The following is a 144179-nucleotide window of genomic DNA, read 5'->3' as shown; positions in this document are numbered from 1 at the left end:
GTTGCCTTTGTAGCTCGGCTTCTCTTTGAGTAGATTTTGACGGGTTGTCTTGCTCATCCACCGCCATCGTCACGTAGTTTAGATTACTCCCCTCCTTCTAGCGCCAAACTGTTAGGGGATTTTTGTGTAGGATCTGTTAAAGTACTACGAAAAGATGGAAAAGCTGGGTTTCGTATAGATTTATAGGTATTTCGTATGGGTTTATGAGAGATTAGAGAAAAAGAGACTTGAAGAAATCTTTATTGAGTAGACAAGCAACGATTACAAGTATTTTTGGTATGAACCCTAACCCTAGTCGTCTAAGTATAATCTCTAAGCCTAAAAGTGTCGACCCCCTATTCTAGGGTTTGGGTTCCCTTTATATAGTCGTCTATAGCTCGGTTCTTGTCGGTTGGAGTAGATGGAAGTCTTCCATATTCGGAAATATCGAAGATTCCCCTTATCGGCAATTTGCCTTTTCTTGGAGCTGGAGGCGGTTCCTGGAACCGATACCAGGGTACTCGATACTGGGGACCCAGATCGTTTCTGGAACGGGGATCTGGAGATTAGGGTCCTGCCTGGGGCTCGGAGGAAAATGATACCTGAGTATTTTTCTCCAACAAGCAGGAACTAGTAGGTAATTCCCTTATTGGATCTTGCTACTGATGTTAGCCTGGTGCTATCCTCCCTTGGAGAGGTGTTTCCAGCCGGGTGAACCATGGAACTGGTGAGAAGAAGTTATTTCTTGCCCCCAGGTGGCTGGGGTTGAGAGATTTTGTAGGATTAGGTGTAATTTCTCTTCCGCCTATCACGTTATCACGTAGTTTAAAACCACCCCTCCTTCTAGCGGCAAACTGTTAGGGTATTTTTGTGTACAAGCGATCCGTGCTCAGCGCTACGGAATGATAGGAGGAAGGAGACATGTCGTTGAGCGTATTCTCCTGCTTCGGTAGTTGATAAACCAGGAGATCCTGCTCTTAGGATACTGCCATATGGGTATGGGCCAGTATATGTCATTGATGCCTTAGCAGCAGCAGGGGGATTGGTCGTTAGGCGGGGGCCGCCTATCATAGAGAAGATCGCAGGGTCTTCTTGATCTATAATTGATGGTTCCGGCTACCTTGGTCGGTCCTTGGGGGCCTCATGATCCGTACTTGATGGTCCCGGCTACCAAGGTCGGTCTTTGAGTATCTATACATGGGACCATAGAAGGTGTTTGGGTTTATAAATGCATCCTTCAGTGGGGATTGCCTACGTACCCTTCAGTGGGGGATCAAGCCGTTCGTAGTTCATGTATATGGAGGCACGAAGCCTAGATGGGCGCGGAGCCTGATGGAGGCACGTAGCCTGATGGAGGCGCGTAGCCTAATGGAGGCATGTGGCCTAGTGATACCACTCAAATTACCCTAAGGAGTGAATTACTCTCTCAAATAAGAGGTTCAATTGTAGTACTTAGGGATCGAATCCACAAGGAGATAGGGAACCTATTAAATCTAGTTAAATTATTAATTCTAAGTGTTTGTTGTTTTATGTGTTTAAAAGTGAATAGCAATCTTAATTGAGCAAGTCTATTGCTCGACTAACAAGATGATTGGGGGTGTAACTTATTGGAAATGTATTAGATGCAGGGTTTCTATTCAGGTGTTAGAGATATAATCCTATAGATTCCTAACAGTTGCATGCATGATATATTAGAGCTCAATTCCTTAATCACAGTGATCAGCGATGGCAATTTTTCACTGGTTAACTAACTAGATCTTGGATCTTAACAGTTAGTCTTTTGATCACAAGAAAGTGTCGATCAATGATCCTATAGGGATATCGATCGATACACCTTTCGCAATGTCGATTGATTGTCAGAAGACAATATCGATCGATGCTTATAGCTAAGCCTTAGGCGCAGGTTGATAATCCTCACTAGCATTCTAGATCAGCGGTTAGCCTTTTTCTAGCAATCCTAGTATGATAGACTAGATTCTGGACAGGATGGTCGAGGATGCTTGACTCATGCAGATTGCTAGGTTCATGCTCTAGTTAGCAAGGCTAAAACAACCAGTAAGAACAATCTATCAATGAATACCACAACTTAGCAAATCTATAGTTGGGGCTAATCCCTCTAACCTATTTGAACCCTGAATCTAACAAGTAAACTACTCAGACATAGCTAAGCAATTCATAATACAAAAGATAGATAAAAACTGCATACAATAGAATAGATGAATCAATGGAGTTCCAATAACAAATCTCTCTATGATCTTCTCTCCTAAGAATACAATGGTGGCTGAAAATCTCTGTAAAAACTGTTTCTCATGCCTCCTAACACTTAGGCAAGTAAATAACTATTAGGTTAAAAACTCAAAAGTCCAGGCAGCAAAAACGGGGAAACAAAATAAAAAACCCTAAGATTGACTTACACGCATCAAGAAGGTGAGACTGCGCGGGAAAGCGAGTCTCAAAGTACGATAAGGGAACCTATCCCCTCAGTCCTAGGGACCCGAAGAATTAACGAGACCTTGAGAAACCCATTACCAGTATCATCTCTCCGACTCTCTCCAGCCTGTACACAGCTTAACATATGAGTTCCGGCCCCATCATCTCCAGAAGATAAGAGAAACTATTACTAGACTCCGGACAACATGAAGGAACCAATTCTCACCTGGGTTCAGAATGAGTTCCGGCTTGAGTGGAACCCAGGATAGCAAGATCAGTGGAACGGGGTCCTGTCTAAGGGGAGCCTGCTGAGAATGAGCAACCCCGGTTGACTTGAGTGCACAGGTTATTCCCCGACTTCGATGACGAAATCGAGAAATAAGGGGAAAACTGTTGGGGAAAAATATCCCGGTATCATTTCCTCTAGCCTCCAGGCAGGACCCAGACCCTCGGGTCCCCGATAAGGGAATGTTCCAGGTCCCCGAGTTCGGTCCTTAGAACCGAGCTCTCTTCCAAGAAATGGAAAACTTCCGATAAGGAGAACCTTCCATATTTCTGAATATGGAAGAGTTTAACCTACTGGAACCAACTCCTAGACGACTATATAAGAGCTACTAAAACCCTAAAGCAAGTGATCGACTTCTCCAAGGCTTAGAGACTAGGACTAGACGGCTAGAATTAGGGTTCTTACTCAATACCTTGTAATCTTGCTTGTTCTATCTAATAAAAGTCTCTTCAAGCCTATCTTTTCATTATCCTCTCTAAATCCTCACAAAATACATACGAATACCCTTGGTTTACTAGCTTGTCCATCGTTCCATAGTACTCACAAAGAGCCTACACAAAAATACCCTAACAACTTCAGCATAGACTGGAAGGACCACTTCACCGGCGGTTTGCTTCACCTCTCCGCTGAATCCCACAAGCGGGGTTGTCTTTCTAGTTAAGGCAATTTCATCCAACCCCAGGACCTGATAGGCGGTCTGGAAGATGATGTTGCTGGAGCTTCCGTTATCTACAAGGATCCTCCTTACCAAGCAGTTTGCTACGGTAAGCGATACTACTTGAGCGTCATGATGGGGAGCCAGAACCTTCTCTTGCTTCTTTGCCGTGAAGCTTATCTCGTCTGTTCCCAAAAGTAGTCGTTTTGATTTAGACGTCTCCAGACCAAGTTTGGCATTTCGAGTGCTCTTCTTTGCAGCTGCATGGCTTATGCCGCTTATCTCTGAACCTCCGGATATGACATGGATTACATGGTCTTGGCGAGGTGGTGACGCGGGCTTGGTTTCAGCATATTTCCTGGGTGTCTCCTTGCTTAGGAGGTTCTTCGCCTTTTCTGAGAGGAATTCCCGGAGATATCCCTTTTGGAGGAGCTCGTTGACTTCAATCTTTAATGCGATGCAGTCCTCCATCTTATGACCATGGTCACGGTGGAACTCACACCAGAGGTCGAGGTTCCTGAAGGAATCGGGTGCCCTCATCTTCGGGGGCCATTTAACCTGTTGATCCATCTGCCTTAGGGCGTTGATTAGCTCTGGTTGGGATACAGACAAGTGTGAGATATCTGGCCAGGTAGACACCGACATCCCTTCCGCTCTCTCGAGTGGACGGCTCATGTACGTACCCTGGTTCCTGCCTCCTTGGTCTTTCGTGGGTTTCTGGGAGGACCTCTCGTCTCTATCGTTTCGGTCTTGCCTGGCTGCTTTCTGATCTTGTTTCTGTTGAGCCTTGGCGCGGCTCGCGACATCCTCTTCCCATTTCACTTGGGCCCATGCTTGAGACAATACGTCTTCCATGGTCTTGCACTGGTACTTGGTGAGTTCTTTATCGAGATCCCCGTCTGGGAGCAAGCCTTTTTTGAACGCTGAGATTGCCGTAGTGATGTTTCATTCGGGGATCGATACCTTTTCCTGATTGAAGCGAGCTATATAATCGCGAAGGGGTTTGACCCGATGCTGGAGGATTTCGTAGAGGCTGTCCAAGGTTTTCTCCAGGCTCTGGCTACTTGCGAACTGCTATACGAACTTATCGCTGAGGGCCGCGAATGAAGATATGGATCCGATCAGGGTTGAGCCGAATCCCTTGCACATGGTAGCCTCGTGGAACTCCCTTGGGAGTGCTACAGCTAGCATCCTTTGTTTGTACTGAGTGATGTGGTCGTCTGGGTCGCCGGTGCCGTCATACATCTTTATGTTGGGGAAGGAGAACTTTTTCGCATCTCGATCAGGGTAATGTTGTCTGTGAAAGGAGTATCAGCGTAAGAACCGGGATTACTTTTCCGAATCGGAGGTGCCACCCCGGGGAGCCTTTCTACCATAGATTGTATGGTGTCGAGCTTCTTGGAGAACATCTGCTCCAGGTAGGTGGTCAATGAGGACTGCAATACCGCGGCTCCTTCAGATGTTTCCTTCTCGGAGTCTGGATCGGAGTCGCTGGATATTGTTTCATGGACTCGCGTATCTCCAGCTTTTTCTCTTGATGCCCCGGTTTCATCTGAAGGCTGTCGAGTGGTACCTCCTGCGGTGTTGGGTGTGTCCAGGCTCGGCATGGATCGGACCTGTGTGCGGAAGCGGCGCTTCTTGTTGCTCGCCGTGTTGAGGGCTTGATTCTTGTCTCGGTGAACAAGGTTTTCAGATTCGAGCTGATTAAGCTTCTCAACACTTTGCTCCAGCTGCTACAAGTGTTCGTCTAGCTTTTCCTTTAGGCTTTGGACTTCGGAGGAAAGCTCAGGGTTCTCGGTAGCTTCCTGAGCCTTGTGCAAGTCGGTTACCTGGCTTTGTAATCCATCGAGTTTCCTTTGTAGCTCGGCTTCTCTTGGAGTAGATTTTGACGGGTTGTCTTGCTCATCCACCACCATCGTCACGTAGTTTAGATTACTCCCCTCCTTCTAGCGCCAAACTGTTAGGGGATTTTTGTGTAGGATCTGTTAAAGTACTACGAAACGATGGAAAAGCTGGGTTTTGTATAGATTTATAGGTATTTCGTATGGGTTTATGAGAGATTAGAGAAAAAGAGACTTGAAGAAATCTTTATTGAGTAGACAAGCAAGGATTACAAGTGTTTTTGGTATGAACCCCAACCCTAGTCGTCTAAGTATAATCTCTAAGCCTAAAAGTGTCGACCCCCTATTCTAGGGTTTGAGTTCCCTTTATATAGTCTTCTATAGCTCGGTTCTTGTCGGTTGGAGTAGATGGAAGTCTTCCATATTCGGAAATATCAAAGATTCCCCTTATTGGCAATTTGCCTTTTCTTGGAGCTGGAGGCGGTTCCTGGAACCGATACCGGGGTACTCGATACTGGGGACCCAGATCGTTTCTGGAACGGGGATCTAGAGATCAGGGTCCTGCCTGGGGCTCGGAGGAAAATGATACCTGAGTATTTTTCCCCAACAAGCAGGAACTAGTATGTAATTCCCTTATTGGATCTTGCTACTGATGTTAGCCTGGTGCTATCCTCCCTTGGAGAGGTGTTTCCAGCCGGGTGAACCATGGATCTGGTGAGAAGAAGTTATTTCTTGCCCCCAGGTGGCTGGGGTTGAGAGATTTTGCAGGATTAGGTGTAATTTCTCTTCCGCCTATCACGTTATCACGTAGTTTAAAACCACCCCTCCTTCTAGCGGCAAACTGTTAGGGTATTTTTGTGTACAAGCGATCCGTGCTCAGCTCTACGGAATGATAGGAGGAAGAAGACATGTCGTTGAGTGTATTCTCCTGTTTCGGTAGTTGATAAACCAGGAGATCCTGCTCTTAGGATACTGCCATATGGGTATGGGCTAGTATATGTCATCGATGCCTTAGCAGCAGCAGGGGGATTGGTCGTTAGGCGGGGGCCGCCTACCATAGAGAGGATCGCAGGGTCTTCTTGATCTATAATTGATGGTTCCGGCTACCATGGTCGGTCCTTGGGGACCTCATGATCCGTACTTGATGGTCCCGGCTACCAAGGTCGGTCTTTGAGTATCTATGCACGGGACCATAAAAGGTGTTTGGGTTTATAAATGCATCCTTCAGTGGGGATTGCCTACATACCCTTTAGTGGGGGATCAAGCCGTTCGTAGTTCATGTATATGGAGGCACGAAGCCTAGATGGGCGCGGAGCCTGATGGAGGCACGTAGCCTGATGGAGGCGCATAGACTAATGGAGGCATGTGCCCTAGTGATACCACTCAAATTACCTTAAGGAGTGAATTTCTCTCTCAAATAAGAGGTTCAATTGTAGTACTTAGGGATCGAATCCACAAGGAGATTGAGAACCTATTAAATCTAGTTAAATTATTAATTCTAAGTGTTTGTTGTTTTATGTGTTTAAAAGTAAATAGCAATCCTAATTGAGCAAGTCTATTGCTCGACTAACAAGATGATTGGGGGTGTAACTTATTGGAAATGTATTAGATGCAGGGTTTCTATTCAGGTGTTAGAGATTATAATCCTATAGATGCCTAACGGTTGCATGCATGATATATTAGAGCTCAATTCCTTAATCACTGTGATCAGCGATGGCAATTTTTCACTGGTTAACTAACTAGATCTTGGATCTCAACAGTTAGTCTTTTGATCACAAGAAAGTGTCGATCGATGATCCTATAGGGATATCGATCGATACACCTTTCGCAATGTCGAATGATTGTCAGAAGACAATATCAATCGATGCTTATAGCTAAGCCTTAGGCGCAGGTTGATAATGCTCACTAGCATTCTAGATCAGCGGTTAGCCTTTTTCTAGCAGTCCTAGTATGATATACTAGATTCTGGATAGGATGGTCAAGGATGCTTGACTCATGCAGATTGCTAGGTTCATGCTCTAGTTAGCAAGGCTAAAACAACCAGTAAGAACAATCTATCAATGAATACCACAACTTAGCAAATCTATAGTTGGGGCTAATCCCTCTAACCTATTTGAACCCTGAATCTAACAAGTAAACTACTCAGACATAGCTAAGCAATTCATAATACAAAATATAGATAAAAACTGCATAGAATAGAATAGATGAATCAATGGAGTTCCAATCACAAATCTCCCTATGATCTTCTCTCCTAAGAATACAATGGTGGCTGAAAATCTCTGTAAAAACTGTTTCTCATGCCTCCTAACACTTAGGCAAGTAAATAACTATTAGGTTAAAAACTCAAAAGTCCAGGCAGCAAAAACGGGGAAACAAAATAAAAAACCCTAAGATTGACTTACACGCATCAAGAAGGTGAGACTGCGCGGGAAAGTGAGTCTCAAAGCACGATAAGGGAACCTATCCCCTCAGTCCTAGGGACCCGAAGAATTAACGAGACCTTGAGAAACCCATTACCAGTATCATCTCTCCGACTCTCTCCAGCCTGTACACAACTTAACATATGAGTTTCGGCCCCATCATCTCCAGAAGATAAGAGAAACTATTACTAGACTCCGGACAACATGAAGGAACCAATTCTCACCTGGGTTCAGAATGAGTTCCGGCTTGAGTGGAACCCAGGATAGCAAGATCAATGGAACGGGGTCCTGTCTAAGGGGAGCCTGCTGAGAATGAGCAACCCCGGTTGACTTGAGTGTACAGGTTATTCCCCGACTTCGATGACGAAATCGAGAAATAAGGGGAAAACTGTTGGGGAAAAATATCCCGGTATCATTTCCTCTAGCCTCCAGGCATGACCCAGACCCTCGGGTCCCCGATAAGGGAACGTTCCAGGTCCCCGAGTTCGGTCCCTGGAACCGAGCTCCCTTCCAAGAAATGGAAAACTTCCGATAAGGAGAACCTTTCATATTTCCGAATATGGAAGAGTTTAACCTAATGGAACCAACTCCTAGACGACTATATAAGAGCTACTAAAACCCTAAAGCAAGTGATCGACTTCTCCAAGCCTTAGAGACTAGGACTAGACGGCTAGAATTAGGGTTCTTACTCAATACCTTGTAATCTTGCTTGTTCTATCTAATAAAAGTCTCTTCAAGCCTATCTTTTCATTATCCTCTCTAAATCCTCACGAAATACATACGAATACCCTTGGTTTACTAGCTTGTCCATCGTTCCGTAGTACTCACAAAGAGCCTACACAAAAATCCCCTAACACCTTCAGCATAGACTGGAAGGACCACTTCACCGGCGGTTTGCTTCACCTCTCCACTGAATCCCACGAGCGGGGTTGTCTTTCTAGTTAAGGCAATTTCATCCAACCCTAGGACCTGATAGGCGGTCTGGAAGATGATGTTGCTGGAGCTTCCGTTATCTACAAGGATCCTCCTTACCAAGCAGTTTCCTACGGTAAGCGATACTACTAGAGCGTCATGATGGGGAGCCAGGACCTTCTCTTTCTCCTTTGCCGTGAAGCTTATCTCGTCTATTCCCAAAAGTAGTCGTTTTGATTTAGACGTCTCCAGACCAAGTTTGGCGTTTCGAGTGCTCTTCTTTGCAGCTGCATGGCTTATGTCGCTTATCTCTCAACCTCCGGATATGACATGGATTACTCGGTCTTGTCGAGGTGGTGACGCGGGCTTGGTTTCACCATATTTCCTGGGTGTCTCCTTGCTTAGGAGGTTCTTCGCCTTTTCTGAGAGGAATTCCCGGAGATATCCCTTTTGGAGGAGCTCGTTGACTTCAATCTTTAATGCGATGCAGTCCTCCATCTTGTGACCATGGTCACGGTGGAACTCACACCAGAGGTCGAGGTTCCGGAAGGAATCGGGTGCCCTCATCTTCGGGGGCCACTTAACCTGTTGACCCATCTGCCTTAGGGCGTTGATTAGCTCTGGTTGGGTTACAGACAAGTGTGAGATATCTGGCCAGGTAGACACCGACATCCCTTTCGCTCTCTCGAGTGGATGGCTCATGTACGTACCCCGGTTCCTGCCTCCTTGGTCTTTCGTGGGTTTCTGGGAGGACCTCTCGTCTCTATCGTTTCGGTCTTGCCTGGCTGCTTTCTGATCTTGTTTCTGTTGAGCCTTGGCGCGGCTCGCGACATCCTCTTCCCATTTCACTTGGGCCCATGCGTGAGACAATACATCTTCCATGGTCTTGCACTGGTACTTGGTGAGTTCTTTATAGAGATCCCCGTCTGGGAGCAAGCCTTTTTTGAACGCTGAGATTGCCGTAGTGATGTTGCATTCGGGAATCGATACCTTTTCCTGATTGAAGCGAGCTATATAATTGCGAAGGGGTTTGACCCGATGCTGGAGGATTTCGTAGAGGCTGTCTGAGGTTTTCTCCAGGCTCCGGCTACTTGCGAACTGCTCTACGAACTTATCGCTGAGGGCCGCGAATGAAGATATGGATTCGATCAGGGTTGAGCCGAATCCCTTGCACATGGTAGCCTCGTGGAACTCCCTTGGGAGTGCTACAGCTAGCATCCTTTGTTTGTACTGAGCGATGTGGTCGTCTGGGTCGCCGGTGCCGTCATACATCTTTATGTTGGGGAAGTAGAACTTTCTCGGCATCTCGATCAGGGCAATGTTGTCCGTGAAAGGAGTATCAGCGTAAGAACCGGGATTACTTTTCCGAATCGGAGGTGCCACCCCGGGGAGCCTTTCTACCATAGATTGTATGGTGTCGAGCTTCTTGGAGAACATCTGCTACAGGTAGGTGGTCAATGAGGACTGCAATGCCGCGACTCCTTCAGATGTTTCCTTCTCGGAGTCTGGATCGGAGTCGCTGGATATTGTTTCATGGACTGGCGTATCTCCATCTTTTTCTCCTGATGCCCTGGTTTCATCTGAAGGCTGTCGAGCGGTACCTCCTGCGGTGTTGGGTGTGTCCAGGCTCGGCATGGATTGGACCTGTGTGCGGAAGCGGCGCTTCTTGTTGCTCGCCGTCTTGAGGGCTTGATTCTTGTCTCGGTGAACAAGGTTTTCAGATTCGATCTGAGTAAGCTTCTCAGCACTTTGCTCCAGCTGCTTCAAGTGTTTGTCTAGCTTTTCCTTCAGGCATTGGACTTCGGAGGAAAGCTCAGGTTTCTCGGTAGCTTCCTGAGCCTTGTGCAAGTCGGTTACCTGGCTTTGTAATCCATCGAGTTGCCTTTATAGCTCGGCTTCTCTTGGAGTAGATTTTGACGGGTTGTCTTGCTCATCCACCGCCATCGTCACGTAGTTTAGATTAGTGCTGGGCATTCGGGTTTTCGGTTCGGGTCGGTTCGGTTTATTCGGTTTTCGGGTTACTCGGATTGGGATGTTTAGGAACTGTTTAGGAACCAGACATTTTTCGGATTGGTTCGGTTCGGATAGTGTCGGGTTTGGGTCGGGTTTCTATTTTTTAATAAAACCCGAAATGGAACAGAATTACAAATAATTCGGGTTTGCTTCGGATTTAAAGCCCAAAAAACCGAAAAACCCCCGAAAACCCAATCTAAACCCGGAAAAAACCGAAAACATATCCAGGTTATTCGGGTAGTTTGGATTTTTGTAGATATTTTTTATTTATAAATTATATTTTATATATATTAAAATTAAAAATAATAATTTTTTTAATATATTCAAAATATTCGGGTACCCGTTCGGTTCTCGGTTCAGTCCCGGTTCGGTTTCGGTTTTTCGGATTCAGAAATATAGGAACCGTTCGGGTTTTTGAAATTTTCGGTCCGGTTTCGGTCCCGGTTTTTTCGGTTCGGTTCCAGTTCGGTTTTCGGGTTTCGGATAATATGCCCATGACTAGTTTAGCTTACTCCCCTCCTTCTAGCGCCAAACTGTTAGGGGATTTTTGTGTAGGATCTGTTAAAGTACTACGAAACGATGGAAAAGCTGGGTTTCGTATAGATATATAGGTATTCCGTATGGGTTTATGAGAGATTAGAGAAAAAGAGACTTGAAGAGATCTTTATTGAGTAGACAAGCAAGGATTACAAGTAATTTTTGTATGAACCCTAACCCTAGTCGTCTAAGTATAATCTCTAAGCCTAAAAGTGTCGACCCCCTATTCTAGGGTTTGGGTTCCCTTTATATAGTCGTCTATAGCTCGGTTCTTGTCGGTTGGAGTAGATGGAAGTCTTCCATATTCGGAAATATCGAAGATTCCCCTTATCGGCAATTTGCCTTTTCTTGGAGCTGGAGGCGGTTCCTGGAACCGATACCGGGGTACTCGATACATGGGACCCAGATCGTTTCTGGAACGGGGATCTAGAGATCAGGGTCCTGCCTGGGGCTCGGAGGAAAATGATACCTGAGTATTTTTCCCCAACAAGCAGGAACTAGTAGGTAATTCCTTAATTGGATCTTGCTACTGATGTTAGCCTGGTGCTATCCTCCCTTGGAGAGGTGTTTCCAGCCGGGTGAACCATGGATCTGGTGAGAAGAAGTTATTTCTTGCCCCCAGGTGGCTGGGGTTGAGAGATTTTGCAGGATTAGGTGTAATTTCTCTTCCGCCTATCACGTTATCACGTAGTTTAAAACCACCCCTCCTTCTAGCGGCAAACTGTTAGGGTATTTTTGTGTACAAGCGATCCGTGCTCAGCTCTACGGAATGATAGGAGGAAGGAGACATGTCATTGAGTGTATTCTCCTGCTTCGGTAGTTGATAAACCAGGAGATCCTGCTCTTAGGATACTGCCATATGGGTATGGGCCAGTATATGTCATCGATGCCTTAGCAGCAGCAGGGGGATTGGTCGTTAGGCGGGGGCCGCCTATCATAGAGAAGATCGCAGGGTCTTCTTGATCTATATTTGATGGTTCCGGCTACCATGGTCGGTCCTTGGGGGCCTCATGATCCGTACTTGATGGTCCCGGCTACCAAGGTCGGTCTTTGAGTATCTATGCACGGGACCATAGAAGGTGTTTGGGTTTATAAATGCATCCTTCAGTGGGGATTGCCTACGTACCCTTCAGTGGGGGATCAAGTCGTTCGTAGTTCATGTATATGGAGGCACGAAGCCTAGATGGGCGCGGAGCCTGATGGAGGCACATAGCCTGATGGAGGCGCGTAGCCTAATGGAGGCATGTGGCCTAGTGATACTACTCAAATTACCCTAAGGAGTGAATTACTCTCTCAAATAAGAGGTTCAATTGTAGTACTTAGAGATCGAATCCACAAGGAGATAGGGAACCTATTAAATCTAGTTAAATTATTAATTCTAAGTGTTTGTTGTTTTATGTGTTTAAAAGTAAATAGCAATCTTAATTGAGCAAGTCTATTGCTCGGCTAACAAGATGATTGGGGGTGTAACTTATTGGAAATGTATTAGATGCAGGGTTTCTATTCAGGTGTTAGAGATTATAATCCTATAGATGCCTAACAGTTGCATGCATGATATATTAGATCTCAACTCCTTAATCACAGTGATCAGCGATGGCAATTTCTCACTGGTTAACTAACTAGATCTTGGATCTCAACAGTTAGTATTTTGATCTCAAGAAAGTGTCGATCGATGATCCTATAGGGATATCGATCGATACACCTTTCGCAATGTCGATCGATTGTCAGAAGACAATATCGATCGATGCTTATAGCTAAGCCTTAGGCGGAGGTTGATAATGCTCACTAGCATTCTAGATCAGCGGTTAGCCTTTTTCTAGCAGTCCTAGTATGATAGACTAGATTCTGGACAGGATGGTTAAGGATGCTTGACTCATGCATATTCCTAGGTTCATGCTCTAGTTAGCAAGGCTAAAACAAGCAGTAAGAACAATCTATCAATGAATACCACAACTTAGCAAATCTATAGTTGGGGCTAATTCCTCTAACCTATTTGAACCCTGAATCTAACAAGTAAACTACTCAGACATAGCTAAGCAATTCATAATATAAAATGTAGATAAAAACTGCATAGAATAGAATAGATGAATCAATGGAGTTCCAATCACAAATCTCTCTATGATCTTCTCTCCTAAGAATACAATGGTGGCTGAAAATCTCTGTAAAAACTGTTTCTCTTGCCTCCTAACACTTAGGCAAGTAAATAACTATTAGGTTAAAAACTCGCCAGGGGTAATCTTATAATTTGGTGAAGTCTTGGGTTTAAAGTCGGCTGGAACCAAGTCGCGCGCTCCGCGTCTCGACATCGATCGATGGTACAGGATGTACATCGATTGATTTAGTCTTCTTCATATCGACCTCTTATGGTCAGCTCAGATGAAATCTCTTTTAAGCTCCTAAATGCTTCATAATCATCACTTTACTCCAAGATACTTCTGAACCTGAAAAAAATATCTAATAGGATAGAATATATAGTATATAGATAGTAAAATACATATATACCATGGGTGAAAATGGGTCAAATCTATGGTATATCAACTCTCCCAGACTTACCCTTTTGCTTGTCCTCAAGCAAAACAAACAGGCAGTCTCTCTGAAAGAGGTTTGAAAACAGCAGGGACTTACAGATTTAAAACATAGAAATCATCACCTCTACAATTTCGCAAACCACATCTAAAAAGTCCTAATCACAAAAGCACATTATGCAATATCCTAGCTTAGCAACCAAATTCAACTAGTTTACAACTTAGCAAATCATGTCTGACATTCCCCTCTACTAACCTCATTTCTTAGCATAAATATAAAAGTGCATGCTTTACCTTGGCAGTATCGATCACAGGATGCAAGGATTTCAGACAAGTATCTGGAACTGCAGGTAAAAGTTGGTTCATAATTTCTCTCTCTAAATTCTCTCTTGAGTCAAAGTCTGCTTCTATTGCAGGATCAGTGACCAAGATTGGACAGGCTTCCATGAATCAAGACTTAATGGTGGTTGCCACCAAGTCATGTTCACTTCTTTTTGACCTATATCCAAGAATTCTTTGTGAAGCGAGCCTTGAAGATTGCCGCCTCCAAGTACCGTTCAAATTCTTTTACTGGAATCTTTATGAAGCAAGCCTTAATGGTTTTAGCCACCAAGTCATGTTCAGATTCCTCCTAACTAGATCCAAAGTCCTAATAAAGCAATAGATTTCGAATTTTTTTTTTTAACTAACTTACTACTCTAGGGTCGAAATAGAGAGAGAAAATTGTGATAAATAAATCTACATAAGGCGTTACCTTCCAGACTTGTCTGAAGAATCTGATCCCATGTATACCAAGCCCCAAGACAAGCGATTATGTCAGGTTTAGTGTTGGAGGTCAGCTTTGGTTCCTTCAAACAATCAAGGCAAGTGTGTATAGTTGACAGGTTGATCCACTTTAGCATCTTAGTACTATCTGCAATCAGTAAATCTAGAATAGTGCTAAAGAGTGGTTAGACATTCAAGTATAAATAAGGTCATAGTCCCTTTAACATAGCTAAGCATAATTATATTAAAATCCTTTTATAAGAATCAGAATAAATTATATCAGTAAACCTCCCCCAAGACTTAAATTACACTGTCCCAGTGTAACATAATCGGAGTTACGGTGGAATTAAATCATAGGTACAAATGTAACAAGTTAGGAAGATAAACCTGACCGGAATGGGAATCGATCGATGTGCATCGGTATGCATCAATCGTCGTGTATGAGTGTGTGTCGATCGATGTCGACGTTTCATCCACGGTCGATATGTTGGTAATCATCCTACTTGGGTCATGCAAAAAATCTGAAAGAATGAAAACGAAAGTAAATACTAATAACTAAGAAAACCAATTAAAGTTACCTAATAGTGGGTTGCCTCCCACTCAGCGCTTTGTTATTGTCATTTAGCTTGACTGTGGAGGTATGTGGCTAGTTGGTGGAAAGACAGCTACTTGTTGGGAAACAAGCATCCACCTCATCTCTGCACATTACGGACCAAGCTGAAATGAAACTTCTTGTGGCCTCATCGTTTCTGGTCCATCTCTCATCCATCTTCTGTATTGCATTTGAGATGTTCTGTAGCCTTTCTAGGACGTCTTCAATGCTGAACTGATACCATCCTATATTGTCGTAGGTGTATGCTGATAGCTCGTTCAGTTGCTCCTGCATTGACTCCATGTTGTTCGGTATCAGCTGCTCGTCGTCTGGTGTAGACGTGGTATCGATCGATGCGACCAAGTGTCTATCGATCGCTTCTGGTGCCTTACTGTCGATCGATTTGGAGCATGCTCTGTCGATCGATGCTGATATCTGGTGTTGAGATGCGAGTTGCCTTTGTATGGCTTTGACTTCTTTCTGTAACCATTCTGCTTGGCTATCTAGTCCACTGAGTTTGACATCGAATGGAAAATAGATGTCATCACATCACTTCTCAAATCGTTCCTCCATGTTGTCTATAGCTGCGTAAAGCTTTGATGTGATTTGATCAACTTCTGCTGCTGTGTAGGGAAGATGTTCTGTAGGTTTCTTGGTGTCGGGCGATGTCCTGCGGAACCTATCGATCGATGTTGAACCTGCTTCCTGAAAATCATGTTGATCATTAAGCTTACCAATGTCCCTCTGGACATTCATCATCTGTGTAGACATGGTGTCCAAGTATCGCATAATAGGTGAGGTGAAACGGTTGTGCATATCCTCATAAGATTTTAACCTATCCTCCATGGCTGTGAACCTTGTGTCGATCGATGTGATGTTGCAGATATCGATTGATGTGGCTGGTTGTGGATCTTTCATGTGAATGCTGTCCAGCTCTTGCTGTAGCAGATCAATTCTCGTGCTCAACCAGTCCACGTTGTTGTTGAGAGGGTTGTATACGTCGTTAATCTTCGTGTTGATGTATGCGATCTCCCATTCATCCTTCTTCTCTGCCAAACTTTCCGGTTTTGCAGGAATCTGGGATGTCTGTGGCTTGACTTCGATCGATGTTGCTTTGTTGGCGTCGATCAATGGTGATGTCGTAGCTTCCTTCTCATGGTTGTGCTGCATACTCTCAATCTCTGTCCTCATCTCTGCCATACTTCTGAAAAGCTCATTGTAACCTCTTTCCAAAGGTTGATAGGTGTCATCTACCAATATCTTGAGTTCATCTCCTAGCTTTTCCTGAGCTCCACAAATACCTGTCACTATCTCATTGATCTCATCTTTGGTGTAGATCTCTGGTGCCAGTCTTGTAGGTGTGAAGGAAGTGGCATGTTCTGGAAGACATATGTGACTCTCTTCAAATAGGGATGCTCTCTCCAGAATTTTTCTGATGTTGTCCTTGGTAACAGGGATCATCTCACCAGCTACGCTCCTCGCATATCCAGACTCATCTCTGTAGACACCATATTCGTCCTTCTGTTCCCATCTGAACTTTCTGGCTCCATAGCTGTCGTAAGCGCGATGTCCAAATTCGTAACGTTTGTCGATCGATGGTGAAGGTGCCGTATCGAGCGACGTTGGTGTTACCCTGTCGAGCGATGTAGGAGCAACCATATCGATAGATGCTTGGCCAACTGGTATGCACGATTGGTGTGAACCAATTTTTGTTGTGTTGGCCCTTGGATTTTTGTCTGGAACAGCTAATCTGTTGTCTGGAATTCTTCGTTGCTGCATAAACAGGTTGTATGGTCCATTGGCCACTTGGAGAATATCTGCTATGTCTTCTCTGGATACTTGTAGAATCCTTCCATCCATAGCTCTAGCATGGCCATCTGAGTCCCTGAAAATACCAAATTCATCAGGAGTTATAAAATCATAATCAATGCTCATATTCTTTTTAGTAAATAGAGAATTAGGGTTTCTAGATTGAATGCTCTTTCTGGATGTTCCTTCTGATTGATTTGTGGGAGCATTCATCTTGTCTGCTTCTGTGTTGTGAGAAGTAATCTGGGGTGCAAAACTCCTTATATAGGTATTGGTAAACCTATTCGGAATTGGAATATTCTCTTTTTCCTTTTCGAAGGCGGCGGCCTTAATATCGATCAATGTACCAGGTGTGGTATCGATTGATGCACAAGATAGTTTTACTGGATGAGGGTGGGTATCGAACGATGCTGAGTAGACTCTGTCGATCTATGGTGGAGACGTGTTATTGAAGGAATGGCGTGAATATCTGTCATCCTGCATAGAAATCTCAATAGCTCTTTTCTTCCAGTAATCCTCATCATACTCCTCAGTAGGATCCTCATTGGGTGAAGTAATTACAGTCTCTACTGCAAAACATTCACGGAATCCACTGTCTACCCATGGAATAGTTGTCTTGTCCTCTGTTGTTGGGTTGTTGAAAGGCAAAGTCTGGATAACACTGATCTGGTAATGTGAAGTGGTCTACCGGTTGCTTCCCGTAGCGATGTGGGATAGCTTTCATCGGTCGTCGTTGACTCATTGGAATCGATCGATGAGACAGTGTGAGTGTCGATCGATTCTGAGTACTCGGTTTCGCACTCTGCTCCACAATGGCATGTTGCAATGTAGCCAAGATCATTTCCAAGCTCCACGAGCTTAACCTGTTGTCTTACAACTCAAACTAGGTCATATTGGACGTCTGGATCTATCAGTGTCAGACACAATCTGTTGGTGTTCATGTCATATACAGCTCCTACTGTAGCTAGGAAAGCTCTTCCAAGCAGAAGTGAAGATTTCCCGTTAAGCTTGATGTCCAGGACATGAAAATCTACTAGGACAAGGGCATTACCAATATGTACCTCAAGGTCTCTTAGGATGTCTCCTGAGCTTCTTTCTGAAAGGTCCACGAAGGTGAAAGATTCTGATTAAGGCTCTATTTTCAGACCCAGCTGGTCTGCCATAACCTTAGGTAGTATGCTGACTAATGCTTGTTGGGGTCAAAATCGGTCACGACGGAATCGATGTCCGAAAGTCCTCAGAAAAACCGAATCTCGTTCAAAACTTCAAAAGCCGAGAAAACGAACAGCCAAAACGGATCACCCGGCGAGCTCAGCCGCGACACGAGCTCAGCCGTGACACAGGCCAGCTCGCCCGACGAGCACGGTCGTGTTGCTGGTCGACTCGCCGGCGAGCTCGTCCGTGACACAGGCCAGCTCGCCCGGCAAGCACGACCGTGTTGCCGGTCGGATCGCCGGCGAGCTCGATCGTGCCACGGATCAGCTCGCCGGCGAGCTCGATCGTGCCACGGATTGGCTCGCCCGGCGAGCGCGGCCAATTCTCCATGGACCATTCTGAACCCGGTCCCATCCCATAACCATGTATCTTTGTCCGAAGTTTCCGTAACTCAGTCTTCGGGTCCGTGGATACGACACCAATGTTCCGTCTAAAAAACATCGTCGAAAGTATTGGGGAAGTTGGGAAAGTTATGTCTCTCGAACAGTTTCCTATTCTTCGTAGTAGAGCAGGTTACGGTTAACTTAACACCAACTGCCTCGCCTATGCGAAGAAGCAGGGTTCCGTTGGAAGAACCATGCCTATACCAACGGCTATTTCGCGAGTAAAATCGTAAAAACGCTTAAGTTTCGATACGGCCCAAAGAGGGTCCGAATTGCGGACAACGGCCCATCTTTGGTCCCAAAAGACCTTAACCTAAAAACTGGTATGACGGTTTATCGCATCTGCGGGAAGAGATAAATGTCAAATTTCCGAAGATAATCACAAAGAAGAAGGAAATATGGAAAAGCCCGCTTCGCGACAAATCCGGCCCGAGAAGAGGTAAACCGACCTAAGGAGAAGTATATAAGGAGGACCTAGGACGAAGAGAAGAGGAGAGCATTCTATGAGCAAACTTAATACTTAGAGCAATTTAGGCATTTTTACGTTTTTACTATCGAGCTGCGACTCGACTAGGTTAGAACTTAGGTGGCTAGACTAGCGGACATACCGACAGCTCTCGTGGCCTAGGATCTTACCTGTTGTTCACGCTCAAACGCGAATTCGGAAATAAGACATCTTTGTTCTCTTTTCGCTCTTTTACGATTTATTGTTTTCGAATCTTTCATATTGATTGTGTTGTGCATGGCCCAGCAGATAACCGGGACTTTCAGGGAAGTCTAGGCTAACTTGGCTTTCCTCCGATTAACAAAACTCGACGGTGTGAATTTTGGTTCTCACAGTTTGGCGCTAGAAGGAGGGGGGGCTACGGATCTATCTCTCTCGCAACCACACACACTCAGTCCGATATGACGACCAACGCTGACAAAGACCCGCAAATGCACGACGGGACTCCCGTCGATGCCAACGCTGATAAAACTCCAGCTGGAAACGTATCAACGGTCACTGCCGACACCGCGATACTAGACCAGATGAAGGAAATGTTCGCCTCCGCTCAGAAAAAGACGCACGAACAAGGAAAACTCGTGGCCTCTCTCGCAAAACAGGTGGAAACCTTAACGGCGAAGGCCAGGAGCAAAGCCCCGCGTGGAACCACAAGAGCCTGCAGCAGTAGAAGACTTGATTTCGAAACTCCGGGCAATCAAGCTGCACACGCGGACAAGGCTTCCTCAGGCCAAAATCCTGATGAAACGCTCCAGCCAGGTGCACAGCCAACTGCGGAGAACCTTCCACCTCCTACCGGGAGCAACGAAGGAGAAGAAATCGAGCGCATCGACCTGGATATAAGCGACCAGTCCGATCACTCGGACGACGGTGCTGACATCCACCCAAGAAGAACGCGAAGCCAGTCCGCTCGGTAGGACGTGTCCTTCGAAAAACCCATGACCGAGGAAGAAGAAAACCTCTATTGGGTAGAACATGAGGAGCTGGCCGAGAAGCAGGCCAGGATCCACCGCGGCCAACACAGACAAGCTCGCAAGGCTGCCAGAAATCCTGATGAGATCCACGATCTCCGCAAGTACATCGCGAAAACCGCAGCGGAGGTGAAAGCGGTGAAATCACAAATCCACCACGCGATAAGTGCTGCGCCCGAGATCGACAGACTTCTCAAGGAAGCACGCAAAACCCCGTTCACTGCCCGGATTACTGAGACCAACGTCTCGGACCCGGGGAAGATCAAAATTCCCATCTACGATGGCACCACCGACCCGAAAGCGCACCTGCAGTCTTTCCAGATCGCGATGGGGAGGTGCAAACTCAAGGAACGCGAACGAGACGCTGGCTACTGCCTCCTCTTCGTCGAAAACCTCAAAGGAGCCGCGCTCGAATGGTTTTCTCGCCTAAAACGAAATTCCATCGGAAGTTTCCGCCAACTTGCTTCAGAGTTTCTCAAGCAGTATTCCATGTTCATGGACAGAGAAACCTCGGACGTCGATCTCTGGAGCCTGTCTCAAAGAGAAGACGAGCCACTTCGCGAGTTCATGAACAGATTCAAGCTAGTAATGGCAAGAGTCACCGGGATCAGCGACAAAGTGGCGATCGATGCTCTGAAGAAAACTCTTTGGTACCGGTCGAAATTCCGGCAATGGGTATCCCTCGAAAAACCGAGAACGATTCAGGATGCTCTTCATAAGGCAACGGACTTCATCGTAATGGAAGAGGAGATGAAAATTCTCTCCCAGAAGTACAACCCACAGAAGACGCCCACGAAAAAAGAAAAGCTCTCGAAACGACAAGTATGTCCACCACGAGGGAAAAGACATCCAGGGCGAGCACAACTACACTATCAATTCTGAACAAGGGAAAACCTCCGGAAACACCTGGTCCAGGAACCAGTATAAGGATAACTCCTACTGCGAGTTCCACCAGACCAAAGGTCATTCCACTACGAACTGCAAAGTTCTCGGCGCAAGGCTAGCCGCAAAAATTCTCGCTGGCGACCTCTCAAAGGTCACTAGCATAAAAGACCTCATCCTGGATTCTGACCGCCCTCCCAGGACTGATAAAGAGTCTCCCGAGAGGGACGCACGCGCAAATCAGTCTGGCGAAAAACGCGGAAGAAGGCAGGATGACCTTGGAGACAATAGTACCCGCCGGAGGATAAACATAATCATTGGAGAATCGCAATTCTACCGCGACTCTGTTTCATCCATCAAGGCCTATAGAAGAAAGGCGGAAACAAGTTCTAACTGGACGACTCGGTCCCTGACCGACAACGCTCCAAACGATACGATTGTTTTCGAGGAGGAGGAAACCGTCGGACTCGATAAACCTCACAGCGACCCGCTGGTCATCGACTTGGTGATTCGAGACCTCGAAGTGGGAAGAATCCTCATCGACACAGGCAGCACGGTCAACGTCATTTTCCTCGACACTCTCTGGAGAATGAACATCGAACTCGGGGAAATCATCCCGGAACCAAAACCACTGACCGGTTTTTTCGGGCATAACATCAACGACCCTCGGATCGATCAAACTTCCGGTCATGGCAAGGGAAGTCACGAAAATCGTTGACTTCGCCGTAATCGATAACCCAGCCATCTATAATGTTATCATGGGAACCCCATGGATCAACGCAATGAAGGCGGTACCGTCGACTTACCACCTTAGCATCAAGTTCCCAACACCAAACGGAACAGCAGTAATCTGGGGATGCCAGAAACAATCTAGGCTCTGCTTTTTGGCCGAGCATAAGCTACGACAAACTCGGAACACCCCTGCGGTTAGCCCGAAGCGAGTCAAGAAAAGTCAGATACTCCTGAAGCTTCCACAAAGAGCGATTCGGAATCACTCGCCCAGGCAATGGCTCCGGACAGCGACGCGATCCCGGAGTCCATCGCCCTACCAGCGGAAAACCTGACTCAGGAAACGGCCGCCGATTTAACTAAAGCCTCAACGGCCGAAGTAACAGAAATGGCCCTATCCAACGAGTAAGAACGCCCGCAACAACAAAGCAAAACTATGAGATGGCTTGATCCTCGAAAGAGGTACGTAGGCAGCTTGTCCTATTGACAAGTTCAACTATCCCCCTCTCCAAAAAGGGGGGGGGGGTACGTATACTCGTATACTCCCACAAAGTTCGGAATATCCACACATGTACTCGATATTTTTGAAACTTTTCCAATAAAACTCATTTTATTACGGTCTCCCGATTCACTTGCAATAAGCCACAACAATCGGAGATTAACCTGAGAAACACCCAACAAAAGGGTCTCCAAACACGCATACCTTTCAAGCAGTCCTTGGATGGGAACTAACTTAAACAACAATCACTGCGTATCAATGGTCAAGCAAGACCAAATACATCTTCTCTAAAAACGAAGATCATAACTTTCTCACTACAAAGGATATACCTTTCGGAAAAAGTGAGACGTCGTAAACATTTTCGAGAGATATTATCCAAAAACACGGTCCGTCTGCGACTCTAAAAATTGCCCGTCGATTGGCCCCGATGGCCAAACCCAAAACGTTCTCAAAAAAGAACTCGTAGTCTAACCTTACGTAAAAGTTAAGGTTCTCTTACATCCGACGAGGATACCATAGCGCGCTATACAAGAAATCCAAAATTTTGGTCAGCACTCCAAACGGTCTCTGGAGAGTGCTCGGTTCGTTCCATACAAGTCATATAAGCCGGCGCCAAGTCGCGGACTTTAAATCGGAAAGAACCAGGTGAAAATCGCCCACAGGCAAAACGAGAGCCGATCAGTCGTCGCACAGCCTTAGAGCCGAAAGTAAACCTAGGTCTTGCCCTAAACCCAGTCCTACTGGTCCACTAACATCTCAAGACATGATACGAGATCTTAAAAACATGTCCCATCGTCTATATCTAATACGCTCACGAAACTTCGCGAAACTCCTAAACGTTTCGGAACGCCCTCGTTCAGTAAGAGCAAACTAACAAAACGATAAACTAAGAGTTAAGATACGAAGTGACTACTCGTATCTTTCCCTCACACTTGGCAGAAGTATAAACTAAAACGCACAGAATGTCAATCATTCATCATATATATAGAAGCCGCAAAAAACGGCTAGGACCCAAAGCCACCAAACGGCCGGTCTCAAACACATAGTTCACATAGCCTCGCAAGGCCATAACACACATAAATCAAATACGGCCTCACTCGGCCTAGATACATCAAACCTCGAAATAAAACTAAGGGAAATAATCCCAACAATCCTCAAAGCTCGAAGTCGAGGAACCCGGACATGGAGATCCCGAACGAGCTCACGGGCTGATCCACCTCTCCGTCCGTGACTCCGGCACCTTCATCACCGACACCGGTTCCCGCTTCCGCCGTGTCCTCCGAGACCTCGATGGAGTCCCAAAGCTGTCGGACCCTTCCTTCGATAGGAGGAACCAAGGATTCGGCATGGGCACACCCGTTCATAAGACCCAACATCTCGGCGACCTCGGCAGGAAAAGAGAAGTCCTCGTTCTGCGACTCGTAGAGGGTAGCAACCGAGCCACGGCACTCGCGAAAATCGGCCACAAATTTTTGAGCATCCTTAAAGCTCTCGAATTCGGTGGCAAACAAAGCAGCCCTCCGCTTCATTTCGGCGACAATCGCTCTCTTTCCTCTCCTCTCCGTACGGACAAGGGCCCGATAATGGAGCTCAGCCTGTCCCTGGCTCTGTTCTTCGACCTCCTTTCGAAACCAAAAGAGTTCTCTTTCAGCCTCCTCGGCTTTGAAGTGAGAGATACGCGACTACCGGAAACTTCCATCGAGCGCCGGATTGAACACCCTCATCCCCTGCACGAACTTAAGATCGGAAAGGGAAACAAAAAAAAATATAATTTAGATCAAAGTTCAAAGGATAAACCTCGTTGATTAAGCTGGAGCCTTCGGCGACTACTTTCCTCCTCGACTCTTCATCCAGCGACTTATGAGTAGTAAAACCGGGAGGGAGGTCAGCAAAAAAGTCGCTGGGAAGGGGAACCTCGCTGGTTCCACTTTTTTCCCCTGGGGAGAAACCAGGGTTCCATTCTGGCAGCGGAAGGTTTCCCAAGACGTTCTCGGAGGCAACTCCCTTGCCTTTCCGAGACCTGATTCTCTGCCTCTGAGCAGGCAGGACGTCAATGACCGGTTCTACGCCATACGGAACGTCCAGAGGCTGAGAGACGGCTCGAGATCGATGGAGCTCCACCGCGCTTCGAATCCGCTCGACGGTGAAGGAATTCCAGAAGAACGGCCTGCTGCGGAGAAGATCTCGCTTGGCAAAAAGATCGGCAGGAGTCGGCGGAAGGATCCTGTTCACTGCAAGATAATAAAAAAATCATCTTCGCATGTTTTCAAGGTATCAAAACGAAAAATATAGCTATTCGTATTACCACAGGTGAAGTTCCACTCCCGACGGAATAGGTGGAGGTAGCTCTCCTCGACAGACTCCCCATCTATTCGGACAAAGAAAAAAGCGCTTGAACCATGCCTTAGGATGTGAAGTGTGCCCCTGAATTATAGCCATACCCTTCTTTGGCGCCATGCGGTATGAGCCATCGATCCCCGTTCCTCTCGTAAACCAAAATCCCTCGAAGTCGCCAGGGTTAAGGTTCATTCCTAGCTCGTAACTCAAGACCAACACGCCGAGCCAATGCTACAAGGCCGGAACGCTTAGCTGGCTGATCGAAAGCCCAAAGTGGCGAAGCGCGCTGACGATGGTACCAGGGATTGGAAACCACATACGGCAATACACCAGGAAGGCCTCGTAGCAAGTAAAGAAACCTTCTGGAGGGTTCTTCGCACTCTCATTGCCACTCGGGATCCGAAATATGACTCCACTTGGGATCTGGTAAAAGTCCCTGAGAGTCGTGAGGTAGTCGGGAGAGACCATGCTCGGTGTAAGGGGTGCGTTTGGCGACCTTACGGGCCTCTTAGGAATCGGAATGTCTTGCGAAGGCGGAGGCAAGCCGCAAAGAGCTTTGTAGTACACATCCTTTGCTTCTTCCTCAACTTCGAACACTTCTTTCAGGGCGATCACCTCATTGGCAGAAGAGTCACCCGAAGATGAGTGTGAGGAAGAATTCCTCTTTGAAGATCCTTTTCTTGAAGACATTTTCTTTGAGCAAAGAGACATTGGAGAAAAAATTTCCATCTTGGAGAAATCTTTTCAAGGGAAGAAGTGAGTAAAAAATTTGAAAAACTTACTTCCCTTACTTATACAATTTTTTTTTCTTTTTTACTATTCACCTTCGATCTTTCGACAAACGATTACATCTAAATTCCACCTAGAACAGACCATACCGCAAGCTAGGACCTAACACCCAGGTCCATGGATCCTAGCTAGCAGGGGGGCTAACTGTTGGGGTCAAAATCAGTCACGACGGAATCGATGTCCGAAAGTCCTTAGAAAAACCGAATCTCGGTCAAAACTTCAAAAGCCGAGAAAACGAACAGCTGAAACGGATCGCTCGGCGAGCTCGGCCGTGAAACGAGCCAGCTCGCCCGGCGAGCACGGTCGTGTTGCCAGTCGAGTCGCCGGCAAGCTCAGTCGTGACACGGGCCGGCTCGCCCGGAGAGCACGGCCGAGTTGCCAATCGACTCGCCGATGAGCTCGGCCGCAACACGAGCCAGCTCGCCCGGCGAGCACGGCTGTGTTGCCGGTCGACTCGCCGGCGAGCTCGGCCGTGACACGGGCCAGCTCGCCCGGCGAGCACAACCGTGTTGCCGGTCGGCTTGCCGGCGAGCTCGATCGTGCCACGGATCGGCTCGCCCGGCGAGCGCGGCCAATTCTCCATGGACCATTCCGAACCCGGTCCCATCCCATAACCATGCATCTTCGTCCGAAGTTTCCATTACTCAGTCTTCGGGTCCGTGGATACGACACCAATGTTCCATCTAAAAAACATCGTCGAAAGTATTCGGGAAGTTGGGAAGGTTATGTCTCTCGAACAGTTTCCTATTCTTCGTAGTAGAGCAGTTTACGGTTAACTTAACACCAACTGCCTCAGCTATGCGAAGAAGCAGGGTTCCGTTGGAAGAACCATGCATATACCAACGGCTACTTCGCGAGTAAAATCGTAAAAACGCATAAGTTTCGATACGGCCCAAAGAGGGTCCGAATTGCGGACAACAGCCCATCTTTGGTCCCAAAAGACTTGAACCCAAAAACTGGTATGACGGTTTATCGCATCCGAGGGAATAGATAAATGTCAAATTTCCGAAGATATCACAAAGAAGAAGGAAATATGGAAACGCCCGCTTCGCGACAAATCCAGCCCGAGAAGAGGTAAACCGACCTAAGGAGGAGTATATAAGGAGGACCTAGGACGAAGAGAAGAGGAGGGCATTCTAAGAGCAAACTTAATACTTAGAGCAATTTAGGCATTTTTTCCGTTTTTACTATCGAGCTGCGACTCGACTAGGTTAGAACTTAGGTGGCTAGACTAGCGAACATACCGACAGCTCTCGTGGCCTAGGATCTTACCTGTTGTTCACGCTCAAACGCGAATTCGGAAATAAGACCTCTTTGTTCTCTTTTCACTCTTTTACGATTTATTGCTTTTGAATCTTTCATATTGATTGTGTTGTGCGTGGCCCAGCAGATAACCGGGACCTTCAGGTTAACTTGGCTTTCCTCCGATTAACAAAACTCGACAGTGTGAATTTCAGTTCTCACAATGCTCCTGTGTCACAAAGTGCATGGGGAAATTCAATACCCTTCACCACAGATGGTATTGCAAACTTCCCAGGATCACTCTTCTTCTTCAATGTGATCCATAGTTTCATCCTTTCCATGATATGCTGAAACATTGTCTTCCTCAGTTTCCTTAGTCTCCCTGAAGAACATCCACAGCCGGTGTGTGTAATAAACTTCATCAAAAGGTTTCTCCACTGGGATTCTGAGGACTCTCTTAGTGAAACCATCCATCTCCTTCTCATTAGCTTCCCTCTTAAGGTTCTTAGGAATCTTCTCCTTCCTTTTCCTTAACCTTCTTCCTTCAGTTACTTCATCAACTAGCATAGGCTCTGGTGTAGTGTCTGAAGGGTTGGTTGTAGGTTCTGGTGGGTATGCTAAAGGTTTAGGTGGTGGTCTGAGTGCGTTGATTCGGTTACTGTCAATAGATGGTAATCGCACTCGGTAGTTGAGAGGTGCCCGTCGATCGATGGGAGGTGAGGGCGGTCGATCGATATTGGTCTCTCTCTGTCGATCGATGGCTGGCTCATGCGGTCGATCGATTTTGACGTAGAAAGGTGAGGGTGGGTGAGGATGTTTTTCTGCGAATTCCTCATGAGTCATGATTCGAACTGCACTACACTCCGCAGTCGATTCAGCAGATGACGTCGATCGATTTTTATAGTATTCTATCGATCGATCTTCGTCATGGTCTGTCGATCGATGTGCATTCATTGACATCGATCGACACCATTGAGATCCGCCGAAACTCATGGAGCTTTCAACTTCGAAGTCTCCTTCTCCAAGCTTCTCATGCTTCACCACTTGCCAGAAATCATCATCTATGATGGCATTCACGTGGTGTTTTGCTTTCTCAACTCTTGCCTCTCTAGCCAAGGCTTCTTGCCTCTTTACAGTGTCTCCAGTCTGAGCCATTTGCATTTCAAGCTTCCTCACTTGAGTCCCTAAGGTCTCAATTCTTGTGTTCAGACTGTTGTTGGCGGAATTTATCTTCCCATTGAAATCCACAGTGAGTTGTTGTTGTCCTTCCAGAACTCTGTCAAGCATTGCGTCAATCTTGCTTTCCTGAGACTGTGGTGGTGGATTCTTGTAGTATGAGTTTCCATAGCCTCTGCTGTTGTTGCTGAAAGGTTTTTGGAACTGTGAACTCTGGTTACTCCTCTGACCATTGCCATAGAAGTTTCTGTTTCCACCCTGGTTTCCAGACCTCTGAAATCTAGTACCTCCAATGTAGTTCAAATCTTCTTCTCTTTCAATGTCCACAGCCTCTTCTTCTTCAGCTAAGCAGACCTGCTTCCTAAGAAGCTCATGAACCACATCTAACTTTGCTCTAACTTCGTCCATCTGCCCCTTCCTTAGGGATGCAACAGACTTTTTCCTTTCAAAGTCAGTGTTCTTGGTGCTGCTGCTGTTTGCTAGATTTTCTATCAGTCTCATAGCTTTCACCGGATTCCTGGTGTTGAAGTTTCCCTCACAAGCTGTATCAAGAGCCATCTGATACCTCAAGGCGATACCTCTGAAGAAAGTGCTCAGCAGTTGCACTTCATTGAATCCGTGGTGTAGACAGTCTCGCTGGAAGAAGTTGAATCTGATCCACGCATCTTTGAAAGACTATCCAGTCTCCTGTGCGAATGTGGCGATTTTGCTCCTCAAGTCTTCAGCACGTGCCTCATCAAAGAAGTTTCGCAAGAAAGCATTCTTGATGTCGGCCCAAGATGTTAAAGATCCTGTGGGTAGCTGCTTAAGCCAGTGCATCGCTTCTCCAGTCAGAGTATACTTGAAGAGCTTGCACAATAGGTAGTCCTCAGGGACTCCATCCATACGAATAGCAACGATAAGATCCTCGAACCTCTCCAGATGGTCCATAGGATGCTCGTGCGGTAACCCAGAGTAGGGTAGCTGCGACACGAGTGTGTAGTACTGAGGCTTCAGCTCGAAGTTCTGCTTCTGAATCTCTGGCAGTCGAATAGCTGATCTGTTGGCGTATTACTCGTCTGGACGATTGTAGTCAGCCAGTGCCTTTGGTTGAGCCGCCTCTTCTACGGGTTGAGCAGCTCTTGTAGCATCAGTATCAGGGATTACATTCCCTTGAGCGTCTAGTTTCTAACCTGTTGCATTACGCAGATGACCGTCCTGGTCATACAGGTTTCTATTCTCATCATGTCTGAGAATAACAATCGCAACCATGTTTCGCGACTGAGGATCGATCGATGTAAGCGGTGTAGTATCGATCGATTTCGAACGATGTGGATCGGTCGACGATGAAGGTTAGGTGTCGGTCGACGATTGGGTGCGAGAATCAGTCGACGTGAAAGCTGCTGCGTCGAGCGATGTGGAACGTTGGTCTTTGCGGATCGTGCGTTCCAAGTGAGCAGGATCTTCTGAGTATAGTGTGGGAACTGAAATTTGCACTGTCAATTTCCGTTTAAATAAGGAAACTAGGAAAACCCTAATTTCCAAGAGGTCCCAGATATCTGCTAATACCACACGCCAAGCAATCAGAACACGAAACGAGAACAGTAATGAAATAAGAAATTGAAAAAGAGAGCAAGATATTTCTTATTCTGAATCTGCGTTTGAGCGTTTACAACAAGGTAAGTGCCTGGGCTACGAGAGCTGTCGGCGAGATTCCTAGTTCTAAAACCCTAAGATGGCAAAAACCTAATTGAGTCGCCGCTCAAATAACAAAAACGAAAAATTGCCTAAAATTGCTCTAAGTGCTAAGTTTGCTGTGAAAAGTCCTCCTCTCATGCCTCTCGCCTAGGACTCCTTATATACTGGCTCTAAGGTCGGTTTACGCTTTTCCCCTTCTGCCCTTAAGCCGCCATAGCATAAAAATGGAGATATTCCATTTTTTCCGATCTTCGTAATTATCTTCAAAATTTAGTATTTATCCGCGGAAACTTGACATTTATCTTTCTTTGCGAACCAGGCGTAAAGGTGTAAACCGTCATGCGGCTTACAGGATGTTGGTTAAGAATTCGTAATTTGGGCTTCGAGTCATGTCTTGGGTCCCTTTGGGCCGTCTTCCGACCCGAAGCGTTTGTTACGGTTTCTTTCGATAAAGAACGAACTTTCTGCGGTTTTTACGGTAAATTTTGATCGATAACTTAGAATGGCGGGGAATCGTGAAATGGTTTCGCTACGGTCTTCGGGAGATAGCATCGAATGGTAGATAAGAACGCATGGACTAATGTCGTATCGATGTTTTGGAAGAGCTCGATCACTATGTAGCGACCAAACGCTCGATCGCTACGTAGCGACCGAACTTTGGTTCGAGCTCGGCCGCTACGTAGTGACCGAGCTCCGGCTCAAGCTCGGTCGCTACGTAGCGACCGAGCTTTTTGGTTCAAGCTCGGTCGCTACGTAGCGAAACGAGCGAGCGCTTGGTCGCTACGTAGCGACCGAGCGAGCGCTTGGTCGCTACGTAGCGACCGAGCGGAATGGACGTTCAGTCTCTATGTAGCGACAGAGCCTTGGCTCGAACTCGGATGCTACGTAGCGACCGAGTGGAGCACGTGTTCGGTCGCTGCGTAACGATCCTTTTCGGGCTTTTGTCCGATGACTCGCGTTTCCTCCGTAAAGCTTTTCGTAGAGAAGAATCTATTTCGAAAAAGTATTTGTCGAAGAATTTTTCTACATTTTTTTCTTCGGGGATTTGGACGTTAACTTCATCGTAACCGTTTTTGACCCCAACAGTTAGCCCCCCAGCTCGTTGGGAGCGTGGATTTCTAGCGAGGTCCCAATGCGCGGTATGGCGAGTTTAGACGAGATTTGTGTATTTGGGCGATGTTTGTGTCCAAAAATCCGCAAGTAAATAGTAATATCTCATTCCTATAAGAAGGGAGGTAACTTCTTCACAATCTTCACACTTACTTATTCTCATAGAGAGGTTTTTCTTGAAAAGTTCTTTCTCTTTCTCTCTATCATTTCCTTCTTGATTTAAAAGAAAAACACGAGATGTCGAGTAAGAAGAGGGGTTCGAAGAAAGGGTCCTTGCCCGCGAACGTTTCTGAAGAGCTTTGAGTGCCGAAGATGGAATTCGTTCCTCATTCGGTAGACCCAGCTAGTCCTGCTTTGGGCGGAGAAACAAGGAGTGATTCCGAACCTGAAGACCAAGGTCCCAACGCCGCTCCCACGATTGCGACGGGGCTGAACTCTTCGAAGGGGAAAGATATTGACCTCGGTGACCTGGAGTTTTCGGTGGACGATTGCATGCTTCCAGGATGGGATCCGGACCTTGCTTTCGGCGATGGAAGTGGTACGAGCGAGGTCCCTATTCCGGACTTCGATGATTTCTTCGCTGGTCTTCCGTCGGGCTTTGACGCTCCTCAGGCCACGAGCGAGTCAGGGTGGCCGAAAGTTATTGAGGAAGGATCTCGTATCATTAACGGGGTATAAACTTTAAGAATTCTGACGATCGTTATTATTATTTTTTGCTTATAACGTGTCAATCGGTTTTATAGGGTTTGAACTTGCTTGGATCGGCCATTGAGGCGAGCCATAGAGAGGCCATGATCTATCGCTTTAAAGCGGAGAGGGCGGAAAAGGATCTTGCTAGCATGCGAGACGAGATGCTGGCGCGAGACGCTCAACTCGCTCGTAATCATGCCAGGGTTGTTCGTAGGGCGGAACGAAAGGGAAAGAGGGAAATCATCGAGGTGATAAAGACTCGCGCTTCTCAATTCCAGGTTGAGTACGGGAATCTTAAGGGCGCTTTCTACTCGCTGGGCGACTTCCGTGAGTGTCGCGGCTCCGTCGGGAGCCTTTGGAAGACGCACGAAGATGACTACGTTTTCGAGAGGGATATGGAGTTAATGAAGGGTGGCATGAAGGATCATGCTCCCGCTGGGGCGACCATTCCTCCGATCGATGGGAAGATCCAGGGATTCTGGGATCCCATCCCGGTTTCCCCTGATACCGTAGAAACTACGACTGATTTTGCCGGTGACGATGAGGAAGTGAACTTTCCCGTGGATGCATTCGGAGCTTCCTTGTCCGGGAGTTTTAACTTTGATCTGTGAGCGTTTTGACAGGAAGGAGTTTTTCTCTTTATCTAGTATTTAGCGGCCGAGTGTGGCATTTGTTCATATATGTCTGGCCGAGTGTGGCCTTCGAACTTTGTATGGGCCTTTTTTGACCGTTTTTGTCGGGACTGGCCGTTGGTGGCTTTGAACCCCTACCGCTATGCGGTTTATATAATGGATGTTTGTTTGAGTTACTTTGTTTTAGAGTGGGTTTTGAAGTAAACATGAGTTGTCGTCTCATATTTATCTTCGTTGAAGCGTTCAATCTGTTAGTTTGTTCGGGCCGTGAGTTTTCGTAAAAATTATATACGATCTTTTCGGGAACGTTGAGATATGAACGAAGAGACATATTTTAGGATCTCGTATCGTTTAGATATCATGTCTTTGAGATGTCTGAGACCAATGCGATGGGTTTAGGGCAAGACCTAGGTTTACTCTCGGTTTTAAGGTTTGTGCGGTGACTAGCCGGCTATCGGTTTTCCTGTTGCGATTTCTACCTGATTCGTACCGATTTAAAGTCCGCGATAGGTTCTCGGCTTATATGACTTGTATGGTATGAATCGAGCATCTTTCCAGAGACAATTTTTAAGCCAACTGGAAGGGCTAGACCAAAATTTCGGATTTTTTTTTGTAGCGCGCTTTCGTCCTTGTGTTGGACGTTTGAAGATCAAAAGAGTGATCAAGTTGCGTTTTTTTAAGACGGCTGATGTGTTCGTCAGGGCCAATCAACGAACGGAATGTAAAATTTGTAGTGGTCGCGTTCGGACAATTTGGCGACGTCTCGCAGTTATTTCGAAGACTATACGTATATTTTTGGTGCTGAAGTGAGATTGTTTTGCGATTTTGCCTTAAAAAGAGCGACGCATATTTCGTAAAAAATTTCGAAATCTCTATAGAATTCGATTACAATAACGCATATTTTCCTATGTGGGAGTATACGAGTATACGCACCCACTCCCCCCCCCCCCTCCTTTTTAGAGAGGGGGATAGCTGAACTCGTCCTTCGACGAGCTGCCTACGTACCCCTTTCAAGGATCAAGCCATCTCGTAGTTCTGTTTTATGCCGCGACTGTTTACACTCGGCGGTTGTTGCCGTGCTGACCGCCATGATTGTGATGATCATGGCTGGGTCAGTGTTCTCTTCTGGATGTTCCGGTTGAGTTGTAGTGTCGGCTTCGGATTCATGTTGAGTTTCGACACCCGAAGCGACTGCGTCGGCAGACGATGTTAAATCGTTTTTTCTTGGAACGTTGTTAGTCGAAGATTTATCAATCTTCGTGCTTTTGTGATCTGCCGTTGCAGAGGTCGTCATCTGTCTTAACTTGTGTTCCGCGAGGAAGCACAGTCGCGACTGTCTCTGACATCCCCAGATAGCTGCGACTCCGTTTGGGGTCGGGAATTTGACGCCCAGGTGGTACGTCGACGGAACGGCTTGCATAGCGTTGAGCCATGGGGTTACCATGATCACGTTGTAGATGGCAGGATGATCGACTACCGCGAACTCGACGATTTTTGTGATCTCCTTGGCCATGACTTGTAGCTGAATCGATCTGAGGGTCATCGATACTTCTCCCGAAAAGCCTGTGAGTGGTTTCGGAGTTGGAGTTACTTCTCCGAGTTTGATGCTCATCCGATTGAGAGTGTCGCGGAAGATTACAGTGACCGTGCTTCCCGTGTCAATGAATACTCTTCCGACTTCCAGATCTCGTATGACGAGGTCTATGACGAGTGGATCGCAGTGAGGCTGATCAATCCCGCCGGCTTCCTCCTTTGTGAAGGTGATTTGAGCAGTTCAGATCATCTTGGGTAGGAGACCATGTAGGCCAGTTCGCGCTTAACTCCGCCTTCCGCTGGTAAGCCTTGATGGCCGAAACCGTATCGTTGCAGAATTGCGATCCTCCGATGATCATGTTGACTCTACGACGATTGTTATCGTTCCCTTTGTCGTCTGGCCTCCTGCCGCGTTTATCCCCAGATTGGTTTCTTTGGAGAGATCTTTCCGCGGGAAGATTTCTGTCCGGCTTTGGGGGGCGATCGGTCTCGAGGGTGAGATCTTTCACGCTGGTCACTTCCGAGAGTTCTCCGGCTAGTAGCTTCGCGGCCAGCCTTGCTCCCAAGACCTTGCAGTTAGTCGTGGAGTGTCCCCGGGACTGGTGGAACTCGCAGAAGGTGTTTTCATCATATCCTTGATTGCGAGTCCACGTATTACCCATGGTTCGGCCCTGGTCTGAGCTGATCGCGTAATTGTGCGCTCCTTGGAGTTCTTCTCCCTCGTGATGGACATACTTGTCGTTACGAGGGTTCTTCTTCCTCGTTTTTGGGTCTACATCTTTTGAGGACGATCTCGCCGACTTATATTTTTGCGATAAGATTTTCGTTTCTTCCTCGATCATGATGTAGTCCGTCGCCTTGTGGAGGGCGTCTTGGATCGTCCGCGGTTTTTCGAGGGATATCCATTTTCTGAATTTCGACTTGTACCAGAGCGCCTTTCTGAGCGCATCGATGGCAACTTTGTCGCTTATCCCGCTCACCCTGGACATTACCAACTTGAATCAGCTGATGAACTCGCGGAAGGGTTCCTCTTCCCTCTGGGACAGACTCCAGAGATCGACATCGGAAGTTTCTCTATCTATGAACATAGAGTATTGCTTGAGAAATTCTGATGCGAGCTGTCGGAAACTCCCGATAGAGTTTCGCTTAAGGCGCGCGAACCATTCGAGGGCTGCTCCTTCTAGATTCTCGACAAACAGGCGGCAGTAGCCGGCGTCTCTCTCGCCGTCCTTCAGCCTCGCTCTTCCCATCGTGATGTGGAAAGCCTGAAGGTGCGCTCTCGGATCGGTCATACCATCATACTTCGGTACTTTGACTTTTCCTGGATCAGATACCCTCGTATCTGAGATGCGAGCGGTGAAAGGGGTCTTCCGAGCCCCTTCCACCAGCCTATCGATCTCGGGGGCCGCGCTAGTAGCGTGATGGATTTGGGATTTTACGGCTCTTATTTCTGTCGCAGTCTTGGTGATATAGTCGCGAAGATCGCGTATATCTGACGTCTCGTCAGCAGATTTCCGCGCTTGTCGGCGTTTACTGCGAGTGAGCTCGGTTTGTTTTTCAGCCAGCTCTTCTTGTTCGTTCCAATAGAGGATTTCCTCCTCTTTTGTCATTGGTTTATCGAACGGAGAGCTTTCCTGAGTGAATCCGCTTCTGGTCCTCCTTGGATGTCTGTCGACGTCCACATCAGTATTGTTGGAGACATCGCTAGGATCCAGGTCAATTTGCTCGACTCCGTTGTCCTCCTAAACCTTCGCGGGAGGCGGAGGGCTTTCGGAGTTTCCCTTTTCGACGGGAGATATCTCGCTAGTGTTTCGACCCGATGGTCGTTCCTGTGTGGCTCCACGCCTGTTGAGTGGGGTTGCAAAGTTGAGTCTTTTCCCGCGGACTTTAGTGGTTCCGCGGGGGCGGATTGCTCGAGTCCTTGCCGTTAAAGTTTCAACTTGTTTGGTCAAGGTGCTCACGAGCTTATCCTGTTCTTCCGACCTTTTTCGTAGGTGGCAAACATCTTTTTAAACTCCTCGAGCGCCGTGGCGTTGGCTAGTGCGTTAGCCGCGGATCCATTCGCTGCGGGAGTGTGGAGATCAGTGCCGCTGCCTCCGTTAAGAGAGGTCTGCACGTTATCCGTGTCGTCAGTTGACATGTCTGGTTGAGCATGATGTGGTTGAGAGTTAGATTGATCTGTACCCCCCCCCCCTCCTTCTAGCGCCTGTGGGAACCGAAATTCGCACTGTCGATTTCCGTTTAAATAAGGAAACTAGAAAAATCCTAATTTCCCAGAGGTCCCGGATATCTGCTAATACCACACGCCAAGCAATCAGAACACGAAACGAGAACAGTAATGAAATAAGAAATCGAAAAAGAGAGCAAGATAGTTCTTATTCCGAATCTGCGTTTTAGCGTTTACAACAAGGTAAGTGCCTGGGCTACGAGAGCTGTCGGCGAGATTCCTAGTTCTAAAACCCTAAGACGGCAAAAACCTAATTGAGTCGCAGCTCGAATAACAAAAACAGAAAATTGCCTAAAATTGCTCTAAGTGCTAAGTTTGCTGTGAAAAGACCTCCTCTCATGCCTCTCGCCTAGGACTCCTTATATACTGGCTCCAAGGTCGGTTTACGCTTTTCCCCTTCTGCCCTTAAGCCGCCATAGCATAAAAATGGAGATATTCCATTTTTTCCGATCTTCGTAATTATCTTCAAAATTTCGTATTTATCCGCGGAAACTTGACATTTATCTTTCTTTGCGAACTAGGCGTAAACCGTCATGCGGCTTACGGGATGTTGGTTAAGAAATTGTAAGTTGGGCTTCGAGTCATGTCTTAGGTCCCTTTGGGCCGTCTTCCGACTTGAAGCATTTGTTACGGTTTCTTTCGATAAAGAACGAATTTTCCACGGTTTTTACGGTAAAGTTTGATCGATAACTTAGAATGGCGGGGAATCGTGAAATGGGTTCGCTATGGTCTTCGGGAGATAGCATCGAAGGGTAGATGAGAACGCATGGACTAATGTCGTATCTATGTTTTGGAAGAGCTCGGTCGCTACGTAACGACCAAACTTTGGTTCGAGCTCGGTCGCTACATAGCGACCGAGCGAGCGCTTGGTCGCTACGTAGCGAGCAAGCGGAATGGACTTTCGGTCGCTATATAGCGACTGAGCCTTGGCTCGAACTCAGACGCTACGTAGCGACCGAGTTGAGCACGTGTTCGGTCTCTGCGTAACGATCCTTTTCGGGCTTTTGTCCGATGACTCGCGTTTCCTCCGTAAAGATTTTCGTAGAGAAGAATCTATTTCGAAAAAGTATTTGTCGAAGAAGTTTTCTACGTTTTTCTTCTTCGGGGATTTGTACGTTAACTTCGTCGTAACCGTTTTTGACCCCAACAAATAGCAAGTGTTTATCTTTGTTGCTTCTGGTACTGCTGGGCTTGTACCTGAAAAGACAACAAAAAATTTTATGTCAGAATGGGGGTAAAGAAGAGAATAAGAATCAATAACACTAAATCTAAAGGCGATCAAAGCTCCCCCGCAACGACGCCAAATTTGATACCACTCAAATTACCCTAAGGAGTGAATTACTCTCTCAAATAAGAGGTTCAATTATAGTACTTAGGGATCGAATCCACAAGGAGCTAGGGAACCTATTAAATCTAGTTAAATTATTAATTCTAAATGTTTGTTGTTTTATGGGTTTAAAAGTAAATAGCAATCCTAATTGAGCAATTCTATTGCTCGACTAACAAGATGATTGGGGGTGTAACTTATTGGAAAGGTATTAGATGCAGGGTTTCTATTCAGCTGTTGGAGATTATAATCCTATAGATGCCTAACAGTTGTATGCATGATATATTAGAGCTCAACTCCTTAATCACAGTGATCAGCGATGGCAATTTTTCACTGGTTAACTAACTAGATCTTGGATCTCAACGGTTAGTCTTTTGATCACAAGAAAGTGTCGATCAATGATCCTATAGGGATATCGATCGATACACCTTTTGGAATGTCGATCGATTGTCAGAAGACAATATCGATCGATGCTTCTAGCTAAGCCCTAGGCGCAGGTTGATAATGCTCACTAGCTTTCTAGATCAGCGGTTAGCCTTTTTCTAGCAGTCCTAGTATGATAGACTAGATTCAAGACAGGATGGTCAATGATGCTTGACTCATGCAGATTCCTAGGTTCATGTTCTAGTTAGCAAGGCTAAAACAAGCAGTAAGAACAATCTATCAATGAATACCATAACTTAGAAAATCTATAGTTGGGGCTAATCTCTCTAACCTATTTGAACCCTGAATCTAACAAGTAAACTACTCAGACATAGCTAAGCAATTCATAACACAAAATATAGATAAAAATTTCATAGAATAGAATAGATGAATCAATGGAGATCCAATCACAAATCTCTTTATGATCTTCTCTCCTAAGAATACAATGGTGGCTGAAAAACTTTGTAAAAACTGTCTCTCTTGCCTCCTAACACTTAGGTAAGTATATAACTATTAGGTTAAAAACTCGTCATGGGTAATCTTGTATTTTGGTGAAGTCTTGGGTTTAAAGTCGGCTGGAACCAAGTCGCGCGCTCCACGTCTCGACATCGATCGATGGTAAAGGATGTACATCGATCGATTTAGTCTTCTTCGTATTGGCCTCTTATGGTCAGCTCGGATGAAATCTTTTTTAAGCTCCTAAATGCTCCATAATCATCACTTTACTCCAAGATACTTCTGAACCTGAAAACATACCTAATAGGATAAAATATATAGTATATAGATAAAAAAATACTTATATACCATGGGTGGAAATGGGTGAAATCCATGGTATATCACCTAGGGAGCACAGGGCTCTAGTGGGCACATGGCCTAATGGCACGTAGCCTTGGGAGCACGTGGCTCTAGTGGGCACAAGGCCTAGTGGGCGCATATCCTTGGGAGCATGTGGCTCTAGTGGGCACATGGCCTTGGGAGCATGTAGCTCTGGGAGCACGTAGCTCTGTAGGTGATAGGAGTCATCTGTTCTAGAGGGCACATGGCCGGAACAAATGGTAGACCTGTTGATATTCTGCAGTGAGCATGATGTGTAGATGTGCTTCAGTGAGCATGGAGGGACCCCGCTGATGAGCTGGAGATCATGGCCTGAGCCAGTAAGTAGAGTTGTAGACGTGTTGTAGGGAGCATATATCTTCCCCTGGTCGATAGTAACCGCCGGAGTCAGCCTATCATAGGAGTGTCAAAGAAGAAGGTCTTCTAGGTATGGAACCTTGCCTTGGCGGCTGTGGAATTGTGAGCTCTGGTCAAGGACGTCTCGGACCCCTCTCTTTAGGTTTAGAAACCTATATTTATAGTGGAGGTCGTGCCTCCCTCTTAGGATTTGGAAATATTCATTATATCCTTAGATAATAGAATATTTCTCTTTTTCTTAAGGGAGGTCATATGTATTGGAATACTTCCTCTTTTTCTCAGATCTAGGGAGACTCCTTCTTGTCCAAGTTGGTACCTTATTAAAGGAAGATTTTCATTTATCCTAAGACAGGATAAATCACTCGGCCTGGAAGCAGGAGGCAGGGACCCAGACCCGGGGGTAGGAACCCATAACCTGGAGGCAGGAACCCAGAAGCTGGAGTTATCTCTTCATCGAATATTTTTCCCCAATAGGTAATGCTCTAGTTCCAGTTGATTTCCATGTTTTGGACATCAAGCTGAATTGGAACTCTTTTCTATTACTTGGGTGAGCCTTCTTGTCCACAGTGGGAGCAGTGAGCAACTTGCAAACCAACCAGTTGTGCCTAACGCTCATAGATCCTCATGTCCACTACAACCTTATTCCAGTCAAGAAGCCACATACGACCTCCAGAACAATCAATGATCCAGGAATCATTGCAGCCTGCCATTGTGGAGCTGAATATGAGACAGAATACTCGGCGTCGATCGAAACTCACGCTGCAACATTGATCGACAGTGCCCAGCAAAAATCGACCGACGCAGCAGGAGAAGAATCGGTCGACGGTAGTCAAGGAGAATGGGAAAATGATTACTACAATCCCACTATGGCAGCACATAACATGCATACGGAGGAGTATGATGAAGATTATGAGGAAGAACGAGCTATAGATCAAAGAGCGACTCTTAACGAGGAAGATAGACTTCTCCATCATTCCTTTTGGAAAGTGAAGTCGCCATCGATCGACAGGAACGGCTCAACATCGATTGACACTCAACTTCATCAACCAAACCGCCTTCGAGCATCGACCGACATCGCCTACTACCCATCGATCAACAATAACGTCGACGCTACCCGAGACGGAGATTACTCAATTGGAAGTTGGGCAGATGGTCACCATCACGAGAGCTACGCATTAGAGACAACATATCGTGATCAAGGAGCTGGTGAACTTCATGAGGGTTTCACATATGAGAAACTTCTCAACATGCAAAGACGTGATGAAAAAGATCAGAAACAAGCAGAAGCTGCTTGGGAAAGAACACGTTTCAGCCATCCGATCGACAAAGTGATTCCTCCGTCGATCGACATCAACCCTTCAACATCGATCGACATTAACCATACAACATCGATCGACATCAGTCCAAAACCAGAAACAACTGTAAGCGAAAAAAATAAATTTGATAACCAGTATCTAACTCCAAACGAATTTGGTATTTTCAGGGACCCAAATGGCTACGCAAAGTCAATAGATGGACGTACTCTGCATGTATCTCGAGAGGATATTGCAGACATCCTTCAGACGGCTAATGGAGCAGACAACCTCTTCGTGCAACAACACAACTTTCCAGAACACCAGCAGAAGGTTACAAAGGAGTTCTATGACACATCTGGTGGTATAGATAAACGCTTCCAACAAAGGTCTCGGCATCCTACACGACCATCGGTCGACAGACGTCCTGAATTTGGCAGAAGAGCCTTTGATCTTTTCGGTACTAGGAAATTCTACTAGAAAGAGAAGAATGAGTATGGAATCTACAGAGATGATCAGGGATACGCCAGAGATGTAGATGGACACACTATTTGTGTTCACAACAAAGATATTAGAAGACTTCTGGAAAGAGCTTCGAGAGATGACCCAAACTACATCTGTCTTCCAAAACATGCTAGCTCATTCACTCAAACCAAGCTAGTACCAGAGATCTACACCAAGGACGAGATCAATGAGATGTTCTATGGAGTCTGCGGAGAACAAGAGAAGAACAAAGAAGACTTCCAGATGAAGCTTGATGAAGTCTACTATCCATTGAATGATAGTATCAGTTGGCTAACTACTTGCATGAAAGAGATGAGGTAAGACATAGCCAGAATTCAGCGTGCGACCGACGTTTCTCGCCCTACATCGATCGATAGACGTCGACAAGCATCGATCGACAGTCACTTACCAGCATCGATCGACAACCGCTTACAAGCATCGGTCGACGACAATCCACCACACTCACATACGATGAAGTCTCAACCAGATTTTCACACTAGGGAAGAGATAGATCAGTTGGTAGAAGGGATCTACAGAGCTCCGGAAACTACAGAAGAGAGGCTTGATAGGAGATGTGATGACATCTATTTCCCAATGGACCTCACCATTAGTGCTTTGACTTCCAAGATAGAAGCAATTCAAGGGGAATTAGTGGAGATTCAGAGTTACATTGCCCGTCGACCAGAAGCATCAGCATCGATCGACAGACGCAACAATAAATCGACCGACATTCACAGACAGACATCGGTCGACGAAGCTTCAAACCGAGGGAGGCTAGTACAAAAAGTGACATCAGATTTGTCTGATACACACAACCGTGGAGAGGAGATCCCAGCTGACACATACGCCACGGTTATGAGACATCAGTTCAGTCTAGAGAGTCTTGGAGATAGATTGCAGAAGATAGAAGATGCAACTACAATAATGAAGGGCAAATGGAGCAGAGGAGATGGAGCAATGCGAGACTTCACTGGTATTGGTTAAACAAGCGCAAAGAAGAGATGGAGACTTGTTTCCCGACAAGTGCAAACTTTCAACATTACTTGCCCAATCACCTCCAAAATCAAGTTAAATGACTATAACAAAGCGCTGAGTGGGAGGCAACCCAGTATTAGGTAATATTTAATTGGTTTTTATTAATCTACTATTTATGTTGGTTTTTAATTATTGCAGGTCATTATATATAAAAAAAAAAGAGATCCAAGTAGACGATTGCCGCGAGTATCGATCGACGAGACCCTGTCGACATGGATCGACAGAGCATCACCTGCCGCGACCGATATCAACATCCTTACATCGGTCGACAATCATTCCAGTCTGGTATATCGTTCTAACTTGTTACATTAAGTACTTATGATTTAATTATCACCATAACTCCGACTGAGTTTACACTGGGAACAGTGTAGTTTAAGTCTGGGGGGAGGTTTACTGATATTAGTTTATTCATGAATTTTAAAAATATTTTCAAACATAAATTTTTTATAGAGTCAAGAAGGGGATAATGAACTTATTAGATTTTTGCTTGTTATTTAACCACTCTTTAGCACCATTCTAGACTTACTGATTACATATAGTACTAAAGATATTAAAGTGGATCAACCTGTCAACTATGTTACACTTGCTGAGATTGTTTGAAGGAACCAAAGCTGACCTCCAACACTAAAACTTGACACAACTGCTTGTCTTGGGGCTTGGTATACATGGGATCGGATTCTTCAAACAAGTCTGGAAGGTAAAGCCTTGTGTAAATAGATTTATCACCCTCTCTCTCTCTATTTTCGAAATATAAATATTAATATATATATATATATATATATATATATACTTATCTATTAGAGATTTATTAGGAAGGAATTCGAACAGGACTTGGTGGCTGCAACCATTAAGGCTTGCTCCACAAATAATCCTAGGATATATGTCAAAAAGAAGTGAACAAGACTTGGTGGCAACCACCATTAAGGCTTGATTCATGGAAGCCTATCCAATCTTGGTCAATGATCTTGCAAATATAAGCAGACTTTGACTAAGAGAGAAAATTAGTAGAGAGAGAGGATAGAAACTAATGTTTACCTGCAGGTCCAGATACTTGTTTGAAAATCCTTGCATCCTGTGATCGATACTCCCAAGGTAAAGCTTGCACTTTTATTTATGCTAAGAAATGATGTTGGTAGAGAGAATGTCAGACAAGATTTGCTAAGTTGTCAGCTAGGTGAATTTGGTTGCTAAGCTAGGATATGGTATAATGTGCTTTTGTGATTAGGATTTCTTAAATGTGGATTGCAATATTGTAGAGGTGATGAATCTAAGTTTAAAATTGTGTGAGTCACTGCTGTTTTCAAACTTCTTTCAGAAAGACTGCCTGTTTGTTTTGCATGAGGACAAGCAAAATGGTAAGTCTGGGGGAGTTGATAGACCATGGATTTGACACACTTTCACCCATGGTTTATAGGTATTTTTACTACTAATTATTATATTATAGAGTCTATTTATTATATTTATAAGATCATGAGTGATTTGGAGATAAGTAATGATTTTAGAGCATGTTGGAGATATTTGGAGTAAGCACCCGAAATGACCATCGAGCTCGACCATCGGTCGATATTGAGGAACGAATATCGATCGATGTTCACATCAGAACATCAATCGACAGCGAAGCGCGCAGAAAGCCCGTTTGGTCACAGACGACTTGAAGCCAAGTCTTCACCAATTTACAAGATTACCCCTGGCGAGTTTTAACCTAATTATATAAGCTTTGCCATCATGTTAGAGGTAAAGTGTGATTTCTTGTGTTTCTTGTTTTACTATTATCAGCAAAAGGTTTTTAGGATTTTGATAGATTGGAGAGAAGATCCAAAGTTATATTTGTGGTTAGAACTCCATTGATATCTATTTACTATTCTAATGAAGTTTTCTTACCTAATTGATGTTATAAATTGTTTGGCCATGTCTGAGTAGTTCTATTGTTAGATTTTAGGGTTTAAATAGGTTATGAGGGATTAGCCCCAACCAATGTTCTAAAATACGCTATACGCTAGTCGGGCGGTTGATTACTGTATAGCGCATGGATGTATATATGGATATATATACGAAGTATATACGGTAGACAGATTTTAAATAAATACCTGTTATAAATAAAATAATTACATAACTTATATTATATGTACATAATAGAATGTATGCAAACATAATTAAATAGATTATAGATAATGGAATGTCTGCAAGCATAATCAGATACTTAAAAGTTTAAGCAAAAAACACAATAAAAACCTAACAATGAAAGAGTTCACGATCTTTAACCAAATCACTCAAAATAATTTTTTTAATCAAATCCTCACATTCTTCGTCTCCATCTTCTTTAAGAATCAAGTCACCATCTGTTACCAAATCGCCATCAGACTCTATTTAATTTTCTCTTTTACTGAAATTTAGTTTCCTTAAAAATGTACTGTATAACCTGTGGGGTATAAACGTCGCATAATCGCTGTATAAACACTGTATAAAGCATGACCGTATTATTCTACTGTATACCAGAAAACAGTACAATATACTACTGTATAGTGTATATACACCGTATATACGTGCGTATTTGCTGTATTTTAGAACACTGGCCCCAACTAAAGATTTCTGAGTTGTGATAATAATCATTAGGATTGTCATTAATCTCTGATTCTAGATTAGCTACCTAGAACTTTCCCTAGGATTGTTAGATAAAAGCTATAGCTTCATTCTCATCTTGAAATCATTCCAATTGAGCTAAGATTCTTGCTAGAGTAAGGCGAGAGCTGATCTAGTGAGCTTAGTGAGCATCATTCAACCCGCGCATAAAACTTAACTAGAAATGCGTCGATCGATATCTATATTGGATAATTGATCGACGAAGTGAAAGGTGTATCGATCGATATCCCTATAGGATAATCGATCGACACTTGCTATTGATCGAACACTCTTGTTTGGATCATTAGATCTAGTTAATAGACAAGTCCAGAAACGCGAGAGCTGATTGACTTGTTGTTCAGTAGTTGAGCTCTACATTATCATGCATGCAACTCATTAGGCATCTATAGGATTATAATTCCAAGTTTCCTGAATAAAAACCCTAAGTCTAGCTATTTTCTTTTAAGAACCAAAACTTCAATCAATCAATCAATCAACAATTACTTTCTTAACAAAACTGAAATTTTACAGTTTAATCATTAAACCATCATACTTAACAAATCCCATTAGATTTATTAGATTCCCTAGCTCCTTGTGGATTTGATCCATAAGTACTGCAATTGAACCTCTTATTTGAGAGAGTAAATTCACTCTTTAGGATAATTTGGGTGATATCAATGATGTTTTTAATTTTTTAAGTTTAACTTATTTGATAATTATTTATATTTTATTTTGAAATAAAATTATTCGTAATATTAAAATTTTTAGAAATACCAAATTAAAAAACGATTTGGTATATTTTTGGTGCTTTAAAATAATATGTGAACATTGTCAATGATTTATAATATCAACTTATATATAGTATATGTTATTTTCAATATTTTCAATAGTATATAACCTAAATTTTGAAAATCATGAGTTTAAATTTATATTTATATAGTTATACTTGCTTGAAAGTCTTCTATTTTTAAATTAATTATTCTTTTCGTTATTTATTTTTTAATTTTCAAAAAATATTAAACATTATGTTAACTTAATGTAGTATTTATATTTTTGTAAATTTACCTTAATTTATATTGATTTATATTTTAGTTTGAAATAAACATTTTTTGGTAATATTAACATTTTAAAAAATAGTAAACTTAAATGCTTATTTGTCATCATATAATTGGTGGTTTTAAATCCTACGTGGACGCTCTCAAAGGCTTATAGCCTCAATTTTTATATAGTATATACTAGATTTTATATTCGCGCTACGCGCGAGTCTGTATTAATAATTTAATTTAGGTTTATAATAACTTAAAAAATAATTATTTAATTTATTTATATAATTTCTTACCTGAAATATGATTTGTTGATTTTATTATTTATCTTTATTTATAAATATACCTCTTATTGGCTATTTAGTTATTTGTATTTATAAATGTAATAATTATGTTTATAAACATATTCATAATTTTTGAAAAATACTAATTTGTATTTTAAAATATTATATAAATTGCTTGATGCATGTAAACTTGTAATACATTATCTTTTATCATACATTTTACATATATTATATTTGTATAACATAATCGATTGAAACTATATGCATAATATCTAATTTTTCTTTGTAGTCATCAAAACTTTAAAATTAATGTGTTATTGTTATATACATATGAGATAGTATAATATTTAGATTTAAAATTTAATCATTATAAATATTTTGATGAACTTTAGTTAATATTAAACTGCCTTTGTAAGATAATATAGAAAGTAAAGTAATTATAATGAATTTAACAAATGTTATCTAACATTTTTATTTATTGAATGAATAATATTGAGAATCTAAAGTATTAAACTTATTTTCTACTTTATTCAGTTGATTATTTGTATTGTAGTTAAGTTTGTATGATCGTATAATGTATTACAATATATTATAATTTACTTTCTGGTATAATAGTTAATATTTGTTTGTTTTGGAGTTTACATGAAGATATTTAAGATTCTTTTAAAACTATTACATGATTTTGATAATTGTTTTTGTTTCTAGTTGCTAAATGCTGATGATTATTACAATATATTATAATTTACTTTTTTAAAAATGTTCAAAATTTGTAAATTTGTATGTTTTTTATTTGTTGATTATATTACTTAGATATTATAGTTATATTGATAAATTCATATTGATTGTTCTTTCTATCATTTTTTATGTTATCTTTCATGCTAATTTATTCTTGGTGTTAGCTATAAATTTTATTTAAAATCTTAACTAACTTATTTGACATGATTTCTTAGGCTTTTTATTTTTTTATCTATCTTATAAACATTGATCTCTAAATATTTTTTTGACATGACTCAATACAGAGCTTCTCAATAAGAATTCATCATGTAGTTTGGAATTATTCTCTAGTATATCTGGTATTGTTTTGTGTGATACATTTTTTGTCTATCAGATTTTGTCCATCGCGGATGTTTTTCGTTTTCATTCACTGTTATTCTTCATTCATTTCAAACCTTATATTTTTATGTGTTCCTTGTTAATTCTTTGATTTAGATATTATTAAAGAAAATACATTTAATATTGATTTCTAAATACTTTGAAAATACACTTTTTGAAATTTTATTTTGAATAGTATATTTTATTTTCTGTTCTTGCAAGTTAAAAATCGTGTATTCTTTATATTTTATTTTATTTTATTTTATAATTTTGTTAAATTTCCAAATATTTAGTATATATATAATTTATTTCCATTTTAATGATTTATTTATTAGTTTACCTTATTTGATGTTGAATTCTATTATGTATTGAAATAATTAGTTTAGGAAATTTTAACATTTTAAAAAATAGTAAACTATAATTATAATTTTTCATATTTTGATTGGTTTTTTATAATCCTATGTGTATACTCTTAATGACTTATAGTCTCAACTTTTATATAGTAAATAATGATATTTAGCATATTTTTAGTGTTTTAAAAATATTATGTGAACATTTTCAATTATTTATACCTTCAACTTATACATAATACATGTTATATGTGATTATTTTCATTATCATATATCCTAAAAGTGGAAATCATGAGTTAAATTTATTTACTTATAATTTTTTGAAAGTCTTGAATTTTAAAATTAATTATTATTTTGTATTTAAATTTTTATGTTAAATTTTTAATAATATTTTATATGTTAAGTTAACTTATTTATAATGTTCTACTTTTGTTAACTTAACTAATTTGATATTGGTTTATGTTCTATTATGAAATGAACAATTTTTGGAAATATTAATATTTTTGAAAATAATAAATGAAAACAAATGATTTGTCAAAATATATATGGTTGTTTAAAATTCTATGTGGACGCCATCAATGGCTTATAACCTCAACTTTTATATAGCATAGATTTTCATTAGCATATAGCCTAAATTTGGAAAATCATGAGTTAAATTAATTTACTTATCATTTTTTGAAAGTCTTCCATTTTTAAATAATTATTCTTATATTGTATTTTATTTTATGTTAAAATTTGAAAAATATTTTCTATATTAAGTTAATTTATTATTAATATTTTACTTTTGTTAACTTACATTGTTTGATATTGGTTATAAATTTTGTTAATTTATTAATAACAATTAATATTGCCGGTTTTGATTTTTTATAGTTATAATTGTCTGAAAGCCTTGCATTTAAAAAAAAAATCGAATATTTATTATATATTCAGTTAACTTATATATAATCTTTTTACTTTTGTTAGGTTTCCTTATTTTATATTGATTTCTATGTTATTTTGAAATAAGCAAAATTTTGGAAATATTGACAATTTTGAAAATATTAAACTAAAATAATGATTTGTCATTTTATGATTAGTTTTTTTAAATCCTATGTGTTTTAAATCATATTATTGATAATTTTCAATAGCATATAACTTAAATTTAAAAATCACGTGTTTTTAATTTTTATGGTTCTAATTGTTTAAATATCTTGTATTTTTAAGTTAATTATTATATTTGTAAGATATTTTATGTTGATTTTCGAAAATATATTATATATTTAGTTAACATATATATAATTCTTTGACTTCTGTAAATTTACCATATTTAAATTGATTTTTATTTTATTTTGAAATAAACAATTTTTGGTAATATTGACATTTTAAGAAATAGCAAACTAAAATACTGATGTGTCATAATAAGATTGACGGTTTTAAATCTTACGTGGACGCTCTCAATGAATTAAATTATGAACTTGTGACAAGTTACCTTATAACTTGTTTTGTTGTTGATGGCCGAGAAGTTCTTAATCTGGAATGCATGTATTATTGTTGTTGCCTATAAAATTCATGTCAAACATAATATATTTTCATGAACATATAGATTAATAATGACTAAATAAACTTCCTTATGCCTTTTGATCACTAAGAAGCAACTCAAACCCATAATAAACAACTCTTTTTGATGTTACTTATGATATGGGCGGGTTAAGCAATCACTACAAGAAAACAGTAAGGATACTGAGGGAAAAAATCGTCAGAATTTCGTCGGAATAACGTTATTCCGACGACATACCGACGAAACAAGTCCTCGGAAATAATTCCTCGGAATTTCTTCTTTCCTCGGAAATCCCTCGGAATTTTCCGACGGAATTCCGAGGAAACAAATTTCCGAGGAAATTTCGAGGATCACTAGTTTGTCAGAAATCTCCTCGGAATATACCGAGGGAGAACTTCGTCGGGATATTTCCTCGGAAGTTCATCGATCGATGCGTTTTTGGACATATATCCTTCGATCGATCGGAATATACCGAGGGACATCTTCCTCGGAATATTCCGAGGAACATGTCCCTCGGTATATTCCGAGGAAAATGTCCGTCGGTATATTCCGAACGTTTTTTTATAAACAGATCGATCGATGGATATATGTCCAAAAATGCATCGATCGATCGAGTAAAAAATATAATTAATTTCCTCAGAATGTAAAAAATATTAATTTTTTTAAAAAAATAAAATTTTTGAAATTTAAATTTGAAAATATAAAATTAAAATTAAAATTGAAATCATATTAATTAATATTCAAAGTTTCACAAATAAAAATAAAACATTCCGAGTTTTTGGAAAAAAAAAATACGGGTCTGGCACGACCGGGAACACCTCGTTCGGGTACATCCTCTGCATCATCTCCATCATTTGTTGGTTCAGCCTCCTCTGTGTCTCATAGCCCGCCTGTTGAGCCGCCATCTGGGTCTCCAACAAAGATATGTGATCATCCTTGTCCTTCAACTGAGCCGTAAGTACTTCTGGATCAACAAATGGCGGTGGTGCAGAAGAAGGAGGAACCGACCGGGTGCGACGACCCAAACCGACCAAACGTCCCTTCTTCTTTGGAACCGACTGAATAGAAAATAGCCAAATTTACAAATTTAAACCAAGAAATAAATGAATTGAACTTTAAAAAAAAAAAGAACTTACGGATTCAACGATTTCGTTGATTCGAAACCGGGACAAGTTGGTCGAAGCCGTCGAAGCGTCATCCTCGGTTTGAAGCTGAGACACTTCGTCTACCACCTGAGTTTGGACCAGGTCGACGACGTCCCTCACAAGACCGTCATCAATCTGGCCGGTCTTCATGTTGGTATACGCCCTCCTCATTAGGGCGAGATCATCAACCGGCTCCCCATCATTTTCTTCCGCCTTGAAAAAAAACATAAATTAAAGAAACATTAGAAATTAGAAGAAATGCACAATAAATTAAAATTCTGAAACTCAAATAATTGAAGAAAAAGCGGTTGAACTTACCATGCGATCTCCCAGAGTGGCAATAGATTGAACACCCAAGTTATGCTTTACGGTCGCTCCTGCAGTTGGTGGAGTTGGTGGAAGAAGTTTCTTTCGTCTCTTCCTTATCCCAATGCGCACACAACTCCTTCTAGACCGTGTCGTTCATCGACTTTGAGACCTTTTAATAAAAAAAAAATAGTTTAATAAATTAAAAAATTGTTTAATAAATTAAAAAAATTGTTTAAAAAATTAAATCAAACCTTATTGATTTCCCACTTCTTCTTCCACTCGTGGATCTGCTTCCCATAGTTGTCCATAACTTTATGGACGAAGTGGTGATAGATAAAGGGCGTCTCATCGGAATTCCAGTTGAACTCTTGCTGAAAAAAAAACACAATTAGTAGAAAATTTATATTAAAGATTAAAAATATAAGTAAAAAATTAGAATACTTACCGCAAACTGACGAAACCACAGAACCTGCTTGTCGGTAGGGAAGTGAGTGAAAGTCGGATGTCCCCTGTCGAGGGCCGAGTACATCATACGGTTGATCCATGCGCTGATCCCGTTCCCGGATCGGTTGAACCTAATAAAAAGAACAAACGGTTAATAATGAATCCAAATTTAAAGAAAAAAAATGTTTAATTACCATGTTTGATCCCGTCCATGTGGATACGGAGTGAGATACGGAAGATGGTCACGACCGGGCTGTTGAACCAACTCCGCAACACTCATCACTCCTGGAGGACCCGGAGGAGCAGGAGCGGATGCAGCAGTGGGAGCGAGAGGAGCAGGAGAGGGTGCAGCAGAGGGAGATGTATGGTTGGAGCTGTGGGGCGAAGGGGAATCCTGAAAATGCCTGGAATCCCGAGACTGGCTCCCCGTACCACCACGACCACGACGCTGTCGAGGCCGGGTCTGATCATCATGAGACCTGTAAATTAAAAAAAAATATTTAATAAATACAGAAATATATAAATTAATTTTTTTAAAAAAAAATCCCAAATAATTTAATCACAAAAAAAGATTTATAGATATTAAAAATATTTAATAAATATATAAAAATAGTTCTAATAAACAAAAAATAGTTTTAATAAATAAAAAATAGTTTAATAATTACAAAAAATAGTTTTAATAATATATATATATATTAAAAATATTTTTAAATCCCAAATAATAGTTTTTAATCACAAAAAAAGTTTTATAGATATTAAAAATGTTTTGTAAAATCCAAAAAATCGAATTTATATACAAAAAAGATTTGGTAAAATCCAAAAAATCGAATTTATATAGAAAAATCGTTTTGTAAAATACAAAAATCGATTTTATATACAAAAATCGATTTTATAAATACAAATAACATAAAAAAATTATAAAAAAAATTCTAAATCAATTCAACAAAACAAGTTATTCAACCAAATCACAATTCTAAACCTATTATGCAACCAAATCACAATCCTAACCAATCACCCTAACAAAAATCTATCAAAACTACACAAAAACCTAACAAATAGAACCTAAGAGAGTGGGATAGGGTCCTTACATGATTTGTGTAAGAGAAGAGGGAGATCGCCGGAGATATCGTCGGATTTCAGGGGGAAATCGCCGGAGAGAAGAGAGGAGTCGCGCAGAGGAAGAAGAGAGAAATGGGGAAGAAGAAGGGGCTCGTGGTTATAAAACCTAGGGTCCGACGGACATTATCCGTCGGAATTCCGTCGGAATTCTAATTTCAATTTTTGCGAAATATTTGCCCGGTAAAATGAAAATATTCCGAGGCAATTCCGACGGATAGTAAAATATCCGTCGGAATTTCCTCGGATTCCGAGGAAATACCGAGGAACTAGTGTTTGGGGTTTCAAACCATCAATTTTTTTTTGCCGTATTTTATTTCTTATACAATTGTAATGCATAACATTGAGGATTCTTTGTATAGATGAGCATAAACCATGAAATAACAAATTTCAAAACTAATTGAAAGTATTCCCTTTACCGTTCATTAAAAGGTATAAGTGTTTCTTTTATGTTGTGGGATTTCGTTCATACAATCGGTAAAGTGTTAATTATAGGGTAAGAAACAAATTTTTGACTTCATAATGAACGTAAGACACTTAATAAGGGTTATATAGGTGTTATTCAAACCGCAAAACGTTGTTTTCGGTTTAAAAACCCCATTTCCTCGGAATTTCCTCGGATTATTCCGAGGGAATTCCGAGGAAACCGTCTTCTTCCTCGGAATTCCGTCGGAATATTCTGAGTAAATTCCGAGGAACTAGTGTTTGGGGTTTCAATACGTCAATTTTTTTTTTATAAATGGATCGATCGATGTATATATATCCAAAAACGCATCGATCGATCACTAAGATGGACCAAAGCGTAACAATGTGATCGATCGATTAGATTATCCCATCGATCGATCGAGAATCTCAAGCGTTCCTCGGAATGTCCTCGGAAAATCTGGTAGGTTTTTTTATAAACGGATCGATCGATGTATATATATATCCAAAAAAGCATCGATCGATCACTAAGATCGACCAAAGCGTAACAATGTGATCGATCGATTAGATTATCCCATCGATCGATCGAGAATCTCAAGTGTTCCTCGGAATGTCCTCGGAAAATCTTGTAAGTTTTTTTATAAACGGATCGATGGATGGATATATGTCCGGAAACGCATCGATCGATCACTAAGATCGACCAAAGCGTAACAATGTGATCGATCGATCCGTATTTGTACAAAAACGCATCGATCGATGCATGTGCGGGAAACAGAAGTATAAGGCAAAACCCGAACTTTTTGGATTAAAACCTCAGAACTCTCATCCCCTCCGATTTCCCCTATAATTCGACCCCCCCCCCCCCCTTTTTGTCTCTCTATAATCATCCGATTTGAACAATTTTGGGCTCTATTCCCCTTGATTTTTCGAGCTCTACCTGATTCCTACACTCGTTTTCACCCTAAGACAGGTATACTCCACGAATCTCCACATTCTCAAATCGTGTTCTTGAGCAATTTTTTGGGTTTTGTGAATTTCTTATTTCCGTGTTGATTCCTTGATCAAATATGCATGAAACAGATGTTTAAACATGAAATAGAACACAATTGTCTGTGATCAACGAGTTTGGAACAGAATTTAAGATGATTTAGGGATTGAGAATTTTTTTCAATTTGGTTTTTTTTTTATCACAACTCGATTTCGCCTTTCATTTTCATGTTGATTTGAGTTCTTAATTGATTATAACCATGTTGAGAGCAAATCGTTGTTGAAATACATATTGGAATGATGAACCTGGGGAATGAACTGATTATGGATTGATGTTCCTTAGCTGAGTCGCTAGTGTTTACTGAACTCGTGTTAGTATTGCGCTGCTTTGAAAAACATATACTGCATACTCACTTGTTTCAAAGATTCTATTTTGTAGAGAATGAAGCGCACGAAAATATCAGCAAAGAAGAACACACAAGAAGAGGGTTAGTCTCAGCGAGAGAAGCAAAGGCCAAAGAAGTGGGATAAGTCTGATACCACCCACTACAACAACATGAAGAAGGTAGCCGTTCCGGCTACACAACTAGCATGTCCTGAGATGATGACAATATTGGGAATCAAATCAGACATTGAAGGGCTGTTCTAGAACATGGGTCTATGCCAACTATGCAACCACAACGAACCCACTTATCCGGAGTTGGTACACCAGTTCATAGCATTCGCATACGTCAGCCATCCCGATGATAGCCATCAGGAAGGTTTTCTGGCATTCGTAGTGCAGAAAGTATACTTTGAGGTATCTTTCACAGACCTCTGCGGACTATTTGGATTGAGTGCAGGGGAGAGGACATCTGGTCTTTATTGGACTTCAGAGCTGTTGAACTTCTGGGAAACGATTGGCACAGGGGTTTATAGATCTTCTCAGGCAAAGGAGTCACTTATCCGGAGTCCAGTATTGAGATATGCCACACGCCTCATTGGCTCATTGCTATACGGGACAACCACAGCCGCATCAGTCACGCAATGGGAGTTGTGCCTCCTGTACCAAGGTGTGAGGCATTTGCTACCGGCATTTGGAAACTCTACATTCCCACCTGCTACTGCCTTCAACATGGGAGCGGTGCTGGCCGCAAACTTAGCAGGATACAAGGAGAAGGTAACCAAATCCAAGCACAGTGCATGTGGATTTGGTGCAGTAATTACTCGGATCCTTACACATGTGGGTGTAGACTGCGAAAACCATCAGGTAGCACTGGACAGATCGAACAACATTGCTTGGAACTACCTAGATGTCATTTCTCTAGTAAGTAAGGAGTTCATAGCTGGTCCCCACTCGGGGATCGATCGGGATGGTCCTTACGTCTACGTATTCCAGGACCGAGCGAAGAAAACACTCTACTGCCACCTGCCTCAGATCGGCCTGACTGCTCTACTTTCAGAGGCTGCAGTTGAGTTCCTACCCCCTGCTACCGCACTAGTAGACAAGCCATCCTTCTTCACGCCAAAATATCAGACCAAAGGCAAGGCCGTGGATGATGAAGAAGGAGAAGATGAGGCTGCACAAGCCATTCCAGATGATTCACAACCCCATCAGCTACTCCCATCAGACTCCAGCCAGTACAAGCTGCAAGAGCTTCCACCGAACGCCACTTCGCGCCAGCAACAACATTGGAGAGATCAGAGCATAAAGACAAACAACGACATGCTACACAAGATCTGGGCTGCCATTTCACGTATCAGGCCGTGTCGTTGCCAAAAGGATGATGTAGTTCATCGGGACAACTCTCCATCCAGCTCTGGTTCGGGTTCGAGTGGTACACACAGGGTAAGAAAGAGGTCCAAGAGACCCAAAGATGCAGGAACATCTGGAGCAGGAGACGAGGAGTAGGAGCTATCACCGGCCAGTATTGCCATTTGATTTCCGACCGCGCTATTTTATTTTATTTTCTATTCTAACGTTTTATGGTCTTATATAGGAATCTGCCATAACTTTTTCGGTTAATTTTGAACTTAGTTTTTTTTTATTTTTTTTCTTAATTATGAGTTCGTATTTCTTTTACATGGTTTCTTCGTTTTATTTGGTTGTGTTTTGAGTAGTTTTTAATTCGTATTCAGCTTTGCCTTGCTAGATAAACCAAATAACTAATATCCGAGGAAAGAGGTTATATCAAGTGTTCCTCGGAATTTCCTCGGTATTTCTTAAAAAAAAAAAAAAAAATCAATGGTAGTCTGTTTCCGAGTCATCATCACCAGATGAATCTGAATCTGGATCTTGGTGAAACTCTCCAATCACTGGTTCATCCTCTACGTGAACGACGGCTTCCTCTCTGAAATCGGTTAAATCGACTACAAGGCCAACTCCAGCTAAATCTTCTGCTGCACTTAAGTTGTCGGATGTGCTTGGTTGTAGTGGGTCTTCCAGCTCAGAACTTCCCTGAACTCGGCCTCTCGGGTTGAGTCTTGTAACAGTAACCCATGGATCATCTCTGTTCCTTACCCGAGGGTACTTGATATAACAAACCTGTAACATTTAGAAAAATTATAAATTAATACACATGATGATGAATCATTCTGAATAATTAACATTTAATTACCTGATCGGCCTGAGAAGCAAGAATGAAAGGATCATAATATTGCAGCTTTCGCCTCGAATTTACTGATGTAACACCAAATGCATCTATTCTCACACCTCGATCTGGAGTGTTGTCGTGCCAATCACAATAGAAAACAGTACAGCGCAATCCAACCATGCCCAAATACTTGATTTCCAAAATCTCATGTATGTGTCCGTAGTATACATCATCTCCTGATGCAGAACAAACGCCAGCATCATAAGTCGTACTCGAACGTCTCCTCTTCTGAGTTGTGAATGCATATCCTCGAGTACAAAATCTCGGATATGACTTCACAACAAAGTTTGGTCCAACGACCATCTCACGTATCCAATCGTCAAATGTTTCACCTCTGGCCAAACCAGCAGACACCTATTAATAGCACATATATATATGTTATATCAATAAATGTGAATTAGTATAAATATATGATAAAATATATTTTAAATTGTGTAAAGCAGTCACATAAGTAAACATCCATCCAGTAAATTCTCTCTGCTTCATTTCTTCTAGTTCGTCCTCTGTGGCGTATCTATACTCGAACCGCTTTTCTGCCATGAAAATCCTGTATATGATGACAATAATGTAATTAATTAAGATTTAAATTTCAACTTGTTAAAATAAAAATTTGTAAGCTCATTTATTTACCTCTCATATTGAAGAACGTCTTCGCAGTTGGTGAGCAAATATGTTTGCAAATGACTGCGCTCCTGCTCAGTAAGTCGACGGTCCTTTGGTTTTCCGCTAAGTCGTCCAACGTCTGTGAAAATGTCTGGAACCGTAACATGATATGTTGCCCGTTCGCCTCTATCATCATGCCGAGCAGGTCTTCTGTTTTTGGTCTGAACTTCTGCTGGAAAGTAGTACTCGGCAAAGTTTGAAGTTTCTTCATTGATCATCTGTGCGACTATAGAACCTTCCACCCTACTTAAATTTTTCACCATCTTCTTCAAATGGAACATATACCGCTCATACAGATACATCCATCTATACTGCACAGGACCACCAAGTTCCAATTCTCTTGCCAGGTGAATAACAAGATGCTCCATAACATCAAAAAATGAGGGAGGAAATATCTTCTCAAGGTTGCACTGAATCACGGCTATGTTAGTCTTCAAATTTTCAATACCTTCAAGAGTCACTGATCTCGTGCATAAATCGCGGAAGAAACCACTTATCCCTGCAATTGCTTCATGAACATTTCGTGCTAATAGTTCCTTGAAGGCGAACGGAAGGAGGCGCTGCATCATTACATGGCAATCGTGGCTTTTCAAGCCAGTAAACTTTCCTTCCTTTCTGTCGATACAGTTACGCAAATTTGATGCGTAACCGTCTGGAAATTCCACATCGTTTGAAATCCAATCAAAGAACGCATCTTTTCCCTCTGCATCAAGTCGGTATATGGGAAAAGGAGCCCTACCATTCTCATCAACATGAAGTTCTGAACGAGCACATATATCGACTAAATCCAGTCTTGACTTCAAATTATCCTTTGTTTTACCTTGAACATTAAGGATCGTGTTCATGAGATTGTCAAAAAAGTTCTTCTCAATATGCATGACATCTAAATTATGCCTTAGCAGATGATCCTCCCAGTATGGCAGATCCCAGAAAATACTTTTTTGTGCCAGTTATGTAGTTCTCCAACAGCATCTACCGGAAAACGCTCATGTCCACCGACGTCTGGCGTCCTTTCTGCACCAAAATCTCTTAGTTGTATCTTCAAATCTTTCCCACAAATTTCCGGAGGTGGACTGTCAAACACCCTCTTGTTCTTCGTAAACAAATTCCTACTCCTACGATATGGATGATCAGGTGGTAGGAATCTCCTGTGACAGTCAAACCAACACGTTTTCCTTCCGTGTTTTAGTTGGAAAGCATCAGTGTTATCTTGACAATATGGACATGATAGCCTTCCATGCGTTGTCCATCCAGACAACATACCATATGCTGGAAAATCACTTATTGTCCACATTAGTACTGCCCGCATTTGAAAGTTTTCTTTACACGAAACATCGTATGTTTCAGCACCTTGAGCCCATAGTTGTTGCAACTCATATATTAGTGGCTGAAGAAACACATCAAGTGATCTCTTAGGATGCTCTGGTCCGGGAACGAGAATCGAGAGAAACAAAAACTCTCGTCGCAAGCACAAGTTTGGGGGTAGGTTGTATGGTGTAAGAATGACGGGCCATAGAGAATACTGTCTTCCACTCTTGCCAAACAGACTGAAACCATCAGTACAAAATCCAAGGTAGACATTTCTTCTCTCATACGCAAAGTCGGGATACTTTGATTGGAAATGCTTCCACGCTTTTGCATCTGAAGGATGTCTGATCTCACCATCTATTGAGTGCTCCGCATGCCATCTCATTGGTTGAGTGCGTTCAGACAGATACAACCTCTGCAACCTTTCCGTCAAAGGTAAATACCACATCCTTTTATATGGCACTGGAACTCTTCCACTCGTATCTTTATAACGAGGCTTTCCACAAAATTTGCATGTAACCCGCTGTTCATCCGCCCTCCAATAAATCATGCAGTTGTCGCTGCATACATCTATTACCTGATACGATAAACCAAGACCAGCTACGAGTTTCTGAACCTCGTAGTATGAACCAGGAGCTACATTATCCTCGGGTAGAATACCTTTTACAAAATCAGCAATCGCATCCACACAGTCTTCAGCCAAATTATAATCTGTTTTAATGCCCATCAATCTTGTAGCAGATGATAAAGCTGAATGACCATCTCTGCAACCTTCGTACAATGGTTGCTTTCCAGCATCCAACATATCATAAAATCTCCTAGCTTGTGCATTGGGTAAATCTTCCCCTCTAAAATGATCATTTACCATCTGCTCAGTACCTACACCATAATCTACATCCGTTCTAATTGGTTCTTCTAATCTAACCGCTGGCTGAGGTTCGCTAGTACTACCATGTTCATAATCAGTTTCCCCATGATGATACCAAATTTTGTAACTTCGTGTAAACCCACTCAAATATAGATGAGTCCAAACATCCCACTCTTTAATAACCTTTCTATTTTTACAATTAGAGCAAGGACATCTTAACATACCTGTTTTTGCTTCCGGTTGTCGGTGAACTAGCCCCATGAATTCGGTTATACCTCATTGGTATTCTTCCGTAAGCAATCTCGTGTTCGGATCCAAATGAGGTCGATCGATCCAAGAACGACAATAATTTGAAGAAGACATATTTTTTATGAATCAAATTCGTGTGTAAATAGAGTAAGAGGGAGGATGAAGATATGGAGTGAATGAAGAGGAAGAGGAGTGCTTGTATTTATAGTTTAAATCCTGCCGACAGACCGAGGAAATTCCGACGGAATTCCGACGGAAAAGGCTAGTTTGTCGGAATTTCCTCGGAATTTTGTAAAATCCCCCAACGGCTCTCCAACGGCTATAATATTTCCTTGGAATTCATCGGTTTTTTCCGAGGAACACATTTTTCCTCGAAATTTCCTCGAAATATTCCGACGGATTGATATTTCCTCGGAATTCCGTCGGTATATTCCGAGGAAATTCCGAGGAAACACAAAACCGAGGATTTCATTTTCTGTCGGAATGTCCGTCAGAATACCGCTGTTTTCTTGTAGTGAATGAACCCATAAGTAAACTCCCAAAAATAACCATTTTGCAAAACTCATAATAAACAACTTCTTATTAAAACCATGCTCGAGGTCGCGGAATACCAAGGAAGAAGCAGAAGCAACCATATTTTAGATTTCTCTTTTTTTTCAGTATCTATCACTTTCTCAAAATAAGCAGAAACAACCATAGTTTAGACTCTCTTGTAAACTTAAACAATTATTTATAGTCACGCAATACTTCATATATGAGAAATTAGAAAGTTTCTTATTTTATAGATTAGTCAAAAAAGTTTTAATTGTTTTGGTTATTTTAACTATTTTTAACATTAAAATATACCTAAGAAAACATATTTTTTTTGTTAATATTACTATTTTCTATTGAATTTCCATTTTACTTTAATAGTTAGCATTTTTTAGTAAGTTATGAAAAGTTAATATCTATTTTGTTAGTTTAGTATATTTATGTAATATTAATTTCTTTTTTAAAGATTATTTTTAATATTAACATTTAAAAAAAGCTAATAAATTAAGATGTTGATTTGTCATATTTTGATTACTGGCGTGAAGAAGATTTTTGAAGCGTTGAGGATTTTCCTAAATCGCCAATGATTAGGTTAGCTAAAAACCGGACTGGTCCTTAGATTTATGGGATCTGAAACAATTACTAAACTAATATATTCATAATAATTCGAAAGCCGAATGATATATATGTGTATCAACCATTAATATTTTGAGGACGTTGTTTGTAAATATTTATTTCACTGTGCTTTTTTTTTTTATCTTACTATGCTTGAAACCAGCTCTGGCCAGAAAGCTTGATTAGGTTAAGGAAATCATCTTTGAAGCCGTCATCATCTATAGGTCAAAGTATGTTATTACGTTTTAATATTTGAGCAATTTCACTTAAATAAGTTGCAAAAAATATCGTAAACTCTGAAAGTATTACCAAACTTTAACATGAGCTAGTAAAAAAAAGTGTTTCAAAAAAAAGTGTTTCAAAAAAAAAAACGAGCTAGTAAAAAAAAGAACAAATAGTAAAAACGTATATCAAATCAAAAGGTTGTCTCTCTCCTCTCTCTAGAGAGAGATTTCTCTTTTGTATTGTAAAATATCTTTCAACCATCTTGATTGATTTTGTACTTTTCGTTTGTCGGAATAAAATCTTCGTTTAGCGATCTCTTTTAAATGTGTTCTCAATCCCGAATGACGCTTCACTCTTCTTCTTTGCTTTTGCTCAGGGAATGAGTATCAATAAAGTACCGATCTTTGATCGGATCCTGGAGACAGTTCTCAGTGTTTTTATTCAAAACCTCATTCTGTCTTATCTAGTCGATGGATCTCCTCAGTCTTATGAAGGTAATATCGTGTTAGCTTAGTCCGTCGATCTTGAGCGGGGGGGAATCAAAGTTCTCTGTGACATAGTTTACCAGAGAAAGAGGAAGAGAGAGATAGAAGAGTTGACGTCTAATTTGGTGTCGGAGATGGAATAATCGAGGCTTCCATCAGAAAGCATGAACCCAGTTATTGGCGAAGAGGCGGCAGTCAGAAAGCACCTGCTGGAAGTCTCATGGCGCCCGAGATTTTGCCACTTTTCAGTATGAATGACACTTTTCATAAAATGCTCTGATCCGAGCTTTTCAACCATCAAGCAACAACCGAGACTGCCTTAGGTGGACTTTAAATTGTAATATTTTATAGCTAAGTTGGGTTCTCGTGTACTGGCCCGTTGGGCTTTATCAATGAAATTGGTTGACAAAAAAACGTTTATATTGGGCTTTTGAATTGTTGTTATTAATTGGGCTTTATTTATATCGTAAGCCCAACTAAACAGTTGCGAGGTGAGGATTGAAAAATGTCAATAGAAAAATAATATAAAAACATGGGCCCTCCCTAAGTTTGTCTTCACCGTTGGATTTCATCTCGCGAGCACAGAGATTAAGATGAATACATGTGAGAAACAAATCTAGAAATTCAAATTCCTCACCATCAACGGCTCTCTCTCTCTCTCCTTCCCTTCTTCGTAGTTGCCTTGCCCGAACACAGACTGTTCCCCTCTTCTCTTCTTTGGGGATTCAAATCGGAGGATGAAGCATTTCATGATGCCAAGAAACGCTGTCTTGCGAGACGTCGGAGAGCCGCAATCGCCGAACCCTAGCTCGTCTAAACCCAAGTCCCAAAGGAAGACCAGATCCGCCAAAGAGAACGCTCCGCCTCCAGATCTGAACTCGTTTCCGCCTGATTACAAGTCGTCTCCGGCGAAAATGAAGTGTCCGCTTCCTCCGCGTCCGCCGTCGGCTAATCCTCTCAAACGGAAGCTCAGCGCCGAAGCTGCGTCGGAGAACGGAGTATCTGGTGGAGTTTCAGATTCTGGCGTGAAGGTAAGCTTCTATTTTTAGAAGGTTTTAGTTTCGTTTGGCTTGTATGCGAGTGTGAAATGTCATTGTTGTAGGTTATAGTCAGAGTGAAGCCTCCAAGCAAAGGCGAGGAAGAGGAGATGATAGTTAAGAAGATCTCCAGCGATTCCCTCACTTTAAACGAGCATACGTTCACTTTCGACTCAATTGCTGACCCTGAGTCAACACAGGTAACCATTTTAGTTCTCATGTTTGAGGTGAACTTGTTGTACAATTCCTTATTGTGTTCTTTTTGCAGGATGAAATCTTTCAGCTTGTTGGAGCCCCTCTTGTAGAAAACTGTCTTGCTGGATTTAACAGTTCTGTTTTTGCTTATGGACAGGTAACTATTGTTTCTCTAGGCTTGAATTGCAGTTTCTTAACCAGATGATTGTGATTTTAACTTCTGAAACAGACTGGTAGTGGGAAGACTTACACCATGTGGGGTCCTGCAAACGGATTGCTTGAAGAGCATTTGAGTGGTGACCAAAGAGGTTTGACTCCACGTGTGTTTGAACTGCTCTTCGCTCGTATCAGTGAGGTGATGCTTGGTGTTGTTTGCTTGCACTCCGTTTCATTTTGTGGAAGAGGTAGCATGTTAAAAAGTTGTTTTCTTTTGTTTGCAGGAGCAAGTGAAGCATGCTGACAGGCAGCTCAGTTACCAGTGCCGCTGTTCTTTTCTAGAGGTTCAATGAGTCAATGCTATCTTAGTTGTTTTCATTTCTCCGAGCCTGATACTTATGTTTCTCTTTGCCATCTTCCATTGCAGATATACAACGAGCAAATAACGGATCTTCTTGATCCGAGCCAAAAGAATCTGATGGTAAAAAGAACTTGCAACTTTAACTTGATTTACGTTTTTTAAGGAAAAAGAATCTGTGTTCATTTTTTTTAATTAAATCTTGTACCAGATTAGAGAAGATGTCAAGTTAGGTGTTTATGTTGACAATTTGACTAAGGGATACGTGAAAAACTTGAAGGATTTGTCACAGCTTCTGATTAAGGTTTGTTGTACCCTCTCATTTTCATGTCCATCTTTGGAAAATAATCACTTTCGAATCTGAAATTTCCTAGAGTGATTGCTCAAAACGTACACATTAACTTGGAGTTTTACAGGTGTGATCTATTGATAACTTTAAAAGAGGTGTTTTCTATGAAAGACTGGTTATTGAACTTTAACTTTGTTACAGTATTACGTAAATATAATGTGAAAAAGAACATGACTACATGTCAGAGTCTTGCATATAGATTGTCTGACCTATTTTGTTTCTCTGTAATAAGTATACCACTAGTAATGTTTAAGTTTGAATCTGGTGCAGGGCTTGGCAAACAGACGGACTGGTGCAACAAGTGTAAATGCAGAGAGTTCAAGGTCGCATTGTGTGTTCACTTGTATTGTTGAATCCCACTGCAAGGTGGGCTGTCTCCTTTATTAAATTCTTCACATTTGTTGACGACTTAAGGTTTTTAAGCTAGGCAATGAGGCTGAGATGTTTACTAGTCTAGCAGTATTTTAGTTCATTGTTTGTTATAATAGTATGGGAATCGATATCTTACAGCATTGTAATGTAACAGAATGCTGCAGATGGTCTAAGCAGCTTCAAAACAAGTAGAATAAATCTTGTTGATCTGGCTGGTTCCGAAAGACAAAAATCAACTGGCGCAGCAGGAGAACGTTTGAAGGAAGCTGGGAATATCAATCGATCACTTTCTCAACTTGGGTAAGATCAGAATAAAATTGTTGATATGGCTGCTTGTTGATTGTTCTGTTCCATTTAATATTGCATTTTAGGGTAATGTTTGATGGGTGTAGCATATTTGAATCTGTCTTTTCAACACAAATTGAAAATGGGGGGTCGTATCTAGTTGAGAATCTACTGACTTCTAAGTTATGCTGAATATGAAACTGAGAGTGTATTTAAATGTTAACTATACGAGTTTTTACTTGCAGGAATTTGATCAATATTCTTGCAGAAATTTCACAGACAGGGAAGCAAAGGCACATACCCTACAGAGATTCCAGGCTGACATTTCTACTGCAAGAGTCTCTTGGTGGAAATGCAAAATTAGCTATGGTTTGTGCAGTTTCTCCCTCACAGAGGTAAATTAAGAACCTGAATCTCACTTTCAGAAGTTATATTTCCTCCACTTTCTAGCAAATTAAATTGCGTAATACATTGCAGTTGTAGAAGTGAAACTTTCAGTACTTTGAGATTTGCTCAGCGTGCAAAGGCGATACAAAACAAGGCAGTTGTCAATGAAGTAATGCAGGATGATGTAAACTTCTTGCGGGAAGTGATTCGCCAGCTTAGGGTATGCATTATTCTTTTGATCACCTCGTAAAAAAATAAAAAAAATAAAAAAATAATATATATCTAATTATACAAATGTTAATTAACTTCTAATGTAAACTATGCAGGAGGAACTGCAAAGGGTGAAGAACAATGGAAACAACCCAACAAACCCAAATGCAGCTTATACCACTTCCTGGAATGCACGAAGAAGTATGAGTTTGTTAAGAAGCTTTGGCCTGAGTCATCCAAAGTTCTTAGCCCATGGAGATGATGATGGGGATACTGAAATGGAAATAGATGAGGAGGCCGTTGAAAGGCTTTGTGCTCAAATAGGCTTGCAGTCAGCTCCACCTGCCGAGGAGAACAATCAGGAGATGGGCAGAGTAGAGAAAATAAAGTCATCCTTACAAATTGTGGCCCTGAAGGACGAAGATTTCAACAACTCCTACCTTAAATCAGCTGATGGCCAATCTGCAGGAAATCAATTTCCCGAGGATGCAGATGTTAACATGGAGGATGTAAGCTGCCAAACTGACGGGGCAGTTACTACCGATAGTGCGTCAACTGTGACAGAAACTAGCATCCCAACAGCCGTGCAAACTCTGGATCATGGTTCAAGTGTACAGACTCCTTTGGTAACCAATTCCCCCGGTTCTTGTATTAGTGACACAAACAATGAAAATTCACCTAGCAAAGCGGAGAACGTTCCATCCTGCCAAGACTTGGTTCCCGGAGCTCTTGTTTCTGGGATTGCATCAGTAGCTGATGCTGCAGATGATACAGAAAACTTCTCAGAAAATCCTGGGTCACCTTGCCTCAGCATAGATCCAGTAAATGGTTCTCCTCTACTAATAACTCCCACTGAGAGCGTCTCTCCAAAGGTTAGAAATAGCAGGAAAAGCTTGAGGACATCATCAATGTCCACTGCATCACAAAAAGATATTGAGAGAGCAAACCAAGTAACTACAGAAACTGTGGGACCTTCTTCGGCTATGTCTACACATAAAAGTGGAGCTTTTCCTGTGCCAACCAACCAATTGGCGGCTAGCCTCCACAGAGGCATGAGAATTCTTGACTCTTATCGCCAGAGTACTGCTCAGAGACGATCAACGTTCGGGTTTTCTTACAAAGCTCTCGAATACAAACCTTCATCAGTTTTAAGTAAGGCTGATGTAGGGGTGCAAACTTATCCGGAAGCTGTTACAATATCGGACGAGAATTCAAAAGAAGTACTGTGCAGTAAATGCAAATGCATAGCAGAATGTGATGCTCATGAAACAAGTGATCTTTCAAATCTTCAGTTAGTACCTGTTGACAACTCAGAAGTTTCAGAGAAGTCCATTTTCCAAGTTCCTAAGGTAAGGATTTCATTTACAATAGTTTTTGTTTTCCGTTCTGCATTTAGTATAAAGTATAACGATATAATGGGAATTTTCTGTACCTTACAGGCAGTGGAAAAGGTTCTAGCAGGGTCTATTAGAAGAGAAATGGCTCTGGAAGAGTTTTGCACTAAGCAAGCCTCTGAAATATCACAGCTTAATCGGCTGGTATGATCCTATTTTATATTCTGGTTTTGTTAGCTTATCTACCTTCTACATATAAAGGGAACCTTTCTAATTTATCTCTGGAAACTGAACAGGTGCAACAGTACAAACATGAGAGGGAGTGCAATGCCATTATAGGACAAACAAGAGAGGACAAGATTGTTCGTCTTGAAAGCCTCATGGACGGCGTGTTATCGAAAGATGATTTCCTCGATGAAGAATTCGCATCTCTCATGCATGAGCATAAGGTAATATTTCGGGGATTTCCATTATTTAGAAAATTATTGAAGAGATGTTTCCTTACATATATAATACTGCAGCTTCTGAAGGACATGTATGAGAACCACCCCGAAGTATTGGAGACCAGGATTGAGTTGAAAAGAGCGCAAGAAGAGGTTGAAAGTTTCAAGAACTTCTATGGTGAAATGGGAGAAAGAGAAGTATTATTGGAAGAGATTCATGATTTAAAGGCGCAGCTACAGTGTTACACTGACTCATCTTTTACATCATCTCGGAAAAGAGGTTCTCTGCTTAAGCTGACGCACAATTGTGACCCTAATCAAACTCCACAACTTAATGCCATTCCTGAGTCAATGGAGGAGAGCCCTGAGAAGACATTATCAGAACAGGAAAGACTTCGTTGGAATGAAGAAGAGAGCAACTGGATCTCTCTAGCTGAGGAATTAAGAACTGAGCTTGATGCCAACAGGAAGCTGATGGAAAAGCAGAAACGCGAACTGGATACTGAGAAAAGATGTGTAGAAGAGTTGACGGAAGCAATGCAGATGGCAATGCAAGGACATGCACGGATGATTGAGCAATACGCAGACCTGGAAGAGAAACATATGCACTTGCTTGCAAGGCACAGGAGGATCCGAGAAGGAATAGACGATGTTAAAAAAGCAGCAGCGAGAGCAGGAGTCAAGGGAGCAGAGTCCAGATTCATAAACGCACTTGCTGCAGAAATCTCAGCTTTGAAAGTGCAAAGAGAGAAAGAGGCACAATACTTTAGAGATGAGAACAAGAGTCTCCAGTCACAGCTAAGAGATACAGCTGAAGCTGTTGAAGCAGCAGGAGAGTTACTTGTTCGACTTAAGGAAGCTGAAGAAGGATTGAAAATTGCACAGGTACATTTCTAAAACATTTTAGTATCAGTATTATCATATAACTCTAGCCTAATGTTTCTGGCTTGTGTATCCGCAGAAACGGGCAAGGGATGCAGAGTATGAAGCATCAGAAGCACATAAACAGATTGATAAACTGAAGAAGAAAAAACAAGAAACTGGAATCAGCACTCTTAACCAACAAGAACAACACGTTGCAGAGTCACACAATCACATAGAATCTTTGCAAGCTTCTTTTGATGGTGATGATGTCGCTAAATATGATGAGCCAGTGGAACCATCAGCGAGTGAATGTGATCAGCAGTGGAAAGAAGAATTCAAGCCATTCTATGAGAAAGACGCAGAGTTGGCAACACTCGCCGAACCTTCTTGGTTCTCGGGGTATGACCGATGCAACATTTAGTTTCTTTTCCACAAATTGTTTTTTTTTTTCCTGTAATGTGTATAGGAAAAAAAAGACATTGTTGGGGTTGTGTCTGATCTGATTCTGTGAGATTTCAGAACTGAAGTTTGCAAACTCATTGTACTTCTTATATCCTATAAACTCATTTCACAGTTAATACTTTTTTTGTTTTCATCCATCTCCCAAACCGAAAGATGTCAGTCTTTCTAAGAAAATTTGATCTATCAGCACTAAATGAAATAGAACATTAATCCTTAAATTTTGAGGGAGAACCACCCTAAGGGGATGTACTCCAACATTAATCCTCAACTAGATCCTCAGTATGAATTTTCAGTTTTTAATTATTTATTTTATTAAATGATGTATTTGTAAAATTCATTTATATTATATTTATTAAGTAAATATTTTTTTTTTGCATCTTAAACTATCTATTTTTTTACGAATATGTGATATCATATAAAAAAAATATAAAAAAATGAGTATACATAGTTAATTAGATAATTGTAAAACATAAAATTTTTTTTCGTTTGCGATATCATATAAATAATAATCCGCCCAGTTAACTAAAATCATGATTTTTTTTTATGCGTAATTTTTTTATTTTGACCATTTCCTTAAAACTATATTAAATTTTACATATTTTAATTAGAATATTTTTAATATCTTTATTTTTTATTTAAAATGCAACTCAATATTTTTTTTTAAATTATAACAAAATATTTAAAAAATATTTTTAGAATTTGTTTGAAAAATATGAAAATTACATTTTAAATTAAAATTATCCTAAAATATGATAAGTTTTGATGTAAACGAAAACTCAAATTATGTCAAAAATAATTATATTAAATGATAATAACAATTTAAATTGATTATTTTTTAAAAAATACATTTACTAAAATATTGTTTGAAAAAAAATTCATTTCTCTTTCAAATATAAAATGAAAATATTATAATTAAATAATAAAAAATATAAATAAAAACCATAAATTTAGCAAATGACAACTGAGTTATATTATGCTAAAATTTTATTTCTAATAATTTAGCAAATGACAAATGAGTTATGAGCAAATAATACCATATATTTTTTAAAAACATAGTCATTCTTAAATATTTTTTGAATAAATAAATATTTTTTAATTTAATCAACTGAAAATAATATCCGTACAATTGTGTGAGTCAAATTCTTGTTTTATTGATGCATGTTATATATTAGTGTTGTATGTTTTAGGTAACATTTTAATGATGCACGTTTTTTAAAATCTCTATTATTAAAATTATGCACGTTAGGATAACTCATGAGTTTTTTTGTTGATTAAATGACATTATATCCAAATTTATTTAAAGATATTTCATTAAGGTAACTGAAAAAGACAAACAATAAAATAGGAAGTTTAAATTCATTTAAGCATATTTCATTAATGTAACTGAAAATATAAGTAATAAATTAGGCAGTTTTATTCGTTTTAGGATATTTCATAAATGCAACTGAAAAAGACAAGCAAAAAAATAGGGAGTTTAATTAATGAAGTAAAAACATTTTCAAATAGGTATTTCTCTTTTAATAATATAGATTTTATTTTATTTTTGCATTTTATCTTTTAATTCTTGAAAGTATTATTTTCTATAAAAAATCCATAATATTATTAATAAATAAATATCAATAACTAAGTTTTTATAATAAAAATATTCAAGGAGATATTACAATAAAATATTCATATCTAATTATTTTTTGTCAACATTGCATTGCATCTCATAATACCCCGTAAAAGAACCCATTTCACCATAAACTTTATGCGTTGTGCCTATTTCTTTCCGAACTTTGTAGTAGTGTGTATTTTATAATTGAACTAACAAAATTCAAAAAATACTACATGAACTTTATGCATCGTGCCTTTTCATTTCTGAACTTTATAATAGTGCATATTTCATACTAAACCAAACAAAAATTCAAAAATACTACATGAACTCTCAAAATGTGCTTATATAAATTAACCGTCAAAGGTGTTAGTCATTAATTTAATAAAACAACGTCATTTGAATAAATTATGTAAATTAAAAAATAAAAAATATTTGATGAACTCTCAAAATCATGATTATATACATTGACCGTCAAAGCTGTTAGTCATCCATTAATTTACCAAAACAACATCATTTTGGATAAATTCTTTAAAACTAAAAATTAATTTTTGGAATGGTCGAACTCTCACACTGATGGACACATAAGAGCATACTAAGTGCTACACCAAACACCTTTTTGTATGAATTATGTAAACATTAACTTATATATAATTTTAGTTTAATCAAATAAATATTATCAAATTTTTAATGTTTTAGTTTTATCAAATAAATCTATAATTTTTTCAGCTGAAATATATAATTATTATTTTTTAAATCTATTCTATTAAAATAGAAGTCACAACTTCATTTCATGTGTGATAAATCTATAAGTTTAGTTTAATCAAATAAATATTATCAAATTTTTAATGTTTTAGTTTTATCAAATAAATCTATAATTTCTTTCAGCTGAAATATATAATTATTTAATCAAATAAATATTATCAAATTTTTAATGTTTTAGTTTTATCAAATAAATCTATAATTTTTTTCAGCTGAAATATATAATTATTTATTTTTTAAATCTATTCTATTAAAATAGAAGTCACAACTTCATTTCATGTGTGATATTTTATTTTGGAAAGGTTGTTTACATGATTTGTTTTGTATTTTATAAATCTATTCTATTAAAATAAAAGTTACGACTTAATTTGTTTCAGCATAAGCCCGATTAGTTATAATTCCTACGGCCCAGTTCAACACAAGTGTAATTGTAGTTATTAATGTATGGGTTCTTATTTGTATGTTAACACCATTTGCATGTAATAATATATTTATAACAAGTTTTATATCATTTAAGTTACAAAAACTCTATCTAATAACTTTTTTATTTTATAAACATTTTTTAAATAACTGTCCAACAAACTACTCTCCATATATTCTACGATTTATGTGTTGGGTCATTCGGCAACAATTAGTTTACATATATCAAAATCCAGTCCAATTTTGTCCTTATTCAAATTAATATAACCTTTTTTGGTTTAAAATGGGATTTTTAAAATGGGGTTTTGGGCCACATATTTTTTTAAACATCAGGTTAAATTTTCGTGTGAGTTGAGTTTAGGTTAAACCAAAATGATTTGAATATTAATAACAAAACCAACTAATCTTGATCAGAATCCGAAGTAAATGTCGATAAAAATACAACTCATCAAACCCCTTGATGTGAATCTTTATTTATAACACAACGAATCTAGAAAAAATGAAATGTTAAATAGAAATATGTTACATAATTTAAATACGATAATAAGTTATAATTGTTCTTAATAATAAAAAGAATACTGTTTTGTGTAGCAAAATATTATAGGAATAAGTTTTGTGTAGCAAAATATTATAGGAATATACTATATATGTAGTAACAACTGATAACAAAATAAATAATTACTTATAATACTATAAATTACTATATAATACTAATGTTGAACAAGATATATTAACAACATTATTATATAACTCAAAATATATAATATATAATATCAAATATAAAATTATATTTAACATGTTTCTAACAAACAAAAATATATACATATAAAATAAAATAATTACATACATTTATTTTGCTTACCTAAATATTCTACGGAGGTAAAACCGTCAAACTATTGAAAACATATTAAAAGCTAAACAATTTTAAATTTGATCCATAATGAAATGAAAGACCCGCACGGACGCGCGGATCTAGATCTAGTTTAGCTTTAAAATTCATTATTTAAATTCTTAATCTTTATTCTTTCAGAAAAGGAAAAAAATCATTATTTAATAAATTTAAATTATTTACAATATGGTGCTCGTTTGCGGGGGCGTGAACCAAATGGAAATGCAACAGCCTTATATAAAAGTTTCAAAACAAGAACAAATATCATTTAAACGAGTTTCCACATTTCTCATACAAGAACAAAACTCTTTGACTTAACTCTTCGCAAATTGGCTTGTAATTATCAATCTTGTCCACTTGAAGATGCAAAGTATAGAAGAGTCGTTCTCCGCGAGGATTTGAAGATGAAACATCCACGAGAACAAACCCATCTTCTTCTAGTCCACTCAGCACATTATATATCGAAAAATTATGATTTTTGGACGATGAGATTTGGACCATCACTTCGTTGTCTCTAAGCTCAGTCGCAAAAACGGTGGAGACATAACTAGAAACCACCTTCGGCTGCGGCATAACGTAACGTTCTCTTTGACGCGATATTCGCAACAAGAGGTTTTCCTTCTTTTGTGTTAGCTTCTTCACTTGCTCTTTCAGCTCCGGTATGTACTGCATGCTCCGCGAAATCGTCTGAGGATTACTTAGCTAATATATAAAGCAAAAAGAAAAGTAAAGGGGTTGATAACATATATTTTTCTTCTACCTAGTAACAAATCCAATAAGGCGGCCCATTTATAATTTTTTTATAGGAAACGTATTCAGATGACGTATAAGAGTAAGCTAATTACCCGCTCATCAGAGCCTGGAAGACATGAACGAAGAGTTGAGAACAAAGAGTTGGTTTTCTTGCGACGGTTACGCTCATTAGCATTGTGAATAAGCTTCTTGATAACGATTGAATTGTTGTCTATTCCATTTACCTCCGACGAAACAGTAACCCCTAAGCTGGTCTGACGATGAACCATTCCATACGTCTTCGGTACCTGAAAGTCAAGCAACTCTTTGCTATTGTTATCTCCGACAATGTTGTAGCTCTCGTACTCTCCCGTTGACTCCCACCCAAAGTTTGGGAACAATGGAGAGCCCAATGCACACATTTTTGCTTGATTAAAGACAAATTTTTTTTAGCTTTTTCTGTTGAAGCTTTTTTGGTTGGTATTGTCCTGAAATATATGTGGAATATGATTGACCTGCGACACATATATATATAGAGATAGTATTAACCAACCAAACAAACAAATAAATCTATGTTGTCACATCAAAGGTAACAAACTATATTACAAGTAATTTTTAAGTGTTCTAAGACGCCGTACAGCCCGTACGACATGTAATCAGGAATCTCATTTCGCAAGCATATACGGTATCCACACGCATATCTCATTTGATAAGGTACGTAGGCCTGGTATCTGGGGCAGGTGCTTACTGATAAAAAAATACAAGTTGTATTAGTTTTCGAAAACACATGAGAACGTCAGGTGGCCTAGCGGCAATACTGAATGTTTCTCACACACGACTACCCGAGGTCGTCAGTTCGATACTCAGGGACAGCGGGGTGGTACTGGGTTAGCTAAAAAATCCCTACGGGGATTTCTGGCGATGTGGCATTTCGGGGTGAGTCCAGTCACTATAAAAAGTTTAACGTATACAGTTTTGAGAACGTCAGGTGGCCTAGCGGCAGTACTGAACGTTTCTCACACACGACTACCCGAGGTCGCCAGTTCGATACTCAGGGACAGCGGGGTGGTACTGGGTTAGCTAAAAAATCCCTACGGGGATTTCTGGCGAGGTGACCCTTCGGGGTGAGCCCAGTCACTATAAAAAGTTCAACCTATACAGTTTGAGAACGTCAGGTACCTAGCGGCAGTACTAAACGTTTCTCACACACGACTAACCGAGGTCGCCAGTTCGATACTCAGGGACAGCGGGGTGGTACTGGGTTAGCTAAAAAATCCCTACGGAGATTTCTGGCGAGGTGACCCTTCGGGATAAGCCCAGTCACTATAAAAAGTTCAACATATACAGTTTACAGTTTAGTTAGTTTTTCGAAAACAAATATTCTTCTTTAAGTTATCAAAAAAAATATTCTTCTTTAGAAAAAGTCATAAAAGTGATGTTTAGCCAAAAAAAAATTGTTTTGATTTAAGATAATATTTTCAAATTTTCAATATAAAACTAAAAATGATTTCAATTTTTATGACAATTTATATTATTCAGTATGTCTTACAATTGCTTCATAACTTTTATGTAGCATATAAATGATGTTTCATTTTACGTACAAAATTTTTAAATACAAAAAAAAAATTACAAACATATTTATATATTTTTCATACACCTAAATGAAAAAAACTATATAAACATATTAAAGAACTATATTCCAAAAATCGCAGATTTTTTTCCAAGAATATTATATAAACATATTAAAACCAAATTTTTTTTTTGTAATATATATCCCCAATTCAACTTTTTAATAGTTTTATTATGATTCAGGGGTCATATTACTATATCAAAGAAAATGTTATATAAATATTTAATTCATGAACAATGATTAATTATCGATATTTTAATCTGTTATCATTTATAAAAAAAAGTTTAAATAAATGCTGAGCTTTCGATAATCGATACAGTGCAAACATGATGACTTCTAGCTTTATTTATTTGTTGACCCCAAGACAATAAAGAAAAGCATCCCAATGGAATAATATTTAAATAAATGTTAGCCACGTTAGTTTTCATTCAATTAAGAACTGTGGATCATGTACGGGCACTATCGATCTAGAGTCAACTTTATATCATCCATGTAAGCAAATTATGTTGCTCTGATTGAGACATCAGACAAATACATTTCAAGTCCAAGATATTCCAAAATTTTCTATATGTATAAAAAAAGTTCCCAATATTTTCTAAAGTGCTTAGACCAACAAAAAACATTTTCTAAAGTGACCACATTTCCCCTAATTTTTCATGGTAGCCTCTTCCTCCACTAGGATGTCCACATCTTCACGGGAACCACCATAGCCACCTCCTCCTCTTCTCCCACCACCACGTCCACCACACCTTATCCCTGTGATACGATGTAAAATAGAGCAACAAATTAAGAAAAAAGACAAAAAAAAAAACAAAAGATAGCACAAAGAAAAAATCTTCAAATAAAATTCATTAAATAATAAAAAAATTTTAATTTAGAATTCATTGATTAGAGTTATATCTAGGAGGTGAAATTAGGTTTAGGGTTTAGGATGTATGGTAATTGAGGGGGGAGTGTATCCAATCTAGAATGTGAAGAGATTTGAAGTCATTCGATTTAATGACTTATGACTTTAGGCTAATTTAATAAGATTTTTGTTAAATTGTTCTAGAATCTCATCTAAACTTAATTTTTTTGACTTTTTTAGCCGAAAAACTCTACCAGAACACCATAAAATCACTAGAATAATATTAAAAATCACACCTTAAAATATTTTCAATAACAATGAATTTCAACATTGCATGACATGACAAATTCAATAACATTAGATTTTAAATAAGATTTTATAATTTCATGTGTTAAAAATGAATTTATCATTTTAATATCGGTTGAATACATTTCTTTAAAAAGATACATCTCTTAATTTTTTTCTTAATAAATATTTTTAATGTTATTTTTGTGACCAAAAAAACCTATACGATTAGTTACGACAAATATGAGTCATCGTAAATTAGAGGCGAATTTACAATGTACTTACATCAAAACTAAAGTTCGTCGTAAAGTCGAAATAAATATACAACGAAAATATTTCATTGTAACTTCATCTTAAATTTAGGATGAATGAACGAGCAAATTACAAATCATCGTAGAATCGTTGTAACTGTACGAGAACTTTACGATGGATTGTTTTACAACTAAGTAACGACTAACAGACAGTTTATATCAGATGGTAGATGAAAACATGTTTCATATGTGCTATATACCAACCATTATTTGTCGTAAATTCATTGTAATTTTTTTTTATTGTTAATTTCTCAACTACCAAGGACAAAAAATTTCTATACATTTACGAGGCAGTTGATATGTTTCCTAATACCATTTTATTATTTCATGTTCCTTGCACTTTGTTAAGACTATGCCTTTGTCATCATCATCTCCTTTGCCTAATGTTGACTCATCATCTTCCACTGTACATATACATCAGATGCATTACATAGTTAAGTTCCACATGAATATGTGGTTAGTTATGTTCCTATAGATATACCAAAATGTACATTTAAGGCTCCTAGTTATCCGTCTGAGTATCATTGTTATCTTATTTCTTGTTCTTTTTCAGTATCCACTTCTTGTAAAACGCCATATTCTATTTCTTCAATTATGTTTTGATCACCTTAAACTTTTCACTCTTATATTCTTTCTTATACTCTTGAAACTGAGCCTAAGTCCTTTCGTCAAGCCATTACATCTGATAAATGTGAAGGTTTCAATAAATGTGTAATTTGATGCTTTGAGCAAAATAAAACTTGGGAATCATTACCTCTGGGGAAGAATGTGGTTGAGTATAAGTAGATTTTCACTATTATGTACAATGATGTGGTAATGTGGAGAGGTATAAATCATGTGTGGTGGCTTTTGATTACATAAACACTTTCTCTCATTGACTAGCATGAAACTTCTTTTGGGATTAGCTTCAGCAAAAAGGATGGAAACTTACATAAATGAATAGGTATAATGCTTTTTCGCATGGTGACTTAGACGAGGAGATATATATATATATATGAGACCAAAAGGATATATACCACTTGAAGGTGTGGCTTTACCTCCATATCCAGTATGCTGTCTTAGAAAATCTTTGTATGGTTTAAAATAAGCCTCTCGAAAATGGTACAAGCCATTCTCTTATGTATTTTTGGGAAATAACTTCATCCAATCTCCAGCTGATAATACCTTGTTTGTTAAAGTTTCCTCTTCTATCTTTTGTGGTTGTTTTAGTATATGCGGATGATATCATGATTGCATTTAATGTTGATGATGATTTGATCCAATTGCAAGCTATTTTACGTTTTGAATTCAAGATCAAAGACTTTGGTCCTTTTCGATTCTTTCATGGTTTAGAAATATCAAGGTATTTAGCTGGAATTTCAGTGTGCTGATATCTTACATATTTGCATTGTTTTAGTCATTCATTCTTGCATATTTTGAATCATTTAGATTAGTATTTAAGCATCTTTAGGTTTCATTTGCATACATAAGTCTTTATTAGGTGTTGGAGTATCCTTTGGAGTTTTTGGAGGAGTTTGGAGACATTGTGGTCCAAAAAGGGGGTGAATTATGATCATTGGACGAGTTGAGTATCAGAGCGGGCTCTCGCAGCGACCTAGAGCACCCACTCTACACAGAACAACACGGAGCGGCCAGCCGGAGCAGGTAGGAGAACCTGCTCGGCATTCTTTGAAGACACGGAGCAGAGAGCTGGAGCGACCCTCCGTTGCGGGGTAACCAACCCGCTGCAATCTAGAGCGACCATCCGGAGCGGGATGACGAACCCGCTCGGCATTCCTTGGTGTAACGGACGACATCCAGAGCGACCTCATGGAGCGGGGTCTGGAAGCCGTTGCGAGACAGAGCGACCTGCTGGAGCGACTTGAGCAACCCGCTCGCCTTTTACCACTTACTCGAGTTTTTATGTTTTGTTGGGCTTTCTCAGATTTATTGACTGAGCCCACTAGGTTTTTAGAAGTCCTATAAATACTCTCAAAACCTAAAATTAGGACTTATCTTGTATTCTATCTAATCAAAAGCCACTTTTTGGTGAAAGATCTAATCTTGATCCTAATATCTTATCTTTGCTTGATTACTTTGACCATTAATCATGTTTAGATTTGGATCAACTAATGATCTAGTATCTACCATGATTATGAGTGAGTAGTCATCTTTGGATTCATGGGTTAGGATGATTAAATGATGATCTAGAATGTTTAGAGTAGATTAATGTGTTTCCTTGCTTGATCGAGTGATCTTAATGCTAAGCTTGAGTTGACCATTCTGGTTTAGAACTCTAGACATTTCATTGCCCGGAAAGTGTTCGATGAAATGTTTGAGCCAACTCATCAAGCTCTTAGCTTACCTTACCAAAGGGATTTGATGTTGGGGGAGTTAGGAAAGTTGAATGATCTATCCTTAATGATTGTTTAATTGACACAAACCAAAGGAATTTGATGTTTGATCATGAGAGTAAATGAGCTTTTATCTTGGAAGAGAACTTGCTTAGAATTGATATCTAGACTTAGGGGAATGTGTTGATTGAAACCTTGCCATTTTAGATTTAATCTTAGTCATCTGAAATCAAAATCCTATGCCCATGATTCCTCCTTATTCCAATTGATTGAAAGTTGCTGTTTAGTTGCTTTAGAAACCTGTTAGATTGATTGAAACCACTCATCTTATTGATTGCATTTAACTTAATTGAAAACCTAAATTCTCTTTGATTCAAAACTCTTAGAAATGGATTGACATCTTAATTACTATGATGATTTGATTATTGGACCCTTGAAAAGTCCATTTCAAATTTGGCGTCGTTGCCAATTCTAAGTTGATTTTGACATTGAGATTTGGTTCTTGCTTGATACTAAATCTTATTTTCTTATATCTAGTTACTGATTCTCTTTCCTAGCCTTTTGTATCTCAGGTGCATGAACTTGCGGAGCAGAGGCCCAACAGACCTAGTTCCAAGAGTTGAAGATATTAGAGCACTTGAAAGGAAGATTGCAAGGAGGAGAAGAGAAGAAGAGCAACAGACTCACTTAGACAGATTGGGGTTTGTGATGGATCAACATCAGAATCATCCTCAAGATAGAGAAGGTAATGGCCAGGGAGCTGACAACCTTAGGCCACAACACTAACATCGCCAAGCTAGAGCTATTGGCACCCATGATGAGCCCAATATCCATGGGCATAGAGCTGGCATTAGAGCACCAGCTGTGGAAAACAACAACTTTGAGATCAAATCAAACTTGATAAACATGATCCAGAGCAACAAGTATCATGGTCTTGCCTTGGAGGATCCACTAGACCACTTGGATAACTTTGATAAGCTGTGTGGAACTACAAAGATCAATGGTGTCTCTGAAGATGCATTCAAGCCAAGGTTGTTTCCATTCTCTTTGGGAGACAAAGCTCACACATGGGAGAAGGGCCTTTCAAGAGATTCAATCACCACATGGGATGAGTGCAAGAAAGTTTTCCTCACCAAGTTTTACTCTACTTCAAGAACTGCTAAGCTAAGAAATGAAATCTCTGGATTTCATCAAAGGAATCTTGAAGGCTTTGGGGAAGCATGGGAAAGGTTCAACAGCTACATCTCTCAATGTCGTCATCATGGCTTCAATATGGAGAGTTTGCTTAGTACTTTCTATAGATGACTTTTCATGTGCCAACACAAATATGCACTCAATTTGTTGGAAGATTTGGGTATGTTGGGTTGTAAACCAAGTTATATATCCAACTTTACATCTCACTAAAGATCTTGGCACACATTTGACTAATCCAATTGTGTATACAGAAGTTATTGATCGTGCTCTACTAGACTACAACGAGATATGATATAACTTTTACATTATATCATTTGAGTCAGTTTCTTTATGCTCCTACTGATAATCATTACAAGCAGCATATAAGGTTCTTCGTTATATCAACAACAATCCGGGTCAAGGCTTGATGTATGCTGTGGACAATGAGCTCTGTCTGAATGCTTTTGTGGATGCAAACTAGGCTACTGGCAAAGACACTCGCCGCGTTGTGACAGGTTTTTGTGTGTACTTTTAACTCCTTTGATATGTTGGAAATCAAAGAAACAATTTGTTGTGAGCAGTAGCAGCGTACCTGAGCTCTTGCTACTCATGAGTTCATTTGGTTGCAGCAATTACTCGTGGACCTGCGTGTTATAGTGACAACTCTAGCCAAGTTATTCTGTGATAATAAGTCTGCGATTCACATAGGCCATAGCCACAAACAATGTGTTTCATGAACGTAAGAAGAATATTGACACTAATTGTTATACAATCTGAGATCAAATAAAGGCTCGGAAGCTAAAGACATTTCATGTCTCTACCAACACTCAACTGGCTGATATACGTAACAAGACGCTTCATCCGGTTCTTCATCATTCTTTACTGAAACATATGTCGTTGTCATATCTTTATCCCGAAAAGAAATTTTGAAGATGAAGACTTGAGGGAGACGTATTATCATGTGTAGTTTGGTTAACTGGTTTACACTGGTTATCAGGTTAAGTAACAATTAAACTAACTATATAAGATTAATATGTAACAGATTCTTACCGTTAAGTTGAATATTAGTAACAAACTTTCTTTCATCGTCTTCAACCTCTCACTCTCTTGATTCTCTGAGCTATGGTTTTGGAGCTTGAATCTGGTGTTAGCATTTGCTTCTTAGAATAAGCAGTAGGGTGCAAGATACTATATTCATATTATTTGAAAGAATAGTTATTAACGGATGTTTGGAATGTCTTAAACATCTTCTTCCATATTTTCTTTGCGGCTTTCTCATCAGCAACACTATTCCTTTCCTCTTCTGCATCTCCACGTTAACCTTTAACAAGCTATATCTTATTCAATTTCAACGAAAATATGACACCTACCTGAAATATTGATGTCCATTTGTCCGTTCCGAGCAAGACAACAAACTTCTAAAAACATGTTTGAAACATAGCTTCGGTGCCTATTTCCAAGCATGACATAATATTCACAAAATCATTGAACTCTTCTACACGTTAGTAGATAGTTGATTTGAGTTCTGTAGAAAAGAACATGTTGAACTTAAACAAAAACATTGTCGTTTTTTTTTTCTCTCTGTATTCTTGTTATATCATGGAGTATAATTTATATAGGATGAACATGGGATAGGGGTTTTTGTGACTAAAGTTTGTCTGACCACAAATTGTATCCGACTAGAAAGCTTATAAGTCCAATTACAGGCCGAGACTCAACCCGGCAAATGTATTTGTTTCACAAAACTTTTGCTTACATGCAATATTTGTTTTTTTTTAAAATAATAGTAATATTATTAATAATCTATTAATTAGTTGCATGACTTTATAATATCCAAGAGGCGGTAATACATACATATTCAGTATTACTTTTAACTTTTGCAAAAGCATTTTATGAAAGTAATGTTATTTTCTATTTATTTGTTTTTTTTATTTAGTTTGAAATCGGTCTTAAGCGTTCTTCTCTACTTATATATCTCCAATATCAATAGATAACAAACCAAACAGCTTCTCTCATGAACCAGAATTCGATTTATGTGAGGATAATGTGAATTCGCTGGTGGCTGTAATTGGACACTTTATTTAGATTTTAAGTTCGACGATTACAAAGTGTTCTTAAGTCTCCGGATTCAGTTAGAAGGTTGAGAAGATTCTGTTGATAAAAAAAAAAGAAGAAGGTCGGGAAGATTCTTTTGACCTTTTGAACTGTGAAATCCATAAGACCTAAGCAAGAAAACCATTCTTCTTGGCTATTTTTGTGCGTCTTTCTTCTAACGGCGAGCTTTGTTTATATACCTTTTTAGGTTACTTGATAATTTACCTCTTACTAAATCATTCAAGTAGGGGAGATCTGTTTTTAAATGTCGGCATGCCTTTTTCTTGGATCGACCTTAATATATGGCGAGATTTGTTGAACAAAGGAAGCCCATCTACAACAATTAATCATTTATTTAATTTTTAATCTAAGTCTTTAAATAGCAGGACCATTTATTAATTGTCAAATTGTTCACCGAATCTTGTGAACACACTTTTGTCTTTTCTCATTAATACACCAAAACTCAGTTAAATCTTTTTATATATCTTTTGTTATATATAAATATATATTTTGTTACAAATGAGATATAAATATGAAAAGGTAGAAGTAATAGATTAGGAGTTTTGCACCAGAAGAGTATTTATAACAATTAAATCCAAGTGTAGATGAAAAAATGGATTTCATAGCTGTAATACCAAAGTAGTGGGCAGTCTATTAGTATCGATCACTGGCTCCGAAAAAAAAAAACAGAAAGCAACTCGACTAGAAGTAGACAAGGCTTTAGTCAAGAATGACATATTATCTATAGAATGGACGACACAGTTCAAACGAAATAAGAACAAATCTCTCTTATTTAAACTAGTTTCAACATTCCTCATACAAGTACAAGATCCTTTGACTTAGCTCTTCACAAATTAGCTTGTAATTATCAATCTTGTCCACTTGGAGATGCAAGGTGTAGAAGAGTTGTTCTCTTCGAGAACTCGAAGATGAAACATCAACGAGAACAAGCCCATCTTTTTCTAGTCCACTCAAAACATTATATATCGAAAAATTACGAATCTTGGACGATGAGATTTGGACCATTACTTCGTTATCTCTAAGCTTAGTAGCAAAAACGGTGGAGAAATAACTAGCAGCGACCTTTGGTTCTGGCTTAGCGTAACGTTCTCTTTGACCCGATTCTCGCAACATGAGGTGCTCCTTCTTTTGTATTAGCTTCTTAACTTCCTCTTGCAGCTCTGGTATGTACTGCACGCTCCGCGAAATCGTCTGAGGAATACTTAGCTTCTTCTGCAATAAAATAAAGCCAACAGAAAAAAATGAAAAGGTTCATTACATACTTTTAAATGGTACCAAAAAGAGTAAGCAGACTAACTATTGGTGATTGGTTTTGATATGAAATGTATTCAGATGACATTTTAGCTACTTAATTACCGGCTCATCTGAGCTTGGAAGACATGAACGAAGAGTTGAGAACAAAGAGTTGGTTTTCTTGCGACGGTTACGCTCATTAGCATTGTGATTTAGCTTCTTGATCACGACCGAATTGTTATTTATTCCATTTACCTCTGACGAAACAGAAACCCCTAAGCTGGTCTGATGATGAACCACTCCATACGTCTGCGGTACCGGAAAATCAAGAAACGTGCCGATTTTATGGTTATCTCCGATGAGGTTGTATCTCTCATACTCTCCTCTCGACGCCCATCCAGAGTTTGGGAATAATGGAGGGCCCAATGCATGCATTTTTGCTAGACTAAAGACAGTTTTTAAAGCTTTTTTCTTCTGTTGAGGATGTTTAGGTGGAGGATGTCCTGAACTATAGGTTGAATATTACTGACCTATATATAGAGACAGATATTGATATTATATTGACCGACAAAATAATCAAATAAATATCTTTTGTCAAATTGAAGTTAACAAATTATATTACAAGATTTTTGAAATGTTATATACGTCGACGTAATAGGTACTATAATGAGGAATCACATTTTTTATAAGCATATACCTCACTCATATGTCATTTGATAAGGTCATATATGGGGCAGGTATACTTTTAGACAAAAACTAGTTGAGTTTTGTAAAATACACTTTGTATCGGTATTTTTCTTTTAAAAAAAATTCTTCTTTATGAAAAGCATATATTTTCTTAAGCCTTTTATAAAAAATAAAGCATATATTTTCTTTGATTCACAAAAATATGTTTGGCATAAAAATGTTTCGATTTAGATAACATTTTTAATTTTCAATTTACTAACATGTTTTTAATATTTATGACAATTTATGGTCTTCGGTATGCTTTACAATTGTTTCAATACCTTTTGTGTAGCTAATAAATGATGTTTTGTTTTGAATTTTTCTATATTAATCTACATACAATAAACTTGAAATTTTAATATGCCGTATTATATTTTTAAATACACCACTACCATTTTCATGATCTGAACTGAACATTCGTTATTAGTGAAAAAAAATTATCGAGTAAACAAAAACTATGCTTAAAAATGTATTAGAACAATTTATGTCAAAAAATGATCATATGCATAGAGATAATTTATTTTCAAGAAATTGTCTGAAATCCATGAATTTACGAAAAAACCAATATATACGAGTAATTTTTATGTTTTACCTGAAAAGAAAAAACACTAAATTTAAAATTAGGGCAAATATACGCACATGTATTATAAACAGACAAACTAAAAGAGATATTTGTATAAGAAATATATTAAGAATCCAATGACATGTACAAAAACGAGATTATTATTTATATATTGAAAGACGACTCAGCTTGAAGAAATTGTTCGCGGCTCGTGGAATCAGGTAGAGGATGATTTGGAGGAATTTTTTGATGTTTATCGCTTTTTGGTATCATAAACACGATAAGAAGACATTATCGAAAATATTTTTTCGCAAAAAACTCTTATATATTTGTTCTCTATATATATAATAAATAATTATTTAAAATAAAAAAAATATTTTTTTATGTTTTCGAATTATATTTTTTCAAATTCAAAATTTTTTTAATTTTTTTTTTTTGAAAATCGAAAATTATTTTTGAAACTATTTTTAAAATTTTTCATTTTTTTAATATTTACTTATATATTTATTAAAATTTTAAATTTCACATTTCAAAAATTCTACTTAACCACTCAATTTTAAACTCTAAATCTAGATTAGTTAACCCTGAAATTATAAATATTTTTTACATTTTATCAAAAATAAAGATAAAAATAATTAGTGTAAACATGAAAAAAGTGTTATTATGAATATGATATTTTGGGAATTTCTCATGGGGTCCAAACATTTTGGATGATGTAAGCCTGTACATAAGCATTTTGAATTATAATATGTTTACCTTACATAAATGCAGCGTTAGTATTTAAAACAACAAATATAATACTTTGAAAGCTACAGCTGTCAACCTGTAAATCTTTATTTTATGTCAAATATGTTTTAAACCAAGCCAAAGAAACCAAAATTCTCTACACAAGTTTTTTTCTTCATATTTTACTTCGTCAAAATAAGCTAAACTTCTTTTCCAAGAAGTTGAATTTCATATAAAACGATATTGGTTTGTAAAATATTACAAAATAAGAAGATCAAACTATAAATAGATTTTACAAAAAGATAAAAAGCTACGTTTATTTATCTCTTTAAGAATTCTTCGGTCTTTTCTCTAGCTTAATTCTAATCTGAATCATGTTTTCGCTAACGGTTCCGGCTATCCAAGTCACCATTGGTCGACTTTGTTTATTTTTTTCTCGTTTTAGTATTTATGCATCTTATTCAAGTTTGAAGTTAATCTGATTGCAGATATAGATCTAAATTTGAAGATTTGTTTTTTTTACCGTCGGTGGCATCTTCAATTGCAGGTTATACGACTCTGTTCGTATCTCATTTCTTCCTTTTTTGTCTCACAGTTCTAAATCTGTTTGATCTGCATGTGTGTTGTTGTTTGCTTCTTGTGGCGGATTTACTGGATGAGGAAAGATGTGCTTATAGATATTGGTGTCTTATAAATTTGACCTAATTTTTGTTATTGGATTCTCTTTTAAGTTTTGTTAATTATGTTTTGTTTAAGCTTCTGGAGAATTTGTTCAATTAAGTCGGCTAAAGTCTCCAGAGTATGATCTTGTGTACATCAGGCTTCAAGTTTCTAGGAATTAGATAACTCGCTAGCTTAGTTTATGTATCATATGTAATACCTGGATAAGAGTATAAAAGCTAAGCCATAAAATAGAAGAATGCAATAAAGAACAATCATTTTATTTGTAAGCCACAACGGCATTGCTTTCCAAAGATTAGAGTTGTGTCTCTTACTAAGGATAACATCCGGATGCTTCAGTCGATCATTTTGAAAATCAGATCAGATGGGTTTATCATGTTGTTGTGAATTCTTCGATTGTGTTTAAACCATATGTTGTATACTGCCACTTGAGGCGCTAAACGTTTCAGCAAAGTGATAGTTCTTGGGGCTTTTAAAGAAAACCATTACAGCATAGCTGACCACGACTGGAACATATGATGATGATCCTCCAAGTATTTGCAGTACATGGACCCAAATTTCTTCACTTGTCGAACAGAGAAGAAAAAGATGGTCCATGTTCTCTGTTGCAGAGTTGTAGAGAATGCAGATGTCGAGATATTCATTCCCAGGTCGCAAGTCTCAACTTAGTTAGAAGTCTGTCCAGATGAGCAACACATAAATTGAAAGCATGACGGGTTACTTCCTTGAACCAAACCAAGAATGTATATTGCTTTATTGGCTCACAATGTCTGATAGCTTCCTAGGTATGAGAGGTTAAAAACGTTTTGAGAGTCTCAGTGTTGATGTTTCAGTATACAAAATAAGGTTAAGAGTGGCATATAGGCAGATGAATCATGGTTAGGTACATTTGCAGCTCTGGAGCGAGCCCAACACAGTAGCCATCATTACAAACATCGCGGACCAGAGCCAAAAATTGGTTTATCAGATCATGAGGCCCAATCTACCCGAAAGCCAGAACGAGAGGTGCCATAGAAGTCTAGTGGTCCCACCAATATCTTGTTGATGTATATGTTCCTACTCTAGCTAGTACGAATAAACTAAGTCGCGAGTAGTCTTAGACGAAGCAGAGACCGCAACGTCTAAGAAGTTTGCTTGTCCTCAGCTATGCTCCAGAAATTCATGTTATGCAAATGACAAGATTTCAACTACTCATCCCAAAGAAAACCAGTCTTTGCAAGAAGAATCCAAATCAGTTTTATACACAATGTTTTACTCCAAACACCGAAGTCCCTTAGACCTAAGCCGCCTTCAATTTTAGGAAGACAAATTGTTTTCCATGAGATTCTTGTTGTTGAGCGTTGATCAATACGTCGTCCCACATGAATTTAGTGCACAGTGATTGTATCTTATTAATGCAGCCTTTATGAAGGATAAAAGAAGATGCCCATAAGTTAAACGTTTCATAAATTATTGATGACAAAATCTGACACCAGCCAGCATAAGAGAGCGATTTTGCAGAACATAAATTGAGGCACCCTTAAATCTTGTCCAATAGCGGCATGTAATCTGAGATCCTAAGTTTCTGGTGCATCAACTAGAGTATGTGATACCGAACATGGAGTGAACCGAACTTGAAGCCAAAACTCGAGATGTCTAAGGTTTCATTTTGGGCCATTCCCGTCAGGAATATTTATGTTTTGTCTTTGTTCGTACTCAATCTGGACGATGGTGCGAAATTACCAAATATACCAGTGATGCTTACCAGTGACTTCTTCTCACCATCTGAGAAGACCATGATATCATCAGCGAATGCTAAATGGTTATGGCAGGCTCTATAGCGTTGGTGTGAAAACAAATAGAGACTTCCACACACGTGGTGGCACTTAGCATCTGAGAAAAGACTTTGACAGACAACACAAAGAGGTAGGAAGAGAGCGGATTACCCTGTCTCAGCTCACAAGTACGATGAAACTAACTGTAAAGTTCACCATTAACTGCCACCGAGTAACTCACAGTAGTGATGCCTGATCAGATTTCTGAATCCCTCTGGGAACTCCATTGCTTCCATCGTATTCATAATAAAATCCCAGTTTAACTTGTCAAATCCTTCTTGAGATCAAACTTTAGCATACAACATTTTGGTACTAACTTCCCATTATAGCCTTGCCCCAGTTATGTGGCTAATAGGAAAATTTCCACAAGTGTTCTTCTCGATATAAAAGTTGACTGACCATAATAGATCACCATCAGAATCGCACTCTTAAGCCTATTTGCAAGGACCTTTTGAGGCAATTTTGTATATGAGTTACAACATGCTACTGGCCGGAAGTGTGTGATCCTTGAAGCACTAGATTTCTTCAAAACAAGAGTGAGGATCTTTGCATTCCATTGACAGAAAATTTTTCCTTTAAAAAAATCAAGAACACCATCAATCATATCATTCCCTATAGCTTCTCAATTATTAGTAGACTCTCCGGATAACCATCCTGGCCAGGAGCCTTATTTTTTGGGAGAAAGAAAAACGCCTTTTAAATGTCTAGTCTGACAGGAGAGAGTGCATGTTTCAACTCCGGAGAACACCTCATAGAGAACAGAAGCTAGAGTTGATGTGGAGAAGAAGTTGTGGGTGCTACCAATCCACTAAGGAGAGTGGTGTAAAATTCAACATCATGGTTACTATATTCTTGGTAGCAGAGAGCGACCTTTTGCATAGCCTTCACCTCACAGGAGCTGCTTGTTGGCCTCGCCAGAGAAGAGGCTACGGTTATAGGTTATAATATGTTATGGTGTGTGCTCAAGAGAGGCTTGACGATGCCGTAACCGCATCGAATCCATTATTGACGCTCAAAAGTCTAAACTTTATTTGTTTAGGTATGCTGATTCATATGGAAATTATAAGTCTAATGAAAACTTATTGATTTTTATATCTAGAATGTCTATTTTAATTGGTATTTATAAATTTAGGAATTTTTCTTTGTATTTTAGTCGTTATATATTTTATAAATAAATTCTTTCAAATCCATCAAATATATTAGTAAATATTTATGATTAAATAACAAATGATTAAAATTCATATTAGTAAATATATTTTTATTAAATAACAAATTATTAAAACTAAAATTAGTGAATATATATGATTAAATAAAAAATGATAAAAATTATAATTAATAAATCATATATTTAATAACACATTATTTAAATTAAGTTTTATAAATCATATATACTAAAAAATTGATTTCAACATGGTTTTAAAATTATATGCTAAATAACATCATATTTCATTGAGATTTTTTAATCCATTAAAATGCATAAACCAATAACCTTTTTTTAACAATGATTTACAATGTTATTATAAATTATGAAAAATATTATATGTACGATATTACTGCCATTAATTTTACTTGTCAAAGATTCATGTTTGATTGCACCATCCTAAACTTTTTTTATGATATTTGTGCTTGACGATACTCTTTGCATCATGATGAAAATCCCACGTAATATTTTCTTCACTAATATGTAAAATTCATCTTTTCAGTTTCAAAATTCTGACTGAAAAGATGAATTTTACTTGTCAAAGATTCATGTTTGATTACACCATTCTAAACTTTTTTATGATATTTGTGCTTGACGATACTCTTTGCATCATGATGAAAATCCCACGTAATATTTTCTTCACTAATATGTAAAATTTATCTTTTCAGTTTCAAAATTCTGATTTCATAGTATATAAATATTAATAAACAATTAGTCAAATCACTGGACAGAGGCTTCTACATAACCAGTACTTAATAGTTTTAAGGAATTTCTTTATGCATATATCCGTGTTTTAAAAGAATTTTTTGTTATTATGTTGAAATTGGCTTTCAGCATCCTATTTAATCAAAATGCTAAGTACTGATCAACTAGCATTCACACAAGACAGTCTCATCCCAGCGATAATAACATTTAACATGGTCACTAACAAGCATGTTATTTTTATCTGGAACCGAATACCCTGACTCGATCCGACCTGAAATGGAGCTCTCAGTTCGGTTTTTGATATAAACGATTTAGCGATGGTCATGGTGTACAAGACGATAAGAGTTTAAGTATTTTTTTTTTTTTTTTTTTGTCGACAACATTACAGACTCATATAGACTCTGTAAACCACACCGGGAGATATTGGTCCATGTGAACGACGAAAGACGGCTGTTTTCTGACACTGCGTGCTAGATTATCCGCCTTTTTATTTTACGTCCTTGGTACATGTATTATCTCTGAACGTGTAAAACTCTCTTTCAGATTCTTGATATCTTCCAAATAACTTGCAAAAGCTGGCCATTCTTCTGGTTCCGAAACCATCTTCACCAATTGTCTTAAGTTCTTCATACATTCCATTGCCCATAGTAACGCCTCGAACTCTGCATGCAGAGGAGATAGAGACGCTCTTACGTTCCTAGCTCCCATCAGACCTGCAAATCCAATTAAAGTACTGAACCAGCCTTGGCCAGAGAACATATCTCCCTCTTTCCATGATCCATCTGTAAAGCACCATCTGCCGGGAATCGACGGAGGAAACGTAACCTGAGTCTTCGCTCCCATCTTCTGATCTTTCAGTAACTGTGCCTCAGCCCAGAGTGTTGATTCCATCTCAGCCAATTTAAGAGTATCCCTAGGATCTATCTCCAGATTACTAAAAACCTTATTATTTCTTCCTTTCCAAATGTACCAAAATATCCAAGCAAATTGATGATCTTCCATCGGTGGAGCGACTCTCCAGAATAGATGATCCATATTTGTAAATAAAGAGTCTGTCGGAAAAATAGCTCGATTTGTTGGGATCTTTGACAGAGCCCACACCTGAATAGCTGGAGTGCACTCAAAAAACACATGGTTAATCGATTCCTCCTCTGCTCCACATCTTGCACAACATATCTCCCCTTGCATCCTTCGTGCCTGCAAATTCTTCTTGGCTGCTATACATCCTGAGATCAATTGCCAAAGAAAATGTTTTATCTTTGGTGGGCACCATATTTTCCAACAAAAAGCCTTTAGAACATCAACCGTAGGACCAATGAATAACGGTATTCTCTCCCTATCCGGGTAAATTCTCTCCACTTGATATCCTGATTTAACCGAAAAGTTTCCATTATTTGTGAAATACCATCCACCACTATCTGCCATCTGGTGTCTACTCAAAGGTATACTTTCTATGATTTTCACATCCTGTGGATCCACCAAAGTCCGAAGAACCTGCGAATTCCATCTTCGCGAAGTGGAATCAATAAGGGAGTCCACTGTAAGGTCGGGAAACAAATTGTGTTGATTTTTATTGGCTGGTCTCGGGCGAGTGGTTGGGAGCCACGGGTCATTCCATACTGATATAGAAGATCATGTTCCCACCCTTTTGATTAGTCCTTTGCTTACCAGAGATCTAGCAGAGACAATACTCCTCCAGCCGTATGACGGAGAGTATGATCGAACCGGTTCAAGTGGTGAGGCATTCCTAAAATACCTACCCTTAAAAACCCGGGAAAATAACGTGTGTGGCTTTTCTATTAGCCTCCATAACTGCTTACCAAGCATTGCTGTATTGAAATCGGTTATATCCTTAAAACCTAATCCCCCTTCTTCCTTGCTGACACATACCTTATCCCAAGATTTCCAATGTAGTCCTCTTGTACTACCTCCAGGACTCCACCAAAATTTGGCTACTGCACTCGTTAATTTTTTTGCGGTGGCCTTAGGTAATCGGTAACAAGACATCGTATGGTTCGGCAATGCCGTAATCACTGATTTGATGATCACCTCCTTTCCTCCTTTTGTGAAAAATTTAAAAGTCCATCCATTTACCCTATTATATAAGCGATCCTGAACAAAACCAAAAATTTGAACCTTAGAAACGCCAAGATTTTCCGGTAATCCTAAGTAAGATCCCATTCCTCTCAAATTTTGTATTCCCAAGACATCTCTTAACTCCTGTCTCATCGATTCTTCAATCTTATGTCCAAATTGAATTGAGGACTTCTCAAAATTTATCAGCTGACCAGAGACCACCTCATATTCCTTTAAAATCTTGAGAATAGTAAGACATTCTTCCCTTTGAGCTTTACAGAAGAACAAACTATCATCCGCAAAAAACAGATGGGAAATCGATGGACATGCTCTGGCAACCTTAATTCCTGTTAACTTCTTCTTTCTCTCCGCCTTCCGAATATTTGCACTCAGAGCCTCAGTACATAAAATAAATAAGTAAGGAGATAACGGATCTCCTTGCCGTAACCCTCTATGTGGCACAATAAGCCCTTTTGGAAGACCATTTAGAAGAATCCTATATTGAACCGACGATATACACTCCATCATTAATTTAATCCAATGTTGGTGGAAGCCCATCTTCTGCAGTAATGCCTTAATGAATTCTCATTCAATCCTATCATAAGCTTTACTCATATCTGTTTTAACCGCCATATATTTTCCTTGACATGCTTTGTTAGTCCGTAATCCATGAAACATTTTCTGAGCGATAAGAATATTGTCAGAGATCAAGCGCCCTGCCACAAATGCCGATTGAGTCTCTGAGACCAAAGAAGGTAAGTAGACTTTCAACCTCTGACATAAAACCTTAGAAATTATTTTATATCCAACATTACATAAACTAATTGGCCATAATTCTGTCATCCTCGTAGGTCTTTCTGTCTTTGGAATCATACAGATATGTGTAATATTTAACCTTGGATCCATTTCCCCCGATATCAGAAAATTATTCACCATTTCCACCAGATCACCCTTAATAAGATGCCACGAATGTTGAAAGAAAAGAGCTGTCATGCCATCAGGCCCTGGTGCCTTCTCCGGATGCATCATAAATAAAGCCTCTCTCACCTCTTCCTCAGTCGCCAGCCTCAATAGCCACTGATTCATTTGAGCCGTAGTCCCCGGTGTTATCTCTGATAGAAAATTATCAAACTCTGATGGAGCAGTGGTAGTAAATAGCTCTGCGAAGTAATCAACTGCTACTTTTTCCACCCCATTATCGTCCGTAATCCAATTTCCAGCTGCATCATGAAGTCCAACAATCCTATTACGCACTCTCCGTTGTTTAGTTAGAGCATGGTAGTATTTCGTATTGAGATCCCCTGATGAATACCACATGTTCCTACTTTTCTGATGCCAATACTCCTCTTCATCCTGATATGCCTCTTGCAACTTTCTGGAAACTTCCAATATCTCCTCATGAGACCTGGTATCATCGTTCTGAACCTCCTCGAGAGCCTTTTGTAGATCCGCAATTTTGTCCTTTCCAAAAGGAGGATTATTTTTCCTCCATCTGGAAATTGCATGGCGACAATTACTAATCTTTTCCACTAACCCATTTCCGCTATCCTCATTATGTTCCGACCAACCCATCGTAATTGATTCCATTAGGCCTTCCTGACCAAGCCATCGCTTATCAAATCGAAATTGGCCTCTTTTTCTAACAATCTTATCTTCCAAGTAAGCCACCAATGGACGATGATCCGATGCCACCATATTCAGATATTCAGTATGGGAACATGGGAATAGCGTGTGCCACTCCTCATTCGCTAGTGCTCGGTCTAATCGGCATCTTACCGTCACTGCCCCTTTTCCTTTTCCTCGTCGTCCTCGCCATGACAATTTATTTCCTTTTGCAGGAAACTCCAGTAAACCAGTGTTCCTAATCATGTTATTAAAAGGAACAAATGATGCAGCACTCCTCAGAGAGCCCCCCTCCTTTTCATGGTTTCCTGTAATCTCATTTAGATCCCCAATAATAAACCAAGGTTCCGATCTCGACAATCCATATCTAGTCAAACGTTCCCACACCTGCTCCCTCAAATCTGGCACTGGATCCCCGTACACAAATGTTAAAAAAATCGTCTTTCCTAAAGCCACTGCTTCCACATCTATCATTCGGTTACTTGAAAATAATACCTTCACCTGATAATCATTGTTATAGTATAGCGCCAGCCTACCACTCCGCCCTACTGGATCAACCGTAACTAAATTATCAAATCCAAAATGGGCTTGAAATCCTTGAACGAACTCAAATTCCTCCTTAGTTTCCGATAAAAATAAAAAGTCTGGTTTATGTTTATGCCATATTTCTCTTAAATAACTTATAGTCCATTTACTCCACATTCCTCGGCAATTCTAACTAAGCGCTCTCATTATACAAACGGCTTATAGGCTCTCTAGAGCTTCTTAATTTGGGTTTAAAGATACCCTGAAATCGCAACCACCACAATATCTTTGAAATCAACCAGAGAACCCCTTCCAATATCCCCGTTACCATCATAGTCGTATAACCCCATACTAGTTCTTGTCGGCCACATCTCATTATAACCATGCAATCGTAGTTAATTTTACCACGTATTCCATTTAAAAAAATTATTTTTCCTGCCAAATAACCATCACTTTCCATTGTACTTCCCTCCAGCCTGGATCCAATAACACTCAGTCGCACATTCACCTCACGTATTCCTGTAGAATGCAGTAACACTGCATATTTAAATTTAATGAAGATACATATTAATCTCCTGCCTAACCTTATGATGCTCCAATTAGAACAGCTCCTCCTACCACCATTAATATTAAATCGTGCAGTACATAATGTAGCCAGAAGAAAATACCATATAGGACCTCCTTTCCTATAGAACCATTTCGTAAGCCACAATGTAACCATATATATAACACCACTCTCTACTCTACCAAAATCACTCTTGCATGGTGAATATTGAATCTGTCTATGGTTTGATGAGACCACAGACCAGACCTGATGACAACCCATCCCATTCAACCATAGCCATCTCCCCATGATCCGATGTAAACTCCTCCTGCCTTGCTTCGCTATGCACCTAAATGCATACCTCTGCAACACAAAACTCCTCTCAAACCGTAACACCCATGTTCCAATATCAGTGCAAAAAGCAGAACTAACTCCAAATTTATTCCATATAACAGGACAAACTGCAGTAACGAAATAAAACCATAAGTACCCCAACCCCAAACACAAATAAAGGCTCACTGAGCTTATTTTAAAAATATGAAAAAAGACTCTCAATCCCCACGACATCACATCCTTTATTGTACTACCCATAAACTAAACATCTGGTTTCTTTGAGTTCCTAGGGTGTGATGGACCCTTTTCCTCTGTGTGTTTCGCTCCCTCTCCTCCTCCCTGACGCCCTTGCATCAGTTCTTGCCAATCTGTGGCTCCTCTTAAGATCCATTGCTATGGTTAACTTTGTTTTCTGTGGTTGGTTTAATGAGTCCAACCAGAGAACTCGTTTCCCTGTTAACAACTCCAAACACCGACTCCAAAAGACCATACATTGAGCAGTCCAACTTGGGACCCACCCATATACCTTTAAGATGATTCCTAGGGTATGTCTGCAAACCAAGCAGCGACATCCCTGCTTCCACATTTGCCACCCCATGATCTCTGCTTCTCGGCCCCATTCCTTCGTTAAAGAACATCTCTTCCTGTTACTCTTTCGATGATCAGCCAAGCTCCCCCTTCCACCAATAGTACCAATCATATTCCAAATAATATTAGATACGTACCATAGTACTATCATAAACCAACCACTGAAACAAACAGGACCCGATGCAAGGATACCAATATTCCCAACCATAAAGGATAAAAACCTTAATACCATCATAATGAGATCACTGGGACTCATTAGACCAATTTTGTATAACCATGAGCATTGAACTCCACCCAAGTAATTAATCCTCATAACCCAACATTCCCAGTCTTTTCCTATGCAAACTGCCATTGTCTGTGCATGGTTTAAAGAGGCCAAACACATTTGGAATCGCAATGATGGGAGCAGTTTTATCCTTTGCCCCCACTTAACATATATATGACCACACCCAATTGTAATGTCCAAACAAAATAAAATCCATACACAAAAGGATATACAAAAAGATATACCCAGTCCTGAAACCGTAAACAAGACTCCAAAACTTATGGAAACCAGGCAACACCAGTAACACCAAACGAAACTAACAATTTTATTCCACAAGATAGTCTTATCGCAAGGCTTGACAAACGAATCAAGGGTGCTCAGAGAGCTTATTGAAACTTGAACAAAATGCAAACCAGAGACTCGAAACCGCCCATGTGACGATTTCCCCAATCTTCTAAAGTTTTTTTGATCTGATTGCGAAAATGCCAAATCAAAAAAAACCTGCTGTCCCGATCTTCCCATAAGGACCCACTTGATGATGCTCCATCCATTTTTGAAAACCCCGAATGATTCCTGGATTCCATAGCCGCAAACCCATGATAACCCTAGTTTGTCGCCATCGCAGTCGCCAAAGATTAATTTCTCCTTTGAAATCTTTTAAGTACTTTCTTTATCAAGTATTTTGTTTATTTTTAATAAACTATTTTTCTGTGCTTGCTCTCTCATTTTTGTTATGACTTAAGTTTGTTGTGTGTTTAACTCTCATTTGTATTTTTGACAAACTATGTTCATATTCTGTGTGTTTTTGTATTACATCTCGATGAATGAGTAAATTTTATGTTGGTTATTCTGGTTCAATTTTGAATACTTCATTGATTTTTTGGTATTTATAATATATCAGGTCTGAACGAGGACTATGTTACCTAAACTGAATGTAACCTGTTTTTCAGGTTCTAAACGGTTCCAAACATCAATAACCAAACTGACCTCGAACTGGTGGCAACCGAACTAACCCAAACCGGTGGCAATTGATTCGAATCTGAACGGAAAGTCTATCAAATCCTATATAGATACATTTTTAATGTCCGATTTACTCAAAACCTAACCCAAAATACCAGTCTGTGTAACTAGCTTCTTTTTACTGGTAAATCTATAACAATAAAGTTGTCTTGTCTCTCTCCACAGGCTGCCACGTCATCGGGAAGGGAGGGGCGTTTTTGGACACGTGGCACTCTCAACACGCAAGCCAAATCTGTGTTTTGTTCAATTTGCATGGACTAGGCTTTGATTGCGGATGGGCTTAAACAAAATAGAAAGCGACATCAATATCTAGGTTTTCTCTTTGTCAGGTTTCCTCTATGTCTTCTTGCCCGACAAAATTTCCAGAGATCTTTCACTTCCCCTAACGTTTCAAAGTGACTAAAATACACATATATTGCAGGGGAGCAACATTGTGGTTGGAGTGACAACATAAAAATAAAAAACTTATGAATGAGTGATATGAAAGATCAAATTTATTTTCAATCCTTGTGTCTGGTTTGTGCATATTACATATTGTGGATGAATACATTTTTTGGTTTGAAAGTTTGAATATCCTTTACAATGATGTACGCAATAATTTTTTAATCTTAAAGTAATCCAAGATTGTTTGGTGTCTGCTTCTAAAGCCATTGCTTGGTATCCTTATGTTAACGAGCTTCTTGCTGGTGTGGTGGGGCTCATGATAGATTCATATGTTTTTGAAATACAACAAATATTCATTTAGGTTCTATAGATAGTTACAGTCAAGTAAATTTCTTATTAGTTTTGCCATGATTTCACTTTACATAATGAAATGCCATAACCCTCTTTGTTCTTGCATATGACAGGTATGCAATCTAGCTTGGTCAGAGAATGTAACAACCTTCTTAGCACGCACGGATTCTCTCAAAACCAAATAAAAGTATAGAAATACCTAACCTACTCCAAAGTAATAATACCTTTGTCAGGGCCGGCCCTGGGCCAAACCCAATGAAACATTCGCCTTGGGCCCCCAAAATTTTTGAAAATCTTTATATGTAAATAGGCCCCCAATTTGTAAAAAAAAATTTTTAGGCCCCCAAATTTTTAAAATCTTTACTAAATGGTCTTGGGCCTCCAAACTTTCAGGGCCGGCCCTGAACTTTCTCAAAGTATGTGGTTAATTAAGCCTATATCTTTCTTTGTGGTTAAGAATGCAACTCTGACAGGTCACACATACCGAGGTCTGCACCTTGCAGTATCACCTAACGGACAAACGATTGAAATATGAGCAGGAGATGAAACCTTAAAGTTCTGAAATGTCTTCCCGTCACTGGAAGCCAAGGTAAAACCGACCAGCTTATCTGCATTAATGAAATGATAAGCAACTTGATCCTCGTCTCTATACGCAGAACACGGCACTGAAATCAGTGAGAATATCAAGGCTGGCTGATAGTTAGATCAAAACAACATGTTGTTTTAGTGGACTCGACATAGCTGAGGACAGCGGTCACAGCACCAGTGTTCTCATCAGGTCTGCTAGGCATTTCGACCGTCAATCAGTGATTAGGGTCCCGGTATGGTTTGGAAGTTCGGGATGATGTGTTTCAGCGTGTGAATTAGTTGAAAACTCATATACTAAGCATTCCTGATACGGGTACGGGGACTGGAAACCGGGAGGGGGGGGGGGGGGGGAACGGAAAACTGCAAAACCAAAAATTTAGAATTGGGTACGGCTGGGATACAGCAATAAAATACGTATCTATATAACATATATTATATACAAATCATTAGTTAAATCTATAAGTAACACAAAATTTACAAAAAGTTTAATTCTAAACATTGGTTTGCTCTGTTTTAAGTTTTAACTGTTTTTAGTTGATGTCATTATTTTATTGTTTTGAATATTCTGAATAATAACCACTAAATCAAAATTTCAAGAAGTGTGATATTAAAGACGCTAGTTAAAGCATGTATAAGTCACATGACATGAGGTCATCTTCTTCTTCTTTAAACCTAAATTATGTTTTCTTTCTTCGACAGCTTTTATCTGTTAGAAATTTGAAAATTTCTTGGTTTTCAAGTTTAGGAAGAAATTTGACTATGTGTTAGCATCTACACCTCTAAACTATAAGCATCTACCCCTCTAAAATTTTTAATTATATCTTTTAATCTTTTCAGACTCAATAGAATAAACAAATATGGTTTAACGTTAGACTTCGTAACACAAAAAATTAATCGGATTCGTCTATTTTGCTTGGAAACGTTTCTGAGACGTCTCCAATCTCTGACCAAGCCCGTCCCCTCTGAGTCAGGCCGTCCCAGGTTCACCTTACACGTGTTGGGGACGTTTCCCAGGCTTACCCGAGCCGTACCCGTCCCCCCAACGAACCCGGTACGTGAGACGGCACCAAGTTGGCGTACCCGTGCAACCTAGCTCATATGCATATTCCGGCTATGGTAGAGAAACATGAGCTTCTATTGGGTTGAGAAACATGAATATAGATCAGAGTTTTTAAATATATACAATGATATTGTATGTAGCAACAGACCTATGGATCAAATATTATTTAAGTTACGAATTAAGTGATCGTACTACACCAGTGTACCATAAGGGGAGCAGATGTTGGAGGCACTGCAACAACAAGCAAGTATTGTTGATAAACAATGTTTTGATGTTTGGGTAAGGATCATGACAATGACGATGACTATGACCATGATCGGGACAGAGGCGGAGACAGCGACTACAATTGTGAAGCAGCTACGTAACTAAGAGCAATATATATTATTGTTATCGCTTTGTAAGTTTAATGAATGGAGAAAGTGTAGAAGCTGGATAACCAGACCGAATAAACGAAATAATAAAAGTCATATGTTAAGGAAATAAACGATTGTACAGAGCGAATACAAGAGCGATAAGAAATCGTATTCGCAGATGAACATGGAGTCGAGATATAATCTTTTTCCTTAACTCTAAATATTCGCTCCGTTAGTGAGACGGTACTGTACGAATATCGAGTCCCAAGATACAACCATGGCAGACGAATCACGCTTCACTCGTGATCGGCCTATTGAACTATAAACTCTACGAAACACTCTCGCAATATAGACTTACGCTAAGGGATTTTTGCTGTTGGATTTTGATACGGAAAAAAGTTCAGAAATGAAGGAAGAGGAGAGGCGATATTTAAAGAGACGGAGAAGACCCACTTCCCGCAACAGCTGCTGCACGTGGGCGAAAATCTCGCGGAGATCGAGGGAAGTTGAGTTCTGAAACTTCTTCCTCAAGACTCTCTCTTATCTCGTTTAAAACTTTCGAGAGGATAAAATGCATGACGTTTTTATTTTCTAGACAAACTACTTGTCGTTTTAAATAAAATTGCATGCTGTTTTTTCTCAAAATAAATGGCAAAACGTTGAGCTTAACTTGGTCCAAAAAGAATAGTCTTATTGGGCCAGAGGCCCTCCACCAACACCCAACACCCAAGACCCAAGACCAAGCCCAAGCCCAAGCCCACGCCGAGCCGAACCGAGCTGGCCGGACGGCGGCGGCGGCGCGCGCGTGGGGAGCTGTCCTCTCTCCTAGAATCGGTTGAACACTGATGATACATGCACATATATATACATCACGACTCCTCTCCTTTTACACGATGTGGGACTATGTCCCTTCTCATTCATTTAACGTTCATATAGGCCACTGAATGGCCCAATTCTATTCACATATTCCTCAATTATTTATAAAGCCATGGGCTTATAAATATTTGATCCAACAATCCTCCACATGAATAGAAATGACTCTAAACATATGCAGACTAAATGCGGACTCGATAGACTCTAAAAAACTATACTTATTCTAATCATGACTAGACTAGACAGACTTATCGAGAGTGTTTGCAAAAATTCACTGTGTTTGAGTTGGTGGCATTTTTAAGCCTTGAACCACTCATAGTTAATATCTGTCAGGTTTACTTTACCAGAAGGTGAACATGATGTTTTGAACCAACCGGTGTTTTATGTAGACCGAGACAACAGGAATAACGCAGCTTCATTTTCTCATAGAACTTAGTTCTCTATTGTGTTCATTGTGGCCCTGAACTATTCCTGGTTTTCATGAGTGAACTTAGAGAATATAGCCTTACATTCATTCTCCTAAGAACGGCCCCATTTCACACTCATTAGGTGATTGACCATGAAAAGTATTGAGTAATACTCCGCCTAGAAGCTATGGAATCATTAAAAGCTTATGCTTATCCTTCACACATATGTTAGCACTGTTCTCATCTTAGGAGCTGGGAAGAGACTACTTTGTCTCAAGTGCTTTGGTTAGATTCTGCTTGATTTTGTTTTCCCTTTGAACCTACGTCTTGGGATCTCCAGTCATGATATGTAGGGTTGCAATCAAGCATCCTCATTCGTTATAGGCTTTAAACCCATTCCTTTTGATGATTTAGCAACAACATCTCGTGGAAAACCTTTAGTAAATGGATCCGCTAGGTTGTCAGCCGATTTGATGTAGTCTATTGTGATTACACCAGTTGAGATAAGTTGTCTAATGGTTTTATGTCGTCTTCTGATGTGACGAGATTTACCATTGTAGAGATTATTCTGAGCCCAAGCTATTGCTGATTGACTATCACAATGTATGCGTATAGCTGGCACAGGTTTCTCCCACATAGGAATATCTTCCAAAAAATTTCAAACCCATTCAGCTTCTTCTACTGCTTTGTCTAAGGCTTTGAACTCAGATTCCATGGTAGATCTGGCTAACATTGTTTGTTTGGTAGATTTCCATGATATTGCTGCTCCTCCTAGTGTAAAGACATATCCACTCGTGGATTTTGAGTTTTTAGAATCTGATATCCAGTGGATACAGTTAGCATCACTGTATCCTTCTAAAACTGATGGTTCCATAGTGAAGCCTAAAATCTTTAGTGTAGCGCAAGTAATTGAGTACCCTCGTTATAGCTTTCCAGTGTGTATGACCTAGATTACTTGTATATCGACTAAGTACGTTTACTGCATGCGCCAGATCCGGTCTAGTGCAATTGGTCAAGTACATGAGACTACCGATCACACGTGCATACTCGTTTTGTGAAACCGGTTCACCTGAATTCTTTGTCAAGTGCATTTGGGGATCTAACGGAGTTTTGCCGTATTATTAGAGTACTTTTTAAATCTCTCTAATATTGTTTGAGCATAATGAGATTGGGTTAAGATAATTCCGTTTGAATTTCTTATGACTTTAACCCCGAGAATTACATCTACTAATCCCAAGTCTTTCATCTCAAATGTCCCTTTGAGCATGTTCTTTGTTTGATTGATAATGTCTTTATTGCTTCCAATAATGAGCATATCATCTACATATAGACATAGCAAAACATACACATTTTTGGTAGTTTTGTAGTATAAGTATTTGTCACATTCATTTATTTTGAAACCATTTGACATCATTGTATTGTCAAATTTTTCATGCCATTGTTTAGGAGCTTGTTTAAGCCCATAAAGTGACTTTACAAGCTCTAATCAGGTTGAAAAACGATTAATAAAAACGGGTTTTGGAACCGTGTTTGCGATTTGCTTTCTAGCACTTCCGAAAAACGTTTGTTCTTATCTAATAACGGTGTTTGCGATTTGCGATTTGCTTCCTAGCACTTCCACGAAACGTTTCTTATTTATTTCATAACGATTTGTGGATTACTTTGTAGCATTATCGCAAAACGTTTTTGATACGATTCCTAAAACTAAAGTATACGAATCGTTTTCATAACCGCTTCCTTAAGCGAGTTTATGAAACATTCTAAGTCTACACAAAACGGTTTCTGCGAACGCTTTTCTAAGCGAGCTTGCAAAACGTTTTTCCAGATGTATATCGATATGATTTGGTTCAAACACCAAAAATGAACATCGATATTACACTATTATTTTCTTAAAAATAATATGTTATTTGATGAATGGAGTACTAATCCGTTTTTCATGTTTTCTCTACAGAAAAAAGACAAACGATAGCAACACCCCCATTGACACCACATATGTCATTCAGAGTCCACTCAACGCTGCAGCAACTGATGCAACTGGCGTGACACAACCGCTGCGACAAACATCACAGCATCAACCGCTGCAGCAACAACGAGCACTATCCTCCCTGCGGGAAATGCTGCTAATGAAACCACTCGCCGTAGCCTATTCGGTGCGGTCTTTATCAGATGGGTTCAGTATCAGCCACTGCAAGTGGTCCGGTGGCAGTTCAAACTCCTCCGGCTGTACCTACCTTGTTCACTCAAGGACTGATGCCAGACAAGTTTGATGGCAAAGGCTACAAAATGTGGCAGAAGAAGATGATGTTCTTCCTGACAACGATGAAACTGGACAAGTTCATCCAGGAGGACAAGCCCCTGATTCCGTACGGGATTGATGATGTTCACAGTCTTGCAACTGTTGACATATGGGTGCATTCTAACTTCATCTGCAAAGGTTACATTTTGGGTTGTCTCATTGACCCATTGTACCGTGTCTACTGTGAGATCCCCACGGCGAAAGAGCTATGGAGATCACTGGCAAGAAGTACAGAGGTGAGGACGCTTGCTGCCAGAAGTATGTGGTCTCAAAGTTCCACGACTTCAAAATGGTGGATTCAAAACCCATCATGGATCAGGTGGAAGCGCTTCAGCTCATTTGCCATGAAATCGCTGCTGAAGGAATGTCCATCTGCGAGACATTCACAACTCTCAGCTTCATTGAAAAGCTTCCTCCAAGCTATGCGGATTTCAAGAACTACTTGAAGCACAAGAAGAAGAAGATGGGGCTCGAGGAGCTCATCATGAGGCTTCAGATGGAATCCAGAAACCGAATTGATGACAAGGTCACTGCTAAGGAGCACAGTGTGAACATGGCTTAGCACAAAGGCAAAGGAAAGGCACACGCCCATTCTCCTGCCAAGCCTTCCAAAACTGTTGCAGCCCTAAAGGCTTCTGGAAAAAACTTCAAGAACAAAGGCATTGAAATCAAAGCGAATGCGAATGTGGAGAAGTTCAGGGGGAAATGTCACTAGTGCCACAAAGTGGGGCACAAGACTGTTGAGTGTCGCAAAAAGATCAAGGATGAGAAGGCTCAGGCAAATCTCACTGAGGAGGATCTCGTTGCTGTGTTGACTGAAGCCAACATGGTTGAAAGCAACAACCCCAAGGAATGGTGGTATGACACTGGTGCAACCACCCACATTTGCACCGATAGGGCGATGTTCATCACCTATCAGAAAAGCATGACTGAGGAGAAGCTCAATATGGGAAACACTGCAGTCTCCAAGATTGAAGGACGCGGCAATGTGATTTTGAAGATGACATCTGCACATGAGGTCACTCTGACAAATGTGAAGCATGTGCCTGACATGAGGAAGCACCTGGTCTCGGGAACCTTGCTCAGCAAGAATGGATTCGCCATCTTCATCGGATATGAACTAACCATGGCAGACGAATTACGCTTCACTCGTGATCACCCTATCGAACTATAAACTCTACGAAACACTCTTGCATTATAGACTTACGCTAAGGGATTTTTGCTGTTGGATTTCGATACGGAAAAAAGTTCAGAAATGAAGGAAGAGGAGAGGCGATATTTAAAGAGACGGAGAAGACCCACTTCCCGCAACAGCTGCTGCACGTGGGCGAGAATCTCGCGGAGATCGAGGGAAGTTGAGTTCCGAAACTTCTTCGTCAAGACTCTCTCTTATCTTGTTTAAAACTTTCGAGAGGATAAAATGCATGACGTTTTTATTTTCTAGACAAACTACTTGTCGTTTTAAATAAAATTGCATGCTGTTTTTTCTCAAAATAAATGGCAAAACGTTGAGATTAACTTGGTCCAAAAAAAAATAGTCTTATTGGGCCAGAAGCCTTCGACCTCGACCTCGACCGAGACCGGCCCGAACCTGACCGGCCGGACAGCGGTACGCGCGTGGAAAGCCGTCCTCTCTCGGAAAGCCGTCCTCTCTCCTAGAGTCGTTTGAACACTGATGATACATGCATATATATATGCATCACGACTCCTCTCCTTTTACACGATGTGGGACTGTGTCCCTTCTCATTCATTTAACGTTCATATAGGCCACTAAATGGCCCAATTCTATTCACATATTCTTCAATTATTTATAAAGCCATGGGCTTATAAATATTTGATCCAACAGAAAGTTATGAATGTTTTTTTTGTAACACTTACTACTTGCATTAATAATAAAACTGGCCCCAGGCCCATATGTTAGCCCATTAAGGGTTTGTTACAGACGAAACAGAATGATAGAGAGATAGTTTAGCGAGACAATCGGCTTCCCCGTTGAAAGATCGAGGGACGTGATTGAAGGTAATCTCGACAAACACAGAGGCAATTTGTTGTATATCCTTGACGATACCATAAATTTCCTTGATCTGTGCGTCGTTGTTGATAGCTCGGATGAGCGTTGCGTTGTCAGAGAGCATCTTGAGCTTCGGAAGCTCGAGAGTCACTGCGGAGATAAGTCCGGCACGGAGAGCTAGCGCTTCCGCTACCAGAGGAGAGTTAACGAGTTCGTGGGTCATGGATCCTTGCTGTAGCGGATTCCCCGAGGCGTCGCGGATGATCCATGCGAGCCCTGCTCGATTCGACTGTTGATGAAAGGCCGCGTCTGATTTGCATACTGGTAATGATTCCATCTCTAGCCCTGATCGATTTGATCTTAATGGAGTCGGAAGAGCACTATTTTTTTCCGGTTGAGACAGTTGCGCATTAATCCACTCTCTTGCTAATCTTAAGGCTTTTGTTGCAACCTCTGTAGGTGTGAAGATCCTCTTCTCAAAGATATGAGTGTTGCGTGCTACCCAGAGAGCCCAACATACCCAAGGGAGGATTGATGTTGTTATACCTGATGGCGGGAGGCAGATGGTCTTTCGAAACGCCACCACTGCCCTTTTAAAATCACACCCCGTAGCTAGGTGAACTACTTGTTTCAGAGGTATTGATTTCCAGACTTCCACTGCAAAAGGACAACTAAAAATGTATGCATTGCTGATTCTCTTTCCTTACATTTGACGCACAGGGCCTCTGCTTGGATTCCACGACGTTGCAGAGCTTCTCCCAAGGGAAGGGCTTCTTGAGCAATCGACCATAAGAACAACTTAACCTTAGGTGAGCACTTCACCGTCCAAATATCCTTGATCCAATCAAAGGAGTCAGAAATATCTTCTCGTTGTGTTTTCCTCATTGATGCTGTGTAGTACCCTGATTTAGTTGTGTACTTTCCAGATTGGAATGGCTACCAAGCAAAGATATCCTCTGTATCTGTATTGCCTGGTTGAAGCATCTGGATTTCCATAGCCATCTGAGGTAGCAATTGCTCTACTCTACTCTTATTCCACTTCATATCCGACGTTAGGAGATCAGAGACTGTTAGGTCTAGAGCTGGTTCTGGAATAGGTCCAAACGGTCTGATGTCCTTGTGCAATGCAATCCAGGAGTCTTTCCATATTTTGGTTGAGAGTCTGTTTCCTATCACCTTGCTTATGTTACCTCTTAGGAGGTCTCTACCGTGTAAAATACTTCTCCAGCCATGAGAGCAGACCGTAGGGACTGTCACTTCCATAAATGACTTGTTGTGACAATATTTTCCTAGCAACACTCTAGCTAGTAAGCATTCGGGATTAGTCAGTATACGCCATGCATGTTTAGCTAAGAGGGCTTGGTTGAATAACTGGATGTCCTTCAGACCCAAACCTCCTCCTGCCTTAGGTTTAGTAAGTTTGTCCCATGCCACCCAGCACATCTTTCTCACTCCATCAGATGAATCCCACCAGAAACGAGTAAGTACTGATTGAATTCTCTTGCACAAACTTGCAGGTAATTCGAAGCAAGACATCGCAAATGTGGGGATCGCCGTCAAAACAGATGTTAGCATAGTCAATTTCCCAGCTTTGGAGAGATGTCTCGTAGACCAGCTCGATGCTCTCTGCCTGATTCGGTCAACAATGGCAGTGAAGAGGTCTCTCTTTCTCCTCCCAAAGTGTTCAGGTAAGCCCAAGTACTTACCAGACCCTCCTTCTTTTTAAATCCCCAGAGCTTCTTTCACTGGCTTCTTTAAACCTTCTGGTGTTTTTGAAGAAAAAGTAACTGAGGATTTGTCGCTATTTATCTTCTGCCCCGACGCCAGCTCGTACTTCTTGAGGATACTTGTCAGTGTATTGCAGCTGGTTGGGGAGGCATGACAGAAAAACATGGTATCATCTGCAAAAAGCAGATGATTGACCCGTGGACTACCTCTGGCCACTCTAATTCCTTGCAAGGTGCCCTCTCTCTCTGCCTTTTTACATAAGCCTGAGAGTACCTGTCCACATAGGATGAATAGGTATGGGGAGAGTGGGTCTCCCTGTCTTATACCACGCTGAGGGGTTACAGATCCATGCACTGAATCGTTGATTAGATAGGAGTATGAGACTGTAGATAAGCATTGCATAATTAGATTTGTCCATTTCGTGTGAAAACCCAATTGTTGGAGCACCTTTTCAACAAATCTCCATTCCACTCTATCATAGGCCTTAGACATATCGGTCTTTACTGCCATTGTGCATCTTTTCTTCGCTCGAGATGTTTTTAAGAATTGTAGGACCTCGTGAGTTATTAGGATGTTATCAGCTATGGCTCTTCCTAGAATGAATGCTGATTGATTCTCTGAAATCATCAGGTGTAGTATTGGTTTCAGTCTTAGCGACAGTAGCTTAGAAATAATCTTAAAAAAGACATTGCATAGAGCTATTGGCCTGTAGTCTGCCACTTTCTTTGCCCCCACAATCTTTGGAATTAATCTGACATGCGTTACGTTTTGCGAGGGACGGAGCACACCTGTGGAGAAGAATAGCTGGACTTCCTTGGTGATGGCTGGCCCCACTACATCCCAGTTAGCCTGAAAGAAGCTTGCGGAGAAGCCGTCAGGACCTGGGGCTTTGTCAGGGTGAATCGCAAAGATAGCTTCCTTGACTTCATCACTTGAAGGATTTTTTTATAAGTGCTTCATTCATTTGCTGAGTGACACAAGGTTTGATGGCTTCTTCTACAATACGCATATCCTCAGTTTGAGAAGCCGTGAAGATCTTATCATAATACTTGCAGATAACGTCAGCAATTTGATCCTCCTCAAACCAAGGTACTCCAGCTTCGTTCTCTATCACCGTCATGCGGTTTTTTGACTTCCTAGTCTTTGTAGAAGCATGAAAGAAGCTCGTATTTGAATCACCTAGAGCTAACCATAACTGCCTACTTCTTTGCCTCCAGTATTCTTCTTCCTTCTTATAAGCCGTAAGGAGACTTAAGTTGATTTTGTGGATCAGGTCATCGTCTGACACGGGGTTTGACATAGCTTCATCAAGTTGGTGCCGAAGTTCATCCAGCGTCTTCCTACTGTTTTCTTGGAACTTTCTGCTCCAGTGGCATATAGCTTGTCTGCAACGTGCTAGCCTATCCTCGATCACAAGGTGAGTAGTGTTCTCCCACACTTTTCGGATAATTTGTTTAACCTCGATGTTGTCTTTCAATCTTCGGTCGAATCTGAATATCTTCAATCCTTTTTTCCTTCTCGTGTCCAGGAAAGTCAATAGAGGTCTGTGATCTGAGGCTTCATACTTCAAGTATTGACTTCTACACGAGGGGAAAACATTCATCCATTCACTGTTGCTTATGGCTCTATCTAGACGGCATTGAACTGTATGTGAACTTCTCTTTCCTCTCCAGGATAGGAAATTGCCATAATGTTTGATGTCAAACAGATCATTCTCAGACAGGAAGGTACGAAATGCACAGAAAGTTCCCTCAGCTCTCTCAGGTCCTCCCTTCTTCTCACTATTATCTGTGATTTCATTAAAATCCCTTGTTAAGAACCAAGGCCTTCCTGCTGCAGGTCGTAGAGAGGATATTGCATTCCACACCTCCACTCTCTTGGAGTGATCCGGCTCTCCGTACACAAATGTAATCTGGAAAGTAACTCCTTTCTGTGTAATTACCGTATCAATGAAATTCTTGTTGCTTTCTCTGACTATTAGCTGAATATCATTTTTCCATACTAGGAAAAGCCCACCTCCTCCTGGTGTGTTTGGGGGAACTTCATGGAATTTATCTAGTGGGAGCCACTGTAGAGTCTTCTTGATCATCTCTAGGTTGTTCTTGGTTTCCATAAGGAAGAGGATATTAGGAGAGTTCCTTTTGTGAATCTCCTTCAGCCGCTGGACTGTTGCGGGGTTCCCCAACCCGCAACAGTTCCAGCTCAGAGTGACTAAGGAGCCTGGGGTGGAGGAACCCGAAAATCCGACTTCCCCCTTGCCATGGCCGGTATGAGTTTGATAGGTGGATTCTGTGCTGCTTTAGATGGACCAGCCTCTGTCCTTGAGTTTCCTTTCTTCTTAGCTTTTTTTGATGGAGTCTCGCCCAATTCTCTCGCATTGCTTGATGAGTTGTGAATCTGTGATAGGTTTCTTTTCTTCAAGCTCAAACCATATAGGATGTTAGGACTTCTTCTAGGCGATTTGTTCTTTGCTTGGTTTCTAGGTTTCCTCTGTACTTTGTTTTGAAACTCTTTTAGTGTCTCATCTTCTTCCATCACGGGAGGTTGTACCTGTTCTTCTTGCGATAGTAGTAATGATAGATCTCTGTTATTGGAGGGACTGATGATGATCGACTTCATCTTTGCAGGATTTTCACTTCTTCTTTTTGGTGCCAATGTTCCTTTGGTTGGTGACACCTCACAGTAGAAAGGATCTAGGTCAACCTCTTCTTCAGACTTGTCATCCTCATGAGAATTCCTACGATCAACCGGGTCAGAGTAGAGAGGACCCTGAAGGTTGTTCTCCTGTAGAGGAGGTGGGGTATTAGGGTTGCTATCCAAAAGTTCTACTCCCTTGGGTAGAGCTTGGTGCGCTGTCGATGCTGCGACGATACGTGCTGCAGTTTCTTCCATCAGTCCATTAGCGTCACTAGCGAGTACCCGTTGCTTCCTAGCTGCCGCCTCTACTGGATCAGGGACACTGAGGTATTGACGAGTCACTTCCTGCAGTTCCTCCATGACTGTCTCTAAGGTCTGTGCATGCCCAATATGTGTCTCATTTTGGTTTTGTTCCTTATGTAGTACCTTCTCTCTAGTAGGTTCAAAGGAGACAGGAGTGTCGTCTGAAGTAGCTTCAGGTTCCTCTGGCTGCTTTGATTTCCATTTACTCATTTTGCTCTGAGAGAACAGATCCCTTCCTCTTTGAGAAGACTTGGTAGTTGCCTCTCTATTCTTCGTGTAATCAGGAGAGTTATATGTAAACGTTTTATCGGCTGTTGTTTTCTGTCTCCAAATTAGCTTTGGTGATTCAGGGGGGTGCCCCACCCTCTCTGGTGGCGGGTTTCGTGTTTGTTTGATGCTTATCCTTTCCCCAAAGGCCTTTCCGTGTCTATCAACCCTTTCTTGAAAAGATTGTGTAGTTGGGACCATCCTTCCCCTGTTCGCTTCTTCGATATTCTTCTCTGGGAGCCCCTTGTCGTAAGACCTCTTGTCATTCTCCCTAGTTGTAAGCCTTTGCTCATCAGGTACTGTATTCTTTGTGAGGTCCCATCTTTCAGAGAAAGAGCCGCACACTCGATCTTGGGACAATCTGCCTTCCTCCTGGAGTTTCTCTGGACAGTTCTTACGCGAATGAAGCAAAGAGAAGCAGAAAGAGCAATGAGACTCCAACTTCTCATATTCCAAGGTAATAGTACTCTCCTCTCCCGAATCATATTCCACAATAGATTCTTTTACTAGGGGCTTCAATCCATCAATGAGGACTCTAATCCTTGCAATCGTTTTGGTGAGTTCATGATTCATCAGGGTTCCAAGCTCTTGGGCTACTTGGAGGATCATGTCTTCATGCTAGTAGTGAAGTGGCAGCCCTTTTATCTTGATCCAGAAAGAAATCATCGATGGGAAAGATGGGGAGATGACCGGTTCCCACCTCTGGAGAATCACCATCCAGTAAGCAAAGTGGTACGGACGGTTGTCTAGAACTCTTCTCAGGTCCTCCTCTCTTTCAAACCGAAACTGGAAGCAGTTGTTGCCCAAGTCAGATCCAACTGAACGACCTTGCAGGTTCCATTTTCGTGGCAGTGATGGTATGAGGGCCCAGATCTTCTGTTCATGGGGGTTAGTGAGTCTACCTATCAAGGTGAGCGCATTGTCTCTGATAAGAGCTTCATTATCCAGTCTAGGCGCCTTGATTCTTTTGATCTTGTCAGTTTTCTCGTTGGTGAACTGTTGTTTGCCTTTTTCAGCCTCAGTGAACCTTGGGGCCATCTTCGATGTAACACGAAATTTGCTCAAGTTATCTTCTTCAAGAGCGTAGTGCCAAAGCGAGAAACCTCTAACTGGAGGAGTAATCAGTCGACTCCTAGCTAGTGGTTTTTCTATTCTTGATGCTGAAGACACACTGCTTGAGGATCCGGACGTAGCTGAGACCGTCGAAAACGTGGAGAAGTTGTGATTTGTTAACCACAGGTTTACGATCTTACTTACGTAAATTCTTCGTGAAAGAACAATTCACAGAATGGATTTACGTGTAAATCTGAAGTTGGAGTCGTGAATGTAGGTTGAAAACATTCGTGGAGGAGGCTTCTTTTGGAAAAAGAATAGGGCTTCCAAAAAGATATCCCGCAGAGACCGCTGGATGCTTTCCTACTGGGGAAAGTAGTGATATGTCACTGTCTTGCTAATACCCGTTGGATGCCTAGTAGCCCCTTACCTCGAAGCTTGTGTCTGGGAGAGTTTTCTCACCGTACAAAAAAAAAGTCTTTGAAAGTTATGAATGTTTAGATCTGTTTGCCAAGTGATTTAAAAGTAAAAGTAAAACGTTCTATTTTATTAACAACATACTAAAATATATACATCAGTTACATATGTAAGTGTTGTATTATGAAGTCTAAAATTGATAAATTAATAGTATATTGTATCATTTAGGTGTAACTAAAATACTAATTATCAATCAACTAATAAAAATTCAGCTAATATACTTTTAAATCACATTATTTGGTTATTGAACAGTTTTTTTTAAAGAAAAGAAAACTAAAACATTCTATATAACAAATAAATTACAATAAAAATCACAATAATATACAGAAAAAAAATCAACACATTTTTTAGTCATTTCATCTTTCAAATATCACATAAGTAACATAATCCATTAATTTGAGGTTTTCTCTTAGTGCACATAGAAAATTAATGTGCATTTAAGCTAACATACTTTAAAAATGGCATTGTTTTGTTAGTAACATAATCCATAAATTTGAGTTTGATGATAAAACAATACCAATACACGCCAGAAAACCACTAGTATATCAAAAAGGTCCAGAATAAAAATTGGTTTGATTAATTTGATCGAGAATGTTACATCATCAGCCAAATCAACAAGTTCAATCCTGATCATTATTAACGTCATATTTGATTCATTAAAAGTTTAAAACATGTCATAATTTTAAACTAATCATTTACAATTTCACCTATTCTCAAATAATACGACAAGAATTAAGACAAATATACTACCGTTTCTTACTCGTTCAGCAACAACACATAATGCATAGATGTAAAATAATACAGAGATGGTCCAGAAAAGATTCTTGTCATTTTTACATAATAATATTATGGAGACTCATTTTTCTTTCTTTGTGTTGAGAAGAAATTAACAGATGCACAAGCAAGCAAAGAAGAGACGATAGTAAACATTAGTTCCCACACGTTTCACTCCGTACCCATCACTACTTGGTTTCGGTATGTACAGAGAGATACGATAAACAAACACCTTCTTAATTATGGCTCAAGCTTCATCTGTAGTGTTGGCTCAGAACCTGAAAACATAAAAGAAGTTATTAGCATGAGAGACTCTGGTTGTAAGGTTTTCTCATTAGAGACTCAGGTTCTTAATCATCCTCTTACAGCTGTTGTTGTTGCTCTGTTGCTGAACATCTCCAAAACCCATCTGAACAATGCTTTGAAGATCATTGTCCCAGAATCCCTGTGTCTGAAAAACAAAACACAAAAAGATTTGAGCACGTCCACATCTCCAGAATCTATGACGACATTAACTAGTAATTACCTCAGCTTGAACAAATGCATCGCTGGAGGGGAATTGAGTGTCTGAGAATCTAGGCATGTTCTTGGCAAGAGAATAGTATGCTGATGGAAGTCTTTGCTCTGAGCAAGCCATTGAGTATAGAGACTGCGTTAGTGCCTCTCCCGGTTGAACCATCTATACAATACATACAGAAGCAACACATTACTTATAAGAGCAAAGTTGTATCATCCCAGCTCAAAAAAAAAGCAGATATTATTTTACCTCTGTGGATAAAGCAGCACTAGGGTTAAACTCCATCCTTGGATTTATAGTAGCCAGCTTCATAGACAAGAACTGAAGAGAAACAGACCGGTTAATGATTTAACACTGATTTTCATCGAAAATCTCGGGTTATACCTCGACTTGTCTCTGCAAGGACTGCACGTAGTTAATGATTTCATCAAGCATAACGGCTTTCCCAGTTATCCGGTTGCAACCAGGAACCAGATCCTGAAGCAAAGTCATCCTCTCGCTGATCTTCTCTCTTCTTGCCTGATAACAAACACACAAACATCAACATGGTAGAGTTGAACAGAAACATGGACACACAAAAAGACCAATAGGGGTTTTTAGTACTCTTTCAGCGAGGCTGTGGCTATCAGTTGCCTGACCCCTTCGAGCTCGAACATGAATGTAATCTTTGGGAGGCTCAGGAGGCTTTGCATCATCCTTGTTACCATCATCCTTCTTACTGCTTCCAGCTTCATCCTGCTTGCTTCTCTTGGATCCAACAATCTCTCCTGACACCTGATCACAACCCCAAAATCAACATGTCAACAACATATCTCATACTCTCTTATGAATCCATAAAAAAAAAAAAGAACACTCAGAGGCAAGAGAGAGAGAGATTGTGAAACCTTAGAATTGGAAGCTGTAAGAGAGGAAGAAGCTGGAGACTCCTTGCCATTACCTCCAGAAGCAGAAGCAGAAGGGATCAACTTTCTCTTCCTGGAGTTTGGCTTGGCTGTCTGAACTCGATCTAAATCTGGATCCAACAGCGAGCTCTTGTTGCTGTCTTGCGACCCGAATTGACCCGGATAAGGAGGGAATCGGAGGTTCCCGGCGGGATATGGTGAGATGGTCTCTTGAGGGTTACAGAATCTGCCGACGAGGAGATCGCCAATGGTTCCTTCGTTGACATTATTGCCAAAGGGATCGCTCTGACCCAAAGCTACATACTTTATGCTTTGATTCTCCATCTCAAAAGTTGAGTGGAGGTTTCAAGAAAATGTCTTATGGGAATTCTCAAGTAAACCCACTAGATTCTGATTTCAGAATAAGACAGAAAAAAGCTGCTTCTTTCTGGGGAAACAAGACTGATATTTTGTGTTCTGACTGTTGGAATCAGTGACAAGTATCCTCCCAGGAAAGATACTGAATTTCCCTTTAAAATGTAACCAATTTTGGGTTTTGTTTGCTTCAAAAAGGAAACTGATTCAGGAAAATTTGCAGAGGTACAAGAAGGGAGCTGCTACCAATGAATGATTGATCAATCAAAGTGGTAAAGTAAAGAGGAAAGAGAAGGCTAGTGACTTTTTTTTACGGAGGGAAGGAGGAGGTTAAGAGAAAAGAAAGAGCCAAAGTAATGATAAAGACTTTTAACTAAAGAATATTATTTGTCTTTAAGAAAGTGAATTATTTTACAGTTCAAAAGGAGGAGGAGAAGAATCTTTTTTATATGTTAATGTGGGAACATTAGACGGTGAAAGTGGGTAGGCTGCTTATGCTGTCCTCTGTTAATCATTGGAGTGAGAGGGGAGAGCATGTGCATTTCAGAGACAAGAAAGATGTGTAAGGGAGAAACAAACAAATTGGTTTTAATTATTCTTGGCTAATTAACAAGACTAGTTTAAAGATTGGAAAACTTTAATTTACAGATAACACTGCTGTTTGTTTGGGTGTCAATAATTGACTTGAAGGTTAGATCTTGACTATGATGATGGCCTTCTTTAGTTATTAATGCATCTTTCAATATGCATTTTGTATGTAAATGGATTTGTATAATGTGAATCGAGTATCATCAACATATATTTATATTTTTTCATAGGTTGTGTTGTGTGTCACATACAAATGAATTTGCATTGCCCTTCTTTAGATTTCTCTAAGTAGCTGCTGCTCCACTTGAGTATGCCTATGATGACCCAACCCAAACTGTTGTTGGGCAAGATGCACATATAGCTGATTTAGGGGCTAAGAAGCAAAGTCTTTTAGGGGACGCGTTCTAGTACTCGCTGTAAGGCATTCTTGATTCCTTGTTGATCCAGAGACGTTGTCAAGTGTATCTCTTGTACCTGAGAGATGTTGAATTAACAATAGTTTTATACTTACTTTCACTTCAATAAAAGAACCATCCATCTATGGGCCACAAATGCTAGAAATAAAATAGTTTCTGTGAGCTTTTTTACCTGTCTTCCAGCACGTGCAAGAAGAACAAACTTTCCTTCAGAAGGTGGCGTCTGCATGAATGTAAAATACATTTTATAGAATGGGAACTTTCACAACATAGCAAAATAATAGTTTATGCTTTATGGCAAATGTCAAAGCAAAGCAGAACTCACATTTGAGAGCCAAAGTTGTAGGTCTTGTGAAACCACTCTTTTCTCAAATCCTTGCCGGTTGATTCTCACAGCTTCTATTCTGCAATTTAGAGAGTAGAAAAAATAATAATGAGGAAAGATTGATCAAGATGTATTTTACAGTGTTCTTGCATCTTTAGATGGTTATACCTGAAACAAAGAATCTAAACTATGCAATTAACAAACTCCATCTTTATCATATGCGTTTACGAAAGAATCAGCCAGCAATAGCTATGTATTCAATTGTAAATCCAAAAGTAGCTTAATTGGTCATCCTAGTCATGATTCAACTGTTATGAGCCAATGCTATGCATAGAGAACAGTTAACAACTTTTTGGGGTTTTCCAAATTATAAAAATGATATTGACTACTATACCCGTCTTCTTGCAATAGCTCTTCAAGTATAGTTTCTAGACCTGGAAGAGGATCAATTGTATCCCCATTGTTCGAGCTTAGCGAAGGAGATCCACTAGAGCTGTCCTGTAACAACATCCAATTACCTCTTACAAAACCAAACTAACAGAAAAACACATTTTCACATTGTGTTTTACCTTCAAAATCACTTTGTCCAATGTCTCAAGAAGAGGATCATCTTCCAGTTGTTTGATGGATAGTGTAATCCTTGATTTCTCTCTGCATCATAGGAACAACTATTTGATTACAACAACATATGACTAACAAAACTCAGTAACCAATAAAAAGAAGAAGAAAAACTTAACTTGTCGATATTTGTGACAATAACCCGAACCTCATCACCATCGCGTAACACATCTCTAACATCTTGAACGTAATCCCACGAGACCTCAGAGACGTGAACTAGTCCGGTTAGATGATAAAGACCTATCAACAGTAGATAGTTCCATCAATGTCACAGCTCAAAAGATGAAAAGAAGAAAGCAATTTGGAAACAATACCATCATCGAAGCGCAAGTGGATGAATGCACCATAGTCCTCAACAGAACCTACTCTTCCAGTAAACACATCCCCAACGTTAACGTTTTGTGAATACTTTGGCCATAGTGCTAACTTCTCAGATAAGATCAACTTTTTGTTCTCCTCATCAGCTTGAACAACCTATATATACACATTTAACCTCTAAAATCAAATTCGTTGTTACACATAATGGAGTTTAAAAGAAGGCTTTTTACCTTAAGAGGAAGTATTGAACCGACCAAAGTCTTAGCTATCTCATGAATGCTTTTCTGAGGCTCTTCAGATGTAAGAAAAACACAAACCCATCAACGCTTCTTCTTCCACAGAAACACACAAACCCATAAACGGAACAAGAGAGAGAGAGAGAGAGTTCTTAAAGAAGCACCTTTACAAGAACGAGAAGGGGTTAACTGGGGATAAGGAAGAAAACCAACAAGAGAATGAAAACGAATAAGCAAGCCTCCACCATTAAAGCCTTCGACTTCACCTTCAAACGTGTCACCACTCTTGCAATAAGCTTTCGCCAGCTTCCAATCCGTAGACATCTACTTCATTTAACAAACAAACCCATCAGTTACATTTACAAGCATCTAAGTTCCAAAGTTAACCTTTTTTATCGCAAAGACTGGAACTTTCGATCAAAATAAGAGATGGGTAAGCAGTAAAACGCACCCGAGGGGGTCCGGCGTCGTCCCGGAGAAGGGATTGATCGGAACTTGTATCTGTACCGGCGGTTACGGAGCCTGAAAAGGACTTGACGACGCAGAGGAGAGAAGTTCTATTTGAAGAAGAAGGGAGGAGTTTAAGAGGGCAAGAGAGAAAACAAGAGTGTTGGTTGAGCAGATGAGAGGAGAAGGAAACAGAGCCAAGATTAGCTCCACCGAAAACCGCCATTCTTGGGCGGCAGAGGAGCAGAAGCCACGAAGAAGATTGAAGGAAGGAAGGAAGTTATGGTTTACGTATTTGGATAAGGGAGAGAGAGTGGAGAAGAAAGATTGATCCTTTATGACTGAGTGAGGATGACGAAAGCTATTTATATAATCCTCTGTCACAAGACCCATCTTTTGTTAACAACACCAACCACGTAGACTAAGCTGCGTGTGTTTACCTTCTTTTCTTTTTTTTTTCCCATCTGAAGATTTTCATTGATAACATTGAAGAATACACGGTGAAAGGCACAACACATAAAAATCTCCAGAAATCAAATTCCAACAGTGGGAGAGACTTAATCTCAAAGGATAGGACACGAGGAACTAAACAGAACAAATAAACCATGACACCTTGCAGCTGACTAAGTGAATACACATCCTGCGTGTGTTTACTTTAGCTTCCACTCGGAATTTTATGGGTTTATTGTGTGGTAAAGTTAGGGGTGGATAAAATATCCGTAAATTTTGTTCTATTCATTACCCATTATGAAAAAATCGGATATCCGTAACTCTACTAAGCAAAGCAAATACTAAAATGCAATATATGTAAAAAACAAAGCAAGTCACATATACTAATATTTTTAGGAACGAATATCCGATCTGATCCGTTATATTCATGTATATACATTTATTTAAAGAATTATATATATAAGATATAAATATTATATTATATTTTATATAAGTTTATAGTATTTTTATTTACTAAATTTATTATATTAGTTATTAGAATTTTTTTTACAGTAAATAAATTTTTATTTTGGTAATAAAATATTTATTTTATATTATTTTGGATTTTTTATTTATTTTAAATTTAAATATTTATTTTGACGGATCGAATCAGATATCCGTCAAATTATGGATATCCGTGACATCGAATATCTTGATGGCTACGGATCGAATCGGACCGGGTAATTAATTATTCAAACGAAACGGATCGGATCACAAATACCTCCAAAAACCAGAATATATGATTCGTGTCCATCCCTAGTAAAGAAAAAGATACATATAAGAGGCACTTCTTGCACTTTATGGACCTCCTATGAAGAAAGAAGGTTCTGAAGTTGTAGCTCTTGCTCTTTAGCAAGGTAAAAGAAGTGGTGCACAAACAAAAAGCAAGGGAAATGAAGTAACAACCAGTTAGCTCTTTTCTTTTTCATACTTAGTGTGGTATTTCTTGCTGTTCTGATCTTCGGTATATGTTGTTACTGCAGTTTTCCAGTTAAAAGGTAACGGTGTACGCCTGAAGTCTACTCAAGTTAAAAGTACCATGTCTTGTTTGCCTTGTTAGTTTAGTGTAGATAAGAGTTGGAGATAATATTATCAGAAGAGATTGAAGAAGAACTCAAAACCTAATGTGGATTCAAAAACTATTTTAACATGAAAGAGAATGTGAAGCAATACGTCTCTGACTGCACATCTTGCGAGACTCGCAACTATTTGACCTTGAATCATGCAGATTTGCTGATTAAAAAACATCAATAGTACCCTTCAATAACTTCCAAAATTTGAAGGGTATTGATGTTTTTTGGTCGTGGTTGATCGCCTAAGTAAATATGCACACTTCATGATTTTAAAAAATATGTATACAGAACAATAGTAGCAGAGAAATTTGTTGATGAGGTTGTAGGTTTACACGGGTATTAGACACCAATCATCTCTGATCGAGACAGAGGGTTTTGAGTAAATTTTGGCGTGTGCGCTTTAGACTTGCTGATAAAAAGTTGAAATTTACTACGGCTTATTACCCTCAAAGTGACGGCCAGGAGAGTTGTAACCTTCCTTGGAATCTTACGTAAGATGCGCTTCACATCCACTCACCCAAAACAATGATATAAGTTCTTTTCATGCACAGAATTTTCGTATAATTTCTCATTTCATACATCTTTTAATGCGACTTCTTTCAAGATGGTTTAAAGGAGGGAGGAGCCACCAAGTTTACTATGGTATAAAGAAGGCTCTACGAATAATAGTGAATCGGAAGCTATGCTTAGAACAAGATATACTATACTGCGAGAAACTAAAGACCACTTGCTTAAAGATCAAGTTCACATGAAGAAAAATACTGATAAGGGCCACAAAGATTTGTTTTTGTGGGATCCATGGTCTTTCTCAAGTTGTGGTCATTTCGGCAAAAGCATTTTGTCAGAAGCTTGCAGCAAAGTTTTATAGTCCATTCAAGGTTCTTGAAAATTTTGCTAGGTTGCTTATAGATTGGAGCTTCCAGATGCTTGTAAAATTAATATGGTGTTTCATGTTTCCCAATTAAAACCGGTTTTAGGCAAGTAACAGGAGATCATGACTTTACCGATTTTTTTGGAGAAGAATGAATAATTTATCCCTATAGCCAGAACATATATAAAGAACTTGTTATGATGTTGAAGGTCATATTGAGACTCTGGTTCATTGGAAGAGCTTATTGTTCATGAAAACTCATGGATGCGAGTGAAGGATATTACAAGAGAATTTCTCAATTTCAAACTTAAGGACAAGTTCTCTCTCACCGAAGGGGTGTTGATAAGATCTGGAGATGATTTTATCAGAAGAGACAGAAGAACTCAGAACCTGGTGTGGAGGAGGAGGAGGAGGACCTAACGGATTTGCGAGAAGAAGAAGAAGAAGAAGAAGAAGAAGAAGAGCCTAACGGATTTGCGTGAGATTGGGTTTTTTAAGAGTTTTTTGAGTTAGTTGGGCTCAAGAATGATACAGACTCTAAATAATGTCCTTAGGAGATGTTAGAGGGTTGTGAATTTGGTTCTTTGGTTGTAAACCTTAGATTGGAATTGGCCCGTATATGTGGCAAATTAAGAGTTTAATACATTTTGTATTATATGTTAAGAGTTTAATACATTTTGTATTATATGTATTGAATACATCATGCTCTATCAAATGCATGAGCATTTTAGTTACCCTAAATGGTTTGTATTCGATTGTAGCTCTGTTGACAGCTTTAGAACTATAGTAGCTGGATAGCAACAAGATTAAAAGGGAGTTGAGGTAGAAGAGGAGGACTTTTGGATTTATTTGAGATTATGAGAGTTTCAGGTGCGCTGTAATTTAGCATATTGTTCTATTTTTGGTTCTTTAATCTCGTGGGTCTTCTACATAGGGGTTCAAAAACTTAGCACTTTCTTTTTTCGGTTAAATTTTCAGATTTCCGACGGAAATCATATTTCATTGGAAATCCATCGGAAATTTTTATTTTAAGGAGACTGTTAAAAAATTTGGTGCTTCTTTATTGGGTAATTTTAATATTCCTTATAGATTTCAACGAAATATGCCTTCCGTAGAGAATATGTCAGGCATTTTATTTTCGCTCAACAAGATCCTAAACCATTAGAGCACCATTAACCCTAAGAGGTTAATTTAGATTCTTAATGATTTTTTAGTAACTAATAATAGTTAAGAGGTTGTACTCAAGAGACACTTAATTTGTTAGGTCCAATAGGGGTTCTTAATTTTGGGTTCTTAAGAATTAAAAATATTAAACTAAAAATTTTTTAAAGATAAAATTTATTTATTAAATATAACATATTAAAATAAAACATTTTAAACATTAATTATTAAAAAAAACATTAAAACTGAGATTAGTAAAATAAACGAGAATAACTTGAAAGAAACATGCGAGCTTAGTTGTTGTCTTGACCACCTCCGAATTTACGTCATACATGTTCAACCAAATCAGCTTTGAGTTGTTCATGCATGTGTTTATCACGAATTCTAGTTCGAACACCCATCATATTGGCGATATTTGTAGGGATATCTTTAGTGAATGTGAGATCGACATGTGAACTTCCAGTGTCTTCTCCTTGTTGGAACTCCGAGACATCATATTCAGTGTATCCATCTTGTTCGTCTTCTACTATCATGTTATGGAGTATGATACATGCTCTAATTATCTTCCCAATTTTGCCTTTATCCCAAAAAAGAGCCAGATTTTTAACAATGGCAAAGCGAGCTTGCAAGACTCCAAAAGCACGCTCGACATCTTTTCGGACAGCTTCTTGGTGTTGAGCAAATAAAACCGCTTTCGGACCTTGTGGTATTGGAATTGATTGGATAAAAGTTGCCCATGATAAATACCGTCGGTGAGATAGTAAGCCATATGATACTCTCTTCCATTGACCGAGAAGGTGACTTGTGGAGCGTGACCTTGTATAATGTCATCAAAAACAGAGGAGCGATCAAGAACATTGATATCATTTAAAGTACCTGGAGGTCCAAAAAATGCATGCCATATCCATAGATCATACGATGCAACCGCCTCTAAAACGATTGTGGTTTTCCCGAACCACGTGTATATTGACATTTCCAAGAAGTGGGACAATTCTTCCACTCCCAATGCATACAATCGATGCTTCCTATCATCCCAGGGAATCCACGAAACTCACCAATATCAAGGAGACGTTGAAGATCAGCCGGTGTTGGTCTTCTTAGGTACTCTGCGCCGAATAAATATATAATGCCTTGCACAAAATTTTCCACACATGACCGTGCAGTAGTTTCACCGAGTCGGAGGTTTTCGTCAACAGCATCAGCCGCAGTTCCATATGCCAAGACACGAATGACCGCTGTACACTTCTGCAGTGGAGAGAGACTAAGCCTTCCGAGAGCATCCGTCTTTTGTTGAAAGAATTCAATTTCATTGGAGAGTCGTTCAAAAATACGCATGAACAACGACCTATTCATTCTAAATCGTCGGCGGAACATATTTGTGGGATACGTTGGAATTTCACTGAAATAATCATTCCATAAACGAATATGCCCTTCTTTATGATTTCTTTCGATATAAGCTCTCTTTTTTCTTTGCTTCTTTGCTTTTGATATGATAAGATTCTCGAAAGTTTGATCAATTGCTTGATCAAAATATTGATCAAATTGTTGATCAACGTATTCATCAATTGCATCATTAAAACTTTGATCATCCAATCCATCAAACGGATTTTGAGAAGAAGATGCCATATGGCAAGGAAATTTTTTTTATATATGCTTGGAACAAGAGAAGAGAGGAGAGATGAAGAAGTGGTTTGTTTGATCAAATGTTTTGTGAATTGATGTAATGGTTTATTTGATTAAATGTTTTACGATGAAGAAGAGATGAAGCGTTGTGTTTACTGAGAGAGGAAGAAGAGATGAAGAGTTGTGTGCTCAAGTCTTGTGAAGTGATCTAATGTTTTGATCTAATTTATAGAACACAACCAATAATACAAACATATAAAACAAAGACAATCAGACAAACATCACACAGTCCGTGACACAATCACACAATAACAAACATGTCCCGTGACACTAGAACAAAAAGATAACAAAGACAAAACACACAGACAAAGACAAACCCACATGACCCGTGACACAACACCACAGTCGTCTCTCAGCTTCTTCTCTTCCTCTTCTTACCATCAACCTTAGGGGATTGCCCCTCTTCAAGCTTGATTCCCGCCTTCATGGCTTTGAACTTCTCCTCACGCAGCTTCTTCTCTTCCTCATGCATCCTCTGCAGCAGCCTTCGGACCTGAGGTTCAATGTCTTCTTCCGCTTCCTCCACCCTTATCAAGTAGCCCATATTTCTCATGTATTCGTCGCTTGATAACTCCACCATATCAGCTTCTTCTTCATCTGGTATCTCCACCACTTCATCATTTGTGTCTTCTTGTGGGAGAGGTGGTGGTATCATACCTCTCGCTGAGAGGCCACAAACGATCGGTTTCCTTGCTTCCATTGCTGCTGATGTGTGACTTGTTCCCCTGAACCACCAAAAAAAAAAAATACAGAAACGCATTAGAACATTGATCAGAAAGACTGACATTAGAACAATGATCAGAAACTACTTATATTACACATCAACTACTTATCACATTAATTATATTACACATCAACTACTTATATCACAAGACAAAGAAGATTACATTGACAACATTTCGGTTATCAGTTTGTTCTTAAGCGCCACTTCTAAATCAGTAAGTGGCTCTTTTTTTTTCAATCAAACTGTCAAGCAGCTTCTTGTTGCTAAGCTTATCCTTGAAAGCTAAGTCCTTGCTCATCATCTCCATCATATCCTTAAACCCATGCGCAATCTTCTGATCTTCTCCCACTGGCCTTTTAGCCTTCGCCTTTGCAGCTTTAACACCAATAGGCCTATCCATAGCTTCATCATCCCCATTAACACTTGGCATAGAGGCTGATGACTGAAAAGATTGTTCTTCCCCCACCCTCTTTCTTTTTGAACCTGAGATTTGTTGACTAGTTCCTTGAGTCCCACACCATTTCTGATCATTCCTAAGCTCCCTCAACGCATGTTCCAATGAGAACTTCACATTGTAATCGTTGAAGAATATCTCATGTGCCGCTTTCAAGACGTCATCTTCATTCTGGCCACTACTCCTCTGTTTTGTGGCAGCTTCAAATGACCCCACAAACTTGCAGACTCCTTCATTTATCTTCCCCCACCTTTGCTTACAGTGGGTCAGCTCACTTGGAGGCAAACCAACCACCTTTGGACTTGCGTTATAGTAAGCCGTAATCCTCTTCTAAAAGGTTCCTGCCTTTTGCTCATTTCCAACGAGTGGATCCTTGGAGGTGTTCAACAATGCACTGATGAGGACCAGGTCTTCAGCTGTTGATCACTTGCACCTTTGCTTACGGTCCTCAACAGTTTGTGTAGGTGAAGCAGATCCTCCAACAGTTTGTGCAGGTGGTGCAGGTGAAAAAATCAGAAACTGAGTTCGGTGTTGATCAAAAGGGAGTTGGCTGTTTAGTAAGTTTATAAAGCCAGAGGACTGGCTTTGATTAGGATCCATACCGAGAAGAAGAAGTTGAGAAGAAAGCTGAAGGAGATGATAAGAAAGAGAAGGAGGCAAGTGTGTTTATAGATGGCAGAGAAGGAAGAGCCTATGCAATCATGACAACCAACAAACAAAAACGTGTTGATATTTATCTACTTGTTTCATCACATTAAGCGTTAATCAATTGTAGCTATCCATCACTTCTATTAATAACACAACCATATCCTAACTCTAACTAACACATTAATTACAGTCTGTTCAAATCTAACCACCACCTAAATCAATTCTAGTCAGGAGAACCAGTTAAGAGTAACACAAACCTTATTTTTCCGTGGACTCCTGAGCTAGATGAACCTTTGGTAGATGAACTTTGAGCCTTCTATCTGACAACAGAAAGACATAAACAAAAAAATGATTGAGACCATAATCCAAAAGAAAGACATAATCAAAAGCGGTGTTGATCAAAGAACAGACACTAAGCAAGGATTGAAACATAGCCAATCAATTTTGATCCATCCGTATTAATTGAAACAAAATTAAAACCCAAGAACACAAACATAACATATCCAAAGATCAAACACATCAACATTTTGATTTCAGGTGAAACAAACAGAACCAACAAACTACAATAATCAATCGCATGCATAATGAAACAACAGAACTACAGGTTTACCTTTTGATTTGAGGTGAAAGCTTCGATTTGAGCCACCGAGGGAAAGCTTCGACGAGAAGACCCACCGAAAGACATAACCAACAAACTACATAGAAAACCAACACATCAGACCTAATCGAACACATGCATGGTGAAGAACACAACAACCGCTTACCTTTCGATTTCGAAAGAGCCACCGAGAGAGAGCTATGTCGCCTCCAGGAGAACCACCGAGGGAGAGGTCGCCGATAAGAGCCACCGAACGAGACGTCGCCGATGAGAGATACCGACGGAGACGTCGCCGATGAGAGACACCGAAGGAGACAATTCGCCTTTCATCGAGAGAGTTTCCAGAGAGAGATAATCAAGATAGAGAGAGAGAGAGAGAGAGAGAGAGAGAGAGAGAGAGAGAGAGAGAGAGAGAGAGAGAGAGAGATGAACCAAAGAGACGCGTAACCGATTGCTTCGTCCTCTCTTTTTTTGACACTTGTCACTAAGAGGCGGACCTTCGACGCCTCCCGCAAGAGTTGAGTCTTGGGCTTACGTGTTTTGTTAATTGTTTTTTAATTGGGTTTGGGGGTAAGAGTTGGGCTTAGAGCCAGCGTTAATGCTGCTCTTATTCATTGGAAATCCATCAAAAATTCCCTACAAATTCCTGACAAATTTCCAACGAGTTCCCGACGGATTTCCGAGTACTTGGGGTTCAAAGTTACCAAATACAAAGAAAAACATATCAACAATATATGTATGCATTACACAAATGGTTTAATGACATTTATGACCGTTGTGCACCTTCAGAATCACTTGTAAAATATATTTGAGAATACTATGGACGAGTTCCCAAAATAATTTATGTAAGTATATGACATGTTAACGTTCAAGTTGATTCTTTTGATTTAATTTTTGTAATTTTTTAATATTCATGTATTGAGGATATGTTATATCATATGGAGTTTTAAATGTTATTATAGAATTCAGAGATCTTTAATGAATAGGATTTTACCTACTTTACACATATTTTTATACCCTAAACCCTAAATCTATCGAGAATTCATCGTGAATTTCCTACGTAATTAATAAAAGTAAATATTTATTTAAATCCGTCGAAAACCATTAGGAATTTCCGGATGATTCTCGACAGACTTTAAAAAAAAAATTGGTTTTTTCTTATTTTCTATTAACAATCTCTTAATTGTTTATTTCAGGTTAAAAATGACACTTGAGCATATTATTTCAAAGCTTTGACAGCAACAAGGATAACTATAGGTATGTTCAACTATGTTATCTACAAAACTGGTATTTACAAATCTATTATTTCTATGATAAATTACTTGCATTGCTTTGCATCTAACAAAAACAGATTTGAAGAAGGAAGAAGTCAAAAGACAAACTAGGCTTTACCAAGAACGAATCATTATCCTGTCAACAGACGATCAAGAAAAAAAAATCTCAAACTACAAAAAAAAAACAAAACAAAATAGCGTTCTCTATAACAAACATAGTAAAAGAGAAGACTGGTACATACTCTGAAAACAAGTATACGTATTTTTTTCTCTGATTCTCTCCCTTACGTTCCTCTTTAATGTTTTGTGTAGCCTATCCCACAGCTAGCAAATAATGATCAAAAATGAGAAAGACAACAAAACAACAATAATGGTGCAAATTGGTAAAAAGTTGTTTAGTTTGGTTTGTCTATTTCACATAGCACACTATCTTACAAATCTCTTTTTTTGTTGAAATGTTAAATTTACACCAACAAAAAAAAGAGTATTACAAACTTTTGCTCAGCAATAGAATATGAGAGCGAGTATAGGCTTAGAGCACATATGAATGCTCTCATTAACAAGAACAAAGTTTGAAAACAGAAAAAAAACAAAAGACTGAGAAAATGTAGTTGCAGGAAGCGAAGACTTAAGTTTCAGGGCAAATGAGAGAGCATTTCATCCGTGTTACATTATATGGTTTCTGGTGAGTCATTTTTAGAGCAAGTAGTATGTACGAGATGTCCTTGTGAACTGTACAAGATATAGAAATGGTTTAGTCTATTATATATAAGTTGACAATTTTATAGACCTTGTTTAATTTCTTTGTTTTATTTTACTATATCTATTCTAAATATATATATATATATATTTTAAAAAAACTTATTTAGAAAACAAATACAGATAAAACTGAATAGAGAAAATACAGCATTTTCCTGTGTTATCCATATTTGTGACTGTAATTATGTTCACTTTTAATTAAAAACTAAAGGGCATTACAATTTTAAACGAAAAAAATAATTAAAATGCAAGCAAAATTTTTTGACCCATGCTTAGCACGGGATGATCGATCATACTAGTTAATAATATATAAGAAAAGTAGTTCTGTGACATAAGTTAGGGTTAAGAAGCATGATCCGCCGCATTGCAGCAGGTTCTCTACATCTCTGCAAGGGGGTTTCTAGAACGCCTCCGTTTGCTAGAGCGTTACGTTTTCGACTCAAGGCGAATACCCTCGAGAGAATGCATTCTCCAACCGGTGATAAGTTGGATCGTATCATAAGGGAGGAAAAAGAAAAGGGTGTCCCCATCACTCCGTCTGTTCTCAGATGCTAGGCGGAACGTCTTAGCAAACAAGGAAAATATGAAGACACCCACGAGGAAGAGAGAGAGTTCATTTTCATCATCAAATTGTTTTTCTTTTATTTATTCGATTAATGAAAGTTTCTTTGTAGATCTATGAGAGGTTGGAAAGAAAGATGTTGAGACTGAACGTTGATTAAATCCTCCAAGAGAAGAAGAAGTGGAAGCAAGGAAGCTTGCCACACAAGAAGAAGAAAAGACCAAGGAGTCACATTGAAGAAGAATGAAGAAGTGGATGTTGTGGATTCAAACCGTTTTTAGAGACTTTCCTATGTCATCTTTAGATCTTAATCAGATTAGCTTTCTAAGTTTGTGGTTTGTTAGTGCAGGAAAGTAAATGACACAGGAGAAGTAGAGTTCCCAAGGCTATTAACGAAGCCAAGGTACGTCTCTTAGTATCAGGATACAAGTTAGCACTATAAGCTATTTCACTCACCAAGCTCACACCTCTCACCAAGCTCACGTCACTCACCAGATGATCTACAAACCCTGAGCACAATGAACGCTCTGAGAAGATGATAAACCCTCACCCTTCTCACGTGTTTCTCTCACCCGCTCAAGTAGATCTCATATGACGTAATGGTGTGTGTGCTATCCTTATCTCTGTATCCTGTACTCTTTTATACTCCAGCTCCTCAGGTAGATTCGCTGACCACTTGACCGTGACAGCTCACCGAATCTCCAACGGCAATTCACGTGATGAGCTCCTCCTCACACTTAGAGTGTGATGCTCCAAAACGCTGAGTATAAGTTCATTTGGACTTAACCAAAACAAGATGACTCTCCACCTGGGCCTCCACAGAATTTGTCTCGGCCCATATCATCACCTTCCATCCCAAACTCGGAAATTAGGAAACACGAGACGACAAATCTCCACCTTGTTTCCACTTTCCGACAGCCACATCTCGCAGCTACCTTTTCCACCTCTTCCAATCCGTAACCTTGTCGGAAGAGATAATCTTGATCTTCACCGATCTAGCAATCGTTGCCAAGAACCCTTAGACGACTTCTTCCTTCTTCAAACTTCTTAACCGGAACCGACTTTGTAAGAATATCAGCTGGATTCTCCAAAGTCCCGATCTTACTGACAACCACTGAACCGTCAGCTACAACATCACGAATGAAGTGAAGCCTCACATCTATATGCTTCGTCCTTTCGTGGAACACACTATTCCGAGCCAAACAAAGCGCACTTTGAGAATTAGAGAAGATCTCCACCTTCTTATGTATAAACCCTAACTCTGAGGTAATTCCCTTCAACCACAATGCTTCTTTCGTGGCTTCAGCTAATGCCATATATTCAGCTTCTGTCGTAGATAAAGCCACGATGTGTTGAAGACCTGAGCGCCAGCTCACAGTGTTTCCTCCAACCTGAAAGACGTAACCAGTGATAGACCTTCGACGATCCAGGTCTGACGCGTAGTCACTATCACAATATCCTTTCACTTCAAACTGATCATCTTGCTTGAATGTTAACTTCAGTTCAGTTGTTCCTCTTATATATCTCATTAACCACTTGACTGCATCCCAGTGAACTTGACTCGGAGCACTCATGAACCTGCTAACAAGACCAACTCCATACGCGATGCCCGGACGAGTTCCAATCATGGAGTACATAAGACTGCCAACAGCACTTGAATAAGGTACACTTTCCATCACCCTATGAATCTCGGAACGTAGATCTTCTCTGGTGCTAGATAGTTTAAAATGAGAGCCCATAGGAGTAGAAACTGGTCTTGATTCTTCCATCATAAAATTTCTTAGAACCTTTTCAAGATAAGCTCCTTGAGACAGAGTAAGAACTCCATTTTCTCTGTCTCTATGTATATCCATTCCCAGAATTCTTTTCGCAGGTCCTAGGTCTTTCATTTCAAACTCACTTCCCAATAACTCCTTTAGATTCTGAACTTCCTTCAAATCTTTAGCAGCCACCAACATGTCATCAACATATAATAACAAATAGATCACGTTTCCTTCACCATAGCTCTTGAAATACGCACACGAATCATACATGCTTCTCTCAAATCCTTGTGACTGCATAAAATCATTGAACCTAAGATTCCACTGTCTTGGAGATTGCTTTAAGCCGTATAGCGATCTCTTCAATAAGCATACCTTATCCCCTTCCTTCTTGTAACCCTCTGGCTATTCCATTAGAATCCTTTCATCTAGAAATTCATGTAAGAACGCTGTCTTCACATCTAACTGTTCTAACTCAAGATTTTGATGAACAACCATGGATAGAAGCAGCCTGATTGTAACGTGTTTTACCACAGGAGAAAACACCTCATTATAATCAATTCCTTCAATCTGCGAATATCCTTTTGCTACTACCCGTCCTTTAAAACGCATGTTTTCTCCTCCTGGAACTCCTGGCTTAATCTTGTAGATCCATTAACAGCCAATTGTTCTCTCCCCTACTGGCCTTTCAATTAGAACCCAAGTATCATTCTTCTCTAAAGAATCAATCTCATCATCTGAGGCAGCTTTCCAAAACTTTCCGTTTTTACCACGAATAGCTTCTCCATAGGTTAGAGGTTCTTCTTCCTCTTCTATCATATCAGCCATTACCAGAGCGTAAGCTGCAACATCTCCATCATCATACCTACTTGGTGGTTTGACATTTCTCCTCAGTCTATCTCTAGCCAACATATAGTTTCTCAAATCTTTTGGAGTTTCATTACTTCCTGATTCCTTCTCCGTTCCTGCTTCAAGATTATCTTCCGACGAGGCTCCACCTTCAGATGAATACTCTGGATGTTGATCAACCTCAGTGTCTTTTGGAAGAAGAAAAGTAACATGTTTTCTGGTTTTATCTGGTGAGTCAGAACCTTCAGTTTCTTTCCCGATATCTCTGTAGATCACATTCTCATGAAATACTACATTTCAGCTCACGATAATCTTCTGCTCTTCTTCATTCCAAATTCTACAACCTTTAACTCCTTGCGGATAACCCATGAACACACCTTTCTTAGCCCTTGGCTTCAACTTTCCTTGGTCAACATGATAATACACCAGACATCCAAACCTTCGCATATGATCATACTCTGGAGTTTTTCCCGACCAAACTTCCTCTGGAACTTTCAACTCAAGAGGTATTGATGGTGTCCGGTTTATCATGTAAACAACCGTTGACGATGCCTCAGCCCAAAACTCTTCTCCTAAGCCCGTTTCACTTAACAAACTTCTAACCTTCTCCAGAATCGTTCTGTTCAGTCTCTCGGCTACCCCATTCTGTTGTGGAGTATAAGGACAGGTCTTGTGTCTTAGAATACCTTTCTCTTTACAGAAATTATCAAACGCCTTGTTACAGTATTCAAGACCGTTGTCTGTCCTTAGAGCTTTGAGATTCTTTCCACTCTGATTTTCAACTAGAGCCAGCCACTCCACGAACTTCGCAAAAGCTTCATCCTTTGTCTTGAGAAAATAGACCCAAACCTTTCTTGAAAAATCATCCACGAATGAAATGTAATACTGACACTTCGATAAGCTTGGAGTAACATTAGGAGAACCCCATAAATCTGAAAGCACATAAGCCAATGGTTCTTCAGAATTATGCTTTCCCTTCTTGAAAGATAACTTGTGAAATTTACCAAGAATGCAATGTTCACAGCTCTCCTTTTCCTTAATAACATCAATCTTTAATAGACCGGATTTCGATAAACATTGCAGCCCTCTGATACTCATGTGACCCAAACGACTATGCCATAGAGATGTATTGTCCAACTCTACCACAGCCGCATTGCTCTCCCCTTTAACAGGCACTTCATCAAGAAAGTACAGCGTGTCTCTGTAATCTGCTGCAAGAACTTCCTTTTCACCTTTGAAAACCTTAAGCATGTATTCCTTTGACTGAAACCAACATCCAAGTGTCTCTAACTGTCCCAAAGAAATCAGGTTTCTTTTTGCTGTAGATGAGTACCGTACACCAGTCAATATAACAGTCGACTTGTCATAGTTGACGATCTTGACTTTACCAATGTCTGTGACTTCACAATGAGTATCATTCCCCATTAAAATCTTTCCTCCATCCACTTCCTCGACATCAAACATAAGATCTTTCCTGAAAGTCATGTGATAAGAGCATCTAGAATCTAAGACCCAGCCTTCTCGACTTAGGAGTCCTGAAGCAGTAAGCATCATTGGTTCTGTGTCTTCAGCTTTTCCAATACTGGCTTCAGCTTTTAGATTACTCTGATAGTTTCTCTTAGGACAGTCTTTCTTGAAATGACCTTCTACGCCGCAAGTCCAACAAGCTCTTTTTGTCTTTGGTCTAGACTTGCTCCTGCTGTTTGACTTAACCTTTGATGAATTTTTCTTCGTAGGTCTGCCTCTAGACTCAAAATACAAGCCTTCGCTGGTTGAACCTGAAGATGCATTCACCCCTTTAGCCTTCATATCAAGTTCTATTGAGAAAGCTGCGCTTGTTATGTCCTTGAGTGAAATAGTGTCTTGATCTCTACCATATTTCAAAGTGTGAACTAACGGTTCAAACTTTCTAGGTAGGCTGTTCAGGAGTATCACAGCTTGATCCTCCTCACTGAGCTCAACGTCAAGACTCGCTAAGTCAGAGACCAACTTGGTGAAAATATCCAAGTTTTTATCCAGGTTCTTCTCTTCCTCCATCTTGTAACTGTAGAACTTTTGCTTCAGATAAAATCGGTTGGGTAGAGACTTGATTTGGTACGTAGCTTCTAAAGCCGTCCACATCTCCAGAGCAGTCTTTGACTTTATCACCTTCCTCAGAACCATGTCACTAAGACTCATGCTCAACAAGTTTCTTACCTTCCGATCTTTATCAAGCCTCTTAGGATCTAGAGAACCCTTAGAGTCTGAATCACCAGCATCAATCGCTTTTCCTTTAGGATCCTCCACCTCTGGTTGCAGAACTGAATCCAGACCAAGGATTTCCAATTGAGCTAGTATCTTGTGCTTCCTTCGCCATCAAACTTATCCACCTCAAACCTCCCTTTCGTAGGTTCCATACCTAGTAACCCCAAGCTTGATCAGAACCTGAAATCACACAGACGTAGAACCACTCCAAGAAAACCAGAATACCAGATAAATCCAAGAAAACCAACACCCTCAAACGCAGAGAATCCCACAGATGTTCAGATCTGAAACTAGTGACCTTTACACATAGCTGACCATTGATCAGATCTGTAAACGTAAAGCCCGATCACCACAGATCTGAAGCTCCCGAACCGTATAACCTGGCTCTGATACCACTTGTTGTGGATTCAAACCGTTTTTAGAGACTTTCCTATGTCATCTTTAGATCTTAATCAGATTAGCTTTCTAAGTTTGTGGTTTGTTAGTGCAGGAAAGTAAATGACACAGGAGAAGTAGAGTTCCCAAGGCTATTAACGAAGCCAAGGTACGTCTCTTAGTATCAGGATACAAGTTAGCACTATAAGCTATTTCACTCACCAAGCTCACACCTCTCACCAAGCTCACGTCACTCACCAGATGATCTACAAACCCTGAGCACAATGAACGCTCTGAGAAGATGATAAACCCTCACCCTTCTCACGTGTTTCTCTCACCCGCTCAAGTAGATCTCATATGACGTAATGGTGTGTGTGCTATCCTTATCTCTGTATCCTGTACTCTTTTATACTCCAGCTCCTCAGGTAGATTCGCTGACCACTTGACCGTGACAGCTCACCGAATCTCCAACGGCAATTCACGTGATGAGCTCCTCCTCACACTTAGAGTGTGATGCTCCAAAACGCTGAGTATAAGTTCATTTGGACTTAACCAAAACAAGATGACTCTCCACCTGGGCCTCCACAGAATTTGTCTCGGCCCATATCATCACCTTCCAGCCCAAACTCGGAAATTAGGAAACACAAGACGACAGTGGAAGCAAGAGATTGCTTGCCACCCAAGGTAAAGAAGAAGAAACAAAAGCCAACTAAAAAGAAGTCAACGAGAAGTTGAGATATGACTTTAGTCACAAAGAATCAAGTTGAGAAGAAAAGATATTAGTTGGCCAAGATTAAGGAAGAGTGAAGTGTTGAATAAAAGCCTAGCTAAGAAGAGCTAGTAATAGTTGTAAGAGTGGTTAGTAGAAGTAAAGGCTAAGTTGTAATAGTGGTTAAAGTGCATGTGTAGTTATTAGAGGATATAGATGAATATGTTAATATCCTTTCGGATATATCCAAATATGTTAATATTCCTGTAATCTAGATGTGCATATCTTCGGTTATTAGGAAACCTTGTATGTATATATACGTTGGTCTTTTGACCTTGATCAATACAAGAAAACCATTATCATATTCTAAGTTTCTTGACATGGTATAAGAGCTCTAAACACACAAAAAGCTCAGTTTTTTTTCTTACCCTACGTTTCCTATCTAATTTGCAATCATAGGAAGCACTCACGGAAAAGATGGCTCTGAGGAAACTTCAGCGAAAAATCCTCTTCCTGATCAGTCACGAATCGATGTTAAACGTCGAACTATCTTACCTTATGACCTCTTGTCGAGTGATAACCCTGGCTCGGTGATTTCTCAGCCTCCACTCAAAGGACCAAATTATAATGAGTGGGCAACAAACTTGCGCATGGCACTTAAGGCATGGAAAAAGTTTGGCTTCGTTGATGGTTCTATCCCACAGCCACCTCAAGACTCTCCAGACTTCGATGATTGGTGGACCAACAACGCTCTTATCCTATCTTGGATTAGCTAACAATTAACGAATCTGTTCGCTCTAATCTCTCCCATCTGGAGATTGCTAGTGATTATTGGGAACATATTTGTCGGAGGTACTCCGTTAATACTGGACAATGCGTTCAACGCATTAAAGCTGAGCTCGCCACTTGCAGACAACATGGATTATCGATCGAACAATATTACGGCAAGCTTATGCAACTTTGGACCTCTCTCGCAAAGCACCGTATCCCCAAAAACTGTGGCTGTCCTGTTGGTGAGAATTTGGAAAAAGAAAGAGAAGAAGACCGTCTTCACGAGTTTCTCAAGGGTCTTGATGAATCTCTTTATGGATCAGTGAAATCTAATTTTCTGTCACGAGACCCATTGCCTTCTCTGGATGCCGCATATAGTGCTCTCTGACAAGATGAAGACTCCAAACACACTACTCGTGTCTTGGACAAACGAGTTGATCATATGTCCCATGCTGTTAGGACAAACTCTGTTCCTGCGACATCCTCCGGAACCTCTCTGTCTCGCGAAGAGAGAATGAAGCTTCACTGCAACAGCTGTGGCCGCAAAGGACATCTTGCCGCAAATTGCTTTTGTTCCCTTGGTTATCCTGAGTGGTGGGGAGATAGACCTCGCACACGCCTTCCTTCTGGAAACAATGGTGGACGAGGGAACACTACTGCAACTCGCCCCACAACTTCAGAACCTGTACGTGCACATGCTGTGACACATTCTTCTCAGACAAAGCACTATGTGCATGCTCTTACGTCCGCGGACCGAGTGGGACTTATGGGTTTGACTGAAACCCAGTGGAATACGTTGGTTACGATGCTTAATGAACACAAACTAACAACCAATACACTTTCTGGTAAGTCTACTTTCTCCTCTTGGATAGTCGATTCAGGTGCGACGAACCACATGACCGGTTCCCTTGCCTTATTATCTGATATTCTGGAAACTGTCCAATTACCTGTTAAGCTACCAGATGGTCGCATTACACTTGCAACACAGCGCAAAACAGTTATCTTTAGTTCTTTTCTTACGGTTCAGAACGTCTTGTTTTTTTAGGGCCTTCAATGTCATTTGATTTATGTTTCATAGTTAACTAGGCAGAAAATATGTCTGTTTCAGGTCACTGACAAAATTGGATTGATAGAGGACCGCATTACCAAGATTTTGATTGGAGTGGCTGAGGAGTCAGGCAGCTTGTACTTTCTGCGAGGGATGGAGTTTGCAAACGCGATGCATCAGGAGAAACCAGTGACTTCGGATGTTTGGCACCATCGACTTGGACATCCCTCTTTCCGAGCTTTGATTTTTTACCTATTTCATTACCTACTGATAGTGTGATTCAGAATAAGTCATGTGAGATTTGTATAAGGGCAAAGCAAACTCGTTGTTCTTTTCCAACAATTATTAATAAGACTACAACTTTATTTGAGATGGTGCATTGTGATTTATGGGGACCTTACCGTACTACTTCTCGCTGTGGTTCACGTTACTTTCTGGCTTTAGTTGATGACTACTCTTGTAGTGTTTGGCTTTACTTATTACCAACAAAGCAACACGTTACTCAATCACTCAAGAACTTCATCACCATGGTTCAAGTTCAGTCATACACGTATTCGTAAGATTCGCAGTAACAACGGTACTGAGTTCATGTGCTTATCGGCATACTTTCAAGAGCACGGTATACTACATGAAACCTCATGTGTTTGTACTCCACAACAAAATGATAGAGCAAAACGAAAACATCGACATATCCTCAATGTTGCACGCGCACTACAGTTTCAGGCTTCTCTTCCTATTGAGTTCTGGGGAGAATGTATTTTAACTGCAGCACACCTGATTAATCGCGCTCCAACTGATGTGCTTCGCGGCAAAACTCCTTTTGAACTGCTTTACAATAGGGCTCCACCGATATCTCACTTACGTATCTTTGGTTGCACGGATTATGCTCATAATCAGAACCATAAAGGAGATAAATTTGTCTCACGAAGTATCAAAGGAGTATTTATTGGATATCCTTCTGGCAAAAAGGGTTAGCGCATCTTTGATCCTGAAACAAAGAAAATATTTACATCTAGAGACGTAGTTTTCTGTGAAACAGATTTTCCATATGCTACTGGTTCCCGACTCTCCGAGTCACCTGGTACAAGCTCGATCTCACAAGCTTCTCCGGATCTTATGTCTCCTTTACACTCTGTTCCGCAAGAACCTGAAACGGAACAGCGTGCTACTCATGAAACCGCTGCAACAGAACCGCACGCGTCCTCTAACTTTCCTGCAATGAGTACATCTTCTCCCGCGTCAGACTCGGATACAGCAGTGGTCTCAACAGCTACAGCTTGTTCTTTGGACTCACCAGTCGAAACAGCGCAGCCCGCAACTGTCGCACCAGAACAATCTGCTCATTCACCCGACTCTGCCTTACCCACTAATACTGATACAGAGCAAACTTCTGACACCGCTATAGGTCAAACCAATATGCATGCCTTGGTTGACGCTGAAACACCTACTATGGCAACAGAGCCATTACCTACCACTTCTCCAATACACGAGCTTGGGCGTGGTCTACAAACAAAGAACATACCAGCTAAGCTACAAAACTATGTCCTACAAACTATCACACCATTTGTGTTTCGTTCTTCGAAGGTTCCGTATGCACTTGAATTTTATGTTGATTGTTCGAGATTTTCTGAAAGTCATTGTCACTTTCTCTCGGCTATCTCATCATTGAAAGAACCTACTTCTTATCGTCAAGCGATACTAGATGAGATTTGGCGTAACTCGATTCAGGATGAATATGTGGCCCTGGAAGAGAATGGCACTTGGATCGTTGTTGACTTACCTCCGGATAAACACGCTCTCAGCTGCAAATGGATTTTTAAATACAAATTTAGAGCAGATGGGACTTTGGAATGCCCTAAATCAAGGTTAGTTGTCTGTGGAAACAGCCAGGTTGAGGGTGAGGATTATGAAGAAACCTTTGTGTCTGTTGCAAAGATGACTATGGTTTGAACTTTTCTTCAAATCGCAGCATCTCGTAACTGGGAGATTCATCAAATGGATGTTCATAATGTGTTTCTTTCACGGTGATCTGAAAGAAGAAGTTTATATGCGTCCACCACCAGGGTTCAAAGGTTCTGATAAAAACAAGGTGTGTCTCTTGAAGAAGTCACTTTATGGTTTAAAACATGCCCCTCGATGCTGGTTCGAGAAACTTTCATCCTCGTTGGTAAAATATGGTTTTACCCAGTCTCTATCGGATTATTCTTTGTTCATCATGGATCGTGGCACTGACTATATTCAGGTTCTCATTTACGTGGACGATCTTGTTTTTTTAGCAAGTAAACCGTCTCTCTTGGCATCATTTAAAGATTATATGAATCGATGCTTTCGTATGAAGGATCTTGATGTCTCCAAATACTTTCTCGACTTGGAACTTGCTTGAAATCCTCTTGGAATTTATCTTTGCCAAAGGAAGTATGCTCTTGGCATTATCGAAGAAACTGGTCTCTTGGCTGCTAAACCAGCTCCATTCCTGGTTGAACAGAATCAGTTTGATATACCATGGATTTGACCCATTTTCATCCATGGTATATAAGTGTTTTACTATCTATATATTATATATTATATCCTATTAGGTATGTTTTCAGGTTCAGGAGTATCTTGGAGTAAAGTGATGATTATGGAGCATTTAGGAGCTTAAAATATATTTCATCCGAGCTGACCATTAGAGGTCGATACGAAGAATAAGCAATCGTTCGATGCACATCCAGTGCCGTCGATCGATACAGAAGAGAAGCCTCGACGATTGAAGATTATGATCGATCTATGTACATCCTGTACCATCGATCGATGTCGAGACGCGAGATGCGCGACTTGGTTCCACCCGACTTTAAACCCAAGGCTTCACCAAATTACAAGATTACCCCTGACGAGTTTTTAACCTAATAGTTATATACTTGCCTAAGTGTTAGGAGGCAAGGGAGTTTTTGGCCACCATTGTATTCTTATTTTCAGCAGAGAGTTTTAGGAGAGAAAATCATAGAGAGATTTGTGATTGGAACTCCATTAATTCATCTATTCTATTCTATGCATTGTTTATCTATATTTGTGTCATGAATTGCTTAGCTATGTCTGAGTAGTTCACTTGTTAGATTCAGGGTTCAAATAGGTTTGAGGGATTAGCCCCAACTATAGATTTGCTAAGTTGTGATATTCATTGATTGATTGTTCATTAATGCTTGTTTTAGCCTTGTTAACTAGAACATGAACCTAGGAATTAGCATGAGTGAAGCATCCTTGATCATCCTGTCCTGAATCTAATCTGTCATGCTAGGACTGCTAGAGAGATGCTAACCACTGATCTAGGAGACTAGTGAGCATTATCAACATGCGCCTAGGGCTTAACTAGAAGCATCGAACGATATTGTCTTCTGACAATCGATCGATATTTGCGAAAGGTGTATCGATCGATATCCATATAGGATCATCCATCGACACTTTCTTGAGATCAAAAGATGACAGTTGAGATCCAAGATCTAGTTAGTTAACCAGTGAAACATTGCCATCGCTGATCACTGTGATTAAGGAGTTGAGCTCTAATATATCATGCATGCAACTGTTAGGCATCTATAGGATTATAATCTTCAACACCTAAATAGAAACCCTGCATCTAATATCTTTCAATAAGTTACACCCCCAATCATCTTGTTAGTTGAGCAATAGACTTGCTCAATTAGGATTGCTATTTACTTTTAAACCCATAAAACAACAAACACCTAGAATTAATAACTTGACTAGATTTAATAGGTTCCCTAGCTCCTTCTGGATTTGATCCCCAAGTACTGCAACTGAACCTCTTATTTGAGAGAGTAATTCACTTCTTAGGGTAATTTGAGTGGTATCAAATTTGGCGCCGTTGCCGGGGAGCTTTGATCGCCATTAGATTTTGAGTTATTAATTCTTATTCTTTTCTCTACCCCCATTCTGACACAAAAAAATTTTCTTGTCTTTTCAGGTGCATGCCCAGCAGTACTATAAGCAACAAGGAAAAACACCTGCTATTCTCAGAAGATCCTGCTCACTTGGAACGAACGATCCGTAAAGACCAACATTCCACATCGATCGACGCAGCAGCTTTCACGTCGACTGATTCTCGCACCCAACCGTTGACCGACACCCGACCTTCATCGTTGACCGATCTACATCGTTCGACATCGATTGATACTACACCACGTACATCGATCGATCATCAGTCGCGAAACATGGTTGCGATTGTTATTCTCAGACAGGACGAGAATGAAAACCTGTATGACCAGGATGGTCATCCGCGTAATGCAACAGGTCAGAAACTAGACGTTCAGGGGAATGTAATCCCTGATACTAATGCTACAGGACCTGCTCAACTTGTAGAAGAGGCTGCTCGACCAAAGGCACTAGCTGACTACAATCGTCCAGATGAGTACTACGCCAACAAATCAGCTATTCGACTTCCAGAGATTCAGAAGGAGAATTTCGAGCTGAAGCCTCAGTACTACACACTCGTGTCGCAGATACCCTACTCTGGGTTACCGCACGAGCATCCTATGGACCATCTAGAGAGGTTCGAGGATCTTATCGCTGCTATTCGTATGGATGGAGTCCCCAAGGACTACCTATTGTGCAAGCTCTTCAAGTATTCTCTGACTGGGGAAGCGATGCACTGGCTTAAGCAGCTACCCACATGATCTCTAACATCCTGGGCCGACATCAAGAATGATTTCTTGCAAAACTTCTTCGATGAAGCACGCGCTGAAGACTTGAGGAGAAAAATTGCTACATTCGCGCAGGAGACTGGAGAGTCTTTCAAAGATGCGTGGATCAGATTCAAGTTCTTCCAGCGAGACTGTCCACACTACGGATTCAACGAAGTGCAACTGCTGAGCACTTTCTTCAGAGGTATCGCCTTGAGGTATCAGATGGCTCTTGATACAGCTAGCGAGGGAAACTTCAACACCAGGAATCCGGTGGAAGCTTTGAGACTGATAGAAAATCTAGCAAACATCAGCAGCACCAAGAACACTAACTTTGAGAGGAAGAAGTCTGTTGCATCCCTAGGGAAGGAGCAGATGGACGAGGTTAAAGCAAAGTTAGATGTGGTTCATGAGCTTCTTAGGAAGCAGGTCTACTCAGCTGAAGGAGAAGTAGTTGTAAACATGAAAGGAGAAGAAGATGTGAACTACATTGGAGTTACTGGATTTCAGAGGTCTGGAAACCAGGGTGGAAATAGAAACTTCCATGGCAATGGTCAGAGGAGTAACCAAAGTTCACAATTCCAGAAACCTTTCAGCAACAACAACAGAGGCTATAGAAACTCATTTTACCAGAATCAACCACCACAGACTCAGGAAAGCAAGATTGAAGCAATGCTTGACAGAGTTCTGGAAGGACAGCAACAACTCATTGTGGACTTCAATGGGAAGATAGATTCTGCCTACAACAGTCTGAACACAAGAATTGAGACCTTAGGGACTCAGGGGAGGAAGCTTGAAATGCAAGTGGTTCAGACTGGAGACACTGTAAAGAGGCAAGAAGCCTTGGCTAGAGAGGCAGGAGTTGAGAAAGCAAAATACCACGTGAATGCCATCATAGATGATGATTTCTGGCAAGTGGTGAAGCATGAGAAGCTTAGGGAAGGAGACTTCGAAGTTGAAAGCTCCATGAGTTTCGGCGGATCACTTTGGTGTCGACCGATGTCAACGGATGCACATCGATCGACAGACCATGATGAATATCAATCGACGGATTACTCTAAACATCGATCGACGCGATCTGCTGAATCGACTGCGGAGTGTAGTGCAGTTCGAATCATGACTCATGAGGAATTCGCAGAAAAACATCCTCACCCATGATAACAAATGTAGAAAATGCTCAAAGAGCTTTATTTAAACAGAAATTGAGATAGCTTATTAAAGCTTTATTGAACAAGAAGATAAAGAAAGGAGAAGAGATTTAAGTTGTCACCAAGATCAAAATGATTCTGAAATGATATTCATAAAGATAAGGTTTTGGCTGCACAAACCGCAGCCTTAGTTGCCAAGATAGAAAGACAGCATTCATATATATATGCACTAGAAAGAACCCTAAACATATGGGCTATGGCATACTATTGGGCTACTTAACATTGGGTTGGGCTTGTCTTTAATACTCCCCCCACAAATTTGGCAGCCGGTGAACACAAAGCTGACAGGTTTGAATGCATCAGAAGATGGTTTTGAAGGAGACATGATGAGTTAAGCATGATGCTTGTAGTGTTGGCAAATGGCTCTATTCACCATTGTAGACAAAAATTAGTGTGAGATCTTTTCAGGTCTATACTTGGAGAGTATCACATGGCTTCACTCAGAGGTTTCTTTTGAACTTGGAGAGCTTAGTTGATCTCACTCAGAGGTATAATTGTGACCTCTTTGTCTCACTATGAATATAGGGTTCCTTTACCTATTTCATTCTTCTAATATGTCTCATGAAAAACTCTTTTCACACCTACTAAACAAACTCAACTCACTCTCTGCCTTCCATCTATATACCACTAAAACAGTGACTCTAAACAACCTGCCATTCTTGTTGGCATTTCAGCGAGCACTTTGTGTGCTTTAACAAAACCAGACTTGCTGCCATAAACCCATTGTTATAACCAACCGCAGCCCACTCATTTAACTTCAGGTTCCATACCTATGAATCTAAACCAGCCAGCAAGACAATCCAAGAAGCAATAATTTTCTATCCTCTGTCTCAAAAGAGAGAAACGTAAATGATACCATTGATAAATGGTGTAGACTCTGAATCTTCAGGCAGATTAAGTCCTCTTTCTTTCTGGTCCGTTATGAGCTCGTCCAGCACAACACCATGGAGTATCGCATCTACAGAAGATTAGTGTTGTTGAAGAACATAAAAGCTTCTGCCTTTGCCTTTTTTTCGACGAGGAAAGAAGCTGGTGGTGTGTTCACGATGGTCTTCTTTTGGTCGGCTGTTACTCCTGGAGCTTCAGCAATGCTTTGAGAAGGATGAAGTCACAAGCACTTGAGTTGAAAAAAAAACTTTTTTTTTTATCTCGATCTGTTTGTCGGAAGAGTAAAGCTATCTGAGTGAGTCTTACATATTTGACAGAAGCGTGAAGAAATGAGAGATACTGAAGCAGAATGTATATGATGCTCAAATAGAAGATATAACACCAAGATCTACTCTCTGGTGCTCTAATACCATGATAACAAATGTAGAAAATGCTCTCAGAGCTTTATTTAAACAGAAATGGAGATAGCTTATTAAAGCTTTATTGAACAAGAAGATAAAGAAAGGAGAAGAGATTTAAGTTGTCACCAAGATCAAAATGATTCTGAAATGATATTCATAAAGATAAGGTTTTGGCTTCACAAACCGCAGCCTTAGTTGCCAAGATAGAAAGACAACATTCATATATATATGCACTAGAAAGAACCCTAAACATATGGGCTATGACATACTATTGGGCTACTTAACATTGGGTTGGGCTTGTCTTTAATAACCCACCCTCCCCTTTCTACGTCAAAATCGATCGACCGCATGAGCCAGTAGTCGATTGACAGAGAGAGACCGATATCGATCGACCCCCCTCACCTCCCATCGATCGACGTGCACCTCTCACCTACCGAGTGCGGTTACCATCTATTGATAGTGACCGAATCAACGCACTCAGACCACCACCTAAACCTTTAGCAAACCCACCAGAACCTACAACCAACCCTTCAGACACTACACCAGAGCCTATGCAAGTTGATGAGGCAACTGAAGGAAGAAGGTTAAGGAAAATGACGGAGAAGATTCCTAAGAACCTTAAGAGGGAAGCTAATGAGAAGGAGATGGATGGTTTCACTAAGAGAGTCCTCAGAATCCCAGTGGAGAAACTTTTTAATGAAGTTTATTACACACACCGGTTGTGGATGTTCTTCAGAGAGACTAAGGAGACTGAGGAGGACATTAGGAGAATGTTTCATCATGTCAGGGAAATGATGAAATTAAGGATCACATTGAAGAAGAAGAGTGATCCTGGGAAGTTTGCAATACCATGTGTTGTGAAGGGTATTGAATTTCCCCATGCACTTTGTGACACAATAGCATCAGTCAGCATACTACCTAAGGTTATGGCAGACCAGCTGGGTCTGAAAATAGAGCTCTCTTCAGAATCTTTCACCTTCGTGGACCTTTCAGAAAGAAGCTCAGGAGGCATCATAAAAGACCTTGAGGTACAGATTGGTAATGCCCTTGTCCCAGTAGATTTTCATGTCCTGGACATCAAGCTTAACTGGAACTCTTCACTTCTGCTTGGAAGAGCTTTCCTGGCTACAGTCGGAGCTGTATGTGACATGAACACCAACAGATTGTGTCTGACATTGATAAATCCAGACGTCCACTATGACCTGGTTCGAGTTGTGAGACAACAGGTCAACCTCGTGAAGCTTGGAAATGATCTTGGCTACATTGCAGCATGCCATTGTGGAGCAGAGTACGAAACAGAGTACTTAGAATCGATCGACACTCACACTGCTTCATCGATCGATTCCAATGAGTCACCGACGACCGATGAACACTATCCCACGTCGCTCGACGGGAAGCAACCGGTAGACCACTTCACATTACCAGATCAGTGTTATCCAGACTTTGCTTTTCAACAACCCAACAAGAAAGGACGTGATGACTATTCCATAGGCAGTTGGGCAGACAGTGGATTCCATGAAAGTTTTGCAGTATTTTGCAGTAGAGACTGTAATTCCTTCATCCAATGAGGATCCTACTGAGGAGTATGATGAGGATTACTAGAAGGAAAGAGCTATAGAGATTGCTACGCAGGATGAAAGATATTCAAGCCATTCCTTCAACAACATGTCTCCACCATCGATCGACAGAGTCTACTCAGCATCGGTCAATACCCACCCTCATCCAGCAAAACGATCTTATGCATCGATCGATACCACACCTGGTACATCGATCGATATTAAAGCCGCCGCCTTCGAAAAGGAAAAACGGGAATATTCCAATTCCAAGTAGGTTTACCAATACCTATATAAGGAGTTTTGCACCCCGGATTACTTCTCACGACACCAAAGCAGAAAAGATGAATGCTCCCACAAACCAATCAGAAGGAACATCCAAGAGGAGCATTCGATCCAAAAACCCTAATTCAGCAGACAAACGTCTACCATCGATCGATACTCCAGTATCAACATCGATCGATTCTCATTCTAAACCTAAACCTTCTTTATTTACTAAGAATAATATGAGTATTGATTACGATTTTCTAACTCCCGATGAATTTGGTATTTTCAGGGACAAAAATGGCCATGCAAGAGCTATGGATGGAAGGATTCTACAAGTATTCTACAAGAATAGTAGATATTCTTCAGTTGGCCAATGGACCAGACAACTTATTTATGCAGCAACGCAGCATTCCAGACGAAATTGGTTCACACCAATCGTGCCAACCAGTTGGCTAAGCATCGATCGACAAGGTTGCTCCTACATCGTTCGACAGGGTAACACCAATGTCGCTCGACAAGGCGCCTTCAGGATCGATCGACAGACGTTACGAATGTGGACGTCACGCTTATGACATCTATGGAGCCTGAAAGTTCAGATGGGAACAGAAGGACGAATATGGTGTCTACAGAGATGAGTCTGGATATGCAAGGAGCATAGCTGGTGAGATGATCCCTGTTACCAAGGAGAACATCAGAAAAATTCTGGAGAGAGCATCCCTATTTGAAGAGAGTCACTTATGTCTTCCAGAACATGCCACTTCTTTCACACCCACAAAACTGGCACCAGAGATCTACACCAAGGATGAGATTAGTGAGATGGTGACTGGTATTTGTGGAGCTCAGGAAAAGCTAGGAGATAAACTCAAGACATTGGTAGATGACACTTATCAACCTTTGGGCAGAGGTTACAATGAGATTTTCAGAAGTATGGCATAGATGAGGACAGAGATTGAGAGTATGCAGCACATTCTTGAGAAAGAAGCTATGACATCACCATCGATCGACGCCAACAAATCAACATCGATCGAGGTCAAGCCACAGACATCCCAGATTCCTGCAGAATCGGAAAGTTTGGCAGAGAAGAAGGATGAATGGGAGATCGCATACATCAACACGAGGATTAACGACGTATACAACCCTCTCAACAACAACGTTGACTGGTAAAGCACAAGAATTGATCTGCTACAGCAAGATTTGGACACCATTCGCAAGAAGGATCCACAACCAGCCACATCGATCGATATCTGTACCATCAGATCGATCGGCAGCAAGTTCACAGCCATGGAAGAAAGGTTACAAACATACGAGGATATGCACGACCGTTTCACCTCACCTGTCATGCGATACTTGGACACCTTGTCTACACAGATGATGACTATCCAGAGGGACATTGGCAAGCTTAATGATCAACATGGTTTTCGGGAGGAAGGTTCAACATCGATCGATAGGTTCCGCAGGGCATCGCTCGACTACAAGAAACCTACAGAACATCTTCCCTACACAGCAGCAGAAGTTGATCAGATCACATCAAAGCTTTACACAGCTATAGACACCATGGAGGACCGGTTTGAGAAGCGGTGTGATGACATCTACTTTCTATTCGACGTCAAACTCAGTGGACTGGATAGCCATGCAGAGTGGTTACAGAAGAAAGTCAAAGCCATTCTGAGGAAACTCGCATCTCAAGACCAGATATCAGCATCGATCAACAGAGAACGCTTCAAATCGATCGACAGTAAGGCACCAGCATCGACCGATAAACACTTGGTCGAATCGATCGATACCACGTCTACACCAGACGACGAGCAGCTGATACAAAACAAAATGGAGTCAATGCATGAGGAACTAAACGAGCTATCAGCATACGCCTAGGACAAGATAGGATGGCATCAGATCAGCATTGAAAACATCCTAGAAAGGCTACAGAACATCTCAAATGCAATACAGAAGATGGATGAGAGATAGACCAGAAACGATGAGGCCACAAGAAGTTTCATTGCAGCTTGGTCCAGAATGTGCAGAGATGAGGTGGATGCTTGTTTCCCAACAAGTAGTTGTCTTTCCACCAACTAGCCACACACCTCCACAGTCAAGCTAAATGACTATAACAAAGCGCTGAGTGGGAGGCAACCCACTATTAGGTAATTTTAATTGGTTTTCTTAGTTACTAGTATTTACTTTCGTTTTCATTCTTTCATATTTATTGCAAGACCTAAGTAGGATGATTACCAACATATCGACCGTGGACGAGACGTCGACATCGATCGAACTACAATCACATACGACGATCGATGCATACCGATGAACATCGATCGATTCCCACTCCGGTCAGGTTTATCTTCCTAACTTGTTACATTGAGTACTTATGATTTATTTTCCACCATAACTCCGACTGTGTTACATTGGGACAGTGTAATTTAAGTCTGGGGGGAGGTTTACTGATACAATTTATTCTGATTCTTATAAAAAGATTTTTAATAAAATTATGCTTAGCTATGTGAAAGGGACTATGATCTTATTATTGATTTATATTTGAATGTCTAACCAGTCTTTAGCACCATTCTAGATTTACTGATTGCAGATAGTACTAAAGATACTAAAGTGGATCAACCTGTCAACTATACACACTTGCCTTG

At 40.0% G+C, this 144179-nt stretch overlaps 10 protein-coding genes and 1 non-coding gene across 11 annotated transcripts; 1 reads left to right on the top strand and 10 right to left on the bottom strand.

Annotated features, from left to right (window-relative positions):
* Window positions 1-3209: 3209 nt before the first annotated feature.
* LOC125590464 lies at window positions 3210-4205 on the bottom strand. The gene has a single exon (XM_048764038.1). The coding sequence runs from the start codon at window positions 4203-4205 to the stop codon at window positions 3210-3212; it is 996 nt and encodes a 331-aa protein (XP_048619995.1).
* Window positions 4206-8835: 4630 nt separating this feature from the next.
* Window positions 8836-9960, bottom strand: LOC125590463. Its single transcript, XM_048764037.1, has one exon. It carries the CDS (start codon window positions 9958-9960, stop codon window positions 8836-8838), a length of 1125 nt encoding a protein of 374 aa, XP_048619994.1.
* Window positions 9961-60633: 50673 nt separating this feature from the next.
* LOC106357865 (kinesin-like protein KIN-12B) lies at window positions 60634-66628 on the top strand. The gene is made up of 16 exons (XM_013797575.3): window positions 60634-61087; window positions 61159-61293; window positions 61362-61445; window positions 61518-61643; window positions 61729-61788; window positions 61872-61925; window positions 62014-62106; window positions 62422-62517; window positions 62678-62823; window positions 63054-63203; window positions 63286-63415; window positions 63522-64754; window positions 64845-64943; window positions 65036-65188; window positions 65261-66067; window positions 66144-66628. The coding sequence occupies exons 1-16, from the start codon at window positions 60794-60796 to the stop codon at window positions 66465-66467; spliced, it is 3984 nt and encodes a 1327-aa protein (XP_013653029.2). The 5' UTR covers window positions 60634-60793; the 3' UTR covers window positions 66468-66628.
* A 3585-nt stretch (window positions 66629-70213) lies between these two features.
* LOC106356240 (transcription factor ORG3-like) lies at window positions 70214-71457 on the bottom strand. The gene is made up of 2 exons (XM_013796030.3): window positions 71019-71457; window positions 70214-70875 (listed from the first exon to the last, which is right to left on the bottom strand). The coding sequence occupies exons 1-2, from the start codon at window positions 71325-71327 to the stop codon at window positions 70438-70440; spliced, it is 747 nt and encodes a 248-aa protein (XP_013651484.2). The 5' UTR covers window positions 71328-71457; the 3' UTR covers window positions 70214-70437.
* A 6015-nt stretch (window positions 71458-77472) lies between these two features.
* Window positions 77473-77579, bottom strand: LOC125590832. The gene has a single exon (XR_007326834.1). It is a non-coding gene; the product is annotated as a small nucleolar RNA R71 (small nucleolar RNA).
* A 2162-nt stretch (window positions 77580-79741) lies between these two features.
* LOC106379671 (transcription factor ORG3) lies at window positions 79742-82112 on the bottom strand. The gene is made up of 2 exons (XM_013819569.3): window positions 80956-82112; window positions 79742-80811 (listed from the first exon to the last, which is right to left on the bottom strand). Exons 1-2 carry the CDS (start codon window positions 81265-81267, stop codon window positions 80383-80385), a joined length of 741 nt encoding a protein of 246 aa, XP_013675023.1. The 5' UTR covers window positions 81268-82112; the 3' UTR covers window positions 79742-80382.
* Window positions 82113-102458: 20346 nt separating this feature from the next.
* On the bottom strand, window positions 102459-103429 carry LOC106378438. The gene is made up of 2 exons (XM_013818566.2): window positions 103252-103429; window positions 102459-103201 (listed from the first exon to the last, which is right to left on the bottom strand). The coding sequence occupies exons 1-2, from the start codon at window positions 103427-103429 to the stop codon at window positions 102459-102461; spliced, it is 921 nt and encodes a 306-aa protein (XP_013674020.2).
* A 51-nt stretch (window positions 103430-103480) lies between these two features.
* On the bottom strand, window positions 103481-104119 carry LOC106378437 (uncharacterized mitochondrial protein AtMg00310-like). The gene has a single exon (XM_013818565.1). The coding sequence runs from the start codon at window positions 104117-104119 to the stop codon at window positions 103481-103483; it is 639 nt and encodes a 212-aa protein (XP_013674019.1).
* Window positions 104120-109741: 5622 nt separating this feature from the next.
* LOC106381806 (transcription factor bHLH77) lies at window positions 109742-111954 on the bottom strand. Its single transcript, XM_013821738.3, has 7 exons — window positions 111185-111954; window positions 110904-111074; window positions 110685-110819; window positions 110550-110621; window positions 110310-110462; window positions 110150-110234; window positions 109742-110061 (listed from the first exon to the last, which is right to left on the bottom strand). Exons 1-7 carry the CDS (start codon window positions 111524-111526, stop codon window positions 110024-110026), a joined length of 996 nt encoding a protein of 331 aa, XP_013677192.1. The 5' UTR covers window positions 111527-111954; the 3' UTR covers window positions 109742-110023.
* A 374-nt stretch (window positions 111955-112328) lies between these two features.
* LOC106381805 (30S ribosomal protein S1) lies at window positions 112329-114875 on the bottom strand. Its single transcript, XM_013821737.3, has 10 exons — window positions 114509-114875; window positions 114222-114381; window positions 114052-114113; window positions 113818-113977; window positions 113623-113743; window positions 113455-113536; window positions 113280-113383; window positions 112886-112964; window positions 112733-112783; window positions 112329-112618 (listed from the first exon to the last, which is right to left on the bottom strand). The coding sequence occupies exons 1-10, from the start codon at window positions 114728-114730 to the stop codon at window positions 112535-112537; spliced, it is 1125 nt and encodes a 374-aa protein (XP_013677191.2). The 5' UTR covers window positions 114731-114875; the 3' UTR covers window positions 112329-112534.
* A 5841-nt stretch (window positions 114876-120716) lies between these two features.
* Window positions 120717-121559, bottom strand: LOC125590462 (glutathione S-transferase T2-like). The gene is made up of 2 exons (XM_048764036.1): window positions 121393-121559; window positions 120717-121209 (listed from the first exon to the last, which is right to left on the bottom strand). The coding sequence occupies exons 1-2, from the start codon at window positions 121557-121559 to the stop codon at window positions 120717-120719; spliced, it is 660 nt and encodes a 219-aa protein (XP_048619993.1).
* Window positions 121560-144179: the final 22620 nt, after the last annotated feature.

This window comes from Brassica napus, chromosome C7 (genome assembly GCF_020379485.1).
Source record: "Brassica napus cultivar Da-Ae chromosome C7, Da-Ae, whole genome shotgun sequence".
In the NCBI taxonomy this organism is placed as follows: domain Eukaryota; kingdom Viridiplantae; phylum Streptophyta; class Magnoliopsida; order Brassicales; family Brassicaceae; genus Brassica; species Brassica napus.
Note: the sequence above shows the minus strand (reverse complement) of the source record. Positions and strands in the feature narration are given on the sequence as shown.

Coding starts and splice junctions, on each gene's coding strand:
- LOC125590463 (XM_048764037.1), bottom strand. CDS start 9,960: ATGTTCTCCAAGAAGCTCGACACCATACAATCTATGGTAGAAAGGCTC.
- LOC106379671 (XM_013819569.3), bottom strand. CDS start 81,267: ATGCATGCATTGGGCCCTCCATTATTCCCAAACTCTGGATGGGCGTCG. Junction 80,812..80,955: donor TTCCAAGCTCAGATGAGCCG/GTAATTAAGTAG, acceptor ATTTTATTGCAG/AAGAAGCTAAGTATTCCTCA.
- LOC106381805 (XM_013821737.3), bottom strand. CDS start 114,730: ATGGCGGTTTTCGGTGGAGCTAATCTTGGCTCTGTTTCCTTCTCCTCT. Junction 113,744..113,817: donor CCACTTGCGCTTCGATGATG/GTATTGTTTCCA, acceptor TACTGTTGATAG/GTCTTTATCATCTAACCGGA. Junction 112,965..113,279: donor GAGCTATTGCAAGAAGACGG/GTATAGTAGTCA, acceptor TCTAAATTGCAG/AATAGAAGCTGTGAGAATCA.
- LOC106356240 (XM_013796030.3), bottom strand. CDS start 71,327: ATGTGTGCATTGGGCTCTCCATTGTTCCCAAACTTTGGGTGGGAGTCA. Junction 70,876..71,018: donor TTCCAGGCTCTGATGAGCGG/GTAATTAGCTTA, acceptor TTTATATATTAG/CTAAGTAATCCTCAGACGAT.
- LOC106378438 (XM_013818566.2), bottom strand. CDS start 103,429: ATGAGGAAAACACAACGAGAAGATATTTCTGACTCCTTTGATTGGATC. Junction 103,202..103,251: donor AGAGGCCCTGTGCGTCAAAT/GTAAGGAAAGAG, acceptor GTCCTTTTGCAG/TGGAAGTCTGGAAATCAATA.
- LOC106381806 (XM_013821738.3), bottom strand. CDS start 111,526: ATGGAGAATCAAAGCATAAAGTATGTAGCTTTGGGTCAGAGCGATCCC. Junction 111,075..111,184: donor TTACAGCTTCCAATTCTAAG/GTTTCACAATCT, acceptor GGTTGTGATCAG/GTGTCAGGAGAGATTGTTGG. Junction 110,820..110,903: donor GCCACAGCCTCGCTGAAAGA/GTACTAAAAACC, acceptor GTTTGTTATCAG/GCAAGAAGAGAGAAGATCAG.
- LOC106357865 (XM_013797575.3), top strand. CDS start 60,794: ATGAAGCATTTCATGATGCCAAGAAACGCTGTCTTGCGAGACGTCGGA. Junction 62,518..62,677: donor TTGTTGAATCCCACTGCAAG/GTGGGCTGTCTC, acceptor GTAATGTAACAG/AATGCTGCAGATGGTCTAAG. Junction 65,189..65,260: donor CTCTCATGCATGAGCATAAG/GTAATATTTCGG, acceptor ATAATACTGCAG/CTTCTGAAGGACATGTATGA.
- LOC125590462 (XM_048764036.1), bottom strand. CDS start 121,559: ATGGATCCTAATCAAAGCCAGTCCTCTGGCTTTATAAACTTACTAAAC. Junction 121,210..121,392: donor GTTGAGGACCGTAAGCAAAG/GTGCAAGTGATC, acceptor CTGTAAGCAAAG/GTGGGGGAAGATAAATGAAG.
- LOC125590464 (XM_048764038.1), bottom strand. CDS start 4,205: ATGGAAGACGTATTGTCTCAAGCATGGGCCCAAGTGAAATGGGAAGAG.
- LOC106378437 (XM_013818565.1), bottom strand. CDS start 104,119: ATGCTAACATCTGTTTTGACGGCGATCCCCACATTTGCGATGTCTTGC.